Here is a 144,179-nt window from a genome sequence, read left to right on the forward strand (position 1 = left end):
GATACAAGAGAAACATTTAGAATGGTTGCAAATGCAGTCAGATGCAACAGATACTTAAGCGTGTATTTTGAAGGGAAGAATGGTAAAGGAAGTTACAAAGTAACAAAAAATGAAATAAAAGGCTGTAGTGGTTAACCAAAAGTGGTTAACCAAAAGGAGACACAAACTCAAGCGATGTCTGCTGATAGAGTAACTGGTATTCTGGCAGAAAGATAAGGTTTATCTAAGCTATCTGATCATTCTCAAAATGTTTTCATATTGGAAATAATTAATAACAAGGAATAGGAGAGAACTTGGAGGTGAAAGTAGTTGACTAAAGAGGAAGGGAAATGCATGTTTCATTTGAGGGAACACATTGGTGTGTATATCGATAGATTAATTTATCAGGTATATGGAGTTTACTCTAGGAGTTTCTCAAAGTCTTGAGGACTAATCTTATTCATTAATAACTGTAACACAATGTTAACTTAGTTAACTGATGACACAGTTACTAATACAGAGGGGAACTGTAATATCCGACAGATAACAAGTCCCTCAAGGACCAGAATAATTCAGTTAATTTACTTATAAAAAGTGCAGCACCATTCAGCTAAGACTAATACCGAGAATTTATGCTATTAAGATGGGAGTATTAGTTTTAGATCACTCTGTATGACAGTATTTATTGATCACAAGATAACTGTGAGCTGCCAATGTAGTATATTTTGTAAACTAATTCCTGTACAGATATTCATTCTTCACAAGAGACATTATTTTCCTGAAATGTTTATTTTCAATGCTATATTCTGACCTTAGTTCCAGAGAGTTGAAGTCAAACTGCAGCAGATACCAAGGGGACTGTGAGAGTGATGAGGAGAATGAACAGCCCGTTTTAGAAGTGAAGACTAAATGCTAAACTTAGCTTGTTTAATTCAGGATTATAGCAGATAATGACTGCAGTCTTTAAATAACAGGAAAGGAAGAATAATTTAAAGGACAACACTGTCACAAGAAGAAACTCAGTAAACTGGCCAACAGTAATTTTAGGTAGGAAATCTGAAGTTACTGTGGCAACCAGTGAGTAAAGAGTACTTGAAGGCAAAAAGTTGTTAGTTTTAACATAAAGTTTGACATGTGTATGACAGGTAGTGTTCATGGTTGTCGTAGCAAGGAACTGGAGTCATCGGCTTGCTCTATGTTATGAATATAGCAATGTCAGGTATTAGCTCTGAGACAGACTGCTGTGGTTTAACCAAGTCCGTACTGGTATACTCTCTTCCCCTCCCAAGTTAGGGTTCTTGCATCCTTACTGCCTTGCATGGAGATGTTTTAGGGGCACTAATGCCTGGCCTGAGTCAGGGAGCTGTGTGGGAGTGTGCAGGCTGGTCTCAGGGACCTTGGGGACTGACGCTTTCATTGCATGAATAATGGAGCTCCAGTCTCTGTACCATCTGTTGCTTAATGCTATTGTTTAATCTGACACTGGTTCCAAAGATGTTTTCTCTTCCCTGCTTATTGTTAAGGGTTAAGAAAATTCACAGTAGAATGTGGCACAGACCTCCCTGTTGAAATACGGATAGCCCTGAGATTTTTGTTGTTATTCCTATTCCTAAAATGTAAACAAATTCTGCTTTATGCAGATATTTGGAAATTAGAAAAAGTAAACCTGGAAAAAAAAATGTTATTTTACAATAGAAAATAATTCATTTAAACTTCATAAAGTAGTTAGCTATTAGATCCTACTCTTAGGTCAAAAATCCTACAAATAGCTGGAAGATACGAGGAAAAATGGCACTTTCTGTTTGCTCTGTTGTTATTCTGTATTTGTGCATGTGCTATAACTACTTTGGGACAAAGGGTAGCACATTAATCACCGTAGGTGGAGAACATTATTAGTTCATACAGAAGGACACAGAACACAGTGATTGCAAACTTACAAATTTTATATATTACATGAAAACAAATTTAAGGATTTGTTTTTCTGTGTTCTTGTGAATAATCTTTTTGGGTTTTTAGATTGTATTGGAGGGTACTAAGTTACATGAGAGAATATGAGAGATGAGAGAGTATGGGAGACCAGGCTACATATGATGAAGGCACAGTGAGTACACTCCAGGGTTTTTTTCCTTTATAACCCTTTTAATTATATAGCTATTAGAGCAAGATGACCAAAGTGGCAAAAGAACAATCAGACATTTTCTGCAAATGGCAAAGTAGAATGAAGCAACAGTTTCTTAGCAACAAATAACTAATACTTTTTTCTTGCTGAGGTTGTGTATGCTATGTTCCAAGCATTGTTCTGAAGTAGACCCTGATTTTTGTGTGTTTTGTTTAGATTAATATTTACAGGTTTGTCTCAATGTGGAGTTTTTCTGCAGAACCACTGTTTGTGCAAACTTTTATACCTGTGAGTATGAATGGAAATGAAATAAAAAATCTTGTTTTGTAAGGCATTAGATGGAACATTAAAGCTGTGGGGTTTTTTAAGGGTTTAATGGGCAGGGGCTGCTCATTTGGATGGTGAGCGACAGTTGATACAGCTCTGGCCATCTCTCAGTGGTGGTGAACAGACTGAATTGAACTTCTGCACAGTTTAGCTGCTAAGTCCTGAGCAGAAACTGTGATTACAGAGTTCACGATCTACACAGTGTACATTATGAAAGGCTATTTATTTTTTGTGGAGTATTAAATTGATAGAAAAAAAGGAAATGAAGAATGAATTGTGTAATTTAATTTTGACCTTTATGGAAATTCTTCAGGAGTCCAAGTAATAATAATTTAAGAAAACCATAAAAACTCCCAACCAAACAAAAAAAAAACACAATAAAACATGAAAAAGGTATTGCTTAGAAGTTGAACCAAAATGTATTGGGGTTGTTTTGTTTGTTTGTTTTACCCTTCCAACATAATAAACAAATATTCTCCTGGATTTTTCGTCCCTTTTTTTTTTGGTTTGGCCATTGAATAAGAAATTCTGGCTTTTAATCTGGAGTGCACACATTTTGCCTGAAAGCATTTTTTGGCGTGTCCTTCTAAACCCTCCAAACCAGTCCCTTTATATTTAAGCTGATTCAGGCATTCTAAGACATTCTGACACTTCTTACAATTTCAACTTCTCTGTGAGCAATTTGATTTACAGCTTAATTCTTTGAGAACATGTAATAGGTAAAGTAAGAATCACAGCCTTTTCAGAGAAGGCAGACACCTAACTGCTGAGTAGCAAAGGAGAGCTGTGCATCTCTGCCACATGACAAATCCCTTCACCCAAGAGTCCTTGGTCAAGTTAGCCCAGTCAGTGTATCTGGAGAATCCTTCAGGTACCTGAAGAATCCTTCAGGTCCTTTTGCCCTTTTTTGGTTTTGATCTTCATCTATATTGCATTTAGAGTTTATTGCTTTAGAAGGCATGAATAGCACTATTTCTTCCACTAGGTATAAGTGCCATTTTCTCAGGTGGTCTGCAGTTGTCTCCATCAAGGGAGGATTATTTAAAATCAGCTCTGTTTTTGGCTTCACAAGACTTCACAAGCTCCCGTGTTAAAATGGAGGTTCCAATTCATTCTGTTTTTCACAAAGCAGTGTGAAATATTTCTACAGTCTATTACAATTAAGATACCTATGCCAAGGTTAGAATGAAGCTGCAAGCAGAGCTTTATTTAGGAGAAGAGTGGAAAAGGGAGGATCTGAAATCAGTAGCAGTGAGGGGAAGTCATACGTGACCTTCACCACAAATGAGAATGACAGACCACTTGGAGTGAATATGCCCACAGATTTATTGTCAGAGGAGATTAATTTTTATATATGTGGGTTTGGAACAAAATATGCAGATTTTTGGTTTGTTGGTTTAGTTTTTTGTTGTGGGTTGGTGTTTTTTGTGGTTTTGGTTGTTTTTGTTTTTTTTTTTCCCTGGCAAATGTGTGGACCAGAAGGGGATATGTTTATATTGAACCCGGGCAAGCTAATTCCTGCTGTGATATTTATTCTGGCCCAGTATTCAATTTACAGGAAAAAAAAAAAAAGAAAAGTTTTCTTTTTATTCTGCTTTTCACATTTTCACGATATAGGTAGGTCTCTTTGACAGGTCTACTGATTTCAAAATCAATGACAGTCATGAATGCACAGTGTTTTCCCAGACTGAGTTATAAGGACAGGTTATTAAAGGCATTAAGGGAGCTGTTTAAATGTTTGTAAAAACCCCTCTTCTTTAGTGACTTACAAAATTTATGTAAAACATAATATAATATATCAGCTTAATTGTACATCTAAACTCACTTTCAGTCTTTAGAACCAAGCTATGGAATACCTGATTTGAAAACTGCAATGAGTTTCTAATTCAAGGCACATAAAAAAGTGTTCTTAGTCTCATAAGATCTTTAAGATTCATGAGAACTTTTTGCAAGATGAAATGACCACAAATTGGCTGTGAAAGAACTTGCAAAAGGATTTTCCTAACTAACTGTGATTGAGATTTATTCTATGATTCTATGTTTCCCTCATACTTAATCATTGGCAGAAGCCTGCATGTCAGGATTCTGAATTTTGAGAAGAGAACATTCTATAAATCTGTATTTTCTTTTTTTTCTCTTGTGAAGCTGGTTAACTAACTACTCTGAGAAGACCTAGTTCAGTTATAATTATTATATTTGCTGTCTGATGATGTCTCCTGGTTAAAAGGATAATGCAAAGGAGATGTTCAAAATAGCATTTCTCTTTTTAATATGTCATCATGCTTTAAAAGTTCCAAATGTTTTGGTTGTCTGTTACATAGCAGTTTAATTATTTATATGTACTTTGGATTAGATTCTTCTGCTAGTAATTCTGTTGTACATTTGAAATTAATGGAGATGCTTTAGTTTTTACTGTTTTACTGGTTTAACTGAGACAGGATTTGGCCTAATGGGTAGACAGAGATACAAAGACTACACTTACTGTTTTGCTAACTAAAAGCTGAGGTACTTGCCAATTATAAAATAGAAGATAATAAAATTCTGGGCAATATATGGCATAGTATTATCTAATCCTTACATTTTTTAGAATTATTTTTATACTTTATCAACAAAACTTATTGGTCATATGGGCATTTTACAGTAATAATGAAACGTTGCTGCTGCTCAAACAAGCCTTTGTGAAATATTTACAGGCTTTTTAAGTCCTGGTGTGAGTGTTGATTGTTTAGTTGTGTTCCATACAATCATAGAATCACAAAATAGAATCACAGAATAGTTAGGGTTGGAAAGGACCTTAAGATCATTTAGTTCCAACCCCCTTGCCATGGGCAGGCATGCTTCATCCTAGATCATGTTACCCAAGACTCTTCCAGCCTGGCCTTGAACACTGCCAGGGATGGAACATTTACCACTCCTCTGGGCAGTCTGTTCCAGAGCCTCACCACCCTCACAGTAAAGAACTTTCTCCTTATATCTAACATGCACTTCCTCACTCTAAGTTCGAACCCATTCCCTCTTGTCCTATCGCTACCATCCCTGATGAAGAGTCCCTCTCTGGTACCCCTGTATGCAGCCTTCTCTTCTCCAGGCTGAACAGTCCCAACTTTCTCAGCCTGTCTTCACACAGGAGGTGCTCCAGTCCTCTGGTCATCCTTGTGGCCTTCCTCTGGACTTGTTCCAACAGTTCCATGTCCTTTTTATGTTGAGGACACCAGAAGTGTATACAGTACTCCAACTGAAGTCTCATGAGAGCAGAGTAGAGGGGCAGGACCACCTCCTTCAACCTTCTGGTCTGTGAGCTCACACTGCTGGCTCATATTCAGTTTCTCATCAACCAACACCCTCAAGTCCTACACAGGGCTACTCTGAATTACTGCAAAAGCCACTGTCTTGAGGCTTGGAGAATTAATTAACTCAGTAAATCCTATGTGCAACTTTGTGTGTTGATTCTTGACCTGCATCCATTTTGCAACACTAACCCCTCCCCCCAAAAAAAGGTCTTACTAAATAATAAAAAAAAAAAAAGGTGTTTTCATGCTTATTTGAACACCAAGTGGGGGTAAAAGCAGTATATCTTTATTTTTAAGTAAATACTTTCCCTTGTACCTGCAATGTAGTCTGTATTTGTGAGCCAGAGGAGTAATCCTACAGCATACAATACCTAACTTCATGGATTGGGGAGAATATCCATGGCTAAATCTGTCCTGCTGTATGAGTGGTGCGTAACCTGAGGTGGGGAAAGGACTTTAAAGGTGAAGAAGTTAGGAAAAAACAGAGTGGTGCCTTTGGTGCAGATTCACAACTCACTGCCAAGGACGTCAAATGTTTTCCTGTGGTTTTTTGTTGTTGTTTTTTTTTTTTTTTGTGGATTTTTTTTTTTTTTTTAGATTAATATATAAAAGCACTGGGGCAGGAACCTGCTTTGGACTTTTCATCAAAGTCAGCATTTTTATAGCTTTCTTCTGTGTAATTCTGCCTTGAAATAGCTGTGACAGTGGGGCAGGACACCGGTGGGGAGTCCCGGCACAGCTGGAAAGGGACGTTACAGGAGTGGACGAGGAGCTCCAGGGAGGCTGCAGCTGCAGCGGGGGAGCCCGGCATGTCAGGCTCCGCTGCGGCCGGAGGCCGGGGGCAAGGCCCCACGGCGGGTAGCGGCCGCTGAAGGGGCGGCGCCCTCCGCGCGTTCGTGTACTGCCGCGCGCGGAGCTGTTTCGCCCCGCGGGGGCCGCCTTAGAGCCGCGTTGCCCCGGCGACCGGCTCGACGGGGCGGAGGCGGCCCCACCGCGGGGGCCGGCGTCGTGCGGGGCTGCTCCGGCCCCTGGTGCCGCGGCCCTCGGCCCGCGCTGCCGCGGAGAGCGGCTGGGGGGCTGCGTCGCGGGACGGGGGCGGGGAGCGTCACTGCACCGCAGGGACGTCCCTCCTCCGGGCTTTGGGGGCAGAGGCGGCACCCGGGCACCGCGCCCTGCCCTGCCCCGTCGGTGAGGAGCGAGCCCTGCAGCCCGGGCGGTGCGCGGAGAGGCTTCGCCATCCCCACCCACGGTGCAGCCTACCCCATCGCCCCCGCGGGCAGGAGTGGCCAGTAAAGAAGGGAAACTCGTCTCCAAACTCCCCTCCTCCGAGGTACTATCGGCTGCACCGGGCTCCGGCGCCGGCTCCGATCCTTGCCCGCCCAGGGCAAGAGGAGAAAGTTTCCCGTCCAGAGGCTCGGCGGGGGCGAGCGGCGGCCGCTGCCGCAGTGTGTGCGCTGAGGCGAGCGGCGGGCGCGCTCGGAGAGGCGCTGCGCGGTGCCTGGGCTGCTTCCTTCAGTGCTATGTGAGAGAGACTCGGGGAAAGCATCGCTTGCCGAAGGCTTTAGTTGCTACATGCATCCAATAATAATCTTCTCCAAAATGGATTTTAGTCAGAGCAATTTGTTTGGATACATAGAAGACCTGCAGGAACTAACTATTATAGAGAGGCCAGTTCGAAGGAGCCTGAAGGTATACACTTCAAAATACAAGGATGATTTAAAATCCATTTGAAATTGTGCCTGATTTATTTATGGATGGCTAACTGAATAGGCAGTTTATTTTTTACAGCATCAGTATACTAAAAACTGTTTTCAGTCATTTTGGAATAAACAGTCTTGAATTCTATATATCAGGGGCTTAATATTGTCAGTATAAGAATATTAAGAGAAAAATATACTTCGGTCTTTAGATTAATCTATATGTGACTTGTTTGTACTTTAAGTGATTAGTAGTGATAGTGTCTGACATGGAACTGTACTTGTATTACATTCCAGCTTTTCCTGGTGAAAGATTTATTTGATAGAATTTGAAATATTGCCTAGAGATTTAAGGGATTAAATTCAAATTACTCATGGAACCGTCCCTGGATATGCTGGGAAGAAGGGGTTGTTTTAAGAAGATTAAAATGATGAAATAGTAAGGCACTGTAAACTCATAATCTCTATTTCATGCTTGACAGACACCAGAAGAAATAGAAAGATTGACAGTTGATGAAGAACTCAGTGATATTGAAAGGGCTGTTTATCTACTCAGGTATTTCTTAAAATATTACTGTGAAACACTGCTGGCGATCATGCTTACATACAGCTTTTTTAGTGCTTTCCTCTTAACTCATTTTGTTTTCTGTCTTTCAGTAGCAGCTCTTTTTTACTTTTTGCTATGTAAAACGTATAGGCAAGATAAAAATAGATACTGTATTCTTATTCTTATTTTTTTTTTAAATGCATAGAATAGAATAACTGTGTACGTGTATAAACATTTCTGAGTTTCTGATATGGCCCTCACCAACACTGAGTTATACTTCATCTTCTTTTCGCCTGCAGCTGATTTTGCAAGATTCCCTGTGTGTTAACATTAATAACACCAATCATTCAGTGATTTTGTATTCATTGTAAGAGAATATTCACTCCTGAACAGTTACCACAGGCTGATAACAGGGCTGTTTGAGCATACTGTATATGTCTGGGCTTTCAGAAGAGAAAACTTGAGAGATTACTTTTATAGTCCTTAGGAAATACTGTAGAAGATACTACGTTAATACTTCCCTGAGTTTTGGTTTGTCATTTTTTGTCTTCCTTCTTGTTCCTTGAAGTATTTATTTGCAGCTACTTGAACAACTTACATCTGACAGTTTAAAGATCTTTCAACTACTATGTAAGTCATCTTTGAGAGTACAAATGTTCTGAGGGATTTTGAGTTGAATATGCATTTTTAAACAATATCTAGTAATTGGAGAACCAGCTGCAGCTCCCTCTCAGTTTGCTTATTCTGCTGGTTTAAATGCTCTTCTAGTTTATGCCTGTCATCAGTGTTCAGAGCAGATATTCCCAGTACCTTAATTTTGTCTTTTGGGGGCACGTGGCATTATTTTTAGGTAAGCATTGATGCTACTTTTGATACTGAGTTTTGGAGGGGTGTTTTCTTTTTTGTTGTTGTTTCCTTGTTTTTTTAAATATTGAACTTTATTAAATAGTGGGTTTTAAAACCTGGTTTGCTAATAGTTCCTGTAATGAAAGCAGTCTGTTGACTCCAGGGAAATGCAGAGGAAATAGTTTTTGTGTGGTGCATATAATTGCAAAGGATGAATATTGGTTTGGGTTTTTAACCTCACAGCAATCAGCATAGTTGACTTCCCCTGTGTGGCAGCAAATTTCTTTGCTGTTTTCCTAATTAAAGATCATGTTTCCAGCAATATGTCTTTACTGGATCATTGCCTTGTTAAAGGGTAAAAGGTCCCATTTCATATCTTTATTTTACTAATTGCTTTTCAACCTGGCCCTTGATCTTCTCCTGACATCTTCATCTGCTTTCTCTCTACTTGAGCAGCTGTTCTGGAAACATTATTTTCCTTGTGGTGAAATTTTCACTTTTGCTTCTGCATTGTCCTCATTGCTGAAAGGTAGCTTCAACTCTGCTTGATAAGTTTTTCATAAGTCAATCACTTGCTGTGATTGTCCAGGGATGTAAATACAATAATCCAGTGGAAGCTTTTGCTGTTCAGTAGCATATTGCCTTCCCTGTACTGAGTGAAGTATAAGCAGAGTTGAAAAGCTGCCTGTAACACAGGCAGGATCCTTTATGTGATGTACGAAGGTATGTATTTTTGGCTTGTCTTGCATTTTAATATCTATTATAATAAAATAACTCTGCCTGTTCCTGTTTGACAGTAATGTCAGTCTGGTCTTTTCATGCCTCATTTCCTCACACAGATGAATTATATGCTGTCCTTCAGGTTGTCCCTGATGTGGGACTTTCCTTGATGTTATTCAGAAACACACTGCCTTTTCTAAATATCCCACTATAAAAATTGCTTTCGTGAGATTGAAATGAATTGTTAATTATGTCAGTATTGTGCTCCATTTGGAAAGGATGATGCTACCTCCATATAATTAAATAACATGCAAGAACAATAATAGAAAGCAAATCTCACACCTTAAGTATCTACAAATAGTATCAAAATACTTAATGGTGTGTCACATTGTCTTTTAAATTGTCATTTATGTAACCCTAACCTGCAAGGTGACGATTTTTTAATTTACTGAGGAGAATATCTTTAGTGTTGCTTGTACAGTACAGTGGAGCTGACTGAGTGAAACCTTAGTATGATACAGCAAAGCTAATATTTACTAATTATTTTCTATGAAACTCCATGAGCAGTCCTCATATTTCAATGGCTTTGCTTCTGAACAAAAAAGCTCAACCAGTTTCTTCTCTTTTTGCATTCTCCTGTCCCTCAAAAACCTGTCCCAAATTTCTCCTCCCCGCCACTGAACTTGGATACATATATGCAGAGTTATTGCATATTTAGTAGATACTTGCCTTTTCTAGAATTATGCTTTTGAAGGCCTTTACTATTGTATTCTGAAAACAACTACATTGACATCCTAGTGGGAGAGAATAGTGCAGCCTTTTATTCTCTGAGGCGTTTGGAGCCTGAATAGTGTGTGTCTGTGTGTGTGGGGTTGGTTGTTTTGAGTGTATGCTTTTTGTTTGTTTGATTAGGTTTTGATATTTTCCCCTGATTCTTGCCATACTGTGTATATGAGAATGTATCAATTTTCCACTTAGTTTCATCAGTTAGTTCTTTTTTCACCTCTTGTGTTACTTCTCATTTGTCAGTAATACTGTGGAGGTTTTTTGGCATGCTCTTTTGCTACTTGATACTGTAAAAAGTTACTTGTTTTGCTCATCTAGTATACGTTGGTATCCAAGTAATGATTATTTTGTGCTTCCACAATGTTTTGTCTGTCTGTATCTAGCCAGGATGTTTTGTCATAGATTTTGTAAGTTTCTGTTCATTGTCTTTTCTTATGTGTGACATAAATCTGCATCTATAAATGTTCTTAGCACATGGTGAGTACATTCACACATTAACTGTGTTTGAGATCTCATTTTCATGGGGATGTGGCTTCATTTTAATTGGTTTTCTGTTGTTACCTGTCATAGTTTGGTTTTACATTCTAAAGTGCTAACTGTAATTTTGATAATCCTGACAACTTTCTCTCTCCCCCTTGCCTCATTCTTAGGGGATGACTTTGCTTTCAGTCTCCCCACTTCTTCCAGTACTATTCTTCAGGTAACTATGCAGTGAGGTAGATTGACAAGATGATCTAGCTGAAGCTGATAATCTTTAGTCAGATTAGTTTTCATCTAAATCAACTCCTTGATTTGGCTCATCATGTGAATATAGAAACAGTTGTGCAAGCAAACAGGAGGGGACCTGGTAGCTCTCCTAATGGCCAGAATCACTTTAATATGACATAAGCATGGGTGAACTTCAGCTTTAGATCATTGTTGCTCAGAGTGCTCAGTTTTAATTAGATAGTGTTGAGGAATTAGACTAAACAAGATCTAATTTAATAAGAATGTGGTAGCAAATTGGGTCATCATTTGTTGTAATCTCAATTAACCTTGATTCTGGTTGAGGAACTGGGCTTCCTTACACCAGGTTGTCAGGGGTGTTTGTGAACTTCCCATTGAAATCAAATGGCTTTAGGCACCTGAAGTGCAAGAGACAGCTGAGTGTCTAGTATCTATGTTTTTGAGCTTTGGCCTGAGTGCTTGGTGGTTACTGGAGGATCTGCCAGGAATCACCAAGGAGTTGTATTTTGACTACATTTTGCATGTTGCTGGTGCAGCAGAAGAACAAGGAGAGCAAAATAGCTTTGTGCATCTCAGCCATGTTGATGTCAAGATTGATGGCTTATCATAAAGCCATCAGCAAATTAAGACAAGCTGCCAAACTGCACCAAAGCAACTGAAGAGTTTGCATTCTGCTTTAGGACATTGTGACCTCTACTGGCACAGTGGCAATAAGCAGCTCAGGGACAGTAATTTTTATTCCTGCTATGAACTTCTGCCTGTAGTCTTTATTTCCATGTTAGCTGACATTTGATTGATGTCATTACTGATTTTTTATTAGTCTTACTGCAGCTTGCCATTTTACGGCACACAGCCAATAGCAAAATATCTATTCTTTGACTGATGTGAACCTGTTTTGGATACAAGGATGCTTACTAAGCTGCACACTACAAGAACGTTTAGTTTTCTGAGGACTTTTCTGATAGATATCCTAGGGTTTTTACATTGTTCTGTGTACTTTATTAATTTGTATTCAGCTACTTTTTGTTTGTTTGTGCCTGCTTAGTGCTAAAGCTTCCACTCCTTGACATTTCTGTCATACTCAAAATAATGGGGTAGTAATGAGTTATCAGGGTGGAAGACTGGATTCACCCTTTTGGGAGCACAGTGTACTTTAGTTTTGGAGTGCTCCTATCTCTCAGCTTAGAAAATACCACAGTCCCCATCCAAAACACAGTTTTTGAAGACACAATAGATATTTTATCTAGATTGGACAGAATTCCAATATAAACTTAGCATGTCTTTGAACAAAAACCAAAACCAAAACTAAACCAAAACAAAACCCCAAGAAGTTGTGCTTTTGTAGTCATTCTTAATTAGCTAGGGTGTTCTCAAATTCTAAGCACCTCTTCATACAGTGTATGTTGTTAATTGTGTCAATTCCACTACTGTTTAAACCGTTAACTTTTTTTCTTCCAGTTTTTAGCCTTCATCATGTTAGTCTTGGAGATTTTCTTTTCTCTATAGGTGCAGGCATCTCACCTTTGAATTTAAATGAAAGCTTTTTTTGAAATGTAACTCTGGAGCTGATCTTCTAGCATACATATTGTGGCATTTTTTTGTGCTACGTAATTATGAGAACTGGATAGTCTATTCCATTTATAGTACTTCTGAATTTGTGGTACTAATGCATACATAAGCTACTGAAAGTTCCAGCTGTCATGCTAAGCACATTGGAAAGCAATTCTTCCAACTATACTGGCAAGCTATAAATACTAACATAAACCATATTTCTTCAGTTTCTTATCCTCCCCCCATCTTATTTTTTAAACTACAAGTTAAATTTTATAAAAGTTGCATTCCTGATTCACATAGTTGAATGGTTAAGTTAGTTGCCTTGCTCTGTTGTGCAAATAAATTTACATATATGGAATTGTTTCTTTCACCTTAAGGTGAAAAGTGTACCTGTAGTCTTCTGAAATTACACTAAGTCACATACCTTTTTTTTTTTTTCCCCACATACATTAAAATTTAAACTTGTGCAAATACTTGTGTTGATCATATTTGCTGAGTTAGAATGATAGCTGAGGAACCAGCAGGAAGATGGCAGTGCCAGTCCTCTCACCCCTCTAGTATTAGTGCAGCTTTTGCCCATGTGTCTGCACAGCACATTGAGGAATTTATCTGAGGGAAACCCCTCAGAAAATAATGGTTAGTTTTAAAACAGAACAACTAAGTGATACAGGACTTTGTGCACCTGAAAGACCTGTACCAACACAAAGGAATTGGGTAGCAGCATGGGAACTGTGCTCAGGAGTGGGTGAAATGGCTTTTAGCCTTAGCACTGTGTTTGGCTGGCTGACAGTGTTCATGGAGCTAAGGTTTCCTGATGTATCATTTCACAGTAAGGTTAAGCTGAATGAAGCTCTTCCTATAACAGAAAGAGTATGTCTTCTTTCCTTTCCTTATGTGACTGCATGTTACTGGTAAGTTATAAGTGCCAGCAGTAGTCCTATAGCAGTCATGCAGGCTCAGTCAGGTTAGGGAAATAATACTAGTTTTAACAAATCTTTCAGGTGCTCTCTTCCAACAAAATGTGCAACTGTATGACTGCTCATGCTACTCTAAGTGTGAGCGTGAGCAGAGAAGTCACAGGTGGTAGATGGTTCTCTCATGAATCGCAGAACAGATTTAGCTCAGGTTACTCTAATCTGGAATCTATACTTTGTATCTGTGAAGTCAAGTACTAGTTGAAATGACCAGAGTGTAAAGTATCTGCTGTAGCGTACTTAATGAGCCCTTTGAAATGAAATGAATTTCTGGAAGTCTTATGTGTGAGCTGCAGTGGGTGAGATCAGTAGTAGCTCTTCCTTATGCATTGTCAAATTCTCCTCTGGAGTTGTAAAGCATGTTTCAGAGCATCTTTGGGCATGACATAATAAGGAGAAGCTAGGTAGCTGTGTGGATGCCTTTTTTAATAATAAACAGAGTTGAAAGAACCATGGGTTTTCTTAACTTCTAAAAATTGTTCTGTCACCCTGAGAAAAATATATCATGCTCTCCTACAAAATATCTACATAGGAATATCCAGCTAAATATTTACAAAGTTTCTTTCTATATTACGAATCTTATACAGCATGTTACCCAGCAGGAGACTGAGTTTGTTTTTTTTTTTTTTTGTTAGAGGAGCACTGGCATTTAATAAATAACTTTAACAGCTGCACAGTTCATTTTGAGATGGCACATAAGTAATATGTAAGTATAATAGTTTTCCTTTGTATCACCTTCCTTGGAGAGTTCCAAGTGTTTGTAACAATATTTAGCACCTGTAAGGAGTGTTTATTCTCATGCTTGCTCAATGTTACTAGTTTAGGTTTGTATCCTTTGCTCGATTTGGCAAGAGGAAGTAGTATTGCACTAGTTTATGTTAGAACCTAGAGATACATCCAGTGAAAACTGCATGAGGATATAGATGGGAAAATGTAATGATTTGTGTTAGAATATATCAAGGATACAAACTCCTCAAAGAGGTAGTTCAAGCTGTTGGTTTATGGCAGTGCTCTGAGAGCAATTCCACATGATTGTGCCCTGTACTACAATGACTTGTGTTAGTAGCTAAAACAAGTATCTAGCAGATTTTCTTGGAAATTCCTTCAGGTGTTTTGAGGACTATGTTGTAGGCTTTTGGAGCCCTTCAGATGTCGTGGTGTGATGCTTCCACGGCTCTGCACTCTGATTCTGCTTCATTTGTTGCTGACAGAGAAAAGCAGCAGCAGTTAGTACTGGTCCAGCTACTCTTCCCCTAAAAGTAGTAGTAAACATTTCAGTTGTGTGAGTATGACAATATTACCATTACCTGTCCTAAAAATCTGAGTACTCTGAGACTCTTCAGAAGAAAGATTCTTAGTGCTGATACACCACATATCTTTACATTCAGAGCTGTGGAGATTCAGAGGAATCTCCACAAAGGCAGATAACACTATTATGCATTCATTCACATTGCTGCACTTTGTAAACTTTGCATGAGGGGAGTTGTTTCACTGAGATGAAATTCTGATCATAATTCAAGGACTTCAGTGACTAGGACTGCAGGCTCGGGCCTGTGCCTCAACTGATAGGCTATGACGGGAATAATTTGGAATGAGACACAAAATAGCTTCATTGAGATTCAAAATTAATCCTGTTCTTTGTGGTATAGAATTCTAGAATCAACCAGGTTGGAAAAGACCTTTAAGATCGTCAAGTCCTACCTTTACCGCAGGACTGCCAAGTCCACCACTAAACCATGTCGGTGAGGGCCTCATCCACACCTTTTTTGAACGCTTCCAGGGACAAGGATTCCACCAATTCCCTGGGCAGCCTGTTCCAATACCTGATCACCCTTTCAGTGAAAAAAATTTTCCCTAATATCCAATCTAAACCTCCCCTTGCTCAGCTTGAGGCTGTTGCCTCTTGTCCTATCACTTGTTATTACTTGAGAGAAGAGACCAGCCCGCACATCACTACAACCTCCTTTCAGGTAGCTGTAGAGAGCAGCAAGGTTCCCTCTAAGCCTTATCTTCTCCAGATTGAACAACCCCAGTTTCCTCCACCACTCCTCATCACACTTGTACTCCAGACCCTTCACCAGCTTTGTTGCCCTTTTCTGGACCTGCTCCAGCAACTCAAATGTCTCTCTTGTGGTGAGCCCAGAACCGAACACAGTATTTGAGATGCAGCCCCACCAGTGGGCTGTACAGGCGGATGATCCCTGCCCTGGCCCTGCTAGCCACAGTTTTTCTCACACAGGCCAGGATGCTGTTGGCCTTCTTGGCTGCCTGGGTACAGGCTGGCTTATGTTCAGTGGCTGTCAATCAGCACTCTTGGGTCCTTTTCTTGCAGGCAGCTTTCCAGCCACTCTTCCCCAAGCCTGTAGCATTTCATGGGGTTGTTGTGGCTCAAGAGCAGGAGGACCTGGCACTTTGTCTTGTTGAACCTCATACCACTGGCCACAGCCCATTGATCCAGTCTGTGCAGATCCCTCTGCAGAGCCTTCCTACTTGTAGAACTGTTTTATTTAGCTATATTAGAGTTAACTTTAGTGGTATTAACATTTTCATCTTTGCTCCACCAGCTGGTAGTCTATAATGCCAACACTGTGGTAAAGTTACACTGGATCTTTGTCACAGGAAAGAAAGCAGGGTGTTTAATTTCATTTTTTACATCAGAAAACAGAGTTGGAATGTAAACAGTTCTTGAGGCTAAGCAATTCAAGGAGGTCTCTATTATTCATTGAGAATTTCTCCTACTTTGGTAGGAGTGTAATCTTTCAGGGGCAGCTTGTTGTATAAGAAAAGTTCTCTTTAGTTCTCTCTTGAAGACAAACTATAAAGGAAAGTTTAAGTGATTTCTATACTGAGAATTTCTCTTCACATAGTCTGGCAAAGCTCATATTACAGCTAAAGAACCAACTCTAAAATGATATACAATTATAGAATCATAGAGTCATAGAATAGTTAGGGTTGGAAAGGACCTTAAGATCATTTAGTTCCAACCCCCCTGCCATGGGCAGGGACACCTCACACTAAACCATTCCACTAAGGCTTTGTCCAGCCTGGCCTTGAACACCACCAGAGATGGAGCATTCACAACCTCCCTGGGCAACCTGTTCCAGTGCCTCACCACCCTAACAGGAAGAATTTCCTCCTTATAGCCAATCTAAACTTCCCCTGTTTAAGTTTGAACCCATTACCCCTTGTCCTATCACTACAGTCCCTAATGATGAGTCCATCCTCAGCACCCCCATAGCCCCACTTCAGATACTGGAAGGCTGCTATGAGGTCTCCACACAGCCTTCTCTTCTCCAGGCTGAACAGCCCAAACTTTCTCAGCCTGTCTTCATACAGGAGGTGCTCCAGTCCCCTGATCATCCTCGTGGCCCTTCTCTGGACTTGTTCTGACTTCGTGCCTGAGAAAGAGGTCACTTCAAATTCCAAAACTGATGCCACAAGTAGCATCTCTAGCCAAAGACAGAGTTATGTCCTCAAAAGAAGATTTTTAAAGATAGGCCAGTGATGTGAAAGTAGTAAGAATCTTTCAATTTTAAGGTGATAGTGATGGGAATTCTACGTAGCTAAGTTGTTCTTGAAACTCACACTCTCAGAAATAACATGGCACTGGCATTCTTGCCTCTCGATTCCAGTGTATAATTGCCTTCATAGAACAGGTTGTGTATGGGTCTTTCCAGTCTGAAAATAACAGAATCCTTTGCAGGCTTTGAAAATAAGTGTTTTCTAACTCTTATGGCTATCCCATTCACTGGAGTTCTTGAAGTTGCTCCTCTCTCCGTGAATAACCTTGTTGGTCTAATGGAGACACTTTTTGGCAAGATGGAGTCTTTCCCATTGAGTGTTAATTCCCTGTAGCCTATCAGATAAACCCCCTGTCTAATGGAAAAAAAAAAAAATCTTTTTGCTTTATGAGTCATAATCAAACAGAATGAGAAAAGAGACAAAGAACTGCTTGCAAACATCTGCTAGTTCTCTTAGATTCTATCTGAAACATACTTTATTGCCTCTGGATGATACTTTTATACAAGCAGAAAAATGTACCAGTAATTTCATACCCATGGTATTATTTGAATGGACTCTTGATGATGAAGATATTCTTATTTAAATTCTATCGTTTAGCTTCTTTTGCATTCAGGTATGTTTCCGCATATTTCTTTTTGAAAAGCATTGCCCTGTGAGGGGTTAATGTTAAGGAATAAAAATATCAGCCTCTGGATATGTCCCTCCATATCCTAGTAGCTGTTGTTTCAGGAGCAGTTTTGTTTATTCCATGTTGCATGACTGTGGGTTATGAGAATGTGTGCAACTCTCACGTACGGATTAGCTGAGTCATTCCTTGTCAGTTGTATAGACTCACAGCAGAACCAAGGGGAATTGCTGTGCTTTACTAAACTTGTTAGCTATTGTTGGAAACGTCTTGCCCATCTACTCTTAATTACTAATAGATTTTAGATACCTACCCCTTTCCTGGCAGATTCTACAGATAGACATTACTACTTAGTCATTGTATAATTCCAAAATTGCGCACCATTTGTTTACAGAAACATGCTACAGTGTGATTTTAGTCCTGGTGTTTCTCAGTCATTCCTGCTTTCCTGTTCTTCCACTCCTTAATTTACTATATTTAAGGAAGTCAGACTTGGGTTGAGTGTAAGCAGGAATAGATGAACTGATGTTAATGGAATTGCATCATTTTAAGTATATGAATCCAAGCTGAGTATAGTAACTAGGGGTCTTGTTTTACTGACTTTATCTGCTTAGAGTATCTGGGGAGGTATTTGTAGGACTTTAGGCTCTTTTTTAAACTTATGTTTTCTGTAAGCGTATCTAAATAAAGGTAACCAATTCAAAATAATGTATAGTGATGAAGAAAAACTGAAACCTCAAAGGGCATAGTTTTACATTCCTTCTAATTGTTAGCGTAAGAACTGACACATAACCACCGGAATGGTTATATGAGGTGCTTTATTGCAGCACTGGGAAGCCAGGGGCACATGCCCAAATCTGGCTTCAACCCCGTTACATCGCGCTCGCAATTTATACACTAAAAATGTTGTCACTAATACATATTCAACACAGATTACATCATTGACTAGTACATACGCATCAAGGATTGCCACATCAGTCTATTACGACATCAGCCTCTTCTGCGCTTGCGCAGCCCCCCTCTGGTGGTCATCCTGATGAAGTAAGGAGTCTTCCTTGGATGAAGTAAGAAGTCTTCCTCAGCTTGTCCTGTTCACTTTTCTGTTCCTTGGACATGTCCCAGTCATTATGTGGACGCCAGCATTCTCTTATTTTCACTTGACTACTCCTGGTACCTTCATGAGTTCTGCTTCGGTAGAGTTTCACAATACTCCCCTGGATCCACCCATATACCCTTCCCCATATATGGCTATGTTAATTGCTTATCATTATAGCTACCATTGTAATATTTAGTTATAAAGTAACCAAGATACACAATAGCAGAATTTCAACTTGTTCTTAATACAAAAGAAACCCTCTACTGATTAACAGATTTTCAAATATAATCATCTTTTCTCTTTGTATTATTGTTTCAACGCACAATTTCACACTAACATAATGGGAAAGAAAAAAGCCATTTATCCGTTATTCTTGTCCTTATTCATTTTTCAATAATCATCAAGTTTAAGAGAATTCTTCCGGCTTTGCAGATGGCTCAATACATATCAATACAGGCATTTTTCTCATAAGTTTTTGAAGTTAAATCTTCCACTTGATTGTAGGATAAAAAATTGGATTTTTTTTTCAATTTCCCCAGGGTATCTTAAATCAGAATGATGTAATTTATTTTATTTTGTTAAAAAAAAAGCACTATAACTTTGAATAAAATTGTAGAGTTAACTCAGGGCTTTCTGTGGCTGTCTGGGAGCACGAGGAATGGTATAAGCAGAAAGTCTCGGAGCTCCTGGTTTTTTGCTTATGAAAATGGCTTTGTGTACAAACTGCCAATTATATCCCTAGTAAAAAGTCCACATTTCTTGAATGTGAATTAACTTTGGAAGTAATCAGCTTTCCCGTCCGTTGTCTATTCTTGAACAACAAAGAGCAATATTAAGCACTGGAGCCATTATTTTGTGCTAAGATTAAATGAAGTTGTTCAAAGATCCAATGCATTTCTCTTTACCAGTTGGAGAAGAGCAGGAAAGTTAGACTCAAGCTGGGTCGAAGCATTGATAACTCAATTGATATAAACAGAGCTACACAGTAGAAGTGCTGTTGCACTCGGTACTACCGTTACATTTTGCTTGCGAAGGGTTGTGTCTGCAAAATGGAATGATTTACTGTTTACCTGTGTTGCATGAGAAGTGCAGCTCATCACCTTGTGGCCTGACATTCTAAAGCAGATTATACTTGTTTTATTTTTTTCTCTGCCCTCTGTTACCAAGAGTGTCTTGAGGAGGATAGACTAGGGGCAGCAGGGAAATACTTTAAAAATGCCAACTATGTTTTTGTTGTAAATATGAATTGATTGTATTATCTCTGAATGAATAAACATGTGTAAAAGAGAAATGTGAAGGGCATCTGCTTAAATATTTGTATTTACATGGTAATACTACTTACATTGTTGGATAGGCCTGGAGATAAAATGCTGGCTTTAAAGGGAGAAACAGAAAAGATGCCATTTTCACTGCTGAAATTGTAACTGAGCTTTTTGAGGAGGACAATTTCTGTCCATATTAAATAGAAAACATGAGTCACTGCCTCATTGCTGCTTGCACCAAAATTCTTCTGTTATAAACAGTTAATCTTTCTGTAATTTCATTTAAAAGCTCCGGATTAGCATACCTATTTCTCTGCCATTTTGGGAGCTAGGAGTTATTTAGGTTATAGTCTTGAAGGCAAGATTTAGTTTTATTTTTGCTTTTTACAAATGCGCCAAGTGATAACCACTGAATCAATGGAGAAAAGAATGAATGCTACTTAAAATTAAACTGCTTCTTTAGTACAGGTTTTGGCCTCAAAGTATGTCTGTTTCCTTTGATTTTTATCAACATATTAGATGTATTTTAAGGGTTACTTGTAACTTCTTTTGAACTTTGCATGCCTTTGTATTGCACACAAAGAAAATACTTGAGTTTGTAATAGATGATTAAGTGCATACTGGTATGGAAAAATCAACTCTTAAGGGCAGATAAACTTATTTGTGCTTTGACCACTTAAACTGTACCACGTATTTGAGAATGATGTGTTACAGAGTAGATAAAGCACTCAAATTAATACCCGGATCTTAGTTTCTTGCTTATTTATTGCCAATTCTGAAGATTTTATATACCTTTTCAGTGCCTTATCTTTTTTTTTTTTTAGTGAAGAATTGGAAAGTGCCTGCTTCTGGATCTGTTGCATATAATGACCCACACCTACAAGACCCATAAGTTGAAGAAGAGTCTAAGTAGATTTTAGTACTTAATAGTTCATTTGAGGTGTTCATGACTCACTACATGCTTTTTGGTGAAGGATGCAAGTACTAAGTATATTTTCTTTATTCTATAGCTCCTGCTTTTTGAGATTAACATACAGATGATTGATGTTATTTTTCCCCAAATGCTATTCCTTCCCTTGCAAGTGCATACAGCTAGTTTTCCTTTTCTTTGCTTTCATCCCTATAACTGAGGGTTTACTTTAAGATCATTATCCTCTCCTGGAAGAGACTATACACTGAATACCAGCTGAGACAGTTTGTGACACCTGTAAATACTGTTGTCCCTGTGATACTTGTACAGAACTTTGGGGTTCTGGTTGCACTGCAGTAGCATTGATATTCTAAGGACTGTGTGCTGTTTTTAAGGTAAATTATACCTGTAGATATCCATTAGAATGGATGCCATGTCAGATAGGTAATAAAAGTAGCATTAATATATTTTGATAATATTTCACAATGAGTTTAAACTGAAAATTTACTGTCCCACAGCTTTTAATAATCTGTTAATTCTGTTCATTTTCAGTAACAAACAAACTGAAGTGGGACTGAGGGGAAGTGGTGTGCAAATGGTATCATACCAGCAATTGCCTTTTACTGTATTTTTTTCTTTTTCCATGTTACTTTTGCTTGCGTAGAAGGCTATTGATACTAACATAGCAAACAGATAAACCAGATAATCTGGTGGTTGACACTGGTGTGCTATGAAGGATCTATGCAGTGGAACATATTTGACACACATTCAAAGGAAAGAGATATTATTTTCTTCCAGAGATGATCTGAAATAATTTTAGCAAATGTGGGTGGAATTACTGGTAAATGCTTTATTTATTCTTTCCATTGCAGAATGTCAAAGTCTTTGGGGGATAATTATACCATTAGAAATAAGTTAAAATATGAGTATGTGAGTTAAAAAACAATCTAACAAAAAGCTATTTAAGATCACTGTAGTGATTTGGAAAGCAGGGAACATTATTTGGATTGTAATTACCTAAACCTAGTTGGGTAGGCTGAAGATTCTGGTGGTGTGCTCATAATGGTTTTAACAGGAATATGGATGAATTATGTGTATAAGTAATACTAATTATTATCTATTTTTTTAAATTATTCTACCAGAGAACTGGAAATTTGCAAGACTTCTGTCATCACTTCAATTTGTTTATTATGTTAATTGCATTGTCTGGTTTGATTATCTGTCCGCTCCAAGCTGTATGCTGTCAAAGAAACAAATCTCATATATTTTTGAGAGACATGACTCTGACTCTTTCCTCATTTTAATTAAGTAGCTGAATTTCATCCTACTTCCTAAAGTGAACATGAATCAAGTAAAACACTTTTTTGTTTGGCAGAAAGTGAATCAGCAACAACTTGGAGTTGTAATTTTTAGTTATTTGCATGTTTATCTCAGAAGGCTGCCTTTGATCTATGGTTGCTTCTGACAGATGAGAAAGCAACACTAGAGTTAGTTCTTTGAGATTGTATTGCTGATGCATGTAACTGCATCAGTTTGAAGTAATGTCCAATACTACTTGAAAATATTTGAATAATGAATAGAAGGCAAACAAGTAAAGCTTTCCACTACAGAGCTGTGTAAAAGGTGGCTTATATGAGGAGTAAGTTCACAGTTTTGTGTTCATTTTCTAATTATTTTTTTCTTTTGAGTCACCAGGCCCTTAGAGTATGACAGCAATAATTTGGTAGAAATCTAGTATTAACTAAAGTAATTCTGATATCACAGTCAGATTTCCTTGGCTGGGAAAAAAGAACTGCTTCTACAGCTAGAGCAAATTTTTTAGACTTTTGAGTCCATTTGCTAAAGGAGAGATTGAAATATACAAACATAGCTTTCTGAGAATATTCTTATCAGTTCCACAACTATTAGAGTTGCTGTGAATCCCCCCCCCCCCCCCCCCAAACAACCAAGAATTGGTACAAGATGAAGTATGTTATGGTAAGAGAGTTTGAGAATGCATGATTGAAAGGCATAGATAAGTAATAAAGTAGGAGCTTTTGGATCTGTTGTTTATAATGCCCCATGCTTAGACCCATGAGTTGAAGAAGACTCTAAGCAGATTTTAAGTACTTGTTAGGTCATTTGAAGTGTTCATGTCTTTCATGCCACAAACCGTACCACATCTCTGTGGGTGAAATATACTGGTACAGTAAATAAGACTGGAGAATGAAAAGAGATCCGATGTCTAAATTACACTGTAAGATAAATTTAGGTCAGCAGAAGTAATTTACCCTTCTAGAATTTGTTAGCATCTGTGATTCTTTTTTTTTCTCACTTTCTGTGTAGAAAAATTACTGTGTAGAAGAGTGTACTTTTTCAGAAGACTTCTTATATCATATAATGAATGCATGCTGTGAAATGACAAATCTTGTTAAAAGTGAAAATTAGAATTTCAGGGCCAGTGAATAAAGACTGGGCAGAAAAGAAAATAGCTACTGGCTCATTTGTGTTATGTTACCCAGAAGTTGGAAACTGCGTTATTTTGATGTTGGAGTGAAAAGACTGGTTTTACTCCTAAAATTTTCACTCTTGATGTTGGAGTGAAAAGACTGGTTTTACTCCTAAAATTTTCATTCTTGATGTTGGAGTGAAAAGATTTGTTTTACTCCTGTCATGGTTTAAACCCAGTCAGGCAACCTGTTCACTCACTCCCCCCTTTCTTTCCCTCCCCCTACTACTGGAGGGACAGAGAGGAGAATCGCAAAGAATGCAACTCCCACAGGTTGAGATAAGAACAGTTTAGTAACTAAGGTATAACACAAACCACTACTGCTACCACCAATAATAACTATGATAAAGGAAATAACAAGGGAAGAGAATATAACATCTCACCACCAGCCGACCAATAACTTGCCCCCCCAGCCCGTCCAAGCTCTGACCAATACCTCCTCCAACCGTGCAGTCTCCCAGCCCTTCCGGCTAACTCTCCGTTACATCCCGGGCATGACGTGCTGTGGTATGGAATATCTCTTTGGTCAGTTTGGGTCAGGTGTCCTGTCTCTGCTTCCTCCTGGCTTCCCCTCCTCCCTGGCAGAGCATGAGGCTCAGAAAGGCCTTGGCCAGACCAAAACATCAGGCCGAAAGTCAAAACACTGCACTGCACCAGCTACCAAGGAGGAGAAAAATGACTGCTACCGCTGAACCCAGGACACTCCTAAAATTTTCATTCTTGATGTCGGAGTGAAAAGACTGGTTTTACTCCTAAAAGACCATGCAAAATGCAGTATGTTTTATACATCCTCTAAGGAAGAGGAAAAACTTATCTTCTGGGAAACAGTAATCTTGATACAAGGGTAAGATTTGAGAGGAAAAATATGTTCCTTTGAGGCACTTTTTACATTCTTGAAACTTTTATTAAAATTCAACAGGGAAAAGATTCATGTTTCTTCATAGTAACTATTGTCTAAACTCACAGAAACTGATGATATTAGGAAGAATGAAGTGATTGTGTCATTATAGTACATTTGGTTTGTCTCAGGAACAGAAAGGAGTATTTGTTTAAGTTAGACACCCTTTCTTTCTTTGACAGTTCAGCAAGCAAACAGAAATAAGAAACGTCAGTTGGCCAAACTGATCCTGGTAAACAAGGTTGCTATGAATACAAAACTACTGTGCAGCTAAATCTTTGTTTTCCATTCTTACTTTAATTGCACTGGAAGTTTCATTTGTATTGGTGCATGATCAGATATGCACCAGAAGCAGATTAATTTCTTCTTTTTAAATATGTAGATCATGTAGATTTTATTCAGATGTGCTGTAAAATCACCATGGGCACATATATCTGAAGTGGAAGATCAGGATGAGAAATTGGTTTTGAAAATTAGATTTTAATAGAAGGGGTACAACGTCAATTGCAAAGGGATGTTCATACTGTGATATTATCAGGACTTCTGACTTCTTGAAAATGGATATTAATCACATGCTACATTTTCAGATTAATTTTCTTCTGTCTTGTTTTCAGCAAAATTATAGCAGCCTGAAAGTAAAATTTCTTCTCTTTATTTGCTCTGGCTAGACAAGTAACAAAGGAAGGGACAGAAGAGCTAAAAGACAAAGCTCTTAATGCTACTTTGGCTCCATCACAGTCTTGGCCTTAGTTATAGTCTGGTTTATATCTCTAGTCTAGAAACTTACCTATTATCATAAATGTCATGTACTTGAAGGCTTGCATATATAAATGTTATACAGTGCATTAGTTCATAGATAAAAAGGACATTAGCTTCTAGGACAATTTAAATTGGTTCTGATGTTGTTACATATGCTCCTGGCTAAGTGTGGTCTTCAAAAGGTGTTCTGACAGTGAAGAAATTACTCCATATTGTTTAGGAGCCCCAATATTGTATTTGAATGCATGAGATTAGTTATAGTGTATTAAAGAGTTAATATGGTACATAGATCTGTAATTATGGGTATATGCATGTCTAAATGAGTAAATCCTTTTAAAATTCTTGTACTAGCTTTCTTTGAGAAAGAAACCTCTTTTTTTTTTAGCAGTTACTGTGCAATGCCAGAAGTGTAAGCAGTTTGATCCATCAGATATCTGATTAAAAATATTATCCTAAATATCTTGTGTATCTTTACAGTTTCAAATCCTAGGAAAAATTATCAAGTAAAGCATTGTTTTGATTTCAGTTACTTTCATTTGTCGTTTGCAACATGGCAGAGGATAATGTACAAGAAATTTTGTACAGTGCTTCATCTATAAAACCTCCCTTGTAATATATAGCTTCAAGGCTATGTTAATATTTGCCCAGCTCAAGCTTCTCAGGCTTTGTTTAACTGAGACTCTTATAGGAAGTTATTTTAATGAAGTGACAGAGCCTTCCATGAGGCTGGGTCTGTTTATAATATACTTACAACAATATATGTCAAATAGATGTTCAAACAGTCCTGTTATATAATTTGTTTACAGAAGTATAAATGTAAGCATACATAACACAAAATAAAAAGAAAGTAACTGTTTTATACCAGTGTTAAGAAAGGGTTATACTTTTAGAGAAAATACCAGATTTTATTTTATCAAAGGAGTATTCACCTTAAAATAAAATGAAAATTAGTCTTAAAATCACACATATTTGTTATTTCAAGACACTTTTTTACTTTCTGGTGTTTGTTCCTGTCATGGTTGAACCTAGGACAGTTACCTTTTTTGTTAGAGAAACCCCTGAAATTATGCAAAGACAAAGTTAAAAAGAAAACTTGTAAAACTTAGTTTTTACTGAACAAGAATAGTATGTAGAAAGCAGTTCAATAAATTTAAGTCTGTGTCTACCCATCTGTATAGCAAAGATTGCTATGTAAAAATCTTTACGATGAAATGAAGAAAGTTCTCTGAGGAAGTCTTACGGGACAAGCACTTTTATGTTATTGACAGAAATATTTATCTGGATTTCTAGTTTGCCTTGGCAACCAGTATATTGTACAGGACAAGAGAAATCCTGGAAGGAGAATTGATATTGAATCTTTCTGAATAGGCTAAATCCTGTCAGATACTGACCTTTCTTACAAGTAGGAAATTGAGTTTAGAATTTATGAATCACGGGCAAAGAACAGTTTAAGTGGTTAGGGGCCTCTGGAGGTTATTTGGTCCAATGCCCTGCTCAAAGCAGGGCAAACTTCCAAGCCTAATGTAATTTAGTGTTAGATCAGGTTGCTGAAGACATTGTCAGAGGAGCTTTGAACATCTCCAAGGTTTCCCCAACCTCTGAAACCCTTTTCAGTGTTTGATAGTGCTCTTTGTGAATTTATTCTAATACCTAATTAGTTATTGACTACCTTATTCAATTTTTATCTTGTTATTCTAATCCGTCATTTACTGAAGTTGGTAAATTTTTACTTTTTTTTTTTCCAACAAATTTAGGCCAACAGAGAACGTTTTGTCATCTTGCACTGAAAATAATGTCATTTATGGGTGGTTGAGTTAACATCGTAATCCCCTGCAGCCATCCATCAGAACTACTTGGTCTGTAAAACTAGGTTACACAGCACAGATTTCCGTGGTTGATTCAAGAATTGCTATTTAGCAAATAATTTTTTGCTGAACTGATAGTTAGCCACACTTTAAAGAAAAGTCAGTTCATGAACACAGTGCTTTTATTTAGAGTTGTACTTCAACTGTAGGGTAAACATTGTACTTCAATCTTTTTTCCAATGCAACATTCTGCTCCTGTTTTTGTATTTTTCAGGCTAGTGCAAATAGAGTAGAGAGATATGTAAATCTATCTTCTTTTTCAGACTCCTTGGTGGTAATATTCTCTTTGGGAACATTCAGTGACTAATCTTTCTTCATGCCATAGAAGGAGCTGTAGTCCTTCATTCCCTTTCCAGATACAAATGCTCCTAATTGAGTACCCAGGAACTTTTAATTTTTTTTTAATTCTGATTTTGCAGAATCTGATTTTTAGAATACTTTTAAAATTAAACTTACATTGAATTTTTAAGCATATATTTTCAAGTCGGTAGTTGTTTTAAATACAAGAAATCTTATTGTCAGCCCTGAGCTTGCTGGAAGTTTGCAAACCTGGAAATACCTATCCTGAACACAATCATAGTATAGTTTCACAGTTTCACTGTATTCTAGAGATTGGAAGGGACCTCAAAAGATCATCTAGTCCAATCCCCCTGCCGGAGCAGGAACACCTAGATAATGTTACACAGGAATGTGTCCAGGTGGGTTTTGAATGTCTCCAGCGAAGGAGACTCCACAACCTCCCTGGGCAGCCTGTTCCAGTGTTCTGTCACCCTCACTGAGAAGAAGTTTCTTCTCAAGTTTAAGTGGAACCTCTTGTGTTCCAGTTTGTACCCATTACCCCTTGTCCTATCATTGTTTGCCACTGAGTAGAGCCTGGCTCCATCCTCTTGACACTCCCCCTTTATATATTTATATACACTAAGAAGGTCACCCCTCAGTCTCCTCTTCTCTAAACTGTAGAGACCCAGCTCCCTCAGTCTTTCCTCATAAGGGAGATGCTCCACTCCCTTAATCATCTTCGTTGCCCTGCGCTGGACTCTCTCCAGCAGGTCCCTGTCCTTCTTGAACTGAGGGGCCCAGAACTGGACACAATATTCCAGATGAGGTCTCACCAGGGCAGAGTAGAGGGGAAGGAGGACCTCTCCCGATCTATTCTACAGTTGTGGGAAGGGACCTCTGGAGATCATCTAGCTCGCCTCCCTGCTCCAAGCAGTGCCTATTACAGCAATGTATTCACCTGTCGTTGCCACAGGGATGCATTGCTGGCTTCTGGTCAGCTTGGTATTCACTGGGACCTTCATGTTCTTTCCTGCTAAGTTATTTTCCAGTTGGCTGGACCCCAGCCTGTGCTGATGCATGGAGTTATTCCTTCTCAGCTGCAGGACTTGTATTTCCCACCACTGACCTTTGTAAGAGCCCTCTTTGTTTCACCAGCTACTTGAGGCATCACAGCCATCTGGTCTATCAGCCCTTCAACCGGGTTTTGTGTCATCTGCATACTATCTGAGGGTGCACTCTGTACCATCACCCAGGTCATAAATGAAAACATTGAACAGTATTGCCTGCAGTGTAGACCCTGAGGTAAACCACTCATGGCTGGCTTCCAGCTGGCAGCCTTGCCACTGATCACAAATGTTTAAGCTAAATAGTTCAGCCAGTTTTCAGTCCACGTCACTTTCCTAGTTTAACTAGTTTGTCCTACATTGCTTTATCTATGAGAATATTATGGGGCACAGTGTCAAAAGCCTTGCTAAAATAAATTAAGCCACTTCCACCATCCAAACTAGTCATCTCATTGTAGAAGCCTGTCAAGTTGGTTGGTCAGGCATGTTTTCCCCTTCACAAATCCAGGCTGATGACTCCCAGTCACTTTTTGTCATTTGTATGTTTGTAAATGATTTCTAGGAGGATTTGTTACAGTCTCAAGGCACTCCCAAATATAATACAGACTTCATTTTGTGAGGGTAGAAAAAAGTAAAACTAAATGCAGGGGCTAGAGGGAGAGACTTACTGCTACGCTTACATTTGAGAAGGACCAGTTCTTCAATGAGCTGTGTAGTTAGACCAGCTCTGGTGCTGCTGGCTGACAGTGAGCAATTGATGTTACAGAGGCAGTAAGTGGTAGGACAGAAGCACTCAAGCATGAGAGCTTCCCCTCTGGTTGAGGTTTCCCAGTATTGTAAAGTCACTGGGATCTCCTGTAGGATGAACTCAGAAGATGACTCCTGAAGTTTTATATTTAAATGTTATTATCTATATGCATTTTGCTAGCATAAAAGAGGTTGAGCAAAATTGCTTCTAAGTATAGGGCTCTGTTGAGTTCTTCTATAGTTAGCACAGTTAACAAAGGAATAGCATCTTCATTACACTGAGCTTACTGTGGCTCTAAAGAAAAGATTAAGCATTTAATACATGTATTATTACAAAATTGTCTACATTTGAGCATCTAGCAATAATTCACTATAATCCTGAATTATTTAATATTTAAAGAAAATCTATGGTGCAGCTCCTTTGGTAGATATAGAACAAAAATAAAAAGCAGTTGGAAAATTACAGGCTGTGTAGGTGTTGAAATGCCTCCTGCTTCACTTTCTTAATTGGCAGCAAGCCAGATACTAAGCATTTCTGATTTAAAGTGAGATGCTCCTCTTTGCTTTACATTTCTGGTGGATAAAGGTTGCATTTTGTTTGCGGTTTTTAGCAGTTAGGATTTATTTTCAATTACATAGCCTCTGCAAGTTACCTTGAACTTTTGCATTCTTGCTGGGTAATACAAATATAGGCATCTTTTCCTTGCAAGTTGTGTCATAAGAAGTTGTGGATCTCATCCACATCGTGAGCCTTTTTTACTTTGGGAGCTTTAGATTTCTCAGTTTTACTTTAAAGCTTTGCTGGAATTAGTATGTGATACTTGGGGAAATCTGCTATAAACATGAAAGGCTTTAATATTCATGACTCTAAATTCGGTAATAAAATAGGTTTGAATAATGCAAAAATATTGCAAGCTGTAAATAGATCAGTTATTAATCACTGATTAAATCCATTTTCAGTAGTTGTCAGAATACCGTCCTTTCACTGAGTTTAGATGTTACTGGGAGATGTGTTTTTGTTGAGAGCTCGTAGATATTTATCAAATAAGATTGAAGGGTTGCTAATATTAAGATCAGTCTGAAAAGCTGTACTTTCATCCATTCTTGCTGTTTTGAATGGCATTAAAAAGGGCTTTGGTGTAGCTTTGTCCTGTCAAAACTTGTCAACTTTCTTGTGTTTACAGACAACAGTTAAAAATGTGGAGGGGTGTATATAGTAACCAGCCAGAACATTGGTTCCTAACATCTCTTCAGAATCATAGAACAGTAGAATGGTTAGGGTTGGAAAAGACCTTAAGATCATCTAATTCTGACCCCCCTGCCATGGGCAGGGACATCTTCCACTAGAGCAGGTTGCTCAAGGCCCTATCCAATATGGTCTTCACATCAGCTTAATTTTACATCAGTAGCAGTCATAATCTATAATTTCAGTTGATCTTCTGGAAGACATGATTGTTTTGGGTGATGTAGAGCATTAATGGAATGCTGCAGAAAGGCCTTGCATCTGAACTGTGAATTCCCTAATATACTACAGAGGCAAAACCAGATGAGAGGGTGGTTGTGCAAATTTATTGTCCTGTGATCAATTTATGTACCTAAGTCCCCTTCTTGAGCTCATATATTTCACTAAGAAAACTTGGAATGATGATGGGATGGGGAGTGATATATGAAGCATTTTAAAGTGGGTTTACTATGAATTTCTTTTGAAATTATATGTATAATCATATTGTACATTTAGTTGTAATGTCACAGTAAGCAAAATGCTTGCATGGGTACAGACGAGCTTTGTGTGCTTATTTAAAAATGAACTGCTAAGCTGCTTTAACAATTCTGAATTTGTTTAACAAAATTCATTTGATGCATTTAAACAGGAAAAAGGATGTTTTGATATTTAGTTTTATCCAGAGCCTTTCTCTTTCTTATTTGGTTCTAGAAGTTTATCCACTTTGGTAGTTTTTGTCTGCACTTCATACCTTTTCTTCATAGCTGCCTACCATTTCCCTCCCATTCTACCTTTTTTTTAATCACTTCATTTTTTTCAATTATGGGATACTATTGAGAGACATAGGATAAGGAGAAAGGTACAAGATCTGTAATCTTTAATCATGTTTGTCAATATACATCCGATTATACAGCTGACTGTTTTCCCTACATAAAGGAAAAAATGGTAGATTTCTGTTAAAATGTATGTTGAACGTAATTTTCATTTATATTTCCTATTTGTTTTCACTCCCTATGCTTTATCACTTATATTGTTATAATATTGAAGCTTCCATAAAACCACTGCCTTGATCATTGAGTTTGAAAGATCTCTCAAACATTTTCTGTTTTTTTCCAAAGCTACACTAAAAATTAGAACATTCTGTATTGGAACAGCTTTTATGGTAGATATATTTTTTTAATGTTGCTTTCTACTATATACTGTACAAAAAAAGAGTAATGCCTCTTTTGAGTTACATGAATAACCTGGGTAGTGTGTTTGGTTTTTATTGTGATTTTTTCTTTTTTCTTTAATGAAAGCTATGAGCTTGTAATCATCATAGAGATTAATGTGTTGTATGTATATATTTTTGTAAGTTCTGGCCAGGATATCCAAGGAACAAGTGTGGTGGCAAATCTTCCAGTCCTGATGCGACAAAATCCTGCAGAAACACTTCGTCGGGTCTTACCAAAAATCAGAGTAAGTTACTTGTAATAAGGTTTGAAAGTATCTTTTCCTTCCAGTATAAGTATCATAGAATCATAGAATAGTTAACATTGAATAGTAGTTTAACAAAGGCAAAAGTCCAATTTACTGCAAACTCCATCTCTAGGAGAGGTATGTCCAGTTGATCATCTTCCATATTAATTCACCAAGTCTCTGAAGTATTGCAGGCACTATTTTATTTCTTGTGACACCCCCCCCCCCCCCCCCCCCCCAACAACAAACAAACAAACAAAAAAACAACCCAACAAAAAACCAAACTGCAAAACAAAACAACCCCCAGGAAAAGTATGCAGAATTTAGGCTATTTACATATTCTAAACATTTACCAGTGATTTGACAGCTTTTTGAGAACTCTTCTTGAGAACCAGCCAATCATAATGGTTCTTGCTGAAATTTTGTTTTGAAAGCGTTCAAATGTGTTCCTAATTTTATGGGCAGACTCAATTTCCCCATGCATTTTTGGAGGCACGTTTGAGATCTTCGCTAGTGTGACAGTCATGATTTTACCAGGACACTTTGTAGATTTTTTTTTTTTCCATATAATATAAATTCTTTCCTATTGTAACATAGTTTGCCATCAGGATTGTTATTTTATTTTGCAAACAACTAGTGCTTAAGAAAATTATTTACATCACTTCAGAAAGGGGGAAAGAGTTTAACTATTTGTCCTTTCTATAGAAAGCACTTCAGGGTTGAGAGCAAAAAGTCTTCTGTAGTGGCTGAGTAGCTGCTGTGAGTTTTCTTGCTGTATCTGTATTGGATTCTCATTGCCAGCTGTAAGAGAGTAGACAATTATATTAGTAACAAAGGTGAAATAGCCGAGTTACATGCTTATGTTATAGAGTTTTCTATTGACCAAGGATGTGATTTCTAAATAGCAAAGTGAGCCTATGTGAAAATGGTACTTATTCCAGTAAATTCTCATTTATATTTCATTGACGTTTGAAAGAACTGAATTCCATCTTTTATTGAAGAGCTGTGTGGACATATATCTATCATCATTTTTTAAATTTTTCTTTCTACTTTTAAGGCAGCTACCTAAACATTACATTAATAGAAGAATTCCAGAAAAAATATGATATTATGAAAAATTGGTGTATTTCTTACTGTTTGTGGAATTGGTCTTAAACTGAATCCTCCTTCTGTGCCCTGCTCTTAAGAAAGAGGCTGCTCAAGGGACAGTTTAGTATTTATGAATAACTGATTTAATGACTTATGTTCTGCTCTTTTGGTATGAATTCATTGACTGAAAGATATGTATGTAGTCTTCAACAATTAGTTAGCAAATATTCTTCTGTAGGATATTTAAATGCAAGCCCTACTGTAGAGGAGTCTTACGTTCCATGTGGTAGATTTATTCGGTAATAATCTGTGCACCGACAGATGCGTGGGTCACCCTGCTGAAAACACATGTGAGTCATTATGAACACCAAGTTGAACATGAGCTGGCTTTGTGTCCCTGTGACAGAGCAGCCTGGGCTGCATTAGACAAAACATTGTCAGCAGCTTGAGGACAGTGATCCTTTCCCTCTACTCCTCCTTCAACTCTTCTACACCTGGAGCATCCAGTTCTGAGCTCCCCAGTACAAGAGATGCATTGACATACTGAAGAGACTACAGTGAAGGGCCCTGAAAAGGATTAAGGGACTGGAACATCTTTCCTATAAGGAAAGGCTAAGAGGGCTGAGGCTGCTCAGCCTGCAGAAAAGAAGCATTGGAGAGGATCTTATCAATGTATATAAATACCTGAAGGGAGCATGCAAAGAAGACGGAACCACATTCTTCTTAGTGATGCCTGGTTACAAGACCACAGGCTATGGGCAGAAACTGAAACACAGGAGGTTCCCTCTGGGTATCAGGAAACACTTTTTCACTGTATGGGTGACCAAGCACTGGCACAGGTTGCCCAGAGAGGATGTTGTCTCCCTCCTTGGAGGTAGTTAAAAACTGTCTTGGACATGTTCTGGCTCTAGGTGTCCCTGCTTGAGCAGGAAGATTGAACAAAATGACCTCCAGAGGACCCTTTCAGTCTCAGCCATCTTGTGATTCTGTCAATATCAGATATCACCTTTCAACTTTTTATTATTTCCTGCACCTTTTGTGATCCTGAATGGGAATACAGTTTTTGATTCTACTCTTAGGTCTTTATATATTAACGGGGAAAAAATTTTAAGAGGATGATCATTGGGGTCTGGAAAATACTTGTTTAGTTAGAATTGGAGTTCAGTGTGTTTAGATCAGGCAGTACTTAATTACTTTGTAAAAATATCTCCCTGCAAACTATTGAAGGGCATTTAACAGAAAACAGCACATCAAGAAGGGTTAGAAACTGAAGACAAAAGTATTAGAAATTAAGCAGGCAGTTGTAATAATAACTGAGAAAAGTAGTGTTTTTCATCTTTCAGTGTCATTTAAATCAAAACTAAATGACTTCCTAGATGATAAATTAAATGAAACTTAATGTGCTTAAGACAGAGGTAAAAGAATGAAATATAATGAGGTCAGTTTAAATCTAAGTGTTCCTTTCAGGTTTGAAGTTTATAAATAGAAACTTTCTGGAATGTATATGATTTGAATTTTTTTCTGTGGCTGCACTCTTACAAAGTAGGTTCTTCACTGGTGCTCTGTTATCTCATAATTATTTAATCTGTAATAAAAGGACAGTCTCTTGTACCCTTGTTCACTGCACTTTCAACTGCAAAATCATTAACTTGACCTATTTTTTTTTTTTGTGTTATCCTTTTTTTTTTTTTATTGGAGGAATAGTCCTGAATGTTAAATGGACACTGTTATAGTGATAAAGTCATAATTGAACTCAACTGCAATTGGAATTTTTCACATGTAGTCTGGCACTGCAGGGAAATAAGCTGATTTAAATTAATGCACTTGGTTTCAATTCTCTAGATCAGGAAAAATCATTTATGAATTTCAATTTGCACATAAAACTACTATACAACTCATTTTTCATATAATTATGGAATTGTAACAACCAAAACAACTCTTTAATACTAAGAAAAATGAGTTGTGTGGTAGTTTCAGGGTGCTGTTTATCTGAAGGTATTGTCACCATACGACTGGTAGGGAAGCCAGTGTATTTATTTAGAATACTTGCAGAAGCCCAAGGCAAGAATAGATACTGCTTTTGCTAAAGCTGAGGATAAAACAGCCAGAGGAACTAATACATGCAAGGAATGCTCTGTCTGGATACAATACACATTTTTATTTCACTTGTGAGTAATTGATAAACCTGGTTACTTTTATAAGTAAATATAGACATTAATATATGTGAATTGCTTATCATTCCTTAAAATGTACCTAAATTGAAATGATGTCAAAGACCCTATTTAATGTAAGTTTTTCAGGTCTAAGATGAGAGAAATGAAACATATGTCAACAAATATACCAGATCTAAGTAATGATTAAATTGTGCATCAGTATTCTGGTTATGCTAATAAAATAAATGCATCGTATATCACAGTATCACAGTATCACAGTATGTTAGAGATTGGAAGGGACCTCGAAAGATCATCTAGTCCAATCCCCCATCATTTAGATGTTAATGTAAGAATGAGATTATAAAATATTTTTTAAAATTTGATAATTAAAATGAAGTGGCGTCCTTTTATGGGTTCTTTTGCATAGAGATCCTCACTCTGGATTTCTGCATGCACCTCCTCATGAACCTTGAAAGTCATTGAAATGTGGATTTAGGGAAAGCTTTGACATTCTCATTAGCATTTCTTCTTGCGCATCAAATGGCTCTCTTCAAATGATATTATTAGCATTTTCCCTGTTACCCATCCTTGACCACCACCACTGAAAGAAGTGGAGGTAGATTGCAGGTGTCTGATTAACTAAGAAGAGACTTTTCCAAATGCTGTGATTGCAGAAAACTAGTGTTACTCTTGTTGAAGTGTATACATCAAGCCTTACTTGTTGCTGTTTGATCAGTTCCAAAACTCATTTTCACAGCTACTTAATTTTCCTAGTATAGCAGTCTCCCTTTGAAAGCTTCTGTTTTTCCCTAGTTGATTTTATAGTTTAAGAAGAGGCGGGGTGATTTTCATCCTGTCTTATGCCTAGTATTTATTTTAAGGTTCATCTTCATTGTACCTTTGAATTTCTGTAATCATCATTATTTCTGTGTCTTTCTAGTCCTAAGGGAAGGGTTTTCTTATACCAACGCAGTTACTAAAACGATTGACTATGTTTCTGCTTGCAGCATTCTTTCAAGAGAATTCTGTTGCTGCAGCACATAAAGTGTGTTAAATTAGAGGTGAATTTTCTGTTTTCCAATTAATGGAGTAAGCCAGGCCTTCTAAATTTCGCAAGTTTGCTTGCCTGAGTTTAACTTGTAGACATAACAATAGTTCAAGAACATGCTAATACCCTCAAATTCTGTTAAATATGCTTTTCTGAGTAAGACAGGAAAAACTTTTTTCCTCTGGAATAAAAATCAGTGGAGGATCCATGTATGGAAAAATAACATTACCTTCTAAATAAATAAGTTTATATTAAGTAAATTTAAGTCACTTGGGTTCAGTTAAATTAGAGTGAGACCCAAATATTTGCATATGTGGGACTGTACGGTTCTGAGTGCAAGCACCAATGTAAGCAGGTGTGTAAGCAATCTAGAAATTTACATTTCAGTGTCTCCTGAGGTCCATGAGGAGGCACATCCAGAGAATGTGTTCTCACACATGGTTATCCAGAGTTGTGTGGATCTGTGGAGGAGACTATGTGGAAACTTTATTTGATGGTAAGTAACCCTGTTTGCATTGCGCACAAAGTGAATACATACATAAAATTGAATTCAGCTCCATTACATTCCAGTCTGCAGTGCTGTCTTAGTATCCAGAGTTTGTAAATAGCTCTTTTAATTATTTTGGGTACGTTTTTTTTGAGCAAGTGTAAACCAAAATCCCAGGACAGTGTGCACAGGTATTTCAATACCAGAAATATTCAAATTATAAAATTGCTGGTGTCCTTATTCTTGGCTTTGGCTGTTGTAATAACAATTGAATAACAAGGACAGTGTAGGCTGTGGAGATAACAAGAGGGTGGTTTCTGTGGCTATTGAATGCAAATTTTTTATAACACTTTGATTGGTAAGCTGTGCAGTGCTTCTTTCATTCATTTTGGAGAGCAGGGATGCAGGAAATGCTTTTACAAACATATATGGCTCTACACTGAGACAGATGTTGAGAGATAAGTAACGGTTCTCTTTGAAATAAGATAATCTAAAAGTTACACATTTGCACACAAGCTGGTTGGCATTTCTGTAATGAAAACTTTTTTTTTTTGTTTTGCTTTGAAGTAAGAGAAGTCTACTACATTTCTCAGATGTTCCCTGCAAACTATTTTCTCAACAAAATTTATATGTAATACTTAGGCTCATAATGAACATTTTCTTATTCTGGTCTAGTGTTTTTTTATTTATTAAAATATCAGTTTATCTTTGATTTTTGATATAGGATCTGAGAAACCACTGTTCATCTCAGCGCTTTAAAAACAGAAACAAACCCATGTATATAACGTGCTATATAGGAAGTATGGGCTTTAAACTCTTACTAAGTTTGGAATCAATTGTAAAATGAATGTAATGCTTTACTAGTACAATAATACAATTTATTTTGCCGTGAGTGAGACATGTTTAGACAAGTAAATAAATGTTCACCTAGCCAATAGGTAGGTACATACTTAAAATGAATGCTATGTTATATATTGCATTCTACAAGCTCTTTGTCGTGTACATAGATCTGAAATTGAAATTTCCTTGTTGTTTCATTTAAATTTAGTAATATTTTATTCCCTTATTACATTTAACTTCTGAACTGATGCTTTTAAAGACAGCCTGATTAATTATATTCTTGTATGGTTAAAGCTAAGTATTTATCTAATTTTACTAAGTACACTAGTAAAAGCTGAGTTACATAGGTAAATATTCTACTACATATTGCTTTATTCTTAAGACTGTGTGTATATGTATAAACTCACACATTTTTATTTGTATTCTGTGTCAGTTGGCAAGGGACAAAATTTAAATTTCCTTCTGCTACTTTAGTGTCTCTCACTGGATGAATGAAATATTTTTTAATCCTTTGTTTGAATTTTTTTAAGGTTCATAGACAGCAGAATTGCAATTGTTAGTTGGTGTATTTTTACCTCTCATTTTGTACGGTAGGAAAAAACACACATAATGCATTGTTGAAGCTGAAAGTCACCAAAAATATTATAATTTATTTTTCTTTGAAGTTTCTGTAAGAGATTTTAATATCTCCAAGTAATTACTATTAAAATACTTTTACAGCCAATTTTATAAGTTACCCACATTGTTGTATATTCACTCTTAAAACCAAATGTACAAATTTGAATGTTCTTTCAGTACATTTTTTTTTCTGTATGTTCTAAATTGATATGATTTTAAACTATACAGGAGGTGCTGCATGTTGCAGGAGTGGAAATGCAGTTAACAGCTGCTGTTTCATTTTTGACTGTTCTGCAAGAGGAGTTGGTGTCCATTCATACGTATTCCCACTCCTTCCTACACATCATTCTCCAAAACCTGGAACACAGAGATGCAGGTCAGGGCTGTACAACTGTACTGATGACTGATCACTTCTGCTTGTTTTGTTTCCTTAGTGACTGTATAATCCTGTGTAAAGCAGTGAGTGCAAGCCCTTTCACTTTGTATCTAGACTTGCATGGTTGCAAAGATTTTGACTACTAACATACTGATATTTAAATCTAATTCTGATTGAAGCAAACAAAAATCCTTTGCCTGGAGAGCTAAAACCCAGTTGATACTGTGCTCGAGCTTCTACTGAAGTACCAGCATTTTGTAGCTGAGAAGATGGAGGGAGGATGTTTGAAGTTTCTTTTGTGATGATTAGTTTTACTTAACATCTTTGACACTATTTTGAGAATAGAAAGGAAAAAAAGGCCTCTTAGAAAACTAGAAAGTTTCACTGGGCATCAGAAAAGAATGTGCTTCCAAATGAGGGAAATATTTTTTTCAAAACAAAGAGAATAATTATTTTTGCACAGGAATCTAAAAGATATAAGAAAATGGGGGCAGAATTTGCTTCTCACATATCCTGCTTCTTAGTTTGAAGTCTTAAATATGTAGTTTGGTGGCTTTTAGATACAAGCTCCTTAAAGAGATGTGTGTATAAATAACTAATTTTGTAAAACTGAGGTGTGTTTTGTTATACTTATTATATGTACAACATAACATATAACCCATTTCATTGTAACAGGTGTCAGCAATGCATGGCTAGAAACTCTTCTTGCTGTAATAGAAGCTTTACCAAAAGAGACTGTCAGACATGAGGTAATAATACTTTCAAGCTTATGCTAGCAATAAATTAATAATATTTTATAAGATTGTATTTCTCTGCAAATTTCATTCTTGGGTTAAACCTAAAAAGCACCTTTGAGGTGGATTGGTTCAGGGAAGAGGCAAAAGGAGATATTAAGTCACAAAATGAGCTAAGCTATTTTTTTGTCATCTTTCTGTGAGCATTTGAACTCTGGCAACTTAAGTTGGCTCTTCCATAGAACTGTAGAATCATAGAATGGTTTGGGTTGGAAGGGACCTTAAAGATCATCTAGCTCCAACCCCCTGTGCCTTCATTAAGATTTGTGGAAGTTCTATGCCTGTGAAAACAGTCTGTGGAACATACTGTAAGAGAAGAAATGTGCTAAAAGGTGAGACAGGAAGGTGATATTAAAAATGTTAATGTTCTTCAGCAAATAATACTTCATACTGCAACACTTCCACTTCACTTAGTACTCCCCGTAACATGTTTCATGTATCCAGTTTTAGGTTACAGGTTAGTATCTCTGTCTTCATGAAAAAACTACATTTTGTTTGCTGCTGGACTAAAATTCTGATTTCTGTTAAATGGAACTGAATGCAAAAGATCCATTTCATTGTGTATTTCAGTGTTTGTTATACACCAAACACCTAATGCCCTGGAATCACTCTTAATTTTTCACTGTGTAGATCAAGAAAGAGGGAGGAAATCTGTCACTAATTCATAATATCACTTCCCTTTACTCTGATACCAGTTTTTCTTTAAGTATTCATATTTCATTGTTAAATTTAAAAGCTTTGCAACAGGCATATTTTACTGTGTTTATAATTTAAAACAATATCGAGAATTAAATATAAGATTGTGTAGTATAAAAATATTTATTAAAATCAGTGGCTAATTGAAATTTGGTACTGTTTAGAAAATAAACTTCTAAAGGGTAAAAAGTTAGGTGGAAAATTAACAAAAGATTAATTATTCTAGTCACCTCCAAAATCGAAATGAAATACAGTTTTACAGATGCCATTTAAAGATGGTGGAGGTTCTCCCCTGATTTGTCTCTAGGAACACATGTATAAGTTTCTGCAAAGACTTGCTTTGGGAAGATCACAGCTGATAAAAGTACTGATTCAGGAGCTATACAGAAATCTAAATCTGAAAAGAGGCCTTTCATGTTACTTGAAGAATCTTTTCACGTGGCAGGGGGTTGGAACGAGATGATCTCTAAGGCCCCTTCCAACCTAAACCATTATGTGTTTTTGTATCAGAAAACATGGAATATTCTAGAGGTTTTTTTTCTTGAAGTTTTGCTTGGTTTTTTTTTTTTTTTGTTTGATTTGGGGTTTGTTTTCTTTTTCATAAGTAAAAACCATAGGGCTATCATAGATTCCAAGGATATAAGGAAAGGTGTATGTCTCAGACCAGAGGTCAGCCTCACTCAGTATCCTGTCTCTGGCAATGGCTACTTCTTGGGAGACACTGTGTCTAGGTCAGTGATTGAAGTTAGTATTACTAGATACGGTGTGTTTGCTGTCACAGTTCAAAAGGCAAATAAGTAATATACAGTTTTTAGATAACTAATGGTATGTTTCTTATGCAGTATTATAGGTAGAAGCATATTTTATGTACTAATTCTAGTTTGAGTGATCTATTTATCCTTACAGTGGTAAGATTCTCTTGCCTAAAAATTTCAGCTGGTCTTTTAGAATATTGGTGGACTTTCCTGCCCTGTATATTATCCTGTTTTGAAGCTCTGCAAAAGAGACTGAGTGAGGAACTGTGGCAGACGAGATACATTTCTGTAATGTTCCTCTTAGCCTGACACCTGGTTTTCCGTGATTATTTCTGCACAAAAGAATAATATATTTAAAGGCCTTCCTTAGTTTGTTTCTGGCACCATAGAGGTGATCTAACAATTGATGGCAGAGCTTCCATAAAGATGCATTTTTTTCTACATCTGTATGGAAAGGAAATCTCTTCCCTACAAATCCCCAAAGTATGCATAATCGAGAGGGATCATTGCCTCAAAATTTTACATCAAAGGAGGTGTTTCCTGGGAAAACTTACAGAAAGAACCTCAGAGAGGCTTCCTTTACCTTTTGGTGCGTATTTTCTTTTTTTCTTGTGCAGGAATGTATTTATCAACTTCTGTGAAAATTACCAGCTAAAACCTATGAATATTCATATACAACATAGCTTCAAAATAAAGACACAAGTAGACAGATGTGAAACTGTGTCTGTGATGTGACTCATAAACCGCTATTTGGGCCAAAATTTTGGGTTTAATATGCTATAATTAGCACTGAATATTGAATATGGGTTTCCGATAGACTATTAAGACATAGTACATAGACATCATTACTGTTAGTGCTGGTTAATTCCATGAAAAGGGTAGATAACAGTTGGGATATGTTTTTCTAGATGATATTTTTTTTAAAGAGGAATACATTATTTATTGCTCACATTTATTCTGTTGATATTTCTTCTTTTTTCTTTCGTATAGATCCTGAATCCACTTGTTTCCAAAGCACAGCTTTCTCAAACACTTCAGTCCCGCTTAGTTAGTTGTAAAATCATGGGAAAATTAGCTAACAAATTTGAAGCTCGTATGTAAGTAGATTGTACACATATTTTAATTCCACAGTATATACCAGTATTTCTTGGTTAGTGGGCAAAAAATTGCTGCAAGAAAAGTAGACTTTACTGCAAAAATTAAATGCTTTCTTTTTACAGACCCTTTTATCTGGATATTAATTACTGATTAAAAAAAAATGTTCACTATGTCACTAGCCTATTCAGACTTGGTGATGTTTCTCAGTTATAATTTCAGTTTTTTTATTCTTCCAGAGGTTCAAATAGGTTCACTTTCATGCCATTCTTCCATATTGTTTTTCTTACTGGGAAGTAAGCCAAAGAGTTAATTTCTCTGAAACTTACAGAGAGAGACAACATCACCTTAGACTTTCTTGACATAAAGAAAAGAATCCTGTTCCTTTTTATTTGTATAACCAAATTTAACATGTAGATCCTTTTTTTTTATTTCTATCCCTAATTATGTGGAGATGTATCAGGTTCTGCTGTTTTTATCTGTTATTATCCAGTTCTTACATCCAGTGTCTGTGAGTTTCAACAGCAGTGCAGAAGAGGGAAGCAATGATGAAAGTAAATCTGCCCAAAGTAGTTGGTATGGTACATTCCTTGGACAGTTTATCCAGCCTTATGATAGTGGGGCCATTTCACCAGACGTGTTTTCTATCCAGGTAGCTAGCCACATGAGATTTTGAATTACAAAAGAAATCCACTGAGGGCTACTAAATGCACAGAAATTACATCTAGCTGAGGATTTCCTCTCTAATAATGATTTTGATTTGCCTTAAAATGCAAAAAATCAGCATAACAAAAAAGGTGATCAACAGGACCATATTACAAGACATTTAGGAATATATTTCTTTAAATTATGATTTTTTTTTTTTCTTCAAGAAAAAGAACTGGAAGCAGCCAAAAGGAAGCTGTCTACATCTTTATTTGCTTTGTAGAATACACTTCATGGGCATACAAAAGTTAATGAGCATGATAAAGTAGTATTTTTTGATAATATTACCAAAGCCTTCAAACCTTTATCTTCAAAGTTGGTAGGATTCTGGCAGAATTGCTTTTATTTAATCGATGGTACATTCTTATGAAAATCAAGTGACTTTCAGATTACTTGGAATCTTATGAGAAATTTTAATAGTGTTAGGCATTATAAGTTCCAATAATCATACCTTCTTTTGCTGTGTTTCTTTAATATGATTCCTTGCTGTTAGAAGCAGGAAACCCTCCATTTCAGTGAACAGATAGTAGCACCTTTTCTGAACAGAAGCTACATGTTAAGAAGACAGCTGAGAATTTTCTGGGATGTAGTGATTCTCTGGTAAAGTGGTCTGAGTGCATGCAGTTCAGAGGGCTGAAAAGATACCAGGATCCACAGGTTAGGATGTCACAGGTGGAGTAAGATTAATGATGCACTGTTGTTCCCCTAGCAGGAGGGGTCTTGCTTGGTATAGTCTCAGGAGACGTACTTGACCTCTGAAGTAGGCAAGGTATAAAATCTATAAGTATATCTTCATGTTCTTCTTCAGAATGGCATAATTTTTCTTCTTAAAATTTATACTACAATTAAAAACTTTTCTTTTGTATTTCACATGACTCCCAAGTTATTTTTTAGAGTGTTGAAAAAATCCCAGTATTGGAATAGAACATCAGTTTTTCTATCCTCTGTTTCAACAGCTAGTTAAAAACAAGTCTTTTTTTTGGAAGTAGTCCCTACTTCAGAAAATTCTTACAAAGCCAGATTCCCAAGACCTTGTACAGTTCTTAAAACTTGAGGCCAAATTTTGTTGTAAGAAGTAAATTAATTTTTACTGAAATGAGGGAAGGCTGAGCAAGCTGTCTTGAAGATTTCTTGTATGTCTCTTCATATTTCTGTTGGGTTTTGCAACAGCATAAGGGTTTGGATAGAGATATTTTATGAATACTCATGAAAGGATCTTGGGCAGTGAAAGGAAACACAGTGGCTGATTCTGCCAAGTTTTAGTATGTGTTCTTACTTAAATAGATTCAAAATAGTTATTTTGTATTTGCCATTGAATACTTGGGTCTACTTCTCTGTAAAGGCGCTGCAGCACTAAAGATTTTAATCTTAAACTCTTTTTCTATTTTTTTCCCCCAAATATCTCCTTGGTGATACGTGTATACCAAAGATGAGATATTAGATACTAATTGGGATTTGCACTTCCATTTATATAATAGTTTGTATTCTTGCAGTGGCTGCTCAGAGATTGTACTGAAGATGGTAATTGAATGAGGACAGCATTTGTAAGCCTACCTACTATTTTTGTAGGTTTTTTTTTTAAAGTTGGAATATGAGCAAATTACAATGACTGTTTCTTTATAGAAATGTGTCTGATGTCCATATAATTTTCTTTAGAAATAATATATAGGTAAAATTTGAGTACTACAGAGTGGAATTTATATATTCTTGTCCTGTAAATTAATAAAAATATTCACATTTTTAGTGTTAAAAGAGACATTCTTCCATTGGTAAAATCACTGTGCCAGGACGCGGAATATGAAGTTAGAACTTGCATGTGTCGGCAACTGGAACATATAGCTCAAGGAATAGGGTGAGTATAATTTGCATAACAATCTTCTAAATGCAAAATCTCTCTCTAAAATATTTAATGGTAACCTAAAAAGTCCTTTTAAGATTTCTAACTTAATTCATGTGTACTCAGTAATGAATTTGGAGTGTACAGATGTGTTCTTAGGAATTAGTGGTTGGTGCTTGTCTCTTTTCCATTTTCAAGTTTTTGTTTCTCTGTGATAGTAAGATTGCTGAACTATGCAAACAGCTTTTTTTTTTTTGTAAATAATGAATTCTTCTACACTTCTTGAAATCATCTCAATTACCCATTGATGTCACTCTGTTTACTTAAAAATGGAATGAGATTATGGCATGTATTAGATGTTTCTAATAATTACTGTGCAGTTATTTGTGAAAAAATGCTAAATGTGTTTAGTAAGTGAATTTCAGTTCAGTATCAACTTTAAGATGGAAGAATTTCAATATTGCACATATAGGAATAGAAAAAGTGTGGAACTTTTAATAAATAGTACATGTTAACTACCCACACAGGAGTGGTCTTTGGGTGAACAAATGCATTAAAATTCCAGGTCTCCACCTGTTACTGTGTCAGGAAGAAAAAAAGCAGTAACTTCTCTTACAGGCTTAAAGAAATGATCAAGCAAGGTTCCCTGCCCTGTGTTACACAGTAGGAAGAGATTAGATCATAAGAGTCCCTCTAGCTTTTTAAAAGGTGAATTTATGGCAAATACAAGGATGAGGCTGAAAATGAAATGTAATTTGAAAGATACAGTAAATATACACTTTAGCATGTTGGTACTGGTGCTTATGGAAAAGATGCTTTCCTGTGGCTGTGGAATGATTTTTTTAATTATTTTTTTAATGGAGAACTATGTTGTGATTTAAATTCTGAGTTATTGAAATAAAAAAAAACAAGAAAACAAAAAAAAAACAACAAACCAAACCAAATAAACCCAAAACACCGGAAATTCTTGAAGCAATGTGATTTACCTCTCAGCTGTGGAATACTGCAAAAGCGTATGTTCATGCAGTGTTTTAGCTTACTCAGATATAGGGAATGAATATTCATGGCAGGAACTAAACATTACTGCCATATACTTAATTAAACTTTGGTTTGGCAAGCTCATGCAGGATAGTAATTTCTAGATTCCTAGATAAACTTGTCTTTTTTGCATGTAAAATAATCTTTTATATGTGCTATAGGCATCTCTCCTGCAAGGTCTTTGCCCTGAAAAAGTTCAGAGGATGTGAATAACATGAAATCACAATATTACTCAATAAAGTTACTCCTTTGGTTTTGTGCTTATTTTATAACAAAGCATAGGTTAATGTGGTAAATCATTTTAACATTTTCCATACTGAATGGCTTGAATTTAAAAGAACTTGTGATTGTAGAAATTAAAGGTAGTGTTTGTCAAAATTGTTGATTTGTGAAACTGGAAATTTAACATTCATTTTACTAAATTGAATTACTGAATAATTTGAGCTTATATTTCTTTTTACTGAATACATGTATCTTTATATATCTTAAAGTTTACTTTTGTTTAATGGGAGATTAAAGGTGAGTGAAAGAAAGGGTTCTGTTTATCTTCAGGGAGTGAGCTTTTTTTCCCCATAACTACCAAGACTTGAAGGGAGGACTAGTTCTGTCATATTAGCTTGAAGATTTTTGATGCCACCAAAACAGAAATTCCTGGAAACACATTTGCAAAGCATTTATTCCCTCCTCCCCATTTGTTGTCATGTCTGTCCACATTTCCTCCCACAGCTCAATTTCTGGGTGTGAAAAAAAGGGTATTTGTACCCTTCTCTCACCTTCCTGGGCCGTATGTTCTCTGTCTCAATCACTTTCCTTCTTCTTTTCTTTTTTTGTTATTGTGCAATCCCATGAGATTTTTTTGGTGTCTTATTTGAGATACCATCTGCATTTCCATGGGGAAAAGATGGAAATACTGGATATGTCTTCCCAGTTCTAGTAGGGCTGCAAAAGAGGTCTTTCTAATCTCTTAAAGCAATCAAGAGCTGGCTATAGCTGGGATATAGGAAATTAGGCTGATTGGTAGCTTCTACAGCAGCTATACTTTTGTTCCAAGGATCAAATCTCTTTTGAACTTAATATGCCAGTCACCTTACAGTGTAAATGTTTCTGTGTCAGAAGTATTTCCTCCTTAGTCACCTCTCTCATTAAACTCTGATTTCTAAATCAGAGTTTACAGGACAATAATCTGTTGCCAGTGTATAGATTCAGGTTGCCAGGACCATCACACACAGCAGCAGCCCTAGTAATTACCAAGGCAAAACCAGACAAGCAGAACCCTTTCCTTACTACTTTAAAACAAGCCTAAGAGCTAGTATTTGGACTAGTTTGGAAACCATGTTTTCTCTGAGCAGTAGTTGCTTACCCTCTGGAAAGAAGGCTCATCCTTGAAGTGTAATATTTCCAGACACTTCAATCCAGCATGATATTTAATATTTTTTGGCTTTGGATGATTGCATTGAGCAGTTTCTGCCTATTTGATCAGAATATTTTTTAAATGACAGAATGAAATAGCTGTATTCCTTTGATTTTTTTTGATTTTTTTTTAAGACTGCATTTTCTCTGATTTGTTTTGAGCTAATTTGAATGCTTTTTATTGATGAAGTTTTGTGTGTTTGAAGATTGTGAAGTTTGAGTGTTTCTTTGGTTGACAAAGAAAAAGGTCCTGAGATTGCCTGGAGGTTTTTATTTGATTTTTCTTTCTTTACAACTTTGTCAATTTTTCATTCTTGACTGCCCAAAAAATACCTAATTTATTATTTCAAGGTAGAATTCTGTTTGGCTGTAGCAATGGTTTCCTAAGTTTTCTCTTGACTGCTTGCCTCACTTTGCAGGGCAGAACTAACAAAAACTGTTGTGCTTCCTGAGTTAGTAGAACTGGCAAGAGATGAGAGCAGCAGTGTACACCTTGCAGCTTTTGAGACCTTAGTGAATCTGCTTGATATGTTTGATGCAGGTAAGAATTTAATACAAGCTTACTAGCCCAGTTCTTAATGCTTTAGTGCATCTTACAAATGTATTTAAATGTTGTGTTTGCATTTTTCAGGCATTTCTCATTTTATTTTGTTTATTGTTTCATCCTTTGTTTATTTCATGTCTTGCAGTGCTTTATACATAGTAAGTTTTAAGGAAGGTGATCCAGTTGTCCATGAAATCCATTATCTTATTCCGAGTTTCTACTGTAATATAACTACATGGAATAAGTAAAATTACTGTGTAATTGATAGGAATATTGGGTTGATAGTACTTGGTTAATGGTATCAATACACAATACAAAATGTTAGGTCAACAAATGCCATTGCTTGGAGTTAACTAGTTTGCTGTTAACTAGTTTTTGCCTCTTAACTGAAGCAAAGCTAAAACTAATTGCAGACTGCGGCCTGCCTTCTGAGCTGAAGAACCCATACTGGGGAAATGATATAGTATTTGTGTGTGTATCAGTAAACCTTGTAGGTTTTAACATCTAGTGTTTGTTATACGTAAAATGCATTTATAAATTTTCGAACAGAAAATATTTCCTTATGTCCCATAAACTGCAGTTTGCACAACTGATCAGTTTAAGAGGTACTAAGTGTCAGCAGTTACTATTTAAATCTCTTTAAACTTGTGGCTATGTGGTACTGAAAGCCTTCTTCTTTGCAATGAGGTAGTGAGTATATCTTATAAAACTTTTTTTTTTTTTAATTTGAAATAGGAAAAGTAAATGCTTGTATTTTTCTCAGTGCTCTGTATCTTTCCTGTGATCAACGTGCTTACTTCATGCTTCTCCAGGTCTGGGCGTGAGTGTCTGTATCTTCATATGAGGAAGGAGAAATTCTTTGTTGTATCCAGTTCTTTTGGCATAGTGATGGGTTACCTACATGCATGGTTCTCAGGTTCTCATCATAAGTTGAGTTTAGCATTGATTGAGATAAACTTTAAGGAGAGCTATTGTGACTGCTCCAGTGTAGGAGCATTCTGGGTAACCACCACTGTGCCTTGTCCTCCAATCAACTCAACCACTCTGTCTAGATTTTTTCAGCAGGATGTAGAAGACAGTATCAGGCAGCTTTTCTGGCTGAGTTTCAGTTGAGTTTTCTGCTGGATTTTTTTTACAACTAGAAATGTACAAAGCAGCAAAGTACATGATAGGTCACTGCTATAGTGTATATGAAAAAATATTTTATATTGTTGATCACTGCTCATTATTTGCCACTTTGCCTTTTATACTGTCATTTTCCAAATTCTTCAGTTGTTTATCTTCATTTCTAACTCTGCCTTTTGCGCATTTCCCACTCTCACTCCCATCTTTTTGACTCTATTACTCCTTCCAGATACATAAACGAGGAAAAAATATTTATTGTACAGGAACTTGGTGATGGACTACTAAGCCACATAATTGCATATAAACCATACGGAGAAGTACATAAAGAAATAAGATAGTTTGGGGGAGAATACAATAAGTGAAGTTTTAGCAGTTGCTGTTAATAGTGTGATAGTAGGTTAATTTTTAAATTATTGAGCCTTTTCACTGATGCTATCAAGTTTGTGCTTCTCTTTGCACCTCTCAGTCTTCACTCCTCCTCGTGCATTCCCCAACTGCTGTAACTGTGGCTTTTAGCCATTGAAAAAAGCTTTGAGAAAGCAATCCGGGATAATTTATTTACAGGTTTTCTAATGAATGTGTTTCTAAAATTGATTTTTGTGCAGTTTTTGTTTTCGTGGCTGAACTAGAAAATGAACATTTTGGAGGTAGATGACCCAAAATTATATCCTAGAGTTTCTTTCCCACAATATCAAAATATTTCTTTAGGTCAACCTAAATATTTTGTTCAGCCATAATTATGTGCTGAATTTCAGTGTTGATTTTTGCATTAAAAAATACTAAGCCCTTTAAAACTTTTAATATGTTTTTGTACACAAATACAAGGGTTTTATTTAAAACAAGTCAAAACACATAAATTTCTTTAAATATTTGCCTGTTCATTTTATAAGGACACAGATTACTTGGATTTGAATTTAATGATTTAATTTCTTTCCTCCATCTTTAATTAATTTGTTTCTCTCTGAATTTATTATTTACCAAAAGATTTTCAAACTCCTCAGTAGATTGAAAAAATTTACTTCTGATGTATCCAGATTTTTATTTTACTGTCATGTTTGGTCTTGATCTCCCTGTATTCCTACTGTTGTAGGAAATCTTATTGTAGGAGTATTGTAGTATAGTTTCACTCCCTGTACTCTTGGTGAATGGAGAAGTTAATGACTGTTCATTTATTCTCTGTCTCATCCTTTACTGAGTGATGCCTTTTCCCTAAAATTCAAACAAACAACAAAATAAAACAAGTAAGTATTAAAATTTAGGCCCTGCATTATAGTAGTATGTTCATCATTCTCTTCACCTCTTGTTTTCTACCTCCAGTGTGTGTCTGCCAAAAATACTCCTGAAATACTAAATGAGATTTTTCATGACTTATTATGGAAGTCCACTCTCTGCTTTTATTTTCAGGTGTCGACAAATGTCTAACATAAATTTTTTTTTTTTTTTTTTTTTTCAGATGACAGGAGTCAAACTGTGCTTCCTTTAGTGAAATCATTCTGTGAAAAAGCCTTCAAAGCAGATGAAGCTATCCTAGTTTCTTTATCTTTCAATTTAGGGAAACTGTGTAATGGATTATATGGTATGATTTCATTCTTTTTTTTTTTTTTATTTTTTTTAATCTTAAAAATAAGGAAAAATTGGAGAACTGGAAGCCCTTGGAAAATATCCAGATTTAAATATTTCAAATGAAATTATAGTTATAAAAGTCCGAAATCATCTATTGCATAAATACTGGATTTTTTGAACTTCCTCTTTGAGTATGCGTATCTGTATTGTTTAGGTTTTTGTGCAGATATGTTCATACAGTGTCAGAGATAGAAACGCAGTGGTTTGTGTTTATTGGTTTGACTGATTATTTTGATCTCTTTGTGGATATTCTGGAGCTTGTGAGTTGGATGGCTGAATTTCTGAAACTAGAAACATCTGAAAACACAGTATAATGTTAAATGTGTATAGTCACTTCTGTGACTGATAACCGTTTTGAGGCACAGTAGAGTGTGGCCCTTAAGGAACTTCAGGGGAAAAAGAAGACCTAATGCCTTGTGGATTCGTAGCTTCAGCTGAGGCCAAATCTTTACCTGCAATTTCTGTGGTTTTCACTTGAGCATAGCAGATCTTTCCTTGGTAATTCTGCTCACCACATACCCTCTACACAGAGCTTACCTGCAGAGGGACAGCACAGAATTACAGTTTTACATTTTACATTATGATTTTACCGTAGACTATTAAACCCTTTTTATAATGATCCTTTCTGCTATGCTGGAGACTATCAAAGTGACTGTTGCTTCACTACAAATAACTCAAAAGAGCTGTTCCACAGTGTCAAACTTATTTACAGAAACGCAGAGCTAGGACAGTCCATCCTGTTTTTATTGTGTCTTTCCTGTCTTCTTTTCTCTAGGTTGAAGGACTTTAATTACTGGTCTTTTTTCACCTTTGATCTCTGTCTGCCAAGTTCATGTTTTTCTTGAAGTATTTTGCCTTAGGAGAACTGAACACAGTGGAAGGCTTGCTTCATGTGTCTTGCAAGCTATATTGCTGTTTGGTTTTCAGTGTGAAAAACTGCCTTTTTCTTGTTTTAAGTTTGCACTAGTTTTGGCTTCATTTGTTCAAGTGCAGCCTATGAAGACTTCTACCTTGATGTATCTGGGATCTAGTTAGTCTTTCTCTTTCCTGGCCTTGTGCATCTGATGTGGATCTGCCTAAGCATGGTACCTTGGCTCTGTCCTGCTGGAATAATAATCTAAATTTTTAAGACCATATGTCCACTGTCTGAAGATCATTTTGAAGCACAATCAGTCTCCCTCTTAGGTGTTATCAGAATGTTGGATAAGTTTTTAAGCAAATATCCAGGAAACCCAATGAAAATACTGAATAGTAGCAGAGCAAGGATAGATTTTTCTTTATACAGTTGCCAGTTCTTGTCAGTGAACCACAGGTAACTTTCTATTAACTGTTTTTCCAAACAGTTTTGCAGCATCTCTACAGTTTTCCAACTCTCTTTACTGATTCCTAATATTGCTTGTGAAAAAAATGACCTTTACTGCCTCTTTGTGTTCATAGATCTTTTATCTAGTCATGAAAGGAAAGGGAATTATTTTGACAAGTTTTGCTTTTGCCATGTTGGCTGCTACTCGTTTTCTTGTTTTCTTTTCAGTATCTACAAGTAGATGTTTTGTTGGTTTGGGTTTTTTTTTTTTTGTTTCAATTTTTAAAAAAATTGGAAAGTAATCTGACTGATCTGTATTTATATGGCTTGTCCTTCCCCTTTCCAATGATTAAATATCAGTACCGCTTCAGCCCTTGCGCATTCTGATCTCTCACTTATTTAAGATTTCAGTAGCTAGTACTTCAAACACTTTTGAATAGTGGAATGAAGCACATCTGACCCTGCACATTTTGAAAACCTCTTATGTTTCACTGACCTATTCCTTCTCTACTTAAAGCTTCAGTCTTTGTCACAGTTAATTGTACTGAGCCTTTCCTTGATTGTTCTCTAATAACTAATGTACTAATAAAATTAACTGTAACTTTTGAAGTAATTTTTCTATTTGTATTCCAGTTTGTTTGGAGCTTTCTACTTCTATACCTCTATTATCTGTAGCAAAATGGCCTAAATTTTCAACTTTCTGCAGGCATGCATTGTTCATGTGACTGAGTTCCATAAAGTCCTGAGTATTGCAGAATTACGTAAACGGAAATTAAGATTCACTGTTATAGTTAGCTGTCTGTCTTCTGTAATCACTTTTTCTGTATAATGTGTAGTGGTGATACTCTGGTAGACTTAAGGTGAGGGGAAGAGGAATAAAAATTTATGTATTTGATAGATTTTTGAATAAGATTTGGTTTGGGATGTTATTAATAACATTTGTAATGAGGAAAGTGATTTTTTTTTTTTTTTTTTTTAAGGCATTTTTACTCCTGAACAACACTTACGTTTTTTTGAATTTTATAAGAAGCTTTCCACACTGGGTTTACAGCAAGAAAATGGACAAAATGATAATCAAGTACAAGTTCAAACTCTGGAACAAGAAAATAAGTATATTTTGGTCAGGAAGAACTGTGCTTACAATTTTCCTGTAAGTGACATTAATTTAAGGTTAAATAATTTGTGTTGTGCATATAGTTTACTAAATAGGGACTGCATGAGTGATAGAGAAGTTATTTTCAAAATGTACATTTTTAGCTGGACTCTAGATCTTTCCTGAAAAGTTCACATTAATGGCTCAAAGTAGAGGTTGTCCGAAAGAGTCCAGGAAAGATTCCTTTTACAGAGCCTGAGAAAATTATTGACAAGTTTTTGACTGAGCAGGTGTTGCTGTTCTGAGAGGTTACTGGTCTCAGTCTTTCTTATACATTTTCTCCAAACACTTAGCACAAACGGTTTGAGAAAATGTCTGTGAAACAGAAGTCCCCAATTTCAAACTGTCATAGCTAGGTTTTCACATTTGCTGTGTGTCATGGCATTCTAGGGAGTTAAAGATTGAATCTGAATGGTTAGATTAATATTTCAGTCATGTTCCTGCCTGAATACAGAAAGACTTTTCAAGTTAAAGTGAGGTCTTTAAAAGTACCACTCATGTTTCTGTAAATTTACTTTGTATTTTGACATTCTGTATTTATAGTGAAAGAAAATATGTTTGTAACAAGCCAGTAGACAGTTATTTTTATTCTGCCTTTTAAAGAGAAGCATCTTTTATGTAGGTAGACATCTGTTAGTTTATTTGAGCAAAACAAAGGTATGTACGCAAAAAACTATGTTGAAATTCAGGTGCTTGCTTAGCTGCTTGCTAAAATATTTGTTGTTTTTGAAGTCTCCAATTGCACCTTCCACTAGTGTATGGAAATGTTAACAATATTTATAGAAATAAAGTTTTATATCTTGTGGATTTAGTCTATGTCTTGAGAAAAAAAAAGCCTGAAGCATGTCTGGAAGATATGTAAATCCAGTTTAGTTCTCAACTTCAGAGTTTGTCTGGTGCCTGTGTTTTGACACAGCCATCAAAAATGCTATACTTCCTCTTTAAAGTCACAACCTGTTACCTCCTAAGTGTCTTTCTGATTGTAGCTTAATGTTTTGATCTGATAGTGTGGCCCTTTAATTATGCAGTTAATAGAAGACTTTATCCTTCCACAGGCCATGATTGTTTTTGTGGACCCAAAGAATTTCCATTTAGAACTATATTCTATATTCTTCTGTCTTTGTCATGACCCTGAAGTTCCTGTCAGATATACTATGGCCTTAAGCTTCTATGAAGTAAGTCGACATTGGTTCTTTGTTAGTACTTACATGTTTTTATTTTGTTTTCTTCTTTAAGGTTATATTTATGACTGTTTGACCAAAATAGAAAGACTTGAGAAAACTTGTTGAAAGGATTCAGTTTGTCAAAGTTGTTCAGTCCCATCTAACCTGTCTGTATAGCCCATATACACAGATTAGTCTAAGTTGTGTAACATTTGGCTACAGGAGCCTACTGTTAGATGAGCTTTTAAGGAGTAAAACCTGGAAGAAACTTAGAGTGGTCTAGTACTACAAGCATAAGCAATTGTAGCAATTACACTATTTGAAGTTTTTCAATGCTACTAGAAAATAATGAGATGTTTGTTAGACAGGCACTTGACACTTTTGGTCCTGAAAACCTCCTTTAGAACAGTAGAGTTTGCTGGTGTATACTGGTATTCTGTGGAGAATATTTATATGGGTCAAATCTAAGCTAAATGCTCAATTTAATATGAAACTACTTGGAAATTTATGCAGATGTAGAAGAATGTGTATTCTTTTTACTCCATTCAGTTTACGTAAGTTCCAGTGTAGTATTTTCATGAAAGTTAAAAAACGTACAACTGTGTAGATATTATTAGCTATGTGGGGTGAATTCCAGAAAAAAAAATACACTCTCTCCAGATTGTAATAACCTATGTAGGATGATCTTCAAGGTTTTCATAGTGTTTTACTGAGAATCCTTGTGTTTCAGTCTTCGAGCTAGCCTCTTATCCCATTTTCTTTCTGGAGAAATTGGTAAGTTAAGAAGCTTGCTGAAAGCATTTAAATCACTAGTAGAGGCCTAAATGGTTTTATTTCCACCATTATAAGAAAGATGGATGTATTTCCAGTTCTTGCTACCTATTGATGGTTTGCCTTAGGGAATGATAATCCAAGGTAATTGTTGAAATTATCAAGTTAGCATCTAGTTCTGCATAATATTTTGTGTTAGATGTATAATACTTTTAAAATACCGCCTGAATATGAAGTATTTTAGCTCATTTTAAAAAGCCTGTAAAACTGTACCTTGGTCTGAACATGCATTTAGTGCTTGTTGATTTAATTTTAACTCCATAACTAGGCAACCATATGACAGCCAAAAAATGGGCAATTTATCAATTTATGGTATTCACTGCTAGGTGAACTTTTTTTTTTTTTTAAAATATAAATAAACTCCCTTTAGACATCTCCTTAAAGCTTCGTCTTGATTAGGAGGAAGCTTTTATTTTCACTTGGCTTATATAAATAAAGAAGATCATTTAAAATAGTCATCAAAATATTAAGTATGGCAATAATCTTATTCCTCAAGGCTTTCTCATGTGAAAAGGGTTAAAAATCTTGTAGCAGTCTGGAGATGGACTGGGGGTGGTTTTTAGAATTTCATATGTGATTTATGAATCAGAGTCAAAAAAAAAACAACAAAGGAGGACTGAAAACTTCAGATGGAAAGGTTGGGGAAACTTAAAATCCAGCACAGGCTAAACCAATTTTTATGTTTTATCTTTTGTAAATTATATAACAGTCTGAAATGTTAATTCTCCTAAGGAGCATGATCTACAACATTTGAATATTCCAGAATGAATTTTTCCTCACCTTGCAGTCTTAAATTTTTTTGCTAACTGTGAGAAAGTGTTAAATTTGAAAGCATGTTTGATGGTTAGATAATAGGCCAGTTTCTTGACTCATATTCTTTATATTAGCATATTTTAATGTGATCTATGGGAAAGCACACAACTTTAGAAGTCTGATACTAAACAATTGCTCTTCATCCCATCTTCATGCTTGCCGTAAAGTAAGCACATATTGTTGTAGTGGCATGAAACTAGAGAATGTTTCACCTTGCTATTTTCCTGTAATTTTTTAGGTGGCTAAGCTTTTAAATTCTGGTGTGTATACAATACATAAAGAACTGGTTACACTATTGCAGGATGAGTCACTGGAGGTAATATACTTTTAGTAGAATTCTATTTTGCTTGTTACATTGAGGCAGATTATCTTGATGTTTAATAACTTCAATAAGACAGTAGAGTAACAGTGTGAAAGGATCAACAGCTTTTACTTCTGTTTCACAGATGCTTCCTAAAGATGACAGCCTTCTGTGAATAAAAAAGGAGGAAAATAGGAAGGTGTTTAAATTTAGTAAACCCACACTGAATTTATTAGCTTTTAAAAACATTAATTCTAAATTGTTTTAATTGCCGTGTCATTTATTAACTTAAAAATTTTATGGAAATATTTGGTTTTGATACTGTGTTAAAATAAACCTTTATAGTGTTTAAGGTTTTTTCTTTGGTTTATTTTCATTTCTTCAGTTGAAGGGGAGATTAAGAAGTTGTGTGTGGTTCAAAGATCAGGATTTATAGAAAGAATTTCAGTCCAAGGTCTGTTACAGATTCTGTGAGTGTTTATGAGATAGTTTAGTGTCCCTCAGCTTCAACCTGTGTAAAACATGAGTCACTTAGCTGGATTGCAGGTGACATAGAGTGAGACCTTTTTGGACTTGAAAAAAGACAAATATTTATTGAGACAAAGTCATAATTTCCTTTTGCTTTCAGGTTCTCTATTGTTATCCTTTGTTAGACATTTTCAAGGGAATTCAAAGCATTCGTAGAACAACTACTTGTAGTTTATGAAATTCTGATGCATCTTTAAAGATTTCTCAAGTTGAACACCTGAAAGTTGAGACTTAGAAACAGCTGGTGATTCTAAAAATTTCCCTGTTTTGATACATGTAATAAAAAGTATTTGGTGCCTTATCTTGTTTACCACCTCAGTCAGAACTGGTGCCAAAAATATTTAATTATGTACTTTTCTAATCTATTTGTAAGTATTACAACATTTGAAAGTTTGGCTACTTTATTCATATAGGCTATACATTCTATTTTAATTTATCAACTGCAGTTTTTCTTAAAGCACAAAAAGTTGCTTTTAAGATTCAGTTGACAAATGTAAAAAACCCCATTTCTTTGTGTTTGTCAAGGCTCTTTTATTTAGGAATGATGTTCATTTTAAAATATCTTAGAAAGCATTGACTGTGGTATTCATATAAATTAAAACTACAGTTTGTTTTCTTAAACTTATAATGTATAGTACTTATATTACTACATTAAAACATAACTACATTGAAACATCAATTTTAAATCCCAGTCCTCATCAAAGCAAATATGTTGCATCTCGTTCTTTTTTGTTGTGATGGATATGAGAGAACAGTACCATAAGAGATGTCACTAGGGATATTGTTAGTGAGAGATAAAAATTGAGTCAAGTTAATTTACAGAACTTATTTATGCAGCCTTTCTTTAAATAGGTGCTAGATGCCCTGATAGGTAACCTCCCTGAAATCCTTGAACTAATGACTAATGGAGGAGAAAACCGTGGATCAGAGAACAAGGTAGGTATTCTCATGTTTTTTTAATTTGATTTCTAAATGAAGGTAGTAGTAAAGTTTTTCAGACATACATGGTATGAATATGCCTTTGTTACTAGTTTCTGCTTTGGTGAGATAAAAGTCTCTGTGTTTTTTTTTGATTGTCCTTTGACTTTATAAACTTAATGATAATAATAAAAAAGAATTGTGAAAGACTTGACGTAGTATAATGTTCATCCATGTTCTTTTTCCAATTAGCCACAGATTTCCTGAAATAAATAAAATTTTGAAATACAATCATTAAATTAAAACATAGGTTGGCTTCATGCTAAAGGAATGACAGCTAACATGGAATTTATTTATTTTTTCTTTATGTGGCAACTGCCCATGTTTGCCATTTTCAGGCACAGTTTCTGCTAGAAGAAAGCCTATTTGCTGAAGAAAGGCACTGAATTAGGTTTTAGGAGATCTATATTCAGCTCCCAACTTCAGTAATTTGATTTTATGTGGCTCTGGATGATGGTTTATTCATTGAATCCTTACCTGTAAAATAGCACATAAAAGATCATCTCTTGCTTCAAGATTCTGTTTTGAGCATACTTCTTAAGTGTATGGAGAAATTGAAATATTCCAACAATATAAGAAATGAATAAATTTATTTTCTCGTATGGAGAAAAGTTGAGAGTGTAATTTAAAATGTGAACTTTTCAGATAATGTACTGCTGAAAATCTATATGGCATGTAACAAGTGCAATGTCAAATGTGGCACTCTCTTTCATTTTGCTTAGTGCTAAAGAGACTTTAGCTTGGCTACTGCAAAGTCTTTGCTTCCCACTAAGAAAAGGTGTCTAATTCCTACTAAAATCAATTAGGGAGCTGAGAACAGTGACTGCAAAATCAAAAGGCTAGAAGGAAAATGGAATTTATTTGATTTGAAAAAGAGAAGAATGAAGAGGTTGTCATAATGCTCTTTCATATCTCTAAAAGGGTACAGTGATCAGTTTTTCTTTGTCAGGAGAAGGGATTGGAAATGAAAGTTTATTTAGTTAGGTATCGGAATAGCTTTTTGAGTAGTAAAATAGAATTTACTGCTAGGGAAGATTGTTTAAACCCAACCATTACATTATTTTAAAACCAAGTTAGGCTAACATCTGCTGGAAGTGGTCACAGTGTAGCTGATCCTGTCTGAGGAGAGGAATTAACTGACCCCTTAAAAATCTCTTCCCCTGATGTATTGTTGTGATGTGCTTTTTAAGCATGGTAACATGACATAAAGCTAGAACATGTAAAATTATTTTAATGTTTATATTTTTATTTCTAGTTATTGTCTATTCCTGACTTGATTACGGCATTAACAACAGCAGAACAAAGAGCAGCAACTTCTTTGAAATGGAGAACTCATGAGAAGTTACTACAAAAATATGCATGTCTCCCTCATATCATATCAAGTGATCAGATTTATTACCGCTTTCTTCACAGAATGTTGACAATCATTTTGACAAATGTAAGCCCACCTGTCTCTTTCATGTTTTTTTTTGTTTCTTTATGCTATTTAGAACAATGACCACCATATATTTGCTATGTGTAGTACTTTTTAATTGTCTTAAAGTACTACTTCTCATTGCATATGGTATATCAGGCTGTGTTTTTTTTAATATGACTGAGAAATTGCTCTGAGAACTTCCCCCCAGTTTGAGTAGCAAAATTTGGATTGACAGGTTGTCATATTTTTCCTCCCACCCAAAAGTTCTTTTATTTCCTTGTGCTCATTATCAATTTGTTTCTAGGTAAATCAAAACCTTTTCCCCTGAGACATGCCTTCGTTTTCCTGATTCCATGCATTATATCACATTGTGTTTCATTCCTTATGAAAGAACACTTTATTCTGATAATGAATGTTTGTTGTAAGAGATACTTTATTTTCTAACACCTTTAATATAGAAGCCACCTCCCAGACATGAAATACTTCAAGGCTTTTAAGAAATAACTGAATAAACACCTTAGGCAGAAGTGATATTGATTGGCCAAACTTCCCAATTACCCATGGCATTATAGCAATTATTTCAAAATTTATAAAGTTGGGTGCTATTTTAGCTATTTTTTTTCTACTTCTAGATTTTTTATACATTTTTAGTCATATTTCTTCAGGTATGTTTAATTGTGTTCCCTTTATTTCTCTCAAGAATGTCCTACCAGTCCAAAAAGCAGCTGCTCGAACTCTCTGCGTTTATTTGCGTTATAATCCCAAACAAGAACAGAGGCATGAGGTTATCCAGAAACTGATTGAACGTAAGATAATTTTTCCATGATTACGTAGAGATGCCAGTTAGTCTTGACTAAAGATCTATTTCTATATATAGTTGTATACATTCAGTGTAACTTTCTGCCTTCATTGGAGGGATTACACTTAAAAGGCATTCAGTTGCTCGTATTACCACCAGGCAAAACATAGTGCATATGCAAGGAATATCTGAAACTTGGGCAAATAAATTGGGAAAGTGGCAATGTGGGAAACTGATAATATGCCAAGCCCCCTCCAGCCCTGCTTCTTGAATCCAAAATGGCTCAGCTGAAAGTGCTGCAATATACAAAACAGAGTTCCTCTACAGAAATAAAATTCTCTAGAGGCTTCATCATAAGAAGTGCTGAATAAATCTTCTCAGAGATTAATTTATGAATGGATTAGTCACCTAAGGTGACCTTCTGGTCTATGCCATGTGTTTTAAAGCTAGGTTAGAATTTTTGAATTGTTCTCATTAGCAATCCTTAAAGTTTACACAGTAATTTTCATACACCAGTGACATGGTTTGGATGGCATACAGGGCTTTGCTCAACACGGTAGCTAGTTCAATTACTATTTCTCCGTTTTCAAATGGTTAAAGAGCCTGACTGTATTTCTGAAAAACAATGCTCACTGACAGGTGTGGTCATTGAATTCAGAAGGGTGGTTTTTCACTGAAATAAAGAATTGAGATAGGCTGGGAAGGTGTGTCTTGTGATGAGTGTGATTATCATCTTTGAAATGTTGGGTTAACCTTTGAAAAGTTATCTCTCTGACATTGAAAACTTAATAGATAATTTCTGTGCATTGTTATTTTTCAGAACTGGGCCAAGGAAAAAGTTATTGGAACAGACTTCGGTTTTTAGATACATGTGAATTCATTATGGAACTGTTTTCAAAATCATTCTTCTGTAAATACTTCTTTCTACCTGTTCTTGAACTTACACATGATCCAGTGGCAAATGTGAGGTACTGTACAAAGAGTATGCAGCAGTGAACAGGAAATAAAAACCTTAAATGCTATATTTAGAAATATTGCTACAGGTTTCATGTCTTGCTTAAATAATGGGACTTGAGTAAAAATGTACAGAGCCTTTAAGGTAACCAGTATTAAAGGTGTAGGGCACTGTGGGAATGATGTTGGAAACCACATAAGTAGGTCAATCTGAGTGTTGGGGGGAACTCACCAAAAATGTCAGGTTTTGGGACTGAAAGGAACAGTGAGGCAGAGGAGCCAACTGTAGGTGGGAAGAAAGTAATTTGCTGTTTCATGGGTATAGAGAGAAATGTAACTTCACAGTCTCCATTAATTTCCATCCATTTCAATCGCTTTATATGCAAAGTAAAACACACAAGCAATTCTTTAAAGTAATCTGAGCTTAACAAGTTAGCATCGGTTTTACCTTATTTTAAAGTTTTCTATTTCATTGTTGAAGTAAGTTAAAAAATAGAAAAATGTAAGGGAATTTGATATGTATTTTAATTTTTTTTTGCTTTCAACAAATGTTTTTATTAAAAACGCTATTGATACAATATTAAAATTTAATGGAAACTTGAAATAACTTGTAAATCCTTAACTGACATTAAAATTAATTTTGTCATAATTCTTTCCTGGATTGTTCCCTAACACTTTTTACAGAAAGGATGCACCATCTATAGTGGACAGAAGTTTAGAAGTCAGACATAGTTGTTAGGTCATGATTTTAAAATGAGCATAGAGAGATATTCTAGCTTTTCACAGAGTGGTGTAATTCTGTAATGGAAGTTGTGAAGAATAAAATGTTTTGAATGTGTGAAAACAGAAAGATGAATTTGTATAAGAAAATCTTTTCAAATGTTATCAATCACAAAGTTTCCTTCATCCTTGCAATTGTATGGAAGTGCAGTTACATGAGTTTTGGTGAGAATTTGGCTGCTTTATACTGATTAACCAGATTTCCAGTGTATTTAGGTACCTGATACAGATAAATAAATGTGTAGATAATTTTGAAAACCTAGAGGTCTGCTTATCATTCTAGCAGAATGAACCAACCAAATGAACAAAACCCAAACCCCTAAACACTCAAACCTGAAACGACAACAAAAAAACCCCAACCAAACACTCAGTCAAAACAAAAATGATAACCATTTAAAAAAAAAAACAACAAAACAAAACCAGAGAAATATTTATTGACTTTCAGATATAGGACTCTTTTCCTGACCTATGGAGTTTTTGAAAATGTTACAGTATGTCTGGAAACAATACATAAACAACAAAATTTTCTGAAAATCAAACCTACTAACATTATTGTATGTCATGCTAGCATGCAATACAAAAATTAATGATGATTATTAAACATTGCATGAAAAGACAAATATATACTGTCTTGTTTCTTTTTTTAGAATGAAGTTATGCTATTTGTTGCCAAAAGTTAAATCTACTCTGAGGATACCCACTGATAAACATTTACTTCAGCAGTTAGAGTTATGTATAAGGAAACTTTTGTGTCAAGAGAAAGACAAAGATGTCCTGACTATTGTAAAAAGAGTAAGCATTTTTCTTTTCCAGCAGCATTTTGCTTTGGGGTTATCGTTAAAAGATGATCAACCTTATTCTTTCTGTTGATTCTCTTAATGTGAGAACAGGAGACTAAAGAATTCATTGTCTATCATATAATTTTGGACAATTAAGAGAAGATGTAGTGCAGTGCATTCTGTCAAATTTGAGAGCAGGTGTTTCCTTGGTTGCTAATATTGCGGTTATTTTATAGTGACTGGAATTCAGGACTTCAGCTCAATGGCCGTTTGTGAAAAATAACAGACGACTAAAGATAGGTTTAAATATCAACTTTAGTGAAAATGATCAAGTTTTTGAGGTAGAGGTATCTAGAGATACATATTTGCAATATACAGATGCATGATTTTGAAATGTTACAAATGTCTTTGTACAGTGAATATTCATGAAAAAGTACATCTTTTAGGGATGACCATGCTTAGTTTCAAGTAAGCCATGATACGAAGTAGCTAAAGTAGGTGGCTTCTTTATAGGGCCAGTCTGCAGGAGAAACTGGGTGTGAAGCATCCTGGCTTATCCACAAATTCCTGAGTTGTTTTTGTAGTCCTGGTTCCTAGTTCCATGCTCCAGCCATTCATGCTTCTATGCTTTCCTTGAGTGTAGTTTGAATTCTAAATAGATAGTCTGTCAGTTATTAGTCTGTGAGTCTCAGCATGGCTCTGAGAATACTCTCTGACAATTTTTAACTGTATGTGTATCAAAAAATGCAATAGGCTTCAAATGAAGAAAAGGCATACTTAATTTTAAATATGACTATTCTGAGCTTCCTAGCTGGACAGTTTCTTAGTTGAAAGTATGCTGCTGAGTAACAATAATGTTTTGATTTTCTTTATAGACGGTGTTAGAATTGGACAGAATGGAGATCTCTGTAGATGCTGTAAGTACTCAGTAACTTTAATACAAAATACTTTTAATTCCCATTTTCATAAAGTGATTTTTTATTTTTTATTGATTTTATTTTGAAGTTTCAGAAAAGATTTTACGAAAATGATTTATTGGATCAAGAAAAAGACAGACAAGAACATCTCCTTTTGGAAATGGTATATCTTATGAGTATAATCGGTCCTTTTTTTATTAGTTTGTAGCTAAATATTAATGAGGCAATAATTTTAAGGTAGAGGAAGTGCACATTATCAAGACACCTTGTAGGTTCATAATCTGTGTATAGTTTCATTTTACAATTTACAATAGGGTTAAGACATATGACATATGACTTCCTTTTCTGTATTACCTAAACTTTACTGTATCAGTTAGAAAACAAACTAATTTCTTGAAAAATATTCGTCTGTGATGCCTTGATAGTTCTAAAATCCAAGCCCTTCAGCACACTTTATGAAATCTTTTTGCGGGAGCTTAGCAATTTTTCAGGTGTGTCTAACATAATAAATCAAATGATGAAACATCTCAGAACTGACAGACAGCTTCCATAGGCAAAGCAATGAATGCCCTAACATTTGTGCCAAGGAAGCCAAAGAAGGCTCTGTGTGTTGCAGGCTTTCTTGTTAATCAGAAAAAAGGCCACTGATATGTGCCGCCTCTCAGGAGGGAGATTTAGTGCAGGTTGTATAGAGCAAAAGGTGCTTCAAGTTACTTACTTAGGATTTGGAAGAGAAGTCTGCAGAACAGTTTTCCAGCTCATAAAAACTATCTTCAGTCATGTCTGTAAGTGAGAGCTGCAGCAGACGCTTCGCCACTTAGCCTACTACATTTTCACAAACCCTAGATGAGATTACTGCAGTCCTCTCTTCCGCTAGCTCCTCTCCACCCAAAGGTGGGAGAAGCTAAGAAGCTGATAGGGTTTAGAAGAGGCTAAATTTCATTATCATGGTTTCTCTGATTTGAGAAAATGAAGCTGCTCTGTAGTAAACCAGAACAGGTTCAAGACTGTCCAAAACCCACTTTTTTTCCAATTTGGGATTCTACAGAGCCTGTATTTCTGGCCCGCTGATGTCAGTAGGTGCTGCATGTCTTCTCTTGCGTAGCGAAGGTTCAAGCTTTGTTATCAAGACCTGCATACATATTCAAGACTTGAACTTAGCTTTAGCAGTTTTTAGGTAGTTAAAATAAATGTTTTTGTGGTTAAAGCAGTCCGGGGATGTGGTAAAATAGCCCCTGGTATGCTCTTTGTTACCTTGTATTTTGTAATGACAATTTTTACCCTATTTCTGCAGCTAGACTTTAGAAGAGCACCTGTATTTTTATGATATATATATATATATACACCCCTGAAATGGGCATACCTTCTGTATCACAAAGGTCTCATTAAGCACTGTCTGTGAGAGGCATGTTTTTGAGGTACTGGAGATGTATACAGTATATTGTGACACCCTGGCAGTGCTCAAGGCCAGGTTGGACAAAGTCCTGGGGGACATGGTCCAGTGTGAGGCGTCCCTGCCCATGGCATGGAGGTTGGAACTAGATGATCTTAAGGTCCTTTCCAGCCCTGATTATTCTATGTTGCAAACAAATGAGGAAGGGGTGAACCTACTTATGTATCTGAGTGCTGCAGATTTTAATACTGAATATGTTAATATGTTTCCTTAATTTTAGTAAGTGACTTAATAGAAACTATATTACAGCAACCTTGACCTGAATGTTTTTTTTTTCTTTTTTTAACTTTGTTAGTAATTAGAATGAAATGAAAAAAAATAAAATAAAAATAGAGTAGAACAATTATGGTTCACTTGGAACTTTTTATTATTAACATAGTACAGAAAATAAGCTAACATTAAATAGCATTTTGAAGGTGGAGTGGTGTCTGTTCAGCAGCAATCCAGAAGCAAGTATTGGCTTTTGAAGTTATTGATGTAGCTGTGTTAACACTACATTCTGTCTATGAATGTACTCTCAAAAGGTTCTAAGGCTAGCTAATATTACAGAAGGGCAACGGAATTCCCTATACTTGAACAATTGTAATACTTGGTTTTGTTTTCATAAAGGCTTATCAAATGCAAAACCTCAGCTCTGAGGTTCCTTCATAATTACAATCAACATTTTTTAATGTGACATTTATATAGATTATGTACCCTGATTTAATTTTGTTCTACTTGATTGGTTATCAAAATATTCACTAGGGGCTGTACTAAAAGTTGGAGAGAGAAGAAATTGTTATTTTGGTGATTTGGAAGCAATTCCCAGTTGGAAACACAATTTATTTTTTTCTGAGGAATAACTAAGAAAATTATCCATTTTTTAGGAACAATTAGAAAAAGAGAAGCAGCAAAATGAAGGAAGATCTACAAATATTAATAACAAAATATTTGAAAAGAAACGTAAGTTTATTTGTGTACATTTTGTTTGTGCATGTATTGCTCTTCTGCAAAAGTAGGAGAAAGGAGCAGAGAAAAAACAATTTATACAGTAAATAGAGTTTTAAAAAGTGGCAATAAACCTTTTTTTCTATATATTTCTAAATATACTTATAAATACTGGCCTCATTTTATTAGAGGGAAGACTTTTGGCTTTATTAATAAAACACATGACAGTTTTAGTTCTCTGGTATTTTTAATTTTAGCATGTAGTGTACGTACTTGTCCGTGGTATTTCTGAAATATTAGTAGCACTGGATTTGATATTATTGCTCTTTACCCCAGGCCTGTAATACATTACAACATCTTTCTCTTTTTAAAGTTAACCTTTAAGAAAGGAGTATTTATACTTGGATTTTTTTTAGGCAGAGACAGTAAAACTTCATCAGTGTTGGCAAAAAGGATCACGCTCTCTGTTCCTGGAAGCTCTTCTGCTACATCAGCAGGTAAGAACTCTTTAAAAATCTTCCAGAATGTTTTGGTGTCACATCAGCAGGTTAAAACCCAGCAAAGCTGCTGTTGGGATTTGTGGGCTAGTTTAACCTTCTATGCATAGGAAGTGATTCCACTCCTAGAACTGAATGTTTTCTATGTTTTTTAGTTTTAGTTTAATCTTTACTATATAAATAAGTGACATAAAGTTTATTTATTGTTATTGAAGTATTTAAATCAGTTCCTTCAGCTAGCAAAAGTTGACAGAAAATTATATTAAAAGTTATTTTAATTACTGGGGAAATGCAATTATATATATGTTAAAAAAAATTTCCTACTTACAATTTTAGGCAAAGAAGACAAAAAATCCAAGTTGGTTCGAAGCCAGTCTTTCAGTACTCAAGCACTACATCCAAAATACAACGCCTTAGACAAGTGTCCTAAGTATCTTTATTATCTTCATTCCTTACCTCATAGGCAAATGTTATGAAATTATATGCATAAGGCTCTATAAAAGTAGTGATGTGCTCGCTGAATTGTGACCTTACTTTTCAGCTTGTTTAATTGATTCAGTTTTGAACTGAAGGAAGATATATCACTTTAAGGCATGCTGAGTCCTACTCATGTATTCCTTTTAAGTTAATATGTCACCTTTTATCAAAAGTAAAACAAGTTTCAATATGAACTGCAAAGTCTAAAGAAATTTCAGCATAACTTTCTCATTTAATTTTTTTATATAAACTCATAAATAACCTCCAATTTTATATAAAGAGCAGGGTCATTCAATTGGGAGAAACATGTTTCTGAAATAAACAGTTTGGTTTTAATTTATTTGTGGGGTTTTTTGTTTGTTTGTTTGTTTGTTTTTTTTAAGTATAAGCTCTGCTACAGGATACACGTGTTCAGTATCAGGAATGGGAAAGAATTGTATGTTATCCTTTACTGGTAAGTAGGTTATTCCATTACATTTTATATGATTTTTTTTGGGGGGGTGCTGAATATGTGGGCTCCACATATACCCTATTTACCAGGCATACTGTAAGATACCATTCTGCTAAAGAACATAGAATAATACATATCCGATATGTTTGGCCACTTAAATGCTAGTCTAGTTAGCCTACTTCTCTTTTTTTTTGTTGCATTTTTTGTTTTGCTTTTTGTTTGTTTGGGTTTGTGGTTTTTTTTTGTTTGGTTGGTTTTTGTTTTGTTTGGTATTTGTTACATGTAGGTTTAAAGTTATATCTAAATGTAGTAAAAATAAAATGTACTTGACATCTCTTGATATTTTGGATGTCATAAAAAGGTTGGTCTTGCAATTTGCCTCCACCCGTTTTACATGAGGAAAGGGTTATTATGTATACCTTCTCTTGAATTAGGAGAGGGAAATTGTTGTTTGGAAGTGCCCCTCTCTGCATTTGCTGTTGAAAAGTATGGATCATTAAAGACTGGAATGAGATTAGTGGCTTTCTGGAGGAACCTGTCTTTTTTGCATTCAGTACTAATAGATGATTATCTTGGATTAAATAGATACATTTTAAGTACCTTAAGACTGGCCAATTAAATACCCTTGTTTTCATACATGAAATGTATTAATCCTATCTTTCAAAATGTGTCTTCTAGTTATTTTTACTTATCATTTTTTCCACAAAAGAAGAAGAAATGCTAAGTTGAAACCATTCTGTTACAGAAAGTTAAACTTTTGGATTAGTGCCATAGGAAATATGCTACAATTGCCACAGGAAAACCAGCTCATTCTGTTTACTCTCTGTGTACATTTTTCAGACAAAATTCTTTTCTGAACTGCAACTCTTTATTTCAGATGATTCATTCCAGACTCATTCTGGTGGTAACAGTGGGAATACTGCCTTCCCTTCCAGTTCTTCTTGCAATTTATATAACTCAGCTGACCAGAAGAGCAGTGGAAATAAGGAGATTCAGACCCGAAAGGTGAACCTGTAAGTGGTTGACAAGAGGTTAAATCAAGCTTATGGGTAACATTTTTCAAAGGGAACTGAAGAGACCCATGTGAGATTAAGCCTGTATTTATGATACATCTTCACCCAGATTTTGAAATACTAAATAAACATGGTAAAAATGGGATGTGTGCAATTACGAGAGTTTTTAAGATTGCATTCCCTTTCAGTTAGTCTTTTGCATTGTTTCCTCTGCACGTTTGCATTCAGCTGGAGCATTATGGGGAGGGTGGAATGTGACAAAGTGAAGGTTGTTGCATTTGATGTATAGTAACTACAGTCACAGTGATTTAGCTGCCTATAGTTGGAGAAATAGAAAATATGCATTATTAGATGATTTCATTTTTCTTTTTCCTTTTTATGTACTTCTGTATTTTTGTGTTTGAGAGTTATGTTGAACTGGTACTGCTACTTGTCATTAAGGCTGCTGCCTTTGCCTTACCTTAATCATTTAGATGAAAAAATTTCAATGCTAGGCACCTCCCTTAGGCTGGTTTTCTTTAAACTTCACCCTAAACTGTTCAACATTTTGCAAGAATGAAATCAAAGATGATTTTTTTTGCTCCTGTGATAAAACTGTAAGTCCTAGAAATTTGCTGTGATATGTACATACTTAGTCAAATATCTGTAGACTCTAGCAGCTACTTCATATTCCTTTCACACTATTACTTGTAGTTCTAAATTAGTGTCATTGGACTGGCTGTAATTTTGGGTGCTCAAACTGAGATTTTTCTTTGCTATTGGAGATTTGATTTCTTAGCCAAGTCAGAATGGAGAATGGAAAGGAGCCACCTATTTCAAGAAATGGAGGTTGGGAAAGTAGACTTAAATGTAATAGGAACTAGAACTGGGAGCTGAAAAAAAATGGAGAAATACAAGCCGGGGCCTTGGAAGTCTGTATAGGTATAAAAGACCAAGGATAAAAGAAGAGTCCAGGATGTGAGGTTGTAACTTGCCTCAAAGATAATGGAGCTGAGATAGATGTGTTGATGGAGTCTACACCAGACAGGAAAGAGAAAACACCTTACACTGGTTTGCTAGGTATAAAGAGAAAACAATAGTGAAAGTGATATCTTTTAGTGGTCCTTTCTGGGGTTTTCATGTTCCTGTAAAAAACAAGCCAAAACACTCCCCCTGTCACCACCTTTACTCACATATCGAAGTTAATAAAATTCCCAAATTGCAAAATAAAACACTCAAAATTTTAACAAATATGTGAAGTTGTTCTCTAAACAGCTTGCGTTCAACTACTTGTGTACATTATATTATGATACACAGTCTTTTGCTGTGTGATTACATAGTATTTTTCTGCTGGAATTTTACCACCTTCACTGTACAAGGTAAATTTGTTCTGGAATAAAATCAAGCTTGCATAGTGACCTATTGTTTTTAAAACTGGATTTTCTTTGTAGAAAAGGTTGGAAGATAAGTGGTGAATGAAGGTGGACTGTTTCTGTTGAGTCAGTGGTTTCACAGCACAAGTACTTTAAAGTACCAATTCAAACTGCGCTCTACCCCTGCCTTGTCCAGAGTCTAATGCTTTCTCCTAAGTATTAACCCACAGTACTTCAGACTTTTTATAGGCGATCATTAGGTGGTCACTAATTTCAAAGCACACGATTTCAAACTCAATGTTAGATCAGTAGTCATGCGGATGTTTTCAGCTATCTATAAAGTAAGCGGGACGTGTACCTTTAGTACATAAAATGACATAGAGTGTTCAATATTTTCAAAAATTGTGTGGTCAAAACCCCATCTGCTTTCACTCTAATCACTGTATACGTCTGTTCCTTCTATTTAAAACCAGAAAATTAGTTCTAATGCTATAAATTTTTGCAGAAATTCCAATTACTCATCTGTCTCACAAAATTTTTGGGAAAATAAATGGATTAATACTCACAAAGCAAAGGCTTTTCTATCTATCACTTAAAATAAAACTGATATCTTTTGCTTGAGTACAAAGGGACAGAAAAAGACTCACACAGAGCAGTTTGTACCTTTGTCTTCAGGCAGGAAAGTGGAATGTAAGAGTCTTGGCTTTGAGTCTCAGTGTACCATTGAGGTACATTGGTGAATACCTTAACAGCAGACTATTTGAAAGTAAGTATCTGACCAAACACCATGAACTGGATGCTCTCCCTAGTTCAGAAAGTCCCTAAACTGTATAGTGTTTTTAGAGAAAGAAGAGCAGGCTTAGGATGACCTATATTTAGTACTGAAAAGGAGTTTTAATGTTATATATTCTTATGGGAAAATGCATCTCTCAAGTTGGCATACTGTCTGCTGCACTGTCGATTCAATTTCTGTTTTGTAATCTAGACCAATACTTAACAGTACTTTCATCAGATAATGGAGCAGCTCTATAAGGAGATATTAAGAGGTACAGATACAGGAATAGTTGGTGTTCAGTTCATTTATCCACATTACCTTGTTGACTACAGACATGTTTAGCTCTACCTCTTATTTTTCTTCTGTTCAGAAAATCAGCCCTGGTACTAAATATACACATATTAATAAAAAAGTCAGTTTCAATGAAGAAAGAGGGGTACAGGTTTTCCATCCTCTAAAAAGTGGGAGTAGATTTATTGTTGCATAGAAATCAATTTCGTAATAATGAATTGATATTTACTGTTAGGGTGGTGAAGCACTGGAATGGGTTACCCAGGGAGGTTGTGAATGCTCCATCCCTGGCGGTGTTCAAGGCCAGGTTGGACAAAGCCTTGGGTGGCACAGTTTTGTGTGAGATGTTCCTGCCCGTGGCAGGGGGGTTGGAACTAGATGATCTTAAGGTCCTTTCCAAACCTAACTATTCTATGATTCTATGATTCCATATCAGTATTTCCTAAGATGTCCTCAACTGACCTTTAAGACATCCACATTGGTGTGTGACCATTTAGTAAGCATTATATGCATAAATATTTCAAAGTATTGTCTTTCATTCACTCATATGATTGCTTAGGAAGTTGAGCACAAGATAAAGTAGTTCTGCCACTGATCTACTGCACTTTTGAGTTGGCTACTTAAAACTTCTAATCATGTTTTCATCCTGCTATTCAAGATGCTAAGATTTCTGAGGTCCAGTGGGTCTGGCATGTGGTTTGGGTCCCATTTCTAAGATGAAGCTAGTAGGTACTCTGACACTGATACATTATCATGATGGGTTTCATCAGCAATTTAAAAAAAAATGTGAAACAGAACAATATATTGTGTTGTTTGTAAGTGGTACTGTAAAATATCAATGCAAATTAATATTACTATAGTGTTCTAAATGTTAAGATACAGTCTTTGACATATTTCTGACCAATAAAAATGGGTTGATAATTGACACAGCTACAATTATGAAGTTGAGAACAGTATATTTAAAGATTAAAAATTAAGTCTATGAAAAATCAGAAATTGCCCAATTAACATGGTCAGCAGAATACCTAGGAATAAATCGTATTCTCTCTCGCCCATCTCCACTTTCCCCAGACTATTATGGGTTAAGATGGAGACTTCTGGCATTATTTGTAGCAGCCAGTAGACTTCTTGGACTACCTTAACATCTCACTTAGAGTGACCTCTACACAACCTTCTGTACAAAGCTTAATGGAGAAAAATACACCCTTCTTGTGAAGAAGGCCCTCAGAATGTGTCCATTTGGCTTCTTCAGTGGGTACATTAGAGCAGCTAGTAATTTTTAAAGTACAGCAGCTAAGAGTTGTGTTAAAATGTTACACACAATAGCAGTTTATGTTATTTAAAAACATAGCAAAAACATGTTATGTGTGTTTCTTCTTTTGTATGAAGAAAATCCAGAAAATCAAACTCTTTAAGATCTTCTGATGGAAAAAAAGGGAACCAGAAAGTGGTAGAAGCAGCGTTCTGGTGCGATAAGGTGGGAGCAGCAGAAGGACTCTCTAATGCCTGGAATGAATAAAATGCATCCTGCAATGTTCAAACTTATAGTCTTTTAAATAAAATCCCAAGATGTAAAATAGGTTCCAATAAATAATGTAACAGTTGCAGAATGCTAATGTTGTAGTGAAATGTTATGAAATATAACTTCAGTTATGTACTCTTAATCTGCTGCAGGTAAAGAGAGGATTTTGTTTTCTTCAATTATGCCTTTGTAGTTCAAATTCTTGGATTTAGAATACACATGTTCATTACTTAATTGGCTAATTTACAATTTCAGCAATTCTTAGAACCCTTGTTTTATGCAAGGAATAGAAGGAAATGTAATGAATATGCAAAAGTAATCCCACATTTTAAGGAATATTCAAACTTAATTTAAGACCAAAGTCCAGAACAGTTGATCAGTCTGTATCATAAACTTTAGTAGCATTGTGCTGTGAATTTGGAGGTAATGTTTTTACAAGTACTAAGTAAAGTTCATAAAAATACTGTGTGTTTCAAAGCAATCTAAAAGCAGATGTCTTCAGATGATATAAAAAACCTTTTATTTCATAAATTTTGTTGTATAAATACCTGTTTTACTTTTTAGTATTTCAGATTGTATTTTCACTTGAATAATTTATAATGCTGGAACTAGTTTTTAATCAGCTGCTATTGCAAGCTATCATACTTCAGTGATGTCATCTGCATTTGTTTGTATTAATGCTAATGTTTCTATCAAAATTTGCCTGTGGGAAAACATGCAATTCTGTTTTAAAGAGTTCTACTTATGCCAATACTAAAGAGAAAGCTTATGAAGCTATTGTCAGCTTCTCTGTTTCAGAATGGAAGAAGCATAAATATATTGATATCAGAAATATGTGGTTTTTAAAATTTATTGGTGTATGATAAAGGTGATCTGATCTGTGAATGCATATGCGTGTGTGATTACTTTTTATAATGTAAAAATATGAATGATGATTTACTCAAAATAAAATGTAGGACAATGATGTACATGCATGTTCTTGAAAAAAAAAAAAGCACTCTCAGGGCATCTTTTATAATTAAAATAAATAAAATCATTCACCGTATTTAAAATAATAACAACACTGGATGTATGCGGTCTTGTGTGAAGTACGAAATGTGTCTTTGGATTTAGCAGTGTTTTGCTGTCTGAATTCTTAAGCTTCTTAGATAGCAGTTGGTTATAGGAGTATTCTCTGTTTAGTCACAGACATTGTTTGGATTCTGTGAAAACACTCAGGTTTTCTGTTTGTTCTGTTGCCTGGCATAGGATCTTGTAAATCACAGGTTTCTTTAAAGGCTTCTTCAAGTATTATGGTGTTTAACATTCAGTATTGGTTCAGATGCACAGATGACCTATACTGGCTCCTCCTAGGTTCTGCATTTGTCTCATTAATAAAAACAGTTACTCGCAGTTCCCCAGGGACAACTAACATCCCAGCTACAGCTGCTCACCCATGGGCAGCAGGAGACTGCTCAATCTGTTCAGTCTGACTTCTGCCAGGGACCAAACTCAGATCAGAAATGGCTAGCTGCAGAACAGGACTCAAAACTGTGTTTAACCCTCCAGTGCCTTTAATAGAGCAATGCAGAACAGCAAGTAAGTTCAGAAACTTGAATCCAATCTATTTCTTCTCTTAATAAGCATGTGATGAGTTCTAATACAGTCTGTCTTTTGTTTCTTATTGGCTGTCATATGTCTGTCACTTCTAACTGGTTAATTAATTTAATGCTGATAACACATGCTCCACTCAATAACCCTACTGTGTGTTAAATTCCTGCTATGTAAGCTTTAATTGCTTTATTTAGAAATTTTTTGGTCTGCACATCTTCCTTGTACAATGCACCTGACATCTTCTGTATACCTTCATAAGTCTGTCACACTACAGACCTCCATCCCAGAAATCTTTTTTGGGGCTGCTTACTTCTGGGTTACTTCTGTTGGACAGCACCAATACATCTGACCCTTTTGCAGCATTGTTTTTTACCTGCAACTCAGACTAACAGCTGTAAGTCAACTGTGCAGTGCTAACCAGGTGGCTCTTATATAGAGCAGCATTTCTCCAATTACTCATTCAGAAACAGAAATGAGTGATTCTTTTTCTTTCCTGGTACATTCGTACTGCAATGTGGAGTTAGGTTAGATGCACCTTTGTATTTTAGTCAGATACCAGTATCTGTCTGCTAAATACTTTTGCGAGTGGCCTACACCAGTGTCACAGTTGCTGTGGGTAGACCTCTAGTGGTAACTGACATGATTTTTAGAGGTATTTATCAGCTTTACCCTGTAATATATCTTCTGCATCTTCTCTTGCAGATGCATCTGTCTGTGTGTGTTTACTGATAAACACCTTTGAAGTTTCTATGTCAAATGATCTTGAAAACTCTTCTGTCCCCTTTTGGGCAGCTATTTGTGAAGGCTGTATGAGCAAGTAGAGTAACGTTTAGGTCTTTTAGTTAGATATAGCTGGAAGCAGCTTTTCACGTTGTTCCATGCTTAATACATAGGACTGCTGCTATTAAAAATGTACTAAATGTTAAATACTTGCTGTTTGGTTGGAATCACTGCGCTGCTTGAATAGAGTGAATTGTATCTTGATCATAGAAATATTTTTCTGAAACATTTTTGCTGCTCCTTTTGGATTTTAGGATCAACTCTGTGAACAGATTTATTCCACTTTTATGGAAGTGTGTTTTTTCCTGCCAAAGTCTGTTTTAATTCAGACATAGAGTCCTGTTATGTAGTTCACCCTGACATCTAGATGATAATGCATGCAGAAATTCTGATTTTAGGAGAGGCCTCTCTTGGTATTATAAAGCAGTCCATATTCAGATTTTACATGTTCAGAATATCTGAGTTATTTTTCAGAATTATTTTGTCTTTAATAGAAAGAATATTTGAAAAGCAGACACACCAAGTACCTGGAGAAAATGATACTCTGAATAAACACTTTGAAAGAGGTCACACTCCAAGCCACTGCAGACTTCATGATAGATTGAGTGTAATTTCTGCAATAATAAAACCTCTAGGCAGAGGCGGTGAATTCTCTTTTAGGGCTTGATCCTGCTTCTTTATAAGTGGCAAAATTCAACTAACACTGAGGTCAGTGGGTTCTTCAGTCTCATTTAAACAGAAGATAATATTGAGGAATATCAAGCCTGCAGTGTTCAGGAATAAGCTTCCTGAATATTTCCAAAGTTCAGTTTTGTGTTTGCCTTTTTTTTTTTTTCTATTTATTTTTAATTTCTTGGGAGTTTTTAATCTGCAGGGTACATTTTACAAGACAGATTTTTTCACTTTGGGCCTTAGTGAATTTAGCTTGTTACTTGGGCATTAATATAAATAGGATGACCTATTGCTAGCTGGAAGGACGAAATAGGTTTTTATATTTTCATATTTCACTGTCTTTTTACTCTAATGTAAATTAATAAAACAGTGTCTTGGTTTCAGCTGGGATGCAGTTAATTTTCTTCCTAGTAACTTGGCCCAGTGCAGTGTTTTGGCTTTAGTCTGAGAATAATGCTGATAACACACTGATGTATAGCTGCTGCTATGCAGCATTTACCTTGGTCAATGACTTTTCAGTCTCTCATGGTTTGCTAGTGAGGAGGGGCATGAGAAGCCGGGAGAGAGCAGAGACAGGACACTTAACCTAAAGCAGCCAATGGGATATTCCGTGCAGGCATGTCATGCCCTGTATATATGGCCACCAGGGGAGGCCAGAAGAGGCCGCTCGTGTCAGGGTGAACATTGCTCAGCAGGCCGTGAGCAGTTGTATTGTGCATCACTTCCTTTTCTTGGGTTTTATTCCTCTTGCTCTCTTCTTGTTACCTCCCTTTTCATTACACTTATTAAATTTTATTACAAGTATTAAACTATTCTTATCTCAATCCATGGATTTTACAGTTTTCCAGTTCTCCACCTCATCACACTAGGGGGACGAAGGGGAGTGAGCAAGCTGCTGCATGATACATAGTTGTCAGCTGGGGTTAGACCATGACAAATGGAAATAAAGCCTCTTACACAGCCCAGTAAGCAAAGTGCTTTCTTTATTTACATTTCTGTTGGATCAACTAACCTGCCAATGAACAGTAATGTTTTAAAAGTTTCTTCAAAAATCATAAAAAGGAATGGTCGGTCCACTTTGATGACAGGAGGCACTGTGAATGCAGTTATTTCTGACCCACTAGCTGCTGTGGCTTCAGTTCCTTCTTCATCCACTTCAATTACTGCCTTTTGGACAACCTGAAATGCAATTTAGAAATAAGCTATGTGACAGAGATAAATATTAACATGACAAATGTTTTTCCAAGTGCAAGGCGCTCAGTTTAAATAGGCTTTTATTAAGGATTACAAGGAGTAGGCCTGTGCAATCTAGCTCTGTCTGCTAGACTGGTAGACCCTTGTGCTGTCTACTTTAGCAGCAGAGGGGATAGTACAACCACCGTGACCACAGTACTTAACAGTGTGGATGCTAGTATGCTTTTCTACATTTCTGAGCATAGAGGTTTTGTACTTGCAAGTGGTAGCATGAAGCAACCATTGCATTTGTATAGTGCTCCTTTTTGACATCTAACAAGGGAGAGTTTCTCAAAAGTGTGAAGTCTGTTTCATCAGTCACAAAAACTGACTGTCTGGATATGTAATTCACAGTTGATTTTGTGAGAGCTTGGGCAAGTTTGCCAATCATCTTGGCTTTTTTTTTCCTCTATTTTTTTAATTTCTATATTTCATAGCACAGAGTAAGTATGTAAAGCAATGAGGTACAATCCTGGATTGGTCTGAGGATCTTCCCTCCCCATTGAAACTGTGGCCTGCCAAGGTGTAGTACTTTCCCATTTTTGTTCTTTCAGCTTGCATGTATTTCTGGGCACTGTCTCTGTGTTTGGATCTGTATCAGTGAGCTGCTTAGGCAGCTAGTGCGTTCCCAACTCCCAGACTCCTAATTCTAAGACTGACTTATGTAAAGGCAGTTGAAGGACTTCATCAGTGTTGAGCTCTCTGCTAAACATTCTTAAATAATGAAGCTGGATACCGTTATTTACAGGGACAGGATGCTCCTCTGGCACTTTGTAGCTGATGAATATATTACTTTGAATTTCAGCAAGCACTTACTCAAGTGTGATTTTTTCATAACTCAATAGAGTTAACTGCTGGCAATCAGCATGAAATAGTTGTATGATTAAGAGAAAGGGAGAAAAGCATTGCAGATTGCCACTGTGTTTCACAAAAGTGAGATAGTTTATACCAAACTGAAAATTACTGTGATTTTATCTGTTACATATTTATTGTTAGGATGTTATGTTTTACCAGAAAGGTTATTTTGTTAAACCAGCACAATTTTAAAAACTCTAGTTCAGGGCTTAGTATTTTTGCAACTTGTATAGAGGTGTTTATCATACCACCTGTTAACAGTTTTGGCAAATCACAAAGGCTTCTGTAAGGATTTGGTGTAGGGAGACTTGCAACAGCATCACCAGTAGCTTAGAAGCTTGCTTTCTGATAGAATACAAATACCTGAAGGGAGGGTGCCTCCCTCCGTTCCTCCTTTTCTCCTTCTTTCCCTCCTTCTTTCCTTTCTTCCTGCCTGCTTCCCTCACTTTCTGCCTTCTTTCCTTCATTCTCTTGCTCCCTCCCTCCCTCTGGCTTTTCCAATTTGACTGTCATTTTCAATGTCTTTCTTGCTCTTGTTATTGTTCAATTGTACTCATTCCTTGCCAACCATATTCTTCTTCAGGCAGAGCTTTCCTCCTTTGATGTGTTAACTTTGTTTTGAAAACCTATGAAATATTACTGCCACTTAGGTACACTTAATGCTTGAAGCGAGATCCATACTGGTTAAGGTGTGTGGATTGCACATATTTGGCAGATGAGGTCCTTTCCTGTTAGTGCACCTGTAAGTGTATATGACATAGTCTCTTGCCTGGGCCATTTATGTACTATGATAATCCAAGTAGCAAATAATTTTGGAAGGCTTACCTGTGAAACTGCTACATATTCTTGATCTGTGAGATGACTGAGATCTGCTGAACGTGTAAAGAGATTTTTAATTCCAAGGGCATAAAGTAACTTCTTCATTTTGTATTTTTGCTCCAGTTTGAACTTTGGAAATGAAATATCCATTTTCCTGTTTGGAAAAAAAAAACAAGAAGAAAGTTCCTTGTTATGATTTGTTGCTTTGTTGTAATAGACATAAAAGATATTATGGCCAGTGAGTTTTGAAGCAATACCTGGGTTTCATGTTTTCCAGCCAGGATTCCACAAGCTCTGTTGTCAAGTGGTCTTCAAGTGAAATGTAATCTCCCTCCTTTTCTGGGATGACAATCAGCATGTGGGCTTTCCCTCTGTAGGGTATCTTTATCGCAGTGCATCTTAAGTTCTCATCAAAAGTTGAATTAATTTTGTCTGACTTGAACATCATGGGTACCTGTACACTTCTATATTTGTTTATGTGGAAAGTCTCAATTTCTGTCAATTTGGAATTAAATGGGTATAGCCACTTGCCTAGGGAAAGAAAAAAAAAATTAAATAATTCTGTGCATTCAGACTTGCTCAAAAAAATGTTCAGAAACACTCAAAAAAACGTAGAGGATATTTTCTCTATCTATCTAGTTGAAGTGGCTGTCAGTTGTGTCTGGGATAAGTGGGTAATAATTGCAGTATATTTAGCGTATGTGCTTTAATTTTTTTTTTACAACAGAAAAATAATGCACAAAATAAACTCCTTCATTTGCAGGAAAAGAGAAATCTTTTCCTAACATTGATTAGTTACCAGTCAAGTTCAGAACTGATAACATTTTTGTCTATTAAATGCCATATGATCATCCATCTTTAATTAACATATCACCTTCTCCAAAATTCTCCACCAGCTGTTCAACATCCTGTCATTAAATTAATTAGGCAATATTTTGGATGGGGATTCAGTAGTGCACTGATTTGTAAGGTGCATGGGAATGTGACCTCTTCTAAACTAATGATTCTGATCTCTGCTGTTTCTTTCAAATATAGCCACAGCCATCTATCTCTTTTCTCTGACTTTCTGCCAGGGAAAGTAACCTTGGCATTGGACTAACTACACTTTTGTAAATACAAAAGAATAAACCTAGTCCATAAGGAGGTTGTATGGTAATTTTCTTTGTTCTTATGTGTGTATTTATTTTAGTGGGGTTTTCATGGATGGCATCTGCTGAGTACTTTGGCCTGTAGTAGTGGCTGTGAATGTGGGTTCTCTGTAGAGCATTCCTCTTGTCCCCTTTGTCACCCTAACTCTTTCTCTTTGCTTTTTACTGACTGATTATCTCTGGCTTCTGTATGGCTGTTTCAGAGTAAAGGGTGGGCTCCCTGTCATTACCAGGACCTCCTTTTGGAGTCCTTTATCTACCTTCTAAGCCAGTGGTCAGAAAAAAACCAACAGCAGAAAAAGGAGCATAAGACATCTGGCAGTAGAGGTCTTCTCCACAGAACAGTCTCTGCCCTCTACAGGTATTTCTTTCCCTTGTCCTGTAAGGTAATATAATGGGTTACTTTGGTTCATCTGGGGAAAAAGATTCTCGACTGAAATAGAGATTTTTTTTCATTATTTTGTGTACTGTGTACGGTCAGTCAATTATTTTATACCCAGTATCCAGCATTCAAAAGATTATCATGATTAAGAATTTTTCATTTTAAGTGGAGATGGATTGAAATGTTTGTTGCAAGGCTTTTTGTTCTCTTTCAGACTCTGGTGTATGAAAGAAAACATAGAAGAACTGTGGTTCCCTATCATGAAAAATCATTTCCTATTGAATAAATGTAACAGAAGAAACTAAATTTAGGTAGATACATAGAGCAAACAGGGCACCTAAATTATTTTAAACTTCATCTAATGTATCTGAAGTTAGAGTCCTGATTCTTTCATAAAATAATCATTTTGCAAAATAAAAACAAGTTACCTTTAAAGACAACATAGTCCACAAGTAGCAGTTTATTATGGTGGTTAAACTCTTCAAAAAGCTCTGGGATTTTTCCTTTGGTCCTTTTGTTAATGTTTTGATTTATGACAAATTTTGCCTGTGTAAAGTTTTCAAAGTCCACTCTCAGAAATTCCATATCAAAGTACTGCTTGGATAAATTGAGGAAAGACTCCTTGAGTCTAAAGTCCTTTTGGATAAAAGAAAGAGTACCTTGCACAAGGAGAAGTTCTTCATTCATTGTGATGTTATCTTTCAGTTGTTTAAACAAAGCTGGTAAATGATGGTGATCCACTTTGTCCTTCAAAGCATGGAGGTTTAGACCTTTTACTATTTGTCTGTGTGTTTCCCCTTTGGCTGCCAGCATATATGCAGTCATGAGAGCTGATACAGAAAGTGGAGAGATGATGACATTGTTATCATGTGTCATTGCAATTTTTCTATATAGGTTAAATCCAAAATCTGCAGTCTTTTCAGTGAAGTTGTAAAGAGTGAGTTCTTCAAGACTTTGGTCTTCAAAAGGCTTAGAGGTATTTTTGTGATGATGCCACTCTTCAGAAATAGTGACTTTTTTGTTTTTTTTCCAAGAAATTATTCTCTTTTTCCTTCTGTGGAATGTTAGGTTTGATGCCAGACTTGATGATTTCAACACATACTTCACTTAAGAGAAGTAGATAAAATCCTGCTTTCATGTTGACATTCAGTAATGAGCTCTTTCCTTTTCCTAGTAAAAAAAAAAAAAAAAAGGGCACCACAATGACTTTTTAGTTTGTTCTATTCAAAATGCAAAAGATCACAGATGTGGCAAGGTAGTCTTCCTGCATCTTCAGTGTATTACTCTAAACCTAAGATCTAGTTCTTATCTGAAAGTTCAAATTTAGATAATTGAAAGAGAGAACTTTCCAACATCATGAAGTGAATCCAGAGATGTATCATGATCTTTTGGTATTGGCAGTTCACATAAGAAGTATGTCCCTGATTTTTCACTTGCCAACCTGCAATTCCTTTGCAAAATGATACCCAGATTTCAAATTAGATTTTTGTCATCTATAAGCACAGGAATTCTAGGAAGCATATGGTGAGATTACATGCTTGCCTTTCATAATTTCATTTCACTTTTCATCCTTCTGCTACAGGTTATTTATTAATCCCTTCAGATCATTCTCCTGATTATATGCCAAAGGATTCCCTGTTCCTTCGTCCCTTACTGTCCAGCAAATTCTGAAGCAGGTTTGTCAGTACCAGCTCTGAAAATACCAAGTTTCAGTGTCAAATAACACAAGGACAAAACAGTTGTTCTGTGCTTAAAATTACAATTTTTTACACAAATTTTGATTTCTGAGCAAAGTTAATACAGGATCTCTCATCTTAACAAAATGTTTGAAGAGGACTTTACACATCTTCCAGGAGGCCTCGTGAAAACTTTGGCGTCATAGAATGGTTTGGGTTGGAAAGGACCATAAGATCATCCAGTTCCAACCCCCCTGCCATGCACATGGACACCTCCCACTAGGCCAGGTTGCTCAAGGCCTCGTCCAGCATGGCCTTGAGACATTGCATGTGTAAATTTGCACACACACGCTTTTCAAGCACAAAATGCAAATAAGCTTATAATTCATCTTTCCATCAAAGCAATATATGAACTTCTCTCCCACACAACAGTGTTGAATTGCAATTTATGGAAAAATTTTGAATGGCCATAATCTTCGAAAATGCATTTTCCCATTGTAAATTGGAGGTTCAAATTGTAAATTGTAAATGGATGTTCAAGACCACCAAGCCGGCACAGAATCTTTTTGTCTAGCAGTGCCATGCAAAAGGATAAATGAGATGAAAAGATGGATTATACAGCCATCATTAAAGTAGTAAGTGTTTCAATAATCTAGAAAACACATGGCATCTATTAACTACTCCTTTTACATTAAGGATCTGTAACAGCAAATTACAGTCATTGTATGATTTCTGACTTGGCATATGGGAAACTTGGTTTTATTTGATTGCTGTTTATTCTGAGTTCAGCTGAATTTCACAGTTGCCTGATTCAGTCTGCAGAAATTTGTCCTGGAAAGGTATGTTGATGTGAGCCCTAAAACATTTGGGTGCCAAGTCACAGGGTGCTTTTGGCAGTCGGGAGGCGTGCTATTTTCTCTGGAGATAATAGGTCACGTTCTGTACTTGGTGCAACACAGACTGGGAGGCACTGAAATCCCTGAATGCTATGCCTCCTCTTGAGTGCATGGCAGGAAACAGAGTAAAATATGCAGCGTTCTGTGGTTGTGAATGTTTTCTGATTTATTTATTTTTTTTCTTTCCCATTAATTCCTGCTTGATTTTCAGTGAGGTTCCCAGTACCTGGATTTGCAGGACTGGAATAGAGAAGGGGATGACTTCAGCTGCTACCCTGCTGGCCAAACAGTGCATGTGACTTCTGCATGGTTGGGATATTTACTCTCCCAGCTACAAGCAGTGCTGTTAAGAGTTAGTACAGTAACTGCTAGCCATTTCTGCTCCTTATGCAGTGACCCACTTCTGTGGGAAGTAACACAGGCACTGAGGTACTGTTCCTGCCACAGTGCTATGCCTGCCCTGGCAGCAAAAAAGTAGTCCTTTCCCCTGGGAGTCATCCCTACTTCAAAGAGGTATCCTTCCACATTGCAGAGTCAGCTCTATCAAAGAGTCAGGGATTGCAAATTTTTGCTTCTGAACACGTTCAATCATGGAGAAAGGGTTTTCTGCAACAGCAGCAGTGTGTCTACAAGAGCATCAGGCCTCTCTGCTCACAAGACATTGCAGAGTACCAGCTCTTCATCGTCTTTTCTGTGCATGGTGCAATATCCATGCCACATCTTGACAGTGTCATATTTGGCAGATGTCACTGTTGTGTCTCTTTCTGAGAGGTCTGGGACAGTACACAGCTCTGGCAAGTCACCAGATGCCCCCAGGAGATGTGAAGGCACTTAATGGGGAAAGCAATGAGCTGACTTTCAGAGGACTCTGCTTTCCTAAAACGAATAGGTTTCATGCTGACAGGATGGGACAAGCGCAGAAGCCCTTGTTTACAGGCACATCCCAGACCATTCAGCACATAGAAGAGTCCTGCATCCTCAGGTATGCACAAAGGTTTGGGTCTTACGAATATCACAGGAATAAGAACCTCACAACTGCACTAAGCATTCAGTGCAAACCTGAGATTAGGAGAAATTAAACTTACCATTACAGCAGCTTTATCATTTACCGTTTACCTTTTGTAACTGTTAGAAATAAAGCATGTCCCTTAGGCCTAGGAAAAACAGTTCTGAAAACAATAAAGTGATGTATTTTTCACATTATAGACTTGAATTATTAGACCTGAGCGAAGCTAATTTTAGAGAACTCACTTTACGCATAATGTAGACAATTCATTAGTAAACATATTAAATATTAGAGCAAAGTGAACATTCTTTCCATTTTAAGAAATACTTGTTTCTAGTAGTCTCAGATATCAAGAGGTTTCTTGCTCAAATGTGTTTTTCTTTTGAAAGCACTAGAGCAAGAGAAAAAATACATTAAAATGCTGATTAGGATCTAGAACCATTTAAAACATCACATCTAGAGAGCAGGTGATAAATATATAAAATTATGTGTATATATATATATAAATATAATAATCCATCCTTTTACAATTTAAATGCTTAATACAAATCTTGTCTTACCTATTAGGTAGCTGCCCTGTAACTTTTCTCATCAACTACGTTTAAAAACAAGATGAAGGTATCTGTCCCATATAGAAGTTTTTCAACAAGTATTTGCTCTTCCAAACCAGTGATAATCTGGCTTTGTCTGTTACAAATTAACTGCTTTATAAACACCAAGTATTGTGTTTCCCATAAATGGCACAATGAGCAAGGGTTATATTCCAGTAAATACATTGTATCTTTCATGAGAAACAGAACAGCACACTCTTTGCATCCAGCCCTCAGGCACCGTTGTAGGATTTGGCCTTGCGCATCTGATCACCCATGAGAACTGTTTTACAGACAAGCTCTGAGCTGCTCTGTTGTGGAAGCAGTATCCAATCCTGCTTAAAATACCCCTTTTTGTAAACGAATAGGTCACTATTCACCGTGGCAGGGGAGAACACAAGGGAGGGAAGAAAAAGGTACAGAACATTTCTACGGATGTTGTCACCTCTCTTGCTCGGCAATTCGGCCATTTCTTTAGAGGAAAGACCAGGGCTCCACTCCCTGTTTCAAGCACACCCCAGCTATTCAGTAACATATCAGTATGCCAAAATTAACCAACTGATAAGTGCTGAGCAATGTTTCTGTTATAAAAGACAAAATGTGGGAAGCTGATATTCCTGCAAAAGTTGTACAGAGCTATGGGAAGTAAGAATAAACTTTTTGAATTTTCAATTGGTCTTGCTTGGACAGATATGACAGTCTGGTTTTGGGTCTTGAGCACTATTAGTTGGGAATGCACATTCATTAAGACAGATAGTTTACTCAGCAATTTCTGTAGTGTGTCTGCATGATCTAAGCTCCTCACTATTTTGATAACGGGCCTAATTCCAAATAAAATATAAACATGGAACTCCCTACATTCCCATCATGTTCTTAAGTCACTTTTTAAAATAGCAAATGAAACACGACATTTAATTCTAATTTGAATTGTAAAAGAAAAAGAATTTGGCCTTAAAATTTAAGATAAGGGAACAAGCCTCTGTTTTTCAACTGCACTGGAAAAAAAAAAAGAAATTACTATATTCAGTCTAAATGGAAAAGTTGTGAGAGGAAAGGATGGCGTTTTAAAAAGCCCATAAAGTATTTGGGTATCCAGCACTCAATGCAAACAGGCTTTTGTTTGTTGTTGATGAGTATCAACCCCCCCATGGCAGGGGGATTGGAACTAGATGACCTTAAGGTCCTTTACAACCCTAACTATTCTATGATTCTATGATTACTTCTATGAAAGTGACAACACTGTTTGCTTACAAAGTGCAAGATTTGAATAGGAAGTGCTTAAGACTTGAACATAGCCCCTCTGTGGTCTGACCAGGTTTGTATCCACCATCGCAAAGACACATTACTGGAGGGTACTTATGGGTTTTGTGCTCTTAAGAAGTTCAGCACTGGGGACATGAAAGATCACAGGATCTAGGTACGTAAATTCTTCCTTGGTTTAAATTCTTTTAAAATATTCTTCCTTTTAGAAACAATCTTGGTCATGATAACCCCCAGTATAGGTGTTGTATTGAAGAACATCTGAACATAAGACATACTGAATGAAGTCCCTGCCCTAACATCGTGGAGTATTTTCCCTAAACATAAAAAGCCCCACTGTGAATGCCCCAGAACTTCAGTTCTCTGTCCAAAAGACTGGATTTTATTTATTTATTTATTTATTTTTGTACTTCCTAGGCTATATTTATTTGTGGTTAATTCAGTTGGAGTTAAAATTCCAGTGTTTTCTCATTATTTGGAAGAAATCTGTATCTGATATTGTTGAACAAAACTGCATTACTAAGATGTGCTTCTCAATCTGTGCATCTTTTGGAGACTGTGGTACTGTGGTTGTGGCTCAAGAAGGCAGTACAAGGAAAACCCAATGTACACAAAACCCATACCCATCTTTTGTGCTCAGCAAAATTAGCAATGTTATTTTCAATTACAATAGCAATCAAACCTCTTTCTAGCCCTAGCATTACAACTCTGACATGCATGGTCACCACTGGAAGCCCTGCCTGAGTTAAGATCCAACAATATTAATATTTAATATTCAAAAAGTCTTGTTTATAAATGACAGTGAAAATAAAGGTTTGAAGAAATCTTTAAGAAGTCTTTGAATCTCTCAGTTAGATCTTTTCTGGACAAAAAGTCCATCATCCCTTTAAAAAGTACATCAATCCTATTTTACCTGGAAGAAAAATGAAGCTGCTATGATAAACTTCGTCTATGTACAGAGATCTGAAGGAATTGTCTTTCTCTGTATTTACTTTACGAAGCCCTTGCTCATTTTTTATGCTGGGTAACACCTTGCTTAGAGTATCCTCCACACACTATTAAGAGTAACGTATTCCTCCCACCAACTACTGTTCATATTGTCAGTCCCCCCTTGGATTCAGCTTTCTGAGCAGTAGAACACCACACAGCATATGGGCAACACTCTGCTAAACTATACATATTTGCAGAGTGATTTACTGGGAGAGGACTGCCAGTGTGTCACACTGGCAGAATTTAAGACAAAACCACCCCTGAGACCAGAACAAGGGAGGGCAATACAGGTGTATTGCTGCCCAGTTGCGTCTCTGCTGGGCATCTGTGCTAAAGCTGGGCAATAGGCAACTGGTATGTCAGCAGCTGAGCTAAATACTGTCTGTTCTCTAACAGACAAATGGTTTTGCATGCATATACAACTCTGAAGACTTGGCAGTGATTATGTATCCAGGTTCTCAGCAATCTGTCAAAAGGCCCTGAGACTCTTGAGTACGTGGTGGGGGGTTGCTGCAGAATCAGGCTCAGCTGCTTGTTCCAGATATTCAGAGGGTAGGTGTTACAAGCCCCTTTCCTCCTTTTGCAGCTCTTGTGAGGCTGACAACACCTCTGCTTCAGTGGGTGTTTTTCCTCTTATTTTCCTCAGTCTCATTCAGGAAACCTTCAGTGACTGTGGAGCAATCAGTCATCTTAATAATTGGTTTGTTTTGGGCTCAGGTTCTCTGTGCTCTCTGTAATTCCTTCCGATAACAAGCTCCTCAGTAAAGCAATAGTCCTTGCTTAAATAATGCCTCTGTTTTACATGCTGTGCCCTAGTTTAGCAATATTCGTAACTCGACCACAGCTGAGATTCAAAGTAGTCTATGAGATATGATGGGCATGATTGCAGAACTAAGAAATCAGGTTCCAGGAAGGAAACAGGTGGATTACATGAGTGTATCTGTACAAGGTTCCCAGTAAGAGCGTTTTTAGGAACTAAGTTTCTTGTCTGGCTCAAACAAGGCAATAACCAAAAGATACATTTCACTCAAGGCCCTGTGAGTTTCTGTTCCCTGCTAATGGCTACCCATTTTGTTTCTCAAGGGCAGACACAGGATATATACACCCGTCTTGATGGAGCTAGTTGAGATCAGTCAGAAACAGTGTCCAGGCTGGAATCTGCTGAGAAAAAGAAACATTAAGGTAAAAAGTGTTGATTTGGAACATTTTTTGCATTGCATGTAATCTAACCTCTTCCACGTTTCTTAGACTAAACAAAATACCAGTGTACCAGGAGTAGTACAGGAGATACACAGAGATGATTATCAAAGATGCGTATTTATTCTGAAGTTTCACTGTGAAATTACTCATAAGACATAAACTAACATGCTCTAACAGTTCTAAACCAGCTCTTTATATAGTCTCTTGAATATACTTAGTTTGTTAATAAGATGATTCATCAAGGTGGCTGCTGCTTCTCCCACTCGAAGACTGCACATTATAATTGAAATCAGCAGGATGCAAACACTCTCATGACTCCACACTGTTTGTAAGTCTGACCCTTTTCGCAAAGAACTAGGACTATGCAATTGTTCGTATGGGAGGATTTGTGTAGTAAAAGCATCTTTGGAAGGTATATATTCCTGTGTCTCACTGGGGTTGGAGGGGTGTGTTACTGTACAAGATGGACAAGGCAGTAAAGCTGTAGTATTTCATAATGCATGGCTGAAATACCCCTTCATATTTTCAAATTCAGAGTCAAGCACTGTCTAATTGTCCTTGAACACACAAATAAAATTCTAATTGTCTGCTAATAGGACATCTTACTATGGAAGCTTTTATAGGGAATGCAAAAATGATGAAAAACTGTAAAATAACAGGTAAAACAATCATGCCTGGGGTATGATGGAAGTAGCATGAATCCTACTTTATTCCACAGGATGGAGTAAATGATCTTTTAAAATAACTCCCAGCCTTGTTTCCTGTGATTCTCTAACTCACAGCAAAGGAATGTTTTCATTCTCAATAATTCATTTCGTCTGTGTTTTCATATACAAGAATCCAAGAGCTGCAGCAGGGGCTTGGTGTTGGCCTAGTCCCTGCGGAGCCAGCAGGTGTCATCAGAACCTTTATTTCTTTGTGGAGAAGAAGGATAATTTTGTGTGCTTGAACATCTGCCCTTCTTTGTGCCTTACTAAGGTTGTATCACAGGGCAGGACTTAAGCACACAGGGCACAAACTTAAAAAAGGCCCTGGAAGATATTTCTGTTCTCTTGGGAGGGCATCTTACAGTTTCTCCCGTAGATGTGAAATGCAAGTGTGTTCCTATTTTAAATTCCTGGAAAAAAAAATCAACTTTAAAGTCAGGAATTGAAAGGGGGGGGGGGGCGAACTCATTATTGCATCTTCAAAGTGGCAGAAAATTTTGACATCGCTGACTTCTGATCACCTGAACTTGGAATATCCTCTATCCATATTCCATATTTACATGCGCTGAGCATGCATCTCCTTATTACTGTGATAACCAAGTTGAGTTCCTGTGACTTGCAGTCTTTGACTGTCTGGTCTAAAGCAATTACCAGATGCAATGAAGAAACCTGTGCACTATGGCCTCTGTAAAGGACAAGCAAATGGTGCCCTCCTGCCCTTGTGAAATGCGCTGAGGTTTACCAAGTACAAGTACAAGTTAGTTACCCACATTGCCAGAGTGGATAACAAAGAGCTCTGCATTGTGGGGTTGGTTTTTTTTGTTTGGTTGTTTTTGTTTTTTTTTCCTTTTAAACATGGATATCAATACAGTAACCTGCTGCAGGTCTGGTACTAGTTCTCATGGCTTGAGTGTGGGCTTCCTGTAGGCTGCATGTGGTGGGTATTCAAAAGCAATCCTTCTTCCTAGAGAAAGTATGTATCTACCTGGCTGTGCCTTCACAAAGTATTTAAGCAGGGGTTAGTTTCCCTGCAGGACTTGGTTTCTGTATTTAAATTGCTTCAGCACTTTGCCCGATCTTCAATGAGACAAGTCAGTGTCTGTGTGCTTCTGTTCATTTCTGCATGCTGGTCTGAGGACCAGTCCCTTTTTAAAAGACAATGTCTGAGTTTACCTGAAAACAAAAAAGTTGAGAAGCAAGGGCAGATAAACAAAGCTTTCAGAAGGTACAAACATTTTCCTCAACTTCCATATGAAGCTGTCATATGGCCACAGCATAGTTCTTGTGAGGTTGAGTTAAAAGCATAATAAATTACATGCTGCTACATACAGGAGACAACCATAACAGTCTCAAATGTAAGGCCAGAGACATTGGATACTTGTGTCTATCACTCAATCATATCTATAATATTAATTTTCAAGAAACAGACATACTAAGAATCCATTATCAGTTGAAAAATTGTAACTAATAATTCCACTGTTTCTTTCCTATAAGGAAAAATATTTAGATAGTGAAATAGTTAAATGAAAAGCAACCCCTGTCTGTGAGCTGTGTGGGAGCTCAAATATGGTTTCTGTTTCATAAGAATATTGCATTTAATATGTGGACAGTGCCAGATGTGAGGTGTTATTTATTCATTTCCTTGATTTAAGTGTTAATATCACTTAGCAACCCTACTCATCTTTGAAATAGAGCTTTTTAAGGATGCACATACATTGCTAGTGAGAATAACATTTATATTAGAAAAATGATTCGGGAAATGGAGCAAATGCATGAATCTCCTTCTTTATGGGAACTGAGTAAAAAGTTTATAGTTCTTTTGAGAGGTTTCCTGTAGACTACTACAGCATTTAGTTGCTTTCCTGGCTAAAATGCCATTCAACTTTGCAACTTTGATTCAGTGAATTTTCAGCTTGTTTGTTTTCTTTAAGGAACCTCAGATTAAACTTTCTCTGTCTCATACTGTTTTACTTTCTCTCCATTTTGTTTCATAAATTAGAAAGTATTTTTGCATCCAAACTGACAAAACAATAAAGGTCTGAAACATACCAAATTCATACAGATTTCATGAAGTTGGATGACCTGATCTAGGTCAGAAATATTTTTACTGCCTGCACTGTGGGAGAAGGCAATGAGCTCATCTCTTGTAGCCATCAGAGAACCCACACCAGAGCAGCTATGGAATCTGTGGTCCAGATAACTATTTCTATATTAAAAAAGAAGTGTGTAGGCTTGCTTTTTGATATTTTTATGCTGGTAGGTTAGGCCCATCAGTGTGCTGGAGGGAAATGAAACCTTAATATTCACTTGCTGGTTAACAGAGAGTAGTGAGATATGAGTATGAGCAATTTTTATGTAAGTATCCATACCTAGAGGGTGAGGGGAGAGCAGGAAGGAGGGGAAAAGAAAAGGTAGACAATCAAGGTTGCCAGAAGTTGAGACTTCATTGAACAGAGGTCAATTGAACAGAGGTTCCTTGCCTAGCAACAGCATTTTGCCATGTGGTTGGTGCTGTCAATGCAGTCTCTTTGGGTGCTGACTCACTTGGAGTAGAAAGTTGTGTTCCTGCAGGGTGTGGACAATTGGCCAGCTTAAAGCACCTTCACTGTTACGGCCTGTGTGGAGATTCAGCTGTAGGTTAGTCTTGCTTTTCTGTGCTACAGCCATAAGCACAGTATCAGCACTGCTCTATATGCCTTTTCTTGAAAAGCTTCATGGTCTCCTGCAGTCAGGATTTTGTGCCAAACTGAAGTGTTTAAAAGCCTGTAATACACTGTATTATATATCCCTTTAAAGAAAATGGTGTCTTCAAGTGTCTTCAGCAGTGTTATTTCAAACCCTTCCTGGGTCTGTGGCCAGATCAGAATAAGTCACTGAACACATCCAAGACACACTTCTTACCACCCAGAAAGTCTCATCGGGCATCTTCAGTTGTTCCTTCTTAGACATTTTTGATTGACACCTATTTTGTTCCCTATATAATGAAACAATTTTTGCAACCCACTGAAGTCATTCCATAGAGAATGATAGTAACCTTGGTCAGCAGATGATTATAGAATGAATATGAGATTTCTGCATCATATAATTTTCCTTTGATAGAGGTATTCATTTTTCTTTTTGGCATTGTAATAAGCATGGAAGCATCTGCATTGACAGGAGGTTCAAAATACCATCCACCACCCATTCTTCTTCAGTGAGCAGTGGTGCCTTCAAGTTCCAGTCATTGTCCTAAAGAACAGCCAGTCCTGCAGTCAGACTTCTTGTCAGCCAACATTTCTATTTAGTAGAAGATAATGTTGGGTGAGTATCATATTCCAACTACATTTGATTGAGCGAGTGACTATATTTAACAAGACTTTGCTCTCTGACCAACAGGAACACAAGTGCTTTTGTGAATAGCAGTGCAGTAATAGCATGAAATTGAGGAGTTTGTATCAAAAGAGCACTTGAGAACAGCTTTAGTCTTTTGCATTATACACTTGAAACCCAAACTTATATCTTCAGTTTAACCATAGTTATAGCTTAGGCATATCATATCCATAATATGCACGGGAAAATCTAAGTTTGGGCACAAAGATGTTCTGCAGTCCCTTACAGTAAGGATATAGTCATTGGACCTACTTTGATACCTGTCAGACTCAGTGATAATCCACCTTGTCAGTACTGCATGTATGTAGGAGCATATAGGCAAATGTGCCAGGCATCGGGTCTCAACTCCTTCTTAGACTTGTATATGACTAATGTGGACAATACGTGACAATGTGCTCAGATGCTCATACTCCTGCTACTGTTTATCAGATCAAATTGTTCTTCCCAGATAATGCATAACATGGTGGGCTACAGAGGAGGCGTGTCTGCTAGCAGACACTTTGGAAGCACTAAAGAGAATATGGAAGACAGAAAACTGGTGTTTTTCATCTGAAGAAAGAAACCTGTAAGATACAGACCATTACAATAATACAGAGAGGAAAGTCAACAGTCTTTTCAGTGTAGATATGTTTTATCATTGTATCAGACTAAGTTTAACTGACAAAGGACTGTCTTCATGAGGAAATCATGTAGTCGAACTGTGATGGGAAAATATTGCTACACTAAATCCTTGTGTAAACTTGCATTCCAGCATAAGAGTGACTTCTTGGTTGAGTTTGAATTCTTTGCCAGGTGACAAATTGTTGTGGTTTAAGTGCAGTCAGTAACCCATGCAGCCTGCTCGCTCACTCCTCCCCTTTCTCTGCACGCCCCCACTCCTGGAGGGACGGGGAGGAGAATCAGCAGAATGTAACTCCCACGGGTTGAGATAAGAGCAGTCCAGTAACTAAGGTATAACACAAACCCACCACTGCTACCACCAATAATAATAATGATAAGGGAAATAACAAGGGAAAAGAATAAGATACCACCCGTCAATACCCAGCCTGACTGAGCAGAGAGCCAGCCCTTCTGGGTAACTCTCAGTTACATCCTGGGCATGACATGCTGTGGTATGGAATACTTCTTTGGTTAGTTTGGGTCAGGTGTTCTGTCTCTGCTTCCTCCCGGCTTCCCCTCCTCCCTGGAAGAGCATGAGACTCAGAAAACCCTTGGTCAGACTAAATATTTGAGCAGTAACTAAAAACATTGGTGTTATCAGCGCTGTTCCCAGGCCGAAAGTCAAAACCACAGCACTGCACCAGCTGCTAAGAAGGAGAAAAAATGACTGCTGCTGCTGAACCTAGGACACAAATAAGGAATTTCTTATGACATGGAACTGTTGGAATAAGTCCAGAGGAGGGCCACGAGGATGATCAGGGGACTGGAGCACCTCCTGTATGAAGATAGGCTGAGAAAGTTGGGGCTATTCAGCCTGGAGAAGAGAAGGCTGCGTGGAGACCTCATAGCAGCCTTCCAGTATCTGAAGGGGGCCTATAAGGGTGCTGGGGAGGGACTCTTCATTAGGGACTGTAGTGACAGGACAAGGGGTAATGGGTTAAACCTTAAACAGGGGAAGTTTAGATTGGATATAAGGAGGAAATTCTTTCCTGTAAGGGTGGTGAGGCACTGGTATGGGTTGCCCAGGGAAGTTGTGAATGCTTCATCCCTGGTGGTGTTCAAGGCCAGGTTGGACAGAGCCTTTTGTGACATAGTTTAGTGTGAGGTGTTCCTGCCCATGGCAGGGGGGTTGGAACTACATGATCTTAAGGTCCTTTTCAACCCTAACTATTCTATGATTCTATGAAAGAACAAAAGTTTCTGTACAGAAACATTTTACTTTAGAGCTATATGGCTTTAAACTAATCCTTCATATAACAGGAGAACCTTGCTCTTGTGTGCATGCAGTATTAATGTGAAGGTAATGTGATTTTTTTTAAATTAACACAGCTGTTTCTGCCTTTTTGACCAAAATTCAACATGTGAGGCCTTGAAAACTCATAACTGCTGCTGCTAGTCAGAACCACAGAAGTAGGTGTATCACCCTGCTGCGTCTGTGTGACTCCTATGCTTACCTAACAGAGCGGTTCTCGCCCTAGGTGTGCCCAGACCTGCCATAGTGTGATGGGTTTTGAGTTCTCACTGAGAGCTGGGCCAGTGAGAGACTCATGCTGCCCAAGGAAAGTGGCATAAACAGTCTCTGTAGGAAGCAATTGTATAATGACATAACCATATTACTTCACTGAGCAGGCTGTTGTTTTAACTGTCCTTGCTCAGGCAAGGAGGACCAATTTAGTAATTAATCATGCACATGCTGCAGTTTATGTTGGTAAACGGCACATCTAGTTCAAGCAGATGCAATGGATGCAGGTGTTGAGGCCAGTCTGAAGCATGAAAGCCTGTAAGCAAACAAGATAAGCTGCAAAAGGAAAAGTTGAATCCAGGCTGGAAATTTGGTCCTAAGCACTCATGAAATGACTTCTGCTGAAAATAAAAATAAGCTGTGCAATGGATTCTTTGCCCAGAGATTTGTCTCCCAGTTTAAAATCAAGCAACAGGGTGTGGCGGTGGAAGAAGTATGCAAAGTCAGCATGCTCACTGCAATGCAAACATAAAGGTTATCTTAAATTTACCCTGAGAGACTGGAAAAAAAAAAAGATATAAGCTAGCAAAGCATTTTCTCATAGAATCTCTATGACTCATTGAGAGTGTCTTAGCCACAATCTGCTATAGAGTGATTTGGTTTAATTATAACAACAGTGGTTAATGCATTTGTGTTCCCAAAACATACACCAAAGATGAGCATGTGTGTGTGCATGTGCATTTCTGTGTGAATTCATCTGCAGGAAAGAAATACAGTAACACTGAACACAGCTAAATGCTAGGACACCAAGAGAACAGGCCCGGAGCTGATGGGACAGCCTTGTCACAGAGTCTTGGTCACTTCTCCGTCTGTATGTGGTGTAAGAGTCACCTCTTTCTGAAGCACTCCACAAGTCATTGTACTCTGTGCTGGTAAATATAACCTGCATTAGTTACAATTTGATATACACAGTCGGCAGAGCCTAGCTAAAACAAGATGTGCCTGCTGTCCTGAAGTGTCTATTTTTGATTCTGCAATGATACAGTGATCCCAGTTGCTATATCTGAAATACGTGGGTTTTATTTGTATCAGGTTAAAGGGAACAGCTTCCTCTGCTGTCCCCGTGTGCTACCTGAGGAAGGACAGCACAGGCAGGGGCCCAGTGTGGATGACATGGGAACTCTTGCCTCATGGTCAGCAGCTCTCCGCTTGGCAGTGAGTTTGGGAGCCACAACCCTGTCACTCCTTCCACCCAAGGTCCTGTTTATCCTCAGCCTTCACTGTAGGGATGTCCCTGATTTCTCAACATAAGTGGCCTCACACAGAATCAGGCTTATCCCCAACATTGTCAGCCCTGGTGGCCATGGGAAAAAGCAGAGTGAGCTGGCCTCCCATGCTAACCAGGGAGGCTGAACTTTTCTGCAACCACCAGATTAAACACACCCTTTGTTTCTTGAACTTTGTGTTACTAAACCCTGGAACAATTGGAAAGGTTTTCTTCTGTGACCAGGGGAAGCTGACTTCTTGAGAAGTAATGTATATGAGATCTGCCTGTTTAGGAAGACTGCTGAGTCTGCCATGCATCCCTGACTGATGCCAGTGGGCTACAAAGATGGCCACGCCCTCATTGCCCGGTGTGGCAGGCTGAGCTCATTGCCACTGTAAAGCTGCTCAGGAAGTGTATCTTTTCCTCACTAATGTGTGAGGAACTCAGGATATATTTTGAGAATATATTGAAAGTAAATCCCTCCAGTATATATTTGTAAAGCTTTAGTTAAAGTTTTGGATGTTATACAAATATTAAGTCATGCTAGACTTTTACCTGTGGCCAAATATGTTATGTTAGTTAAACAGTTATCTCCCTCACTTTGAAGCCAGCTATTTCAACATACTAGGGAGTCTGATAATCTCTCAGCTGTATCATTTAGCCAACAAATAGATTCTCTGTGTAGAGAAAATACCAACATAGCAAACCCAGGGATATAAAACAATGGATAGAACTAGATCCAGCCATAACATGAGTACTTCAAATCCATATACTCAAATTGCCTGGAGATAGATCAACAAACACAACCAGATTCTCACATTGGTCTCCTATGACCGATAAGATGCACAACCATGTTCACACCTGGCCTGCAACAAACTGTCCTTGAAAATGCTGATAGTCATCAGTGCCCCAACACCAACAAAACTGTATGTTTCAATGACAGCTCTGGTTGGAGTCTGGTCACTCTGGAAGCGGTGATTCTGACACATGTGAATGAGCACACATGGGTTTTGCCATAGCAGCTTCTGTGTAGCTGTCACAGAAGGACAGTCACAGTCTTTTACACCTGGGAAGATTTGTTTTTTAATAGTTTTTTCCAAGTGACCATGAAGAAACCAACCCACTAGAGATTTTAGCTGTGATTTCTCCTCCTCTTGAAGAGCTACTATCCCTTGCCAGTGAGTCGAGGCATGCCGATGCCTTCCACTAACCTGCAGCTGATTGGCTCAGTTACTGAAGATAAGACAGAATAAATAATGATGAAATCTTATTTCCTATGGCTATGCAGTAAAAAAAAAAAAAAAAAAAGTGCTTTTGGTCAAGTTGCTAAATGTCTAGTGACTGAGTAACAGTCAGGTAAGATAAGGAGGCAAAGAAAAGGGAGTCATACTGATGCCTGTTGTACTGCCTTCCTCAGTTTCCAGACTCACAAAGCTGTTTGAAATATTTTCCATGGGACAGGTGTCCTCTGGCCACCTCAGCAGAGCGGAGGGGTGCCTGTTAGCCCTGGAGTGGTCACCCAGAATGTCCCTAGGCTGTGGGACACAGCCTCCTGCGAGGGGGTGTCCCCTTGAACCCAGAGGGAGTGAGGGTGGTCTGGGTGTCCTCCCTCTGCTGCGCAGATCTTGTCCTTCCATGACATGGAGAGGTCATGTCACAGTCCTGTGCCAGCCTTCCCCCACCTGTGAGCAAGAGCTAGAAGCCCTGTGGTCCAACATGTGGAAGGGGTCTTGATGAGAAGGCAGGCCAGGCAAAGGTCCCTAGAGGTCCTTGGTGTGCCCTGGGGCTCCTTGCCAGCTGCTTTCCCCTTTTGCCAAAGAGATGTGCTGTACATGTCTGTTGTCACTGATACATCTTTGTGTGTGATATGTCAGCCCTTCAGGTGTCACTTGGTAGAGGGAAGAAAAGCTGTAGACAGCCATGGGTAGCAGGTGTTGGTGCCTTCATGGTGAACGTTCCCATTTTCCCCAGCCCTGGGGTCTACCTTAGCATCTCTGACATCCTGCAGTAATTATGATGACAGAGAGCAAGTGAGATATTAGACATGCTTGTTCATATCTGTGGCCTGCAATAGCCACCAACTTGAGTCTCAGTCAGGGGAGCACTATATTTTCTGGCAGCACTGTCTCTTCTTGAAAGGACAGGGTTCTGGTCATGCTCCTCCTCCAGATCCACTCATTTCAGAGATTACCTTGCACTGTATGGGGTATTTTCATATTGCATATAGGAAGCAATGAAGAAGTAAGGCTGTTCTATCCATTGGTGCTATGCAGGTATGTATGGGACTCACTGATATTACTATTTTATTTGTATCCAAGAAACAGAGTAGCTGGCTTGAATTCCCACCAATTTCTTGTACTCAAAATCCTGTTCTGGTAAAAGAAACATGCCTGTATGCAAAGATGAGAATTTGTTAGTAGTATATTTTAAATCTTAAGAGTCTCACCCAAGGATTATTAGTGTGATTACAATACTAAGACTTGCAGTTCAGATTATACATAGTTAAAATTAACACACAAACTTTTTTGTATTTTCCCCATTCTGTGGTTTTATGCTTAACTTTTGTCCCATTGGTTCCTCAGGTCAACAGCTTCAGCACAAAGGAAAGGGGACAGCAGGACAGTCACATCCTGCATCTGTGCCAGGAGGAGTATGAGGGTGGTGGGTGCAAGCTGCGCTCTGGGGTCTGCCTGGGGTCATTTTTATACGTTTACTCACATGCTCTACCCCTTTCCCTTCCTTCATTGGTTCACAGGTCCACATTACTAACTGTGTTATGTTTTACATACACTGGAAACTCAATCTCTGCTATCCTAGTTATCTCTGAAACTGGTTTTAGCCAGCTCCCAAGACTGCAGTCCTTTGATGACCAGTAACTTAGCCCTGGTGAGCTTTTTATAGCCCCAAGGCTTCCAGTATCACCCTATGCCTGTGCTCTCAATCCCCTGCTATCATCCTGCCATGCCTGTACTCCTTTATTTTTCATTCTAGAGCCATAGACACTGCAGTCTATGCAGAATAACTGCTTGTTCTTCATACCTCTAGGTACAGAAATGTCTATACATGTAACAATATATAAATGTTATACCATATGATTGTATAAAGTTAAGAAAAAAAAACAAACCACAAACTAGGTAATAGCACCTGATTGCTGGATAATTACTGTTACAAACAAAGAAGCTAAACAAAACCCAGGCAGGCCAGGACAAGTCCAAGCAAAGCCTGACAAGAGCAGAGACCCAAGTGCTGTGCTGTTAGCTTAAAGCAGGTAGCTGTGTTACAAGCCACAACACTCCTATACTAGCAAAGCTAAAGGCTATGCTGATCCATGCCTTTCTTCATGCTGAACACAACTATCAGATTGAACCTGCCTGAAGTGTAAATGGGGAGTTTCTCCCTTGATTCTTCTTTGTAGGGGGGGTGAAGGACATGGGATGGGAAGTGAGATGAGTTTTGGTTCCCTTCTCCAGGTACAGCTTTGGATGATGGTGAGAAAAGAGCAAAACATACCCCAAATGCCTCTTTCTAGAGAGAGTGTGTGAGCCAGGAAGGCTGATGCAGTCTTGGGATGTGGTACTTGGCTCTCAAGTTACAGCTGATGACATAACTCTAATGCCATCAATGAAATGGGTCCCTCTGCTTGGCTACATGATAAACAGGTTGCCCAAACCTGGGATCACCTATTCTCACGCTCTATAACTGTGTCAGCTGTATCAACAGCTAATGGACCTGGTACTTAACTGCTCTTGAGATGCACCTGTGGCTCGTTAATATCCACACATTGCTTATCACATCAACGTGGAATAGCTCAGTGACCTAAAATCTTGCCTTTCTGCCCAGCCTTCCCTGCTGATCTATGAGTGCCCTGTGGGAGGCAATGAACCTCCCACCCTCTATTTTTTTGGGAAGGAGAAAAGTAAAACCTTATGGTGGAGCAGGTGCACAGCCAAGCTGGCAGCATCCACCTCCTGCACAAACAAATGGTGATGGTGGGTGGGAGGGATAACACGTCAGTCTGCAGCAGGAGAGTGGGAAGCTGTGAAAAAGAAATGTGAAGAGTGAGCTTAATAGGGAAAAATCTGTTTAGTGTTGCTTGCAGCGACGAGATCAGGATTAGGAAAGTAGGACTTGGTGAATGGGGGCAGAGATGAGAATGGGCCACATAACAAGCAGTGTAGTACAGCACAGATGCAGGCAGGGAGCAAGCTGCCTGCTGCTCTTTTGTGCTAAGTGAGTGTCGTGCCTGTCTCTTCTTCAACACTGGCTGGCATATCCTGCAGTGAAAAATCACAACGCTATGTCAATACAGCAGGAGCTGTTGCCTGATGAGCAAGTCTGGCAGATGGCTCTCAGAAGCTGATCTTGACATTGGCAGGAAATCCCCTGTGGGAACAGCAGACATCCCTCCTCTCCGCATGGCCAGCACACAGGTAACACTTCACTCACTGTCCCTCTCCAACACATTTCACAAACACAAAGAAATAATATAGGAGATGCAGTGAGAGGGGAAACATGAGCTGTGAAGTGCCTGTTCTGAGTGGCAGTATGTCTGCCTCTGTGCCTATCTCCTGGCCCTGTGGGCTCATTTTCTTGGAATATAGGAGGAAAATAAAATTCCATATCCTGCTTCCTGAAGGGGGCGTGTGTTTGTTAGAGCACCAAGATACTGAAGATAGGAAAGAAAGGTGTCTCCTTTCCAAATTATGGATTAACAACCTCCAAAAGCTCTTAGTCTTCAAATCTGCCACAGAACCACATAGGAGATATTTTCCTCCTTGTCCTGGGTTCAGCAGTAGCAGTCATTTTTCTCCTTCTTAGTAGCTGATGCAGTGCAGTGTTTTGACTTTCGGCTTGGGAACAGAGCTGATAACAAGGATGTTTTGGTTTGGCCAAGGACTTTGTGAGCCTCATGCTCTGCCAGGGAGGAGGGGAAGCCGGGAGGAAGCAGAGACAGGACACCTGACCCAAACTGACCAAAGAGGTATTCCATACCACAGCACGTCATGCCCGGGATGTAACAGAGAGTTAGCCGGAAGGGCTGGGAGACTGCAGGGTTGGAGGAGGTATGGGTCAGAGCTTCGTCGGGCTGGGGGGGGGGCGAGTTATCAGTTGGCTGGTGGTGAGGTGATGTATTCCCTTGTTATTTCATCATTGTTAATATTGGCAGTAGCAGTAGTGGTTTGTGTTATACCTTAGTTACTAAACTGTTCTTATCTCAACCCGTGGGAGTTTCATTCTTTTCGATTCTCCTCTCCGTCCCTCCGGGAGTAGGGGGAGGGAAGGAAGGGGGGGGAGTGAATGAACGAGTTACCTGACTGGGTTTAAACCACGACACTCCTACTATGCTGTATTTCTATGTATGTGTCTCCAGCCACTCCAGAATGGTTTGCAAGTGAGTGAGCAATATTTAGTCCTGCAGCTGCCCCAGATAACTGCATCTGGGACCTGTTTCTTCTCCATCTCTTCATGTAGACTGAGGGTCGCTCTACTAAAATGAATTATGCAAATTTTTCAACTGGTGCAAATTGGTGTGACTCTAGGAAATTCAACATATAGCTAAGGATCTCACTTCTGAGCTTTCTGATCCCTAAAGGTTTTGCTATTGCTTTGCTGAATGCCTGTTGTCCAACAACACTTAACAGTACGAACCATAACGACTTAGACTGACCCTATCGATGCAATGCCAGGCTGTAAAGCCACCAAAACAGAGGGAGGTAAGTGCAGGAGGAAACTGAGAAGATGATGTGGTGCACATGCATTCTTTTCACTGGGAGTCCTGCCATCAATGTCTGTGAGTTGTTGTCTATATAGAGACTGTATCTGTTTAGTCAAAAAACACTGTCAAGCACCATGTATGGGAGTTAACAGAAACTTTTTACTAAGACCACAGAGCAGAAAGGAAGTTTTCCTTTTGACTGTGAAAGTGGACAGTGCTTTGCACCAGATTGATAAAATCACACTTGCTGTTAATTTCACAGAAGGCACACAAGACCTTGCTGAGGTTGTGTTAGCTTCCCAAGTTGATTGACTCCTTGCAATGTGAGTCCCAGTGCCATGACATCATTTCATCTCCTTCCAAAAACACAACTGTAGGGAAGAAAGGGTCAACTGTGCACTTTCTGGTACCTGTTGCCAAGGCAGGTCTGTTGAAAGTGGTTACTAGACAGCCCTCAAGCTGCTCTAAGTCCTACCCGGGTGCCTCCTACCCCCTGAGTCAGGCTATCTGCTTAGTGGGTGCTCACTACCTACTTTTTCAGCTGTAAGAGGGCAGAACTTGAAGTATTTACCATTTTATAGACCCTCGTTATATGTTTTCCACAAAGCTGATGGTATGCTTGTGTAATTGCCATCCAATTACTTCATGTGCCCATCCAGCTACATCCTCCTTTTGACTACTGATGGATACATGTATGAGAAGTCAGCTACTTGCATGGGCCATATATAAGTCCATCAACTTATCAATATGTGGTTGAAAGTCTTCAGGTTCAAGAGTGGATTTGATCCTCCTGCTCTGTTTCGAGCTGCAAGAAACTCAGGAATATTTGCTGCTAGATTAATACCAAAAATGATAAAAGGTGTCTGGTGGAGAAAGCAGATATCTTTCTCTGTTGAAGACATCCCCAGTACTGTTTCCATTAGAAGCTTCTGTTTCCCATGACCCTGCATTGTTGATCCAACTCTTCCCATCCCCTGTTTACTTACTTATGGTAAATTACAGCCATTTCTGCTTTGTTTGCAAGAGTGTTAATCATTTTATCTGTCATTTGACTGACAACCACATATTAAGCAGGAGTTTTCCAGTGTAATTCAGGTGTCTCTCTCTGAATGCTGGCAAATCTTAGGTCTTACCTTGGCTTTCAATCAAGCAAAAGAGGCATTCTTTGCTAGGTGAATTTAAAACAATTTCCTTGCTTCCTCTTGAGGAACTGTCATGGTCAGTATCAATATTTTTTTTATAACGGCATAGAATAAAAACTCTTGCTAAAAAAGAGCCACATACTAAGCTGGTACAAATGAAAATAAATCATGTCATGCAGTTTCACATCTTCTTTAATCAGTAACAACAAGCAGAGCTCATATGTCACTTCAGCTAGTGATAGCTGGGTTAACTATTTTTCCTATGAAGAGGGTACTGTTTGTATCTCTATCAAAAATCAGCATGAGGAAGGGACGGTTGAATTCAATGACTGGAGGAAGAGACATTGTCATTATTTCAGCAGCAGTTGCTGCTGCTGCCTCAGTACCTCTCTCATCAACATCCAGAGAAGCCTTATGAACAACCTAGGAAGAAAGAAAAGAGGCAGTCATTCTGGGCAGAGAACAGCCACCTGAGAAATGAATCAGATCCTTTTAAAGCAGGCTTGCTTTTGTAGGATCCTCTGAAAGTGATCAGAGGTAGCAGAGGTGTGAGCGTGTTGTTGTAGTCATGGCTACTTTAAAAGAGAACCAAGACAGAGCTACAGAACTCTCTCTCAAAAAAAGCCCCAGACTATTTTTCATTTGTTTAAAAGATTGGATAAAGAATGTGTGTTTGGGAGCATTAGTGGATCCCCTCGAGGAGCCAGAGGTTGATGTTCCTTTCATGTTCCAGATACTGTCCATGAAATCTTGGCTGATACTAGTCTTTGAAAAAAACAGACGTGCATCAAACTAATACAATCTCCACCGTCCTTGAGGACTAAACTCCTTGTAAGCTTGCAGGCTGAAGCCAGGGTGAGCCTATCTGCAGGCAAGCTGGGAATTTGGGAGTTGTATTTAGCTGGTGTTTCTAGATGCTACTACAGAAGGGTTTTCCTGCATGTTTGTGAAAGAAAGGAGAGGGCAAACAGCCATGGACTTACTTTTGAAACCTTTAGATCTGGGGTGCCAGTGATGCCAGAGAGATCTGCCTGGTCAGTGAACACATCCACAATTCCCATCTTGCTAAGCATATTTGTTATTTCATAGCTCCCGGAAATAGAGAACCTGGGGAAGTAGAGGCTCAGCAGTCTGTTAGACAGAAGATAAACACAAAAGGTGGTGAAAAGGATTTTTCGCCTAGGTAAATGATAGTAAGAGAAATGTGTACTTCTCACAAGTGCCAAATCCCAGAGGATTGGACCCTGAGTGTGAGAACTAATTCAATTGCTGGTGCATATTCTCATGGTGATACAGGCACCATCATTCATCATCATCATAACAGTAATATCTATTTGGTGTTTTGCTTCAGCAAATCTGAGAGCATTCTGAAAATGAGGACAGTAATGAGAGCCCTCCCTTAGAGCCAGAGAAGATGAGGTGTGTAGGTGGCAGCCCATGTTGCTCGAGCAGTTGGAGACCTGAAGTGTGGCACAGGGAAGTGGGGAGTACTGTGGCAAATCCCAGCACTTTAGAGCAAAACAGTGTGTCTGGCATAACTGTGTTATTTGGCATGGCTCCAGTGCCCTGCTGCCTACTGCTTTGGACACCCTATTCTCTACTTGTCATCTTCCTCCCATGGGCTGGCCATGATCGAGTTTGCCTTTGACTGGGAGGTATCTGTAGGCAGCTCCTGCTTAGTATGCTTTCTGTTTAATTTCTCTTCATGCACTGTCTAGGGAACCTCAGAGCCTTCAAGTCACATGCTGCAGTGATTACCCTTTAGGTAGCTGAAGTCTTTTGCTGTCTTGCCCAGAGACATACTGGGTTGAACAGCAAAACATGCAGGATCCAAACTGCACTGCTGTAACGTTTATGTGATACTGCCCCGTGCATTAGAAGATGATGGGACAAAGTGTATTAGTGCTCGCATCAGCATAATAGCAGAACTGAAATTGCCATTTGGTTTTGAAAAAACTCATTCCTATGTTGATCTTGGAGGAACTTGCACCGAGAATTCATTTAGATAAAGATCTTCCTGGTTTTGCAGGAAGAAAATTATACATTTTTATTTTTCATATTTGAGGCCTCATGTTATTAGTTCATATCCAGTTTGCTACCCATTATATTTTTATTAACCGTGCTGGCATTTCTGTAATGATGCATCAAGAATCATGGGTGTGAACTGCACTGCCTTATTAATTATGAATCAGGGCACAGCTTGGTAAATAAGGCACATATTAATTTGATATTACTCATCTACTGGTGCTAAGATATCCTCCTTCTCAAAACCTTTACAAACAAGGTTGTAAAATGTGTCAGCTGATGTGAGTGTCAATGGTAGGAGCTAACAAAACCTCATTAGATTTTTATAGTTTCAAAACGAAAATGCCAGAAAATCAGGACAGCCACAATTAATCACTAGCCTGTTCTAACAGACACTATGTGCTGCAATGGTTCTTGTAAGGAAGATACTTGCGTAGGACATATTACATATGTATGCATTACTACAAATTGTTCAAGTTATGGTTTATTTAAGGTTTATACATATGTCTGAGTCACAGTGTGCCAGTGACATATAAGAAGTAAAGCACATTAGCTGAAACCTCAGTATAGAAGATTTGGTTTAGAATTGCCACCTTCCCACTCAGTCAATGGACTATTTTAGAAACATCAATCTAGGCTTGCTGTTCAGGACTCCTGGGAGCTCATCAGTATGGTCTCCACTCTGACGGGGTGAAGAGCAAGTCACTCAGGCATCAACAAAAGAATAGTTAAATACCAACCAGCTGCACGATTTTTACAGATAGGGTGCACGAGCCAAAAATAACCCACTCATTTCCCAGAATCAGCAAGTTCATAATGTTTACACTCCCCCCCCCCCCCCAAAAAAAAAAGGACTATAAATATAGGTGCTGCTGCAGCTGACTGGCAAAAGATTACCTCTTGAAGAGACGGTCTGACCATTCCTGGATGGTTTCCTTGACCAGAGTTTGTTCTAACTGCTTCATTTTGCCTTTTGCTGGCAGAACCAGAAATGCAGTAGCACTCCCATTATAATGAAGCCGGACCACAGTGCATGACAGATCCTCATCAAAATAGAAGTCAAACCTTCCTGTCTGGTGCATCATGGGGACTTTCACAGTAGTTTCAGCATCCACAAAGAACTCCCTTTCTTCAGTATGCTCTGGTTTAAAAGACTTTTCCCAGTTGCCTGATACAGAGAAGAAGAATGCAACTGAATATCCCATGACATAATAAATTGAATTTTATATCACTAGGAATAATAGTCACCTATTGCTCCATTTGTTAAATTCAAAATCTTCAACATAATGTTTTAAAATGTATATCACAGTAAGGCAAGAACCTGGTCAAAAGAGTGCACTAGATTCCAATTTCAGTTTATTTTTCAGATGCTAGTAATGAACTAATTAGGCATTTTTTTTACTACCTATTACTACATTTCTATTCAGGTGATCTAAGTGGCCTTCCTGTAAGCTGTCATTTAAGGGCTTTCCTGACACCATCTGTATATATACATACTGTATGCATTTCATTTCTATTGACTTTAATCATAGTCCTCAATTTGTAGATAAAATTAATGTAGAATCTCATATCTGAGTGCTGTTATGTCAGGTTTAAGAGCACATCATCTAACCCACATCAGAAATACACTTTGTTTCTACTTTGATCCTTAAAATGTCCTCCACTGTTCATCACTAGCTTCTTCCATATATAAGTAGGTTAGTGTGTATACATAAAGGACTCTGATAGGAAAAAAACTCAAGTATGTAGTAAATTAGGCCACTGAATCATGCATACTTTTCAATAAAGGCATTAAAAGGATTAGGTCATGCATGCTTCTCAGCGCCTTTACAGAAAATTAGAGGAACATGGGGCAATCAGAGTTACATCTAAATCTATGAAAGCCAGCTCAGGCTGCATGGGAGGCTATGGCTTCCAGCAGAGCTCCTGTGACTGCCACAAAGAGAACCAAGCCTGTGTGCTCCCCAGCTGCCTCCCCATGCCGAGTGGGGTCCTGGCACCTCTCCACTTTCTTCACTACACCATTAGGGCCTCTTCTGGCCCAGCAAAGAACATAAGAAATTTTCCCCAGGCCCATTTTAAAAAGAGGTAGCTGACATTAGATCTGTTGATAAGAATAAAGTATGTGAATGTGAATCTTAAAGGACTTACCTTTAAAGAAAACGAAGCTACCCAGAAGCATTACAGTCTGTGGATCCATGTCCTTGACCAAATTAGTAATTTTTCCATGTGTTTTCCTCTCTACATAATCATTGATTTGCTTCTCAGCTTCCCTGGGATTGTTAAAGTCAGTGGTAAAAGCCTCCAGCTGATAAAGAGCTTTGGCATCATCTAAAAACTTTTTTAGAGGTTTCAGCTTATCTGTTAGAAAGATGGCATTCACCATGTTGAGCTGGACTTTGCTCTCAGGATGGTTCAGCATGTGGATGAGGTTGTGGAAGCCTTCTTGTATCTCTTTCTCCTGAATCTCTGTAAGGTTGAAGGAGAGTCCTTCCAGGATCTGAGTCTGAGTGGTTGATCTAGCCCCTAGGGCCAGCATTGCAAATGCAGTGGAGATGCTTACAGGGGAGAAAAAAGCATTCTTATTAGGTACCTCCAGTATAATCTCTTTAAAAAATTGAAATGCAAAGTCAGCATTGTTTGGAACTAGTTTGAGGCAAGCAATCGCTTCACCTGCATGATGCATATGGTGCTTAGGTTCATTTGGATCATGTCCATTGTGGTGGTTGGGTGGGAGATGACCATGGGAAACAGCATGAAGGCCTGCCAGTAGCAAACTTATGTAGAATGTGATCTTCATCTTCTTGTATTAAAATCCTACGGAAAAAAAGGAGAAGCTACTACTAAGTAAATTAATTAAGTAGAAATAGTTATTCTGTCATTCCCACTGAATAAGAAATCTCTTTCTTTTGTATTCAGCTTCCATGTTCTCCAACTCTTGCCAGGTTTTTTTGGTTTTAATTTTCCCAGGCCTCCTGGCAAATGTCCACCAACTCTTTCTGCCACTCTCACCCTAAATACCTGCAAAGGCAAAACTCAGCATGGACTTGCTGAATACACAGCACCCTCAGCAGGCCAGAGTACAGAGCATATCCTGCTGGAAAACACACATGGCTAATCACTGGAGGGCTTTGATACCACTGTGCTTTTGCCACTAATGGTCTAAGATGATTCCTAGGATGTGCATCATAGAAGTCTGGGTGTTTTGTGAGTAAAAGGAGAAAGAGGAAGTTCATGGAAGTGGGCAGCAAGCAATAGCCACATACAGACAGAATTTGAGCAAACAGGCATGAAGGAAATCTTTAAATAAACTTTTGGCCAGACTGATTGATAAGCCATCCTATTTCAAGAGAGGACAAATGACAGTGGTCATTTTTCAGTAGCAAACCAAATATAAAGCCTTATGTCTCTAAAGAATAGGAGTTTTTTCTGAATGAAAATGATGTAACAGTTTAAATAAGAACCTGAAGTAATGTGTTGTCTCTTAATCAACAAACCAAACCATTGAAGTGGGGTCATTTTCCGCATAGCAGAGGGAATCAATGACATTAACAAAACCAAGGCCTTATTTTTATCAGATGCTGTACTGGTCAAAGGGCAATACATTTATCAACCTGTTACTCTTGGCTGTGGTAGCTGCATTCCTTTGCAGAGCGGACACTCTGCACTGTATAAGCTCTTACAAAGAGACCTTGGAAATGCAGATATGAATGTCCCAGTGGGCCTCATTTCTGAGTAGGAATCTAGGGCAAAGAAAGGGTGAGAGAGTTGCAAAGGATTTGGGGGAGATAATTAGCCAGATTTGCTAAAACTTGTGCTAGGAGGCACCTATTAAATCAATTGCACCTTTTCTGCTCTGGCATGATTCAGCTTGAGAGACTCTCTTCAGAAAGTGAAGCTCATGGCCCTGCTTTCTCCATAACATCAAAGGGAGCAATCTGTATTAGTAGTTGAATACACAGTTACAGTTAGACCTGAATAAGAACACCAAAACCTTTGAGCTATAATCAAATATTCAAACATTTACATGTTTGATATATGTATTTCTAAGAAGCAGGCCTATTTGCAATAACACCTACTGTGTTACTGACAAATGGAAGAACCATAAGGGTTCTTGGTAACTACATTTTCTTCAATCACTCTGCGCAGTAGTTTTAAATTATAGTTTGGCCTCCTCTGATTTTGACAATGAAATGATACTTTTGATATATCTAGCTATCCGTAATTCAACATAAGAGCTCCAGTTCTTAATATTTAAAACTGGTGTCAGTAAGCCAATATATTAGTCAGACTTTGACAAGAAAGCAGCTTCCAAAAAACAGCATCAGAACCTAATCTATTTCAATATACCCAGGCAGATTCAGAAGCTGCCTCTGGGTAAATTACTCACTGTAAACTATTTACTCAGCTGCAGTCACAATTTAATAAGAATAACATGAATACTAAAGAATGAAACATTTCATTTTAAACATAAGTCACCACCTGTTCTCTATCTCATCACATTTATTATTTATTACAAAACACAGCAGATAGATGGACTTTTCTATATACACATTGAACTGCCAATTTCTATTTATCTGGAATGCAAAGTAGACATGGAATTAACTGACCTGGCCTGAAAATTATAGCTAACGGATATACCATGGTTTTGCTGTAAAGGCTCTGTAAATTATTGGTTACAGACTTCTGAATGTTTTTTTTCCTATCCTGATATTTTTTCTCTATACAGTTATGACATGTTTGCATTTTGTGGTTACTTTATGTACTTTCATGGAATTATTCTCATTTTGTTACAGCTCTGAATTCACAGATAATTAAATCCAATTTGAATCTGAATCATCCGTTACTCAGTGCTGGCCAATCACAAGACTCATGAGTCAGCTCTCATAAAAATCTTGATAATGGTTGATTTTAAAGTCTTAAGATTATAAAAGACTCAACAGCTGCAGTCTATAGAGGTCTTTGTTATTTAAGACTTAAAGGTACAAGTGGCCCACTCTATTAGGCCCTTCTTTGAAACATAAAGGTACTTTTATAATAGAATTTGCATTATATAGAATGGAATTTAGAATATGATTGAAGATTGTTACTTCAAACTTCATATTTGCTATTGCATTTAATAGTATTATAGCTTCTAGGTTAGCAAGTGAACACCCAGTGATAAATTGACAACAGAGATCCTTCCAGTATGAAGCAGGAGATGCAGATTCTCACATGGTTCTAATGACTGAGGGATTTTTGTACCAAGCATACTTGCTAACAATTTATTAAAAAGCAAAGAGCTGAGAACCTGTGCTAAAACACTCTTACGGAATTCCCTATCTGAAGGGGCTAATTTTGCCGGAAGCTTCCTATTTTAAGACCTTTACCTGTATGATTTCCAGAGAAATATTTTGTCCATAAGCATTGGAGTAGCAGCGAAAAACTCTTCGATCCTAATTCCAGATTTACACTGACTTGTTGAATACCCCCAGAAGGAAATCCATTTACCGCTCTCTTTTATTCTCTTTGTCTATGTAACAAAATTACAATATATTTGTGGTATTCAAGAAAAGGTCGGTTTCATGAAGAGGTTTCAATCAAACCAGACAATAACACAAGAGCATGCCAACACCTGGCGGACAGTGCTCCTTTAAGCAATTTATTTGTAATAGATTTGGTGATAGCAGTTGTTTAACGTCTTACCTCTTCCCTATCACACAGTCTTTCCTACCATGCAACCCAGAATGGAGCTACTTATTTTGCACTGTGTATCCTAGAAAGAAAATGGAAAAAAAATGGGATTAGCTGAAGTTACCCAGAATAACTTCACCAGAAGTCCTCGAAGTGAGCTGGATAAAGTTTTCTGACTGACAAAACTTGCTTCTTTGTGGGTACAGCTTATTTATCCATTTTAGGACTGATTTTTATCTCTGTGATTTGGCGAGACAATTCTGAAGACAATTTTCTGCCATTAGAGTCCACTGTAATAGCCCAGGAGATGAACAGTCATCCCATGCTATTCTTATAAGGGAACCTCACTGGTAATCTCATTTCAGACAGCATGAAAATTTGCACTGCTCAGAAACAGATGCAGGCACGGAACAGAAAAGCTGTTTGCTCACCAGATGGTGCTGCTTCCCTCCTGATTGCTTCTAAATGAGGAAAGCTGAGAAATCTGTTTTCTGAAAGGTGCCCTGTGAGGGTATCAAGACATAGTCTTGTCACTGCAAGTGGTGTCTGATGAACTAATCTCAGCTACTCAGGGCTATATTAAAAAAAAAAAAAAAAAAAAAAAAAGAAAAAATAAATCACCTCAAAATACACACAAAAGTCACAAAAGAAAGACTTCACTGGGAACATCTGTGTGTGAGAAAATGACCTCAGAAGTCTACTGCCCAGAACTGCCTACTGCCCAAACCACCTACTCACAGGAGCACCACAAACTCTGCATTGCCCACTGTCAGCAGCACATGGACACACTCAGGGGATTTTCCAGACTGATCAGCTAGACATTTACTTCTCCTGTGATTCAGAGTTTTGATGCCTCTGTGCCTGAGGCCCTGAGAAGATTGCAAGTACAAGCTAAGTACACTGGATTCTGCAGAAAATCCAACAACTGTGGCTATTTCATTAAAAGTAATTCCTTTTGCAGCAGAAACATAGAACCCAATCATTTGGTTTCTATCATTTCTATCATTCTATCATCTACACTATCATTTAGAAATGTATGTGACTGTTCACAGAGCTTTTCCCAGTGTCATCTATTTTCTGCAAGACAGCTTAGCATTGGAGATCTCACTTGGTAACCACATTCTCCAAGAATGGCATCACCCACTTCTAAGCCTCCTTTACCTGGAAATGTGAGCTTTCACTCTCCTACCAGACCACCATCAATACTTGCTGTCAAACCTGAGTTACTGCATATGCTCAGGATGAAGCATCGCTGAGGCCAGAGGATAAAAAAAAAAAAGATAAAACAGAACCAGTGGAGTAGTTAGGGCAGTTGGGTGGGACAGAGCAGCAGCAGTCCCAAGAACAGATCAGACCAGGCTGCCAGTTTCTACTTTCCAGTGTGCACCTGACCACTGCCCAGTCTCTGGCTCTATGCATATGTTAACCTTACTGTGATCTTCACTCCCTTGAGCATGTGGACCACACCATTTTCTCTCCTGTCAATGATCCTATAATTTGATGATGCTTAGAGCAATATGGAAATGTCTCATGCAAAAGGGAAGCACACCTTAGATAACCCATTCCCTAAGCAAAGATGTTTTAAGACCTTGAATATAAAAATCACCAGAATTACTTAAAAGGAATTACCAATACCTTAAAAAAAAATAATTAAAAAAAAAAGCTCTAAGCATCCTTCCTCAGGCTTTTAATGGAGCAGAGTCTATCTCCTTTAGCAAGAGGTATATATGGGAAAGACCTGCTTTTAGATGCTTAGGATTTCCTGGCTCTAGAGATCACTTTGCTTCCCTGCAATGCAGCTAGACACCCGACTCTGGATTTTAGATTCCTCCTCCTCCTGACAGCCACCTGGCAGCGTGCAGGCAACTCCATGCCTAAATTGTGATGTCTGTGTCCTTTATGTCCATCTGACCCTATCAAAACCTCTTCATTACAGGAGCAACTGCTAAGACAGATTTCAATGTAAGATACAACCCCAAGAAAGGTTTAAAATCAACTGCATGCAACAAGAAGATACACTTTTGAAGTCCTTATAGGAAAAAAAAATAATCACTACTTACAGCAGCTTCCAAGGATCCTGCTGTCTTCACTAGGACTACTCTTCGGTTCCCTCTCTTGTTTATACATTAAATAGCATTATGAAAGTGGAGCGTCCTCTAGAAAACATTAACCAGGGCAGACAAGTGTTATTACTTCAGGAATGGTGCAAAGTAAACAGTGAAGACAATTTTTTGGGGAGGCACCTGATTTTTGCTGTACTTGCATCGCCAAACCCAGCTTTTGCTTAAACAGTTGTAAGAGCCCTTTTGCATTTCTGCAGATCCTCCTGCTGGGAATCCAGCCCGTCACTCTAGCAAATACTTCACATGCTTCATTCCCTTCTGTGAACTGCATGAATTCATACTGAAATATGTAAAATTGAACACATACATAGTACTAGACAGGAGCCTAAGGAAAAGACAGCTGGATGCATGCTGCAGCCAGATCTCATCTTAGTATTTTGCATAGAGATATTTTGCATAGAGATATTTTGCTTCCTCTACACCAGACTTTTAATAGCTTTTATATGGTATATTTGTTAAGTAACCCACTATTCTTAACTATCTACATTGCCATTAGTAAAGGCCAATTTCTGGGGACATCACTGGTAAACTTAAAGCAGTAGTACTGATGTTTTAAGTAGCAGAGGGTTGCTATAGGAGACATAATGTGAGAGATGGGCACTCAGGAGCCCATGGTACCCAGCACACTCAGCCAGACTGGCGTTTACCTGGTACCTCATGCAGCATGGACTGAAGGACAAACTGGACTATCGACTGAAGAGCACTGTGCTGTGAGTGTGAGCTGGCACTAGGTGCAGGCACTGCTGAAAATGCAGGTAAAGAAGTGCAGGGTTGGTGAACCACAGCATGCTTTCAAAGCAGAGGTGGACCCATGTGGTCATGCCACCTGTGCTACATGCTCCCTCCTTATAGCCAAACTCCATGTAGGAAGTTGTGCTCCTGCAGCACCCACAGAGGGGCAACCACAGGGGCTGTGCTAATGTGGGTATAACTGCGGACCTAGAAAAATCTCACAGGTCAGTGTCCAGCCAGTACCCATGCAAAGGTAAGCAGAGAAGTTCAGTGTGAGTTTTGATCCAGGCTGCTAGAATACACGTTTGAATTGTTTACCAGCTGATAAAACAGCAGCTGGGCACATGCAGCCTTCTTCTTTTTAAAGTAACAAATGAAAAGCCTCTGAAGTTACAGAACCTTACCTACAACACATGCAGACTCAGATGAATGATATATACACTGAGAGACAGGTGAGAACACAAAGACAAAAAGTGCAGCTACGATTAAAGCTACTGAGAAAAGTTAAACTAACTGACTTAACATGGCTTTGTTTAAGAGCAGTTCAGTCTTGCAATTGAAAGTGACCTTTACCTGTTGATGTTTCTATGGGAGTGCAAAAGGGAAAATTAATAAAATCAAATCTAACCCATATCAAGCTCCAATGTTATACACAATGTGATACCCAATTTCTTTTCTTTCATGTATACATCAGTTTCAGCCAATCGTGTAAATTATCCTGAAATTTGCAGACTCTGTTGGAATATTTGGTAGCAGAATTTGTTGCATATGAACTTGCAGCTATCTTTTTGTGCATGCAGAGGGCTTACGTAGGCTCTACACTGGTATTCTGAACGACAACTTGTTACCAACTGCTCTTAGGAATCCCTCCATTCACTCTTCTTCGTCTGGAACATTAGGTGTCATTACTTTGAACTCCAAGATATTTGGGGGTTTTTAACATTATTATTATTATTATTATTATTATTATTACTACTACTACTACTGCAAGATCTTATCATTTTCAGTAAATTGGCAACATTAACAAGTCAACCAGCATGAATTCCCTTGGAAACAGGCTGGCTGTAGTCCAAAAAAAGAATTAATTATTTAAGTTAGAAGAACTGTATGCTTGCTTCTCTGGCAAAGAAACACTCATCTTTTTAAAATATTTAACTAATTACCCTGAAAGCCCTTTTAAAAGATGATGGGTTGTTGTTGTTCTGATGATGCCCGCTGGAGTACAGAGAGCACATGAATCCCTCCTACGACAGCGCTGAGATTAAATGTCGGTTTGGATGTGGTGAAGGTTGTATCTTTCTCTCTGCTGCCAGTGTATTTTTAATTTGTGGAGCTCTGTTTTTCACTGTGTTTCAAGGGGAAAAGAACTCGTAATTACATGAATATTTCAGCAGTGACCCACAAGTTACCCACAGCGCCAATACAGATCAGTTAGAAGTGTGTCAATTGTCTACTCTAGTCCTTCCAAGCAAATGTGTGACAGGCCTTCACCTTTAAGTTGCTTCTCCCTGGATTTCATGCTGTACATTTTTCTTGCTCCTTTCCACCTCCACCCAGTAGGTCCAGGTTCACTCCAAGGGGGATTTAATTCCATCCTCAGTAAGGGAACGCACACATAGCACTGTCCCCTGAGCCACCCCAGTGAGTTTCTTGCTTTCACTCTACCATTAGTTTCTTTCTGCAAGGTACTAAGACCCTCTGGGTTCAAGTAGGTTCTTTTTTTTCCATCACTCCCAAAATTTGGCTTTGAGTCCAATTCCTCCTTTTCTCAGGCTGTGGTCTCACAAGTGCTTCAACCTGAGGAAAGTGCAGGATGCCACTGCCAGAGGTATTTCATCTTTGTGCATCCCTACCATCTCTCCAGGATGTTCAGGGAGCTAGGGCCCAGGACAAGTGAAGAGAGGCCATGACACATGGGCTTGTAAAGAATGGGAATCTAGCTGAGAGTTAATTTCCACTCATGACTGAGAGACATAACAGAGTATGTTTCCGCCAAAGTGTATTCTGTATATATGTTCATTGTGACTGTTTGCCTTAAGAAGGCAGGAAAGAATAGGTGTGCAGCTGTTCTATGACCTTCATACTTGGCCGCACCAGGCGCCAACGCTCTCAGCATGGACAACAGTGAGATCATGAGAAACTGCATGGCCCCAGGAGTAAACAGTCACAGATCTGGCATAAAGCCGTTTGTTTTTCTAAGAGTATAAAAACAGGACCCTCTTGTGGCCAAATCTGAAGCCTCACCTATGGGTGGGAGGGCCGTGTAGGAACTTTCCCAATTACCTGAAACTCCTGGCATCAGCTGCAACAGGGCTTCCCAGCTTGAAGTGTGGGCCTGGATGATGATTTGGTGGTGACTGGTGACGTATTTCTTCTTAATCTCTGTTCTCTCTATGCAGTAATGGTTTGATATTCCTAATTTTCCACTGTATTTTACATACATATATATATTTCTGATTTCCCTTATTGGACTAATTTACTATATAGAGAGATGTATACACAACTCACCTTGGTGTGCTTATTCCCTTTAGCATGCTTGCTTAATAAACTGTGCATGTTACACAGCTACCAAATGGTCATTTTGTTGCATATCCTGCCTGCCAGCAGAACAGGGCTTGTTCAGCTTGGAGAAGAGAAGGCAAATGGGGAGGCTGTACCTGCTGTCCTCCCCTGCATAATGAACTAAATTAAAAAAAGATGGAGCCAGAAGTGTACAGTCATAATGTGCAAGGCAGGGGACGCGAGCTGCAGAAAGGTAAAAGCAAATGATATATAATAAAAATTAATGTTCACTGGGAGGTGAAACACAAGGGCAGGTCACTGTATGAGGCTGTGAAATTGTCCTTGAAGCCGTACAAAACCTGGCTCGGCGTGACCCCGAGCAACCTGAGCTAGATCCTGGGCTGGTGCTGCTGCGAGCGGGTGGTAGGATTGGATGACCTCCAGAGATGCTTTCCAACCAAAATGATTTTCCTTTTCTAATAAAAATGACTGTGAAACCATGTTCTCAGGAGTCTCTGTCTCCACTCACACTGCAGGTTTGCACCTCACCCAGCAGTGAAAACTCCCTCTCCTTCTCACTGCATGACTCCAGAGGCTTTTGCCTGAAACAGCCTCCCTGAGAAGGTGTCATCTCCTTTGTCCCCTGGCATGCCCCAGTGCAGCTGGCACGAGGCAAGGAGCCAGCCTCCCTTCCAGCTGCCCAGACATAGGCTCTGCCAGAGCACAGCACACAGTGTGCATGCTGGGAACAAACAAATCTGGTAAACCATCTGCTGAGCTCCCGGCATGCCAGAGCCATGGCAGGTCGCATGCACCCCTTCAGGATGCCACCTGGGCTCAGGCTTGCAGCACAGCCCAGGACTGTGCTTTTCTCCCAGGAGACTTTGAAAGTTTCCAGCACTGGTTGTGATCTCAGCAGGGATCCACATAGCTGCCTTGATTTCTCTAACCTACCTGCAATTATACCTGATAATGACATGCTTTTAAAAACCTGTGTGGGAGGGGAAAAGGAAAATGGTGAACCTTGAACAGGCAAACTCAAATGGGAGATTTCAAAATTAGAAGTAAGTTGCTGCTAAAGATGCTGTCATTTTGCTTCATATATCTCTATTAAGAAGTTAAATTTTCAGATATGTCCTTAGTGAAGCATTCAAGGAGTTGAGTTTAACGCCATTTCCTTCCTTAAATATGCAAAAAGCATGACTGTGGGTGTCTCGATAGGTCTGATTCATTGCTGTCTAGCCTCAGGACAAGATAAAGCATCACCAAAAGTGAACCTGTGTGATTGCAGTGAGAACTGTCTCTGATTATTGACAAAAGCCTTTAGCACAGAAGAAAAGTTTGGAAAATGTGCAAATCCATGCTAGTTTGTTTTGGACATTTACTTTGTTATCTCAGTAGACTGATGTTGTGCTTTCTTCTGCTATGAATAAACAATACATGTGAGTGGGTCTGAAAACATTTTGACAGTTCTCTTTTATCTGGGAAAATTTCAGTTCTCTTTGTGTCTATTTGCAATTGCTCCCTCTGAAGAGCCATCGGGAAGAGGAAAATACAGTGAACCTGTTGCTTTTATGCTCTAAAATTATGTGGTTTGAACGTAGTGTTAGATCTTTATTTATATAATGGATGGTTCTTTCACCAAAGAAAAGCCTTAGGTTTCTGCAAATTTAAAATGTCTGCGAACCTCTTGCCCTGTGCTGTGAGACAAGACGATCCAGAAGAGATTAAAACCCTGGAAGCTGCCCGGGGGTGCGAACTTCTGCACATGCCCCATGGGAACACTTTCTTCTTTCAAATCCCTCCTTAAAAAGCACATCACCCCTGCCAAGATGCATTTAGATGTCTCTGAAATAGCTAGAAAATTGGAGACTGACCACTTACTGAAGTTAGGTACTTCAGACTGAAAACTAGCTTTTAGTTTAGCTTGATTTTAAACCCTGTTAAGTCTTAAGTCTACCATCACCTGCGATTGCTGATGCTCCAGCATTTGCATTATTTTCTCTTCCCCCAGAATCTCATTCATTGTCTCACCCACCATCTGTAGTGATTATTATGTACTTAGACACTTCAGAAATAGGTATTGTGGGATATTGCATGTGATAAAATCTGGGACTTTTGGATGGGCATTTGTAAGCGGCGAGGAGAAGCAGACAGGCCAACCCAATATGGGTGGTAAGCAACTTCTCCTTTATTTGTGACGCAATTCACACATATATAGGAGTGGTATTCAGCCACTCCTTCTTGGTATAACAGTATTGGTTAGCCCCCACAGCTTCCTCCACATTCTCCTCCCAGGTCCGGTCTCCGGCCACCTGTGGGGGCCACCCCCTGCCTTGCTTGCACAGTCCTCCAGAACTCTATGGTCCTGCTCTTAGAGTCATTCTGCAACAATTCCCCCCTTTTTCTTTGTGCAAGCAAGGCATTATGGGTTATTCTGTTCACCTGTTTTATCACACAACTATAAACAAGTCTAATAGCTACGATGATTAACCTAACAATGATACATAAGTGCAATACTTCAAACAACAGTGTTTGACTCAACCTGTAATGCCCCGTGAAGACAACCATCTAGTTATTCTTAGGATATTGCTCATTTACTATTGCTGGGTAAGGTGAGCCAGGGTTCTCAGCTGTTCATGCATCGAATTAGCATAATCAGAGAGACTCATACAACACATTCCATCAAACTCTTCACATCCATGTCCCTGTTCCAACAACAAAAGGTTCTGCAGTGTTGCATGTCTTACACAGTCAACATTAAAACAAATAAGGAATTGCCTTCGATGTAGAATTGTCTGCTTAGCAACTCAGCAACCCAGTCTGCTTAGTTGAGCCAAGGCCCGGCTGAAGCACTTACAGTGATTTGGCATATTATGATTGGATACATGTTTTGAAGACCCTTAGTGACTAACATATAATTGGTTAAACACAGGTGTGAGAACTCAACCTTGAAAGCTTGCCAACAGTCCACAGTTCTCATTAACTTGGTGAATTCCAGCCTCTTATCTTGCTTGCTTAAGCTTCTTCAGGCCTCTCATGGCTTTGCTGTATCTTTCAGGACTATTCAAAGTTTATGTATCAATTATGCATTCTCCTGTGAGAACACTGTCTCCACATCTCCCCCCTTTTGTTTTATCCAGTAACAAGTCGCTACTACAGCAAGGCACACACAAATTTACATTAGCAGAGTAACTATTACAGGGTGCAGCAGCGAAGGACTAGCCAAAGAAATTTCTTACCAGTGGAATTCTCCCCTCCTCTTAATTTGTTCCATCACCTGCTTTATAACACTACCATTGTATTAAATTTTTTCTAGCTTTTGCCTTAGCATTTTCTAGCAGCTACTGCAAATTTCCATACTCTAACATCTCTTTTACAAGTGACAAATCTATACAATACAAGGTGCAGTTTCTTATTAGCAACTAGCTAGTAAATACAGGTGGTTTTATACACAAAATCACAACCTCTAATAATAGCTATTTTACAAGCACACATATTCAGGATGTTACTTTTCAGTTGCCCCCAAGTGATGTTTTGCAGTTATTTGTTCTTTCTCTTCCTCCATCTCATTCTGCTTGGGGTATTCACGGTCAGCTCCTGTAGCTGAGGCATCAGGTTTATCCATTCGTCTGTCCAGCTCATGGGAAGGCTTGACAAACTTTGCAGGCAGTCACCATGGACCTGTAGGCAGGAAGACACAAATATACCGCCTCCCCCAGGTTATCAGTTCTTCAGAAGTAGACAGGTTAAAGGTAAATGTAACATCATTACTCTCTCTCTCCCCCCCCCCCTTTTTTTTTTTTGTTTTTCCCCTGCAAAAGCCATCATTACTCCCACTACAGTCCCACGTACAGAACGTGGCACAAGGACCCTGTGGAGACTAACAGCAAATCAGCTCCGAGAAGCATCACTGCAGTGCGAGGTGGCAGGCTCAACCTTAGCGGGCGTCCCTGCAGAGGCTCTGCCTCCCCCACATCGCATGAGGCTTGGGCTTTTAAACTGACCAAAATGCACACTCATTCCGACACAGGTGGCCAGCCTGTGCTGGAAGAAGTGGCCAGCAGTATCTACAGAGGTCTCCAAGGGTTGATAGAAACCTGGACATACTTATATTTACCAACTTCTAGTACATAAGTATCACAGAGAAACTGTATGGGCTCCCCCTGTCAATTGCAAGAAAAAATCATAACATATACAGCTTGAGTATAAGAGGATTTTAACGCATACGTGGTCACTGTTTGTCAGGCCTCCTTAACTATTTTGAGATCAAGAGCTTCCCACTCTTTAGCCCCCTGCTGTGTAGTAAACACAGGATATGCAAAGATGCCCATTGCAGAAAATTCCCCAGTAATGATCACATATTTGGTTACCCATTGTTACAACTGAGCGTCTCCAGGGCCAGTGAGTCTGAGCAGACCGACCCGGGAGACAAGGAGTCAGGGTCTGGAAGCAGAGGATATAAATTTGGCTCGGATTCAGGGGATTCGGGGGCTGATCCTGCGCCGAACTCGGGGTCTCCGTTGCTCGCAGCTGTGTCTTTCTTATCAGATGTCTCTCGTTCGGTATGTAGCCATCTGCAGACCTGGCTCCTCCGTGACTGAGTTAAAAATTTTTTCACTCTAGGGCGTAGTGGGTTGGAGAGGCTCGCGGTTCCTTTAAATCTCCCGCTCGCGCATGATCCCTATTTTCTACTGCGTGCTTCACAGCGGCGCCGCAATCGATCCGGCGCCGAGGCACCGCCCTCTTTCTTTCGGATTTCTCGACATTTATCATGCGTATACCTTCTAATATACTTTCTCTGTCCTTTCCAAAGTCCCTACTTTCGGAACTGGGGTGGTGGGGGAGCAGGGGGTTACACCTCCTCTGCGGCACCTTCTGATGGAGGGGGAGAAAAGGAAGGGGGGGGGGGGGGGTGGGAAACCCTGTGCTCCCGCGAGTTGGGGGAAACGAGTTGTAATCTTCCCCCGGTTTCAACCGACCGGGGACGTCTGTTCCTAGTTTCTCCGTTGCTACCGCGGCAGTTTTCTTTTCTGCCTTGTATCTTTTTATACAGTTAATTACTTCCCTCCGTGGTTTACCGAGTTTCTTTGCCTTTTTATAATCATTAAGAACTGAGTCAAATAGTTCATCACCAAACTTTCGCCACTCACTCTCCTCAAATATTGTATAAGGATCTGCAAAAAAAATCTCTTAGCCTTCCCTAGCCACTAGACCTGCTAGCTGCTTTAGAGTCTCAGGCTCAATTCCCCGCTTTTATAAAAAGCACTGCAAAAAGTTCAGGGCTCAGTTCCCCGCTTTTATAAAAAGCACTGTAATAAGTCCAGGGCTACCTCTCGGTCCATTTTCATGGCCAGCCTTTTCCGGATCGTCTTCTTCTGAGTTGTCCTGTAACCTCGGTCTCCGGATCGGCCTCCCGACGCAGCAGTGTCTGGTTCGCCCCAGCGGCGGATTTCTTTCGGTTAGTCCAAGCACCCGGGTCCGTCACGCCACCGCAGCAGCATTGTCCGCGCTTCCCGGCCGCTGCCGCCAGCGCCGCTCACTCGCCGTTCCGGGTCCCCGTTGACCGGGGCCCTGTATCCCGGGTCCCCGCTAGTCGGGGCCCTGTATCCGGGTCCCCGTCGACCGGGGCCCTGTATCCCGGGTCCCCGTCGACCGGGGCCCTGTATCCCGGGTCCCCGTCGACCGGGGCCCTGTATCCGGGTCCCCGCTAGTCGGGGCCCTGTATCCCGGGTCCCCGTCGGCCGGGGCCCTGTATCCCGGGTCCCCGCTAGTCGGGGCCCTGTATCCCGGGTCCCCGCTAGTGGGGGCCCTGTAATCCGGGTCCCCGTCGACCGGGGCCCTGTAATCCGGGGCCCTGTAATCCGGGTCCCCATCGACCGGGGCCCTGTATCCCGGGTCCCCGCTAGTCGGGGCCCTGTAATCCGGGTCCCCAGCGACCAGGGCCCTGTAGTCCACGTCCCTGTTCGGGCGCCATTTGTAAGCGGCGAGGAGAAGCAGACAGGCCAACCCAATATGGGTGATAAGCAACTTCTCCTTTATTTGTGACGCAGTTCACACATACACAGGAGTGGTATTCAGCCACTCCTTCTTGGTATAACAGTATTGGTTAGCCCCCACAGCTTCCTCCACATTCTCCTCCCAGGTCCGGTCTCTGGCCACCTGTGGGGGCCACCCCCTGCCTTGCTTGCACAGTCCTCCAGAACTCTATGGTCCTGCTCTTAGAGTCATTCTGCAACAGGCATTCACATGCCAGGTACCTCAAAGGGACATACTAACTGCAAACTCCTCCTGCAGTTAGGAAATGCCAGGATGAAGTTGGCAGTGCTGAGCTGTTTGGCCAGAGAGCTGGAGTCCTGCTCTGCTGGCACTGATTTGACATTACATTTCTCCAGAGGCAAAAGTGGAGCTTCCCTGTTCTTGTACGTTGCTGCTGCATCCTGCCCCTGGGCTGCACTTTGCCTCCCCCTCCTGTCATACCTGCTGTCTTTATACCGGTGATAATGAAAATACTGAATTGGCCTACACCCAGAGCACGCCCCTGAGAAAGCCCAATTTCTCCTTAATGCTGGATCACTAAAACCTCTGAAACCACTTGAAAACAAGTGTCATACCTTGCATCTATCTTTTAGAGAATATTTCTGTACCTTATGTAAGAATGTCACCTAAGACAATAACACCTTACTAAACCTAAAAAAAGCTTAGCTATTGCTTAGCTAAACTGTACTTTAGCTCAACTATTTCCTAATGACAAGGTATGTTACTCTGCCATTGGAGGGGATTAGGCTGGTCTGATGCAGTTTGGTTTTGACAAAACCATTTTCATTTTGTCATCTTGCCTTTTTTTTTCTTTTTGTTATTCATAGTCTTGTTATTTTCTAGGTGCTTTACTAATATTTCCAACATTTTTCCAAGAACTGGAGTGGGCTGATTGGCTTATAATTCCCTAACTTTTTTTTATTCTTAACTGCCCCCCTCCCCCCCCAAACTTTTTATCTTTTTCCAGTGATCTGAAAACGTACTTTTTAGTTTTGGGTGGGGTTTCTTTTTGGTGTTTTTCTGTGTAAGGTTGACTTGTTTTCACTTAGAAGCATGCAGTCATGTCTGCCCCTTTGCAGGGGCTGGAAGAGACCTGAGGAGCTGAGAAGGGCTATGGGCCATCCATAACTGAGGTGGGGAACTGGGGAAAGCTGTAAATGGAGGGAAATGCATGTAATGGTGACTCCCACATACAGACTTTTTCTCACCACTTCCCCAGACTAGGGCTTGAGTAGGAGTTACACACAAGCTTAAAGTCAAAGTAGTGTCTGTTTATGTAGAACTCATTATAATCAATGCTGGCAGCGCTAACCCCTCCAACTGAAAGCTTTTAATTAGCAACAGAGTAACCACTGTGGAAATACACCTTAATAGCCACCTTCTGTTGTTGATGTAAACATGATTTACTGATCTACTGTAATCAATGAATCAATGCTAAACTAGTGTCTATGTAGACTGTTATTCCCGACTTAAAGGCATCTGATGTTTCTGATTGTTTTGTTTACTGCTTAATCCTCCAGTCAATGGAAAAGTAAACTGCAGTGCATAAATCAGTGCTTTATCCCCATTTAATATATCCACAGACAAAGGAGTAGCTGAAGGGCTGCTTGTGAAATAGTTTTTCCCTATGGCTCAGAATTTCTTCTGACAGGTTATCTTCTGCCTTGTTTATTCGTTTGTGCTTTATCAGGCGGGGTGAAAAACTCGCTGGCATTTTCCAGGGAAGATAACCAAGGAAAGCCCACTAGCTGCTCACCCTCACCCAGGGTGTTCATAATACATTGTCCCCCAGCAGATAATACACTTGTTTGGTGATCTGCAGGAACATCCACCTCCTCATGGAGTTCACCAAAGTTTTTCTCCAGTTGGCTTCTGGCAATTGAAGATAGAAAAGCTTATGTTTTTAGTGTTTAGATTTTTGTCTTAATCTCCAAAAGTGTTAGCTTTACGCACTTTCTCTCCAGAATGAAAACTGAAAGAAGAGTCAGGAAATGTGTATTTTGTGTTAGTAGTGTGTACTGAAAAAGCCATTTAATCTTTGCTAGAATAGGAAATTAAGGGTTTTTTTGCACAGACCAAGCAAAAGTCTTCATTTCAGTCTGAACTGTTCATGGCTTACCGGGGAGCTATGACTCCCTGTCTATGTTTTGGCTAGTCTGTGGTGCTTTCTGACACCTGCAGATAACCCATTCTCAGGAAGGGCCCACAGAAGCTGCTGTGCCCTCACAGCAGTGTGAGCAGTGCAAGAGCTCATCTTGTTACCACAGCTCAAAGGATACACTGCACTTGATTACATGGATGCAGAAGGTTTGATTTTCCTGAGTGAAATCTCTGCCAGCTTATACCTGTAGCCATTAAAAGTACATATTTTGATGCAATCATATTGATTTTGCTGATAAGATTGCTTCAACCTAAAACTTTTTCACTTGTCCCCTGGTATTTTTATTGGCATTTGGGCTGCATTTAGAGATTTCACTTTTGTATTTGGGAAGATTACACAAGTTTGAAAATGCTTCTCCATTGTGGCATACTTTCTGCAGGGTCAGAAACACCTGGGGACTTTGCAAAAAAAAAAAGAAAAATTAAGCAGGTACTTCTTTATCATAATTACATAATATTTTGCCATTACCTTTGCATTTGTTCGATATTCTTCCTTCTGACCAGAAGTACTGTCTGGAACATTTATACTTATTTGTGGTACATTTTAAATACTGTATTCAGCTACATGTGTGGTATATAACAATATAACTCTAATTCTATCAGATGTGTGCAATACAGCTCTAAAACCTCCATGGTGACTGTGAAGTATGAATTCTTTTGGGAAGTCCCTAGTCATAATCCCCTGCTGGGTCTTATTTTGCAAGTCTCTGACAGTGAAATGCCCATGTGTTCTTCAATAGCTCTTCAGTGAATTTTTCAGTAATTTTAAAACAGTGTATTTATGTCTTCACAAGTTACGACATTGTTTGCACTAAATTGTTTTAAAATGAAATCTACCCTCTTTCAGCTTAAAGCCATTCCCCCTTATCCTATCTCTACATGCCCTTGTAATACGTCCCTCTCCAGATTTCTTGTAGGCCAACTTTGGATACTAGAAGGTCTCCCCAGAGGCTTCTCTTCTCCAGGCTGAACAAGACCAGCTCTCTAAGCTTGTCTTCATATGAGAGGTTGGGGGCCTCAGAGCTGAATGCAGTACTGAAGATGCGGTCATAGGAGTCCCTGCAGGTGTCCATCCACTGAGATGCTCTAAACAATATTACTGTCTGTAACTCAGTCCCTGCCATTTGTGGTTTGCTTTATGCATAGGCAGAAGTAGAAAACAGTATAGGATGGCTAAATGACATCACCAATAGACATCCATGCTGCTATCAGTACTGATCATGGTAAATGCTAAGAAGTCACCAGGGGTTCAACATGCTTTTGGTACAAAGGCAAGGCAGCATGGCATGAACTGCAGTCCCACTGGTCCTTCCCTCTCTCTGTTGCTCACAACTCACCAACTGCAGAAATACTAATAGCTGTTCATAACTAGAGAGGAGTTGGGATCTTTAACAAAGTGTTATGTTTCAAGTCTAAGGACAAAAGAAGCTATAAATTATGTGCTTTAGACACCTGCAGATTCCACATTGCAGTTCATCATCTTGTAGGCTATCTGTGGTTTCTTGTTGGTTTCCATCCCGTTCTAATGTACTGAAAATTACCATTCTTGATCCTGGCCAGAGCCACAGCATTCTTCCTGTACTGCTTTTGCAAATGTGAATTCAATTTATTGAGCAAATAACTGCACATTTCACATTGCTAAATCACTCTCCTCTGCTTATACTACTTGAGTCCAAAAGATGCAGGGCCTTCTCTAGCTGAGGTGATTGATTTTCATCTCAGACTTTGGATAAGCTGCTGTCTCACACCCATCAATATTGTTCTCAAACACACCAGAAGAAAACAGGAAAAAAGCAAAACTCAGATGTGCTTCTTAAGAGGCAACACTTTTAATAGTATTTCATTGATTACCAGTATTTTCCATACATCTTGTGTGTAATTTGTTTCTTCTGCTTTCATGGCATTCAGGAATTTCAGTCACCAGGAGCTGCTGCTGAAGTGAGTGTGCATGCCAAGAGAGCCTTTCCCCTTGCAGGCAGGCTGATGCCTGTTCATAGTCTTCCAGACCCTTCGCTAATCCCCACCAGTCTCATCCCCAGATCTGCCCCCGAGTTAATGAAACGCCATGCAGTGCTATCATTCAGTTTCAAATTTGCACTTTGAATGAAAAACATCCTCAGGAAACCACTTTTCATTTTCTCAGTAAATGAGCTGAAAGCTTCTCCAGGTCATCAGCATGCCTTGTCTGACCTCAGCTGAAAAGTTGTGCATTACTGAGCTAGGGGAGGTATTATAAGAGTCAGGCAAAATTTAAAAGAATATCTTTGTTAAATACTTTTCAGGTTCAGAAACTGTAAATGCTTTAGGTTTTCATCTGAAAAAATATTTGGGGAGAAACTATTCAGTAGATTCAGCAAAAGCTTCAGGAGCTGCTCTTGGCAACCTGACACAACATGTTTGGATGAAGACAGGTTTTGACAGGAGGATTTCACCCTGTCAGAGGCTCTTTCCTCTTCACCATGCAGCTGACCTCCCTCTAAGTAGAGTAGACTTCCCTCAGCATTTGTGAAAAAAGGAACACAAGCAATGTCTACATTAGTTGCTGTTCCTCAGGAATGATTTCTGTCTCTGGACTATTTAATATTTGTGGTATGGTTTGGGTTAATAACACTGTTCCACAGCTGAGGGAATATGAAGAACCCAAAGAGCTCTGTTGCTCTGACCTTTCCCTGTGCACTGTAAATAACCAGCTAGAGCAGGAATATGTCTTCAACAAATGGCCAGATTTAGAAGCAGCTAAGAAGATCTGAGCACCAGATCTTTCACAAAGTGAACCCAATGGGACCACTGGTAATGACTTCCGGATGTGCCTTTCAGCTTGCCATCTCCAGTCATCTCCATGCCACCATCTCCCAAAAGCTGGGTGTGTAAGTTGGGATCTTGACAGGGTTGAGAGCTGGGCCAGCGCCAGCCTCATGAAGTTCAAAAAGACCAAGTACAAGGTCCTACACCTGGGTTGGGACTATCCCAAACACAAGTACAGGCTGGGTGGAGGATGGATTGAGAGCAGCCCTGAGGAGAAGGACTTGGGTGTGTTGGTTGATGAGAGGCTCAACATTACCTGGCAATGTGCACTTGCAGCCCAAAAAAAGCCAACTGTACATTGGGCTACATCAAAAGGAGCATGACCAGAAGGTCTCTATTCCCCTTGCTGCTCTACCTGTCAGTCCATGCAGCAGCAGGAAGGAAGATGAGGGAAATGTTGGACAGTGGCTGGCAGATCTTTTCCACTGAAAATAAATGGGCAAATCCAATTTTAGTAGCACAGACAGATAGTGTAGTTAAAGGCTGAGTACAGCATATGGGGTTCTTTTTTTGTTTTTTATTTTTCTCTTAAATCAGGGGCAGTGGTACACAAAGGTTTTAGAACTGAAAGAAGGTGCTTTTAGTGAGTTGTTATTCAGAGTTGCAGCTCATCAACACTGGGCAGGGATGTCCTTCATTGACTCTGAAGCGAGTGCTATCTGAATTTATTAATAAGCTTTTGGAATAAAGATATGAACTGTCACTTCAAACCCCTTTGTAGCTTCCTAGGTTTTTGGTCTTCAGGATTTCCCCAGAAAGCCTGAAAACCTGCACTAGAATCTGTTGGGAAAATCTAATTTCCTTTTCATTCCTGGTTCTATGAGAAGAGTTTGTTTCACTGAGGAGCACTGCCTTGGGGTCACAGGGCTGCCTCTGCTACAAAACCCTCTTCTTCCTGTATGTGCTATTTGTACACCCTGACTCTCCCCTACCAGAAGCTTAAGATATAAGGAATAGTTGCTAGATGCATCTTCCTAGTGCCAATTACAAGTATTGAGGACACCACAAAGTCAACCTTTTTGCCTTGAACTCCAGCAGGAATTCCCATGTGTTTGTTCTAGCATGTGATGCCAGTGAGGGCTCTCTCTGTTCCTTAATATTTGCAGATCAGCTACTTGGATCTTCCGTGTATGTTTTGACCAGTTAGCACACCAATGCACAGGTATCATGAATAGGCAAATGTGATCACCTCAGAGTGAGAGGCTCTGGTCCAAGTGCAGGTAGTTATTACTGCAGTAGAAGTGTTATGTGGAGTCTGTTTCTTTAAAAGTTTAATTCAAATGGCATCTTCACAGCAGTGAAAGCCTCATCCTGCCTTACAGAGTAGACTTTTAGAGGCAAAAGGACTTTTTCCAAGGAGAGTGAGAAAGCATTGCCCCCTTAGTATTGTATGAAAAGGAAGAAGCTAGACTACATTTGTATTGCCAAGGCATAGGTTTCTGGCCTGTTCTGGCCTCAAGTGTATGTAAACATAGCAACTGATACAAATTTGTACTCCATTTTTTTTTTTCTATGTTTATATAGCATTTCATTCTAATGGGCCTTCTTTGCCTCTTTCATTTTCATTTCTGTAAAATAAACGAAAGGAGAGTTACCCTGTCTATGGGATTTTGCCACCCAGGCAGGCAGCCACCCAGTGCTCATGAAACTCACTGTAATTTTTACTCAGTTTGGTCCTCATTTGGGATCTAACTGATCTTTTGCCATCAGGCAAAACCAAACACCATCATTCATTTTATAATGAAATTCTTTGTTCATGAGGCTTTAGAGAAACAGTGGATAATGAAACTAAAAGAAACTAAAAAAAATCAAAAGATAAATAATTAGGAAATAACGAATCACTGTTTAGATAGTTATTTTCTTATTTTTTTTTTACCATGGAAATCTTATTTCTGCAATGGCATATCTACCCTTGAACCATATAGGTTGATTCACCACGCATTTACTTGGTGCTCTGAAAGTTTTATTAGCTAGTAGTATTCCTGGTGAAAGGCAAATATGAGAAATGAACAGAAACTGATTTTCTTTAAGTTTGAAGTTTTAGGAAGGCTAGTTTTCCAAACTGGTTTTGGAAGTTGTCTCGCTGAGGCCCTTGCATGTGTTTCAGATCAGTTCCAGATCAAACTGTCTCATTTTTAGAAGTGTAGAGAAATGAATAAACCCTCTATTTCTTTGGTGTAACTGAGAGTTCTTCCCCTGAACCCTTAGAACATGGGGTTCAATGGCTAAGCTGGATCATGTTTAGCTTGTATCTAATTTACTTTCCTTCTGTGTTAGCACAGGGAATGCAAGAAATAGGGACCTACATGGGAAAGTGACAGGCATTCAAAGTTTTTATTAATGATACCTTTTTTTTATTTGGAATGGTTGACATAATCCAGCTAATTTCAAATTTACAAAAGGTCAACTCACCCCCCACCTACAACCCTTATGGACTACCAAAAGTCCTTGCACCAAGCAGCCTTCAAGATAGGAAATCAAATTGTTCAAAACTGATCCTGCCAGGGAAAATAAATCCTGGTGCTGCTTTCTCCCATTTCCACCCATGTGCATATGTGGGCCACAACAGGGCTGTAGGTGGGGAAGAAGGGACATTTGGGGAACTAGCATGTTGAGCTTGGTCTAATGTCATCTGCTATTTTTGGGAGGGGCTTGTGTCTCCCATGTGAACCACTTCATGGTCAGCTGACCACTTTCTGAACAGCTACAACACTTCAGCTATTGATCAGTTTTCGGTTTTAAGGTGAACGTGCAGGGTTGCAGACTGTCCCTCACAGAACACAATAGATAGTGCTCAGGTTGGGGCACATTGCTCTTGAATGAGATAGAGCAGTGTAAAGGCATTGTGCATGCAGTGAATGCCACAGACCCTGCAGAAGTTTGGAGAGAATGGCTGTATTCCTGAATTAGACATAATATGTGGATATTTAAATGCTAAAATCAATCCCACCTGCAGTACCAGCAGCTGATATGTTATCTACGGTTCCCATTGACTTCCACACAACATGTAGGCATGCACAATTTTGATGTAAATGTGTTGTACTTTCCTAAAGAATCACAGATATACAAATGAGGACTCAGAAATTTAACGGAAAACATTATCTGAGCTAGTGATAGTTACAGTTTCAAAAGATTGAAAACTTGATGGTGCCCCATTGTTCCAAGCTGCCCCAGCACTGCCTGCATTGTCATATCTTTAAAGAAAAATAGCTGGAAAGCAAATCCACTTAACTGTGCATATAAAAGCTATTGTCTAACCGAGCAGTTTTCCTAAGGGCTCATAAAGAATTCTTCCCCAACCAGCGAAAAGCTCCAGGTGTTGTTAGAAATAACCCAAGTGGGCTCCCAGTGCCTGGTTCTCTAAGCAAGGAAGTTGAGTGTGTAAGAGTTCTCCAGTCTTAGGGAATTCCTCTAGCCCACATGGACCTGAGATTCCCACATGCATTTCTGACCTCACAAAGCAGTTGTAAAGGTGATACCTTAGGAAACTGAGAGTTACAGTAACCCTACAGAAAAGGGGGACTTAAAAAAAACCTAAAATAGAAAAAGACTCCAATGTAACAGGATGTTGTAGTACATTTCTAATATACAATTTCATGTTAGCCAAGGGCAAATCATGTTTGGTTTTTTTTTCTGACACTTTCTAATTTGGTGGCTATTTATGGTTATTATTTCAATAGATTCATTTCAGAGGAATCAAGAGAATTCACAGTAACTTTGAAATGCAATGTGTTATTTTTCAAATGTGCCAGTTTGTTGCCTACAACATTCCCTACTGCTGCTCATTAACCTTAATTTTGCTGGATACCAGATCATACTGTTTGGAAATGCAAAACATAACCACTGCTCAGTTAATCTCCATCCTCACTTAGGGATGACGGCAGGTAGTGCCAGGTCACACTTCTTGTGACTCCAGCAAGAGCATTGCTGTCTCTGAGCAATTCAGTAATGCCTGTTTTCCCAGACAGGACCTTGACACCAAAAGCATCAGAGAGGTGATTCATGAAGGCACAGAGAGACCCAAATCTATGCAAAATGGAGGTAACATGTTGTAGAGTTAATGCAGTGCAGGTTTGCTCCTCATTGTGTTTACAGATCCTGCATGTCCAGTATTCCTCGTGGTCAGGGGAGATGCTGCTGTTTTTGTTAACAAGGAAAGTCATCGAGGATCAAACCCATGTTGTTTTTTAGCTAACTGCATGCAGGTACTGTTCAGGTGGAGGATGAAGTTGAGGCTAGTTGTCCCTTGATAACATGGACACTGCACACTGGCAGTCCAGTCCATGTGCTGGCTCCAAATTTAGTCTTCATTGGGTCAGTATGTCTTAAGTATGAGGAGCAACAGGTTGTCAAAGTGTGGCCAAGGGTTTTTTGTCCTCTTCAGAGAGATTTTATTCTCCCACCCTCTTCTTTCCATGTTGCTCCCAAAAATGCAAAGGCTTTGCAGTTCAATAGTATTGTCTTGGCCCAAGGTGATATGTTTTCTGATTGGTAGAATTTCAGTTTCAGACAGAGCTAATTTAGAGTATCTATGTCTGGGCCATTCTGTTGCCTTAGTTTTATGACAGGCTTTCTGAGCATCTGTAGTTTTCACTTTTTCTGTTAAATCATCATGTTCTTGCTATACTCCATCTAATTTCACCATGGAGCTAAAATTCCTGGGCAAATCAGCTCAAAACTTGTGCTCATTTCCAACATTTTAAGGCTCTTTCCAAACCCCATATAAATCTTCAGAAAAGTCTTTGAACTTAACTGCCTGTTTGAGAAATCACTGGCCTGCCTTTTAAAACTTTTTTGAGTGGTTTTTATTTACAGTTGTAGGGAAGATACAAAAGCATAACTTGCAAATATCATCTTAGCTGAAGTAATTTTTCCACCCTCAAATAAGTGCTTTTAACCCATAGGGCACCAAATGGACTTGCACTTTTCCCCATAATAAAATCCCATAGTTCTGATATAAGAAAATAATCATTTTTACAAAGGTTTATTTTTCAGGTATCTAATATTTACTACTAATCAAAAAGACTGGGGTTGTTCCTGATTTTCATTTTCCAGAAGTGGGCAGATGGGGAGGGAATAAATGATGTAATGCAAAGAGTTTCCTACTTACTCTCATTCTTGCCTTTCTTCTAACATATCCCAAATAGCACACAGTTAACTGCTCACCTAAACCTCGCCACTCCCAAAGCAGGGGACCAATGACTGTGCAAGCTGTATTAATAGTTGTGGATAAACAGACTTGCAGTTTGGCAGCTCTGTGCAGAGCTGAAATCCTTGGCTTGGCTCCAGCAGCTGAGGTTTGCCCCTTCAAGCACTACCGAAACAACTGATTTTATTTTCCTGAGAAGGAAAATGAGTTAGACAGGTATAGCTGACTAAGATTTTCCATGGAGCATTTTTCAAGCATTGCTGTTTTTCTTTCTTTAGAATCTGAACACAAAGGGATGACTATAGAGAAAATATTTTGCAATAAACAAACCTTTAGGTGTGTTATAGGTGTGTGAAAAGGGTGTCTAAAGGTCTGTGTTTCTGTTTCATTCCTTAGCCACTGAGCCCTGCAAGGACTTAAAAAATAAAAGACCCTTCTGAGATTCACAGTGGAATGAGAGGAAGTGAAAAGATGGTTTCTCAGCTGAAGGGGACAGGTTTGTGTTTTCTGAACTGAGGACTTGATATGCAGAAAATGGAAGACATAGGGAGTTTCTCAGCTAGGAGGAGGAAGGCTTATCTGTGTGCAAGGGACTGTGACACCAGAGATGAGTGAGGTAAGAAAATGTTTTTCTGTTGAAGATCCTATGGCTGCCTATTTGGCCTGCATCATTTTATAAATATGGTTCATTCATGCTTTTTCACCAACTGTCTGTTTGTAAGTGAAGAATAACTTCATGTAACAATTATTTATATGTTAATTGTGGATCAATTCTAGTCCCTTTTTGCAAAGTGTCTGGGGTGTGCACAAGGTCTCTTCTCTGCACTGGGGGGTACAAGTGCTCTGGCCTAGTCTTCTTTAGCTGGGTTCACAGTTTTCCCCATGAAAAGGTTGCCATGGGCGATTTTGTCAATAACCATCATCAGGAAGGGCCTGTTGAATCTGATGCGAGGAGGAGAAAACTCTGCAGAAAATGGTACTTCTATCAAGGTCACTGCAGCAGCCTCTGTGCTGTTCTAACTGCGCTCACTAACATGAACCATGTTCATGTTAGCCTTGTGAATTGCCTACAAGAGAAGCAAAGATTAAAATCTAGGTAGAGAAGACTGAGAAGCATCTGGAGACAAACTTGCTTGCTTTAACACTTTGAGAAGGTAGTTCTGGATGGTTGCAGATACTGAGCAGCATAGATAATATTTATTGTTCTGTTGTTTGTCAGACTAAGATTTTGTCCTTAGTATCTGTCGTGGTTTAAACCCAGTCAGGTAATTCGTTCGCTCACTTCCCCCCCTTTCTTGCCCTCCCCCTGCTCCCGGAGGGACGGAGAGGAGAATCGAAAAGAATGCAACTCCCACCGGTTGAGATAAGAACAGTTTAGTAACTAAGGTATAACACACACCACTACTGCTACCACCAGTAATAGTAATGATAAAGGAAATAACAAGGGAAGAAAATACAACACCTCACCACCAGCTGACCGATAACTCACCCCCCCAGCCCGACCAAGCTCCGACCGATACCTCCTCCAACCCTGCAGTCTCCCAGCCCTTCCGGCCAACTCCCAGTTACATCCTGGCCATGACGTGCTGTGGTATGGAATACCTCTTTGGTCATTTTGGGTCAGGTGTCCTGTCTCTGCTTCCTCCTGGCTTCCCCTCCTCCCTGGCAGAGCATGAGGCTCACAAAGTCCTTGGCCAAACCAAAACATCGCTATCAGCTCTGTTCCCGAGCTGAAAGTCAAAACACTGCACTGCACCAGCTACCAAGAAGGAGAAAAATGACTGCTACTGCTGAACCCACGACAGTATCTAACACGGAAGAAAAGAGTTTTCATATTGCATCAATTTCTGCGTATACAGAAACATAATAGGGACAAGATTTATAAGTGTCTTTCTGTAACAGAGCCCACTGACATGATTTGACTTTATAGGGCTTTCTATGATAGGTATAGCAGATACATATTTTGCATTTTGCATGGTCTTATTTCATTGTCTTTAGTCTGCCCTTTATGATTTTCCTACATTGTGAATAATACATCTGAAATTTCCTCTCATGTGGTCCTTCATTTACTTGTTCTGTATCTGTAATCCGGGTGTTTAGAGATGAAATAAGGTATTATTCAGTATGAGGAATCACAAAAACATTGAATAATATATGTTGGAAAGACCTCTAGAGGTCATCCAATGAAACCAACCACCCTACACTGCATCAACTCTCATCCAGTCAGGGTCTGAGTATTTCTAAGGATGGAAATTCGCAGCCTTTCTAAGTAACCCATCGTAGTTTTTGATCACCCTCATGTTTTTTTTTTACATATATCTGATGATATTCTAGAGTGAGGCCTCCTGCCTATGACAGGGGGGTTGGAACTAGATGATCTTAAGGTCCTTTCCAGCCCTAACCATTCTGTGATTCTATGAGAATTTCCTATTTTCTATCTTGTGTGTGTCTTGTCTCTCATCCTATCCCTGTGAACCTGCAAAAGTCTGTGTCCATCTTCTTTACATCCTCCTAATAGGTATCTGTAGCCAGCACTAAGAGCCCTCCTTCACCTCCCTTCTCCTGGCTGAACAACTTAAGTCACTCAGCTTGTCCTCGTATAACCCATACTCCAGCCACGCAGCCACCCTGCTCACCCTCCACTGCATTCACTGTAATTTAGTATGTCCCCATCTCCCTTGTATTGGGGAACCCCAAGCTGGATTTGCAGTATTCCAGAAGTGATTTCATAAGGGTGGAATAGAAGGGAAGACTCAATTCCCTCATGACACAAGGCACGTATTCCCAGGGACACTATGGAAATCACTTACCTGCATCTCAATATCTTGTTTGTGAAATGGGGCTATCCCTGACCCACAAGTCTGTTGTCCATATAAATTCCAAGGTGTTTTAATAATCATAGACTGGTTTGTGTTGGAAGGGACCTTAAAGATCATCTAGTTGTACCCCCCTGCCACAGCCTGGGACACTTTCCACTAGACAAGGTTGCACAAAGCCCCATCCAACTTGGCAGTAATGAATGGTGTATACATAGGATAAGAATGACTATTCCCACACTCTACGTCATAACTATGCCCCTTGTCATGCATTAATTATTTTACAACATCTTTTTATGAAATTATTCTGTTTTGCTTTCCAGATCCGTTTTCTTCTTCAGAGACTTTCAAGCGAATTTGCAGGATTGCTGTGCAGTAAATAATTTAATATTAATTAAACTGTAGGAGTAACAGCCATTTAATGCCTAACCTTTTCTTTCTTTATTAACATCAATAAGCCATGACTACACTCTAGATGTAGGATTAGCCTATTTATGGAGATAAAACCTGCGTGTAAGCAAGGTGTAACCATCTCTGTTTGTATACTTACTTTGGAAACCTTCAGGAGGGTGTTTTCTGCTACTCTAGAGAGATCAGCTTGGTCACTGAACAACTCTGTCACACCCGTTTTCTCAAACAGGCTCTTGACATCATAGGTGCTGGAGATCAAGAATTTTGGAAGGTCCAGGTAGATTTTTTCTTTTCAAAAATGAACAAAAAATGTGAATTTATTATTGCAAGATACTTCAATGCTGTCCCTTCAACAGCTGTTGCAGGTATATACCTGTTACAAATACGTAGGGAGGTAAGGCTTGGCTTTCTAAGACAGTGATAAATCCTATGTTACAGAAGCAGAAATTGAGGTACCTGTCCCACCAGCTGCAGTCTGATCAATGGTGCAGGGAGAGAGTGCTGGTAAATGAAAATGACTAGCTGGGAGTTATCGTTCAGACTAGAGAGAAAGAAATTTATATTCTTTTTAGCTGGATTCTTCCTACTCGAGACAGGCTCCCAAGGGTAATGTACTTGTGTATGGGGTGGGGGATCATCACAGCTGGTAGCACTTCCACTGCTGTGACTGGAGAAGCTGAGGAGAGTGTTGTTATCTCTAGGTGCAAAATCATCCAATACCTTGCTTGAGTTAAAAAAAACATGCAATGCTTGTTCCTTAGAACAATCTGTTTAGCGGCTCATTGTGGCATCCTAAGCTTTACCTTGCTTGGATGAGTAGTTATGGCCTATTCAATATTTAAAAAAAACCCAGAAATTAAAAGATTACCTGTTTTCAAGTGTTTCCATCCAGTTATACACAGTTTCTTTTAACAGAGCATCCTCCACTTGCTGCATTGTCCCTTCATCAGGCAGAATGAACAATGAAGTAGCACTTCCTTTGTATGGGATTTCTACAGTCCAGCAAGACAAATTCTGATCCCTGTGGATATTAAAGCCTTTTTTTTTTAATGCATCCTTTTGGCCTTAACGGAATTACTGGCATCCAAAAAGAAGTCATCATCTCTGGTGTACAAACAGTTGAAAGGTTTTTCCCAGTGGCCTTTTGACAAAAGAATGAATATAGACTTGAATAAACTGAAAAAGGGACTAATAAAAGCATGTCACATCAGTTGATGCTTAAAATACTTTATTTGAAGTGCAAAGGCAAAAAGCCCATCTTGTTTAAGGATGCTTGTTCCTTTGCCATAGAAAGAAGCTTTATGTCATTTCAATGGCTCTAATAAAAATTACACAAGAGAAATACAGGCTGAGGGTTGCCATGGAAAAGACCTGAGCCTTTTCCTGCTAAGGCAATGGTAAATCTGCCAAGGACTCCCACTGTACAGGTTTCAACCTTATTCGTCTCATGTAAGTGTCATCCTTGTTTGCCCATGTCCTGCACAGCTGAACAATTGTGCCTGTCAACAAATGGTCATAAATTGTCAAGCTCATCCTTCCTTTCTGATTGCTTTCAGCTCTGAACCTGGCTTAAAATTGATATGATATTGATTATTGATTTGATATTGATACGATATTATTTTTCAATTATTATTCCTTTTTTCTAATTATATAGAAAATGAGCCTTCATACCTGGCTTTCAAATTTTTCTTTATGTCATTTATAAGTAGAAACACATATAGCATAGGCTCACAGTGGGAAAAAAGCTATGTTTTTTAGATCTGGACAAGACATCCAGAGATTATGTGTATAACTGCTCCCCATGTTTGCCACTCACCTTTAAAGAAAATGTAGTTAACTAGAACCATCACAGTGTCTAACTCGAGACTCTTGAGTAAATCAACAATCTTCCCATGTTTTTTTTGTTTCTATGTACTTATTGATTTCCTTTATAGCCTCCAGACAATTATGGCGATTACTAGAAATAGCTTCAGAGTGATAAAAATATGTGACATTATATAAAAATTTTTGGAGCAATTTCAGTTGGTCGCTTATAAACAAGGCATTGCCCATGTTCAACTGGACTTCTTGGTGAGGGTCGTTCAGCAGCTGTAGGACATGCTGAAATCCCTCATGGATCTCTGGCTCCTCCATCTCTGTCAAGTTGAAGGCGAGGCCTTTGTGCAGCTGAGTCAGTGATTTGGCCCCCAGAGAGAATTGCAAAGGCTGAGGAGATGCTCAAAGGAGAGAAGAAAATGTTCTCATTGCCTGCCTCCTCTCTGGCCTGCTTGTAAAACCTAAATGCAAAGTCAGCATTGCTGGGGGGCTATCTTCATGTGAGCCAAGTTTTCACCTTCAGCCTGGGAATGGTCTGGGGAATAGGGTATTTTTTGTTTCTGCTGTTCATCACTGAGGTTTAGGGCATATTGACCCTGGACTTGAAGTGTAAGAAGCAATAAACACAAATACAATGCAGACTTCATCTTCCTTCTGAACAGGTCTGTTAAGAAATAATAGAGCAACTTTTAGATCTAGAGAATTTTATCTTTCCTGCATAAAAATAATTTCTGTATTCTAGATACTGATTTTCAAATGTCAGTCTTTAGGATTACTCTTCTACTTGACCTTCTGGAAAGTATTTCTAGTCAGTTCTTTCAATATTTGGCCAACAAGCAAAAGAACAAAGATATTAATGTGGCATTACCAGTGAAGAATTGATGTTTAGGCTTTCATGAGGCATTATGACTGAAATAGTTCTTGCCTTTGACCAGTGTAGCCCCACTGCACTCCTAAGAGCCTTGGGGTGGATGGCTGAGTTCACCTATTGGCCCCCATGTATTTAGCAAGCACTTTGTCAGAAGGACCAACTTCTGCTGATATGTTTATATGGCACTGTCATGGTTTAAGCCCAGACAGTAACTCAGAACCATGCAGCTGTTTGCTCACCATAACTCTTTGCTCTCTTGGAGTAAGCATTACTTAGCAACAACTAAAACACCGGTGTGTTATCAGTGTTGTTCTCAGACTAAAGCGGAAACACAGCACTGTACCAGCTACTAGGAAGAAGAAAAAGTGACTGCTACAGCTGAACCCCAGACAAGGTATTCATGGCCTTGTTATTACTTGGGTTTTCAAGCACTGCAGTGATACAGATATAATGTCAGTTACAGCTGAAAATAAAATGCATCTAAATACTCACCTCTTAAACTACGTATATCTTTCTGTGTCTTGCGTAGCAGCTCTGAAATCAAGAAGCATGTTATTTCAAAACATTACTTTAAATATTTTAGCAAATTGAGGATAAATCAAGGTTTATTGACTCCTTCTACTGCACATAAAATATCCATAAGGTTGCAAAGCCCAAAACTCAAGAGCTTAAGAAAAGCTCTAGTGTAATCTGTCTTGCTGTGTATATACTATTCAAAGACCTTTCCTCTTCCTTTAACTGATGTAAGCATATTTTATGTAATCCCAGTCTGTCTTCTGCCCTTTTCAAGTGAAGAACCATACTGGAAAAGAACATTATCCCCAGGCTGCCTCACCTAAATTATCTCAAATGACAAATACTCAAAAACATGAAGTAGGCAGTTTGGGCTGCAGTAAAACAGAGATGATCTGAATGTTTTTCACAGCAGCTGTATACTTATTCTGGAGCGTGGGATACCTTCCCAGGGTCTGCCTCAAGCTGTGTGTCTAATGCCAGGTTTAGGTCTTACATCAAATTTTCATGGGGAGTTATTGATTCTGGTTTCCCTCTTTTCTAGCTGCGTAGTATAAAACACTAGAGATGTAAGCTGTGGAAGTGCTGAGTACAGGAGCTGTGCTCATCATTTATAAAATGCTGGATGAAAACATTGACGCTGAAAAAAAGAAAGCATTCTAAATTCATTTTGGTCTGGTAAATACTCTTTTCATAATTCCTCAAATCTGCTTTTGAGAGAGACTGATTTCTCTTCCAGGCCACTTGGCTGAATGTAGCCTGGTGTTTAAGTACACTGGAAGTACAAGGATGCTACTCCATTAACTGGAGTAGTCAGTGCACTGAGATCGCAACTAAATTTACTCCTCTTGGAGCAGAGACAGTATTTTTTTCTTCACCTTGATATTTACTGCTGAGTTCTCATTTTGGACCTCATCTCCCAGTCATCCTGGCGTGATATCTAGGAGCTGGATCACTGACTGAATCCTGTTTCTATCATTTAGAATGTGCTTCCAGAAGCTAAAATAATTTCCAATTACTGTAAAAGATACATTAATCTCAGAATTAAATATTGTGCAATAAACAGTAGAGATTACAGGCAACATGAATTCAGGATTCTAAGAGAGTATAATATGTTACTTACAGGGCTGGACTTCTCTTCCACAGTGCTTCTTGCTTATTCTTCATTTTGCTGGGTCATATTAAGTTAATATCCATTGGTAAATATTAAACAGAGCAAATGAGATTTATTTGCAAAGCAAAGACTGAGTAAGCAATTTTTTTCTGGGCATCAAACATTAAAAGTCTATCTTCCCGGCATACAGGCAGAATGATGCCAGTGCGTGGGGCTCTAAGGGGAGAGAAACAGGCACAATTTTCCTATTTAGAAGGCTATTTAAGGATGAGATGCATGGCATTCAGCCTAATTAGCAATGACTCATTATTTCCATTGAATGTTGGTGATGTCATAGGGAGTAAATCTGCAATTTATCTACACATAGGAATCTACCCACCTGTCGTGGTTTAAACCCAGTCAGGTAACTCGTTCACTCACTCCCCCCCTTCTTTCCCTCCCCCTACTCCCGGAGGGACAGAGAGGAGAATGAAAAAGAATGCAACTCCCACGGGTTGAGATAAGAACAGTTTAGTAACTAAGGTATAACACAGATCACTACTGCTATCACCAATGATAATAATGATAAAGGAAATAACAAGAGAAGAGAATACAACACCTCACCACCAGCCAACCAATAACTCACCCCCCAAGCCTGACCAAGCACTGACCCATACCTCCTCCAACCCCGCAGTCTCCCAGCCCTTCCGGCTAACTCCCAGTTACCTCCTGGTCATGACGTGCTGTGGTATGGAATACCTCTTTGGTCAGTTTGGGTCAGGTGTCCTGTCTCTGCTTCCTCCTGGCTTCCCCTCCTCCCTGGCAGAGCATGAGACTCACAAAGTCCTTGGCCAAACCAAAACATCACTATCAGCTCTGTTCCCAGGCCGAAAGTCAAAACACTGCACTGCACCATCTACCAAGAAGGAGAAACATGACTGCTACTGCTGAACCCAGGACACCACCATAGTTATTGCTATGTAACTCCTATCTTTTACAAGACAGTGGCAGAGTTGTTCAGAACATATTTCTGCAAAGAGGGTTTTATTTTTTTTTTCATGATGTGTGCAAGTACCCAGAAAGTTTATTGCAGTATTATGTAGAATCGCCAAAGTTCAGGGGCAGTAAATACGCTGTTGCTTGTCTCTAGCAAAGACAAGCTATTTTTCTCAAGTCTGGGCCTGCCTACATGTATATCATGATTGTTTCAGTCCAGTCTACTGTTCTCAGGAAGGAACTGCTGGGAACAGCAGAGCTTCTTCAGTGATTCTTCTGATTTCTTCCAGGACATGCAGCAGCACTCGATGTGTCAGGCAGAGTGTAGAAAGTCGGTCCTGTCCCTGCTCACCACTCCCACGAACCAGCTCCAGTCACCCTGGCCCAAGTCTCGTCCTAGGCAAGGTTAGGACCAGCAGTTACATCAGACCCATAGGTGACCATTTTCAAGGCATTCATATCTCAGCAGATACATCAGCATGGTTAATGAGTCCATCAGTCACACCTAGTCCTTTGAAAATCTCTCTTAGGTCATAGGTGCCAGAAATAGAGACTCTTGGTTGAATGCAATGGAAAATGAGGGTGAATCACCGCACATGGATATCACCAGCATACCTGCCAGATGGCAGCATCTGTGAGAGTTCTGGGAGGGGAAAGCAGTTTGTTACTTCTCTACACATTCCTGTTGGTGCAAATGGCTGTGTCCCCAGAACAGATGTCATTGTGAAACATGAGGCTAAACTGAAAAATTTGAGCAGAGTTTTGCAGGAAGGGGATCCATCCAGGGGAATTTCACAGAGGGAGGGTATGGAGCTCCTGAATGTTTCTAGATAAGCAGTAGCTGGGACAGAGAGACTCTTGCTCCAAGAGCCAGGGGAATTGTATAAGGGACTGACAGACACGCTTTTCCCATTGGCTTGATAATGCTCTATATGTAAGGAATTAAGAAATAACTTAATTATCTCTTTCCCTATGGTCTGCCATTGACTCTGCTTGGTTATGCAACATGTTTTAGTTCCTCCTTACAGCTCCTTGGTTGTCAGATTATTATATGCTAGCTTTGCATATTATATTTCTGGGTTTTCCAGGACAAAGAATTTCTGGCTGTGAAACAAAACTTCAGCAAGATGATAAGGACTGAGAAAGAGAAATGTGCACTTTGCATGATAAATCCTTATGCAGCCATTTCTTGTTACCTGATATAAAGATGTAACGCTCACGAGCTGTCTGCAAAAAGTTTGTATAAATAAACCTCTTGACATAAATAACTCCATTAAAATCAGGATATTGGCATCATTGCAAGATCACTGTAACTAGTGTAAAAATTAAGTCCTATCTGTATTTGATCTGTTTCTGTAGAGGGCATCCCAAATACGCTTTTCATGTCTTACAAATATTCATCCTTTTCTCCTTGGATAAGGAGTGCTTCTGGCTCCATTTTAAAAAACAGCATGACTAACAGAAGGAAAAAAGCTGAAGGCTAAGCAAAAAGTCTGTGACAGAGCTGGTGTCGTGGTTTAAGCTCAGTTGTAAATCAGCCACAGTCTTCTCTCACTCCCTCCCTCCTTTCTCCCCCTGCTCCCAGAGGGATGGGGAGAAGAATCGAAAGAGTGTAACTCCCACAGGTTGAGGTAAGAACAGTCCAGTAACTAAGGTATAACACAAGACCACTACTGCTGCCACCAATAATAATAATGATAAGGGAAATAACAAGGGAAGAGAATACAATACCACCCACCGACCGACACCCAGCCTGACTGAGCAGTGAACTAGCCCTTCCAGGTAACTCTCAGTTTACAAGTTTACATCCTGGGCATGATGTGCTGTGGTATGGAATACATTTTGGCTAGTTTGAGTCAGGTGTCCTGTCTCTGCTTCCTCCCGTCTTCCCCTTCTCCCTGGAAGAGCATGAGACTCAGAAAGTCCTTGGTCAGAATAAACATTACTGAGCAATAACTAAAAACGTCGGTGTTATCAGTGCTGTTCCCAGGCCAAAAGTCAAAAACACAGCACTGCACCAGCTGCTAAGAAGGAGAAAAAATGACCGCTACTGCTGAACCCAGGACAAGTGGGAATATAAACTACAGTTTTTCTGCTTTCTTTTCAGCTTCTTTCACCAATGCAGTAGGGATCTCTGAACTAAAATTTCACATGAACTCATAGTTTACTAGATGAAAGCCGTATAAACAATTAAATAATGTTATTTTTTTCTTCTCTGCTATGTCTCAGAAGGAAATGAAGTTCTTTTATTACCAGAGTGTGATTCCATTTCTCATAACTGATGTTTCACCTCAGATCTTTTTCATCAGTTTGCAGAAAACATTTTAAGTTTTCTGCTTCATCCGTACCTGATCTTCTAGCACTGAAACAAAATATGCTTCCAAGAGCATGCAAGCATTTAAGGCCTCATGTGAATTCCACTGGAATCAGTCAGCCAGCATTTTAATATTCAAAATGGGTAATCTCTCACTGAGAGATCATCTCAGGTTTTATTGATATATTTTCCATAAAGTTCCCAGATAGAGACATTGGAATTGTAGACCTGCCTGACACTGCCAAGGCTTTTAAAACTAGTTGTTGTAAGGGTTGTTTTTTTTTTGGTTATGTTGGTTTTTTTTTTGTCTTTGTTTTTGTTTTTGGTTTGGTTTTGTTTGGGGGGGGTTTGTTTGTATTTTTTTTTTGTTTCAGGGTTGGTTTTGGGGTTTTGTATTTTGGGGTTTGGTTTGTTTTTTGTTTAATCACTAGAATAAAATGGGGGGGGAGGGGTGGGGGCATGAGGAAGTAATAGTAGATAAACTGCAAGACCAAAATTTTTCTCTCAAATTGAACTGTATGTTGATTTCTTTACCCAGAAGATACATCAAACTCAAGTAGTTAAGACAATGGACCAAACCCCTTAATGGTACAAGAACTAAGAGATGGCACGTATAACACCCAGGATTAAAATAAATGACAGTAAAGGAAGGTGGTGGGTCCTCTTGACTGTCAGTGAGGTTAAAGCCCAGCCCTTCCAGCACCTGAACCTGGCTGGTGGGTCTGCAGCTCAGGGCCAAACTGGAAGGCAGTGTCCGTCTTGCTGGGGATTATCCCTTGGTAGGCTTTCCGTTGTGGGGCTGCTGCTCCTGCAGCACTTAGTTTTCTTATTCTGCTTGTGGCCACAGGACTGCTGACAGCCAGGGACAGCAGGCTCAAGCGCAGCAAAGGAGCACTGCATGCAATCATGGATAAAGACAACATAAAGTCAATTCAAGATTTCTTGATCTAGTTGTAAATAGATTTCATATCTGGGTACCATGCCAGAAACAACTCCTAAATTAATCCATCTGGCCCTTTGAGAACTTCTATAGTTATTACTTTATCAGATTATAGCAACACTTGTCTTTCTGAGCTGTCAATAAGACCATTTCATAAAAATTTTTATCAATCAAAAAATACAAGTTTCCCTTTGGTCTAGCACTGTCTATGAGAATGAATTGGTCACAGGGGATCTGGTTATATCTCTCTGATTCAGTACTAGTTTGGCAATGATATTACTGCAATCCTGGTCTGCTTTATTTAACATCACTGTCAGATTTAAGGAGTGGGGAGCTGTGCCCTCCACCACCTCCATCTCTGCCTGCCTCTGTGCAGTCATTGGAAGGAGAGATGGATGACACTGGCATTGGGTGCTGAGCCTTTCTCAATGGCAGGATCCAGCTGCCAAAGGATCCAGTGGCCTTTTTCTGCCAGCTCATTCCAGTTTGCAGTGTCAGGGTAGCACCTAGCAAGCAGCTTGCACAACTGTCAAAAACCTGTCAGGTCTCTGAACTAGTGACAGACTTTCTGGTTCATAACAAAAATCTTAGTTTAAATGTTTTTAAGGAGGAGAGGGGAGATGGAAGATGGACAGTGACTATGCCTCCATAGTAAGATCTGTCACATTTTAAACAGTATTTAAATTCATTTACATTAAAAAGTAATGTAATAGAATTAAACTTGCATATCTTGTACTTCATGATAGTTTCTATGTGTTCAGCTGTGAAGTGTTTCAGGTATCTCCACCATCAAAACATTGCTGTATCATCTGAGGATTGGCACAAGTCTGTAATAAAGAGCAGCCTTTTGAAAATAAGCATGCATGAGTACTGTGACAGCAAATGCACAGGACTGATCACCTGAAGAAACCACCAAAACAAATATATGGGAAGTACATGGAAGTCTCACAGTTTGTGAATTGCAGTAATTTTGAAGGGTGTTTCCTGAATTGCCTAGTCATATTCCATAGAATGGGAAAGGATCTCCAGTTCCCTAATTTTTGGGAAGCAGCTGGTGAAGGCCTATCAACATGACCTGGAACTCATTCAAAAGAGGCAGGTTGCCAGAAGAGGCTGAGGTTTCCCCTCAGTCAGTGGTCCTGGTTTCATTTAGAATCATAGAATCATAGAACAGTTTGTACTAATACACTGAGCAGTGCTGGGCACAAGCCTGTTCATCAGCCTGCAATCACTCAAACACTTACATTTTAGCACAGTTTCAAATGCAAGTATCAGTCAATCTATAAGTGATTCTTCCAAACAAATGCTACGCCTATATTTCCATATAAACCATGGATGGATTTCATCAGGTCCCATGGACTTGTGTACATTCAGGTTTTTAAGATGGTCTCAAACCAGATCCTCTCCTACAGTGGGCCCAAGGTCTTCATTCTCACAGTCCCTGTGTCTGCCTTCCAAGACTGGGTGGTGCGGTCAGAGCATTTGCCAGTTGTCGTGGTTTAAACCCAGTCAGGTAACTCGTTCACTCACTCCCCCCCTTCTTTCCCTCCCCCTACTCCCAGAGGGACGGAGAGGAGAATCAAAAAGAATGCAACTCCCACCGGTTGAGATAAGAACAGTTTAGTAACTAAGGTATAACACAAATCACTACTGCTACCACCAATTATAATAATGATAAAGGAAATAACAAGGGAAGAGAATACAACACCTCACCACCAGCCGACCAATAACTCGCCCCCCAAGCCCGACCAAGCTCGGACCCATACCTCCTCCAACCCTGCAGTCTCCCAGCCCTTCCGGCTAACTCTCCGTTACATCCCGGGCATGATGTGCTGTGGTATGGAATACCTCTTTGGTCAGTTTGGGTCAGGTGTCCTGTCTCTGCTTCCTCCTGGCTTCCCCTCCTCCCTGACAGAGCATGAGGCTCACAAAGTCCTTGGCCAAACCAAAACATCGCTATCAGCTCTGTTCCCGAGCCAAAAGTCAAAAAACTGCACTGCACCATCTGCCAAGAAGGAGAAAAATGACTGCTACTGCTGAACCCAGGACATTATCCACCCCTTATTCCATACCATTCACGTCATGCTCAGATCCCACACTTTCAATATACTCTTATCTTAGTGCATGGAGCAGTCCCTATAAAGCTGCTGAGTCCATCTGGTCCATGATGTCAGGCTCCATCTCTTTTAACAGTCAGAACAGGAGAGACTGTGTGCAGTGCTCACACTTGTGAATAACCTGGGCAATAGCGTACATTGCTAGGTCCACCCCTTGATCATGAGTCCATCTGTATGTTGCATCTCTGCTCTAAT

The 144,179-nt window shown here is 38.7% G+C and overlaps 3 protein-coding genes and 1 pseudogene across 17 annotated transcripts; 1 reads left to right on the plus strand and 3 right to left on the minus strand.

Moving 5' to 3' along the window:
• The first annotated feature begins 7,013 nt into the window (after positions 1–7,013).
• On the plus strand, positions 7,014–91,110 carry PPP4R4 (protein phosphatase 4 regulatory subunit 4). Of its 12 annotated transcripts, none has more exons than XM_057413346.1 (25): positions 7,014–7,404; positions 7,895–7,968; positions 31,658–31,760; positions 38,224–38,371; positions 39,047–39,120; positions 41,607–41,713; positions 44,161–44,268; positions 47,121–47,242; positions 49,824–49,946; positions 52,277–52,446; positions 53,505–53,624; positions 55,495–55,572; positions 56,938–57,021; positions 58,319–58,501; positions 59,181–59,286; positions 60,100–60,247; positions 61,661–61,805; positions 62,668–62,709; positions 62,798–62,872; positions 65,029–65,104; positions 65,506–65,586; positions 65,923–66,016; positions 66,447–66,517; positions 67,392–67,527; positions 91,092–91,110. In XM_057413346.1, exons 1-25 carry the CDS (start codon positions 7,288–7,290, stop codon positions 91,093–91,095), a joined length of 2,589 nt encoding a protein of 862 aa, XP_057269329.1. In that variant the 5' UTR covers positions 7,014–7,287; the 3' UTR covers positions 91,096–91,110. The 12 variants fall into 12 exon arrangements, 11 of the variants coding, with proteins under 11 accessions (XP_057269329.1, XP_057269324.1, XP_057269326.1 ...); XM_057413341.1 differs by lacking the exon at positions 91,092–91,110 and adding an exon at positions 71,335–72,503; XM_057413343.1 differs by lacking the exon at positions 91,092–91,110 and adding an exon at positions 71,017–71,372.
• SERPINA10 (serpin family A member 10) lies at positions 75,479–83,240 on the minus strand. Its single transcript, XM_057413353.1, is given in 6 exon segments — positions 75,479–75,691; positions 77,426–77,573; positions 77,677–77,950; positions 79,378–79,975; positions 79,977–80,119; positions 83,088–83,240. Coding segments are annotated over 5 exon segments (1,323 nt in total). The 5' UTR covers positions 80,088–80,119; positions 83,088–83,240; the 3' UTR covers positions 75,479–75,499.
• A 9,956-nt stretch (positions 91,111–101,066) lies between the features above and the next one.
• On the minus strand, positions 101,067–110,730 carry LOC130601361 (alpha-1-antiproteinase 2-like). Of its 4 annotated transcripts, none has more exons than XM_057413367.1 (6): positions 110,649–110,730; positions 108,601–108,670; positions 105,067–105,732; positions 103,813–104,083; positions 101,874–102,021; positions 101,067–101,313 (listed from the first exon to the last, which is right to left on the minus strand). In XM_057413367.1, the coding sequence occupies exons 3-6, from the start codon at positions 105,713–105,715 to the stop codon at positions 101,119–101,121; spliced, it is 1,263 nt and encodes a 420-aa protein (XP_057269350.1). In that variant the 5' UTR covers positions 105,716–105,732; positions 108,601–108,670; positions 110,649–110,730; the 3' UTR covers positions 101,067–101,118. The 4 variants fall into 4 exon arrangements, with proteins under 4 accessions (XP_057269350.1, XP_057269351.1, XP_057269352.1 ...); XM_057413368.1 differs by lacking the exon at positions 110,649–110,730 and adding an exon at positions 109,020–109,038; XM_057413369.1 differs by lacking the exon at positions 108,601–108,670 and having other exon boundaries at positions 110,649–110,726.
• Positions 110,731–130,827: 20,097 nt separating this feature from the next.
• Positions 130,828–136,550, minus strand: LOC130601362 (alpha-1-antitrypsin-like; annotated as a pseudogene).
• Positions 136,551–144,179: the final 7,629 nt, after the last annotated feature.

This window comes from Pezoporus wallicus, unplaced genomic scaffold (genome assembly GCF_028554395.1).
Source record: "Pezoporus wallicus isolate ANWC-B61680 ecotype Strahan unplaced genomic scaffold, APGP_CSIRO_Pwel_v1 contig_3017, whole genome shotgun sequence".
NCBI lineage: Eukaryota > Metazoa > Chordata > Aves > Psittaciformes > Psittacidae > Pezoporus > Pezoporus wallicus.

Bases quoted from the DNA above. Each gene is read 5' to 3' on its own strand.
- LOC130601361 (XM_057413367.1), bottom strand. From the start codon at position 105,715: ATGAAGATCACATTCTACATAAGTTTGCTACTGGCAGGCCTTCATGCT. The intron at 102,022-103,812 runs GTAATCTTTTGC...TCTGTCTAACAG, and splicing joins TCAGACCGTCTCTTCAAGAG to ACTGCTGAGCCTCTACTTCC. The intron at 101,314-101,873 runs GTAAGTCCATGG...CTTTCTTCCTAG, and splicing joins CAGATCTAAAGGTTTCAAAA to GTTGTTCATAAGGCTTCTCT.
- PPP4R4 (XM_057413341.1), top strand. From the start codon at position 7,288: ATGCATCCAATAATAATCTTCTCCAAAATGGATTTTAGTCAGAGCAAT. The intron at 41,714-44,160 runs GTAAGTAGATTG...TCACATTTTTAG, and splicing joins AACAAATTTGAAGCTCGTAT to TGTTAAAAGAGACATTCTTC. The intron at 67,528-71,334 runs GTAAGTGGTTGA...TTTTGTATGAAG, and splicing joins CAGACCCGAAAGGTGAACCT to AAAATCCAGAAAATCAAACT.